Raw genomic sequence first — 144,179 nt, 5'->3', positions numbered from 1 at the left:
GGACACAAAATTAATATTCAGAAATCAGTTGCATTTTTATACGTCAGTAATGAAGTAACAGAAAGGGAAATTAAGAACACAATCCCATTCTCAAGTCCTTCAAATAGAATAAAATACGAAGGAATAAACCTAACCAAAGAAGTAAAAGACCTGAAGAAACTGAAGAAGATACAAATGAGTGGAAGCACATACCATGTTAATAGATAGGAAGAATTAGCATCATTAAAATGTCTATGCTACCCAAAGCAATTTATAGATTCAACTCAATTCTTATCAAGGTTCCAATGACATATTTCCTAGAACTAGAACAAATATTTCAGAAATTTATATGGAACCACAAAAGGCTCCACAAAGCAACAGCAATCCTGAGAAAGAAGGATCAAGTTGGAGGAATCATGCTGCCTAATATCAAACTATACTACAAGGCCACAGTAATCAAAACAGCCTGGTAGTGGCTTAAAAACAGACACATAGATCAATGGAACAGACTAGATAGCCCAGAAGTAAACACACAACTTTGTAGTCGATTAATATTCAAGAGAGGAAGCAAGCACATAAAATGAGCTAAGGATAATTTATTCAATAAATGGTGTTGAGAAAACTGAACATGCTGAAAAATGAAACTTGACTACCTTCTTATACCAAACACAAGAATAATTCAAAATGAATCAAAGACTTAAATGTCAGGCCGAGAACCATAAAAATCCTTGAAGAAAACATAGGCTGCAAAACCTTGGAGCAATGTTTTACACAACAATCAGAGGTAGCACCTGGTGTCCAGGCAAGATTTTTTCCCTCCAGAAATCCAGAGATGTGGGAGAGAGTAGTCACTCCAAACCTGGGATCAACCAGACAGAAGAACGTGGAGACCTTACTTTTTTCTCAGCTATAAGGAATTCTGTCTGTCTTGCGGCTTCTCTAAAAGATGAGTCATGAGTCTGGGCATCAGCTCCCCCTTAGTAGTCCCAACATTCTAGATCCGCTGTTTCGTAAGAAGCAACAATAAAGGAATATATGATGTTTTAAAATGATGACAGCCTGCTTGAGAAATGAGTCAGTGAGCCTTTCTTTCTACCCCAGAGTGGGCCTTCTGAACATGCTCCTTCAGTTTCCTTCCCACTGACACACAGATGAGCTCTGGGCTTGGCTACATCAGGAGAATTCCTACATGTTTACCAAGTATCTGTTAAGACCCACTTTGCATAATGAAGGGCAGCAAACGGATAGGAAAGGAAGCCATGGTCTTCAAGAAACTTTCAGCCTAAAAGGAACTTGGCATATTCTCTGCAACACAGCTCAGTATGCATTAGGCTTGTGGTGTATTCATTCACTCAGGAATTCTTGATTAAACACCTTCCGTGAGCTTTGACTAGTTCTCGGTCTTGGAATCACATAATGAGCGACGCACACTTGTGCGACCGTGGAACCTGGGAGTGAAGTGCAACCAGAGAAGAGAAAGTGAGCAAGATCTGGGATAACGTTCAGCATTATTGAGCCCTTTCCATATTTCAGTCTCTCTGCCAAGCACTTTGCTTTTCTTAAATCAATAATCGTCAACACACTTCTTCGAAATAAGAATTAACATCTCCATTTTAAAGTTGAGGCTGCTAAGGCTTATAGAGGTTAAGTAATCTACCCACATAATTATATAACTTTCAATAAAAATATTTCTTTCCAATAAATGAAATTCTTTTTTTGTTAAAAAAAATAGAAACAACATGACAGAAAAAAGGATGTACAGAAAAATGTCCCTATTGACCTACTGTAAATATGGTTCCCTCTGGGCAGTAAGACTGAAAGAGAAAAAGAAATGATAAATTTTTACTCTATGTTTGTTAGATGTGGCTTGTGGTTTGCATATTTTCATTACAATGGCCAGGCATTATTCTGCAGCAAAAATGTTTTGCTTTAAAAAAAAAGTTCTCTAAGGTCAGAAGAGTAGTGCAAACCTTCAGTTCTTACTACAAATATTATACCCTCGGGCATTGTATTATTGTGGATCCCAGCTTTAGTATAAAATATGTAGAAGTCTTTACCCCTAATCTCCTTTTGACTAATTCATCAGAAAAAGTCCTTGAGCCACTCTTGGACCATAATAAAACACTGTTTATTGAAAGAAAAGTACATTTCCTTGCTGCATTTAATCACGTCAAATGCTCCTACTGAGCCTTCCAAGAAGGGTGCCCTCACAGTCCCTGGAGCCCCGGGTAGCATGGGAAGATCTTGCCTCGAGGCCGACGTGGTGGGAAATTATGCTCTGAGAGTGCACGAGCAGAAGGCCAGCATCATCCTTTTGCTGTTTGTTTGGTTTGGTTTTATTTTCTTGACAATTGGAAGCAGTGTATCGCTACAGTTCTCTGGGAATTATTCATTACTACTCCAGTAATAAAAAAGACCTAGAAGTGTAAAAGCGAATATGGCAAGACTTTACATTTGTAAAATTATGTTTTCTGTACAAAATCAGAAGATTATTTCTATTGTCTCCTCCAGCTAAGCTAGGTAAGAATTATCTTCCCTCATAGATAGAAATATTAGGTGAAATAGAAAACAGTCGGCATGTAATTAAAGAGAAAAGGAAATGCGTGAATAGTAAATTTGGGAAGCCCATTCACTAATTTCAACCATAACATCATTCTCTTTCTATATTTAGTTGTCAGAAGTGGGATTTTTATTGGATACACCTAAAAAGAGGGCTTTTTAACAGAAAAAGCTAAACTAGAGGTTTCAAACAATTGGGAGGTGAGTCCAAAATAACAGAAACTGTAGTTCTTAAATGTTAAACGCTTCAGTGAGTCAGAATAGTGAGGTCAAGCCTCCCCAGAGCGTCTTTGCTCTGTTTCAGTGAAGGCCAGCATCCCGGGATCCATTTCCCCTTCCCTGGAGCTTACCTTCCCTAATTAAAGGAGATAGTAATGGCCCTTAGATTTCATCTAATCTGGCTTTAGGTAATTATGGCTCATCGTAGCAATTACAGGTTACATTTATAATGAACAATAAAGGGGAAAAGCTTTCAAATTCAGTTTATTAGGCTTTGAAAACCTGCTTCAGAATGGGCAGTCAAGTTATATTTACTGGGAAATCAAATATTTTAGTGAGAATGTCAAATTAAGTCTAAGAAATCCATACCAAAGACTCTCTTTAAACCATAACCCTAAACCCATTTCCTCCACAATTCTCTTCTAATTCACCCGAGACTAGCACTGCTATTCTAATGCTTTCTCAGCATTCTATGGACAGCCCGTTATACTAATCTGCATGATCCATAAAACATGGCTTTTAAAAATATTTCATGAGTCTTTCATTTATACATATTCATATATTCCGGGAGAGCAGAAAGCACCATCTCTGTGTCTTTTGTTTCTTTCTGCAGCTTCTATGCAAAGTCCTCTCTTGTCCGTGTTTTTCACTTAAATTCTTTCATGGTGAGGGCTCCTCAGCCTTCTCAAGACCCAACTGGAGCCACATTCCTTTTCAGAAGGTTTTTTTTTTGATCATCTGAAAACTAGGTCCCCCCTCTGCTGGTCCTCTGCAATATTTCTCACACCTGCCATTTACTTGACCCCTGTAGTATATATATGTATGTGTGTGTGTGTGTGTGTGTGTATATATATATATATATATATATATATATATATATTGCATATTATTAAGGATTGTTAGTTCCTTAAAAATAAAAAATTGAATTATTGCTCTTGCAGGTATTATCAAGCCTTGCCCATGCATTCAAACAGTAATTACTAATTTTCTTTTTTTTTTTTTAAATATGGAACGCTTCACGGATTTGCCTGTCATCCTTGCTCTGGGGCCGTGCTAATCTTCTCTGTATCGTTTCAACTTTAGTATATGTGCTGCCGAAGCGAGCACTAACTTTGATTTTTTAATTACCCTACAGAACGATAGCTGTCGTAAGTCTATTTGTCAAAATATTGCCATTTTTAAGACAACTTATGCACATCTTCAAATTTTCTCTCTGTAGATGGAAGATTGATTGTTATCTGAATAATTTTTACCAAGATGTCTGTAAGTCCTGATGTTTTAAATAAATGTTTGAGTTTTGATTGCAAACTCTAAATGAAGCGTTTGTTTCACTATTTTCTGGATGTCCCTTGTAATGTATGTGGTACTTTTAAATTTGTTCTACTAAGTCTATTCTTCAGTATATTTAAGTCATCGTCGTCCTATCATAAGAAAGCATAATTTAGTAAATACTGCCTCTGCTATGTGTTCTCATGCCAAGATAGTCTTTGTCTGTATTAGGTCCCCTCTGTTTGGAGAAAAAATAATCTGGCTAGCATCTTGGAATTTGAAAATAAGATAATTATTATCTTTTTCTGCCCTCACAAGCCAAAACATACCAAAAGCTTCTCTTGCTATAAAGGCTCTTACCTTCTCAAATATGTTAAATAAATTGTGTTATGGCAGCTGGTGATAGAGCTAAATTGTGCATTCTCAAATAATAAAATAAAACAATAGGCTCATAATTATGCTAAGTTTTCGATCCTTGTAATGTATCTCTGCCTTTTGGGAGAAATCACTTAATAAGCCAAATTAATCTTTTTGATACATCTACATAGTACTTTCTTGGATAAGGGCCAATATGGATCAGAGAAAAACCACAGTCTATTCTGTAGAAATAAATGTTATCACAAGGTCCTAACATTTCCTAGAAACACAGTGCTGAGTGCAGGACAGTCTCTCTATTGGCCATGCTCATGGCCTTGCTAAGGGAATCTGCCTGGCTGGCAGCCCCTGGTGTTCCTGGCCAACTCCTGGCCAGCCATGTGTTTGCCACTCAGCCACCCTCCACACACATATTCAATGTACTATGTCCACTCTCTCCTACATATATTCTTTTACATATTTAGGGTACTACAAACATAGTCCCAGAAACTTGACAAATGAAATGTACCTTTATAAATATTTGATGCCCAACTTATCTGAGCTCTAAAGCAAGTTAATAATGTGAAGAATTTGTGCACGGATCAGGGAGAACATTTTCCTTTTTAGTTCTACAGTCTCCCATTTCCTGTATGAGAGGAAAAATTTGTAGCAATAAACAATCTTCACTTGTTCTTTTTATTTAGGTCTTTTTTATTGCATGAAATCAGTGCCTTGGACATTAATAATTTAGGTTTGAAAATAATTTGATGATTCTGGATGAGGGTGGCAACAAAGGAAAATCCCCAATTCACCTCCTCCCATGGACACGGTGAATCTCCAGCTGTATACGGAACAATTTTCTCCTGGGGAAAAAAAATAGTCAGAGTCACCTCATTCCATTTGGTAAATGAGAGGGAAGCTACATTGGTGCATCTGCTGCCAAAGAACATGTTGGCACTGCCTAGCTCTGGTGGCCCACCAGAGCTCACATGCATGGGTCCTGAAGGACTACAACCAACCAACAGAGAAAGAATTCTTCAGCGGCTACCACCTCCTAGTCAACAGACTCTGGGTTTAATCTTTCTGTAAAAGAGGCCTCTTAGCTTATCATTAGAGAGGCAGCCCGAGGGACAGGCTTCTGAGGAAGCCCACCTCTAACAGTGAACCTCTGCCGGGACCTTGGAAGGTGGGGCCTGCCATGGAGCTCTTTTTCTGCTGCTCTCCAGAGCAGCATCATTTCTCAGACAGGGACTCTCACACGCGTCTGGTGCCCCAGTTCTTATGCATGGTGCCTGTTTATGGCATCTGCTTTCCAGGGAATACCCCTTGATCACCCAGCTCTGGTAACCCAGGGCTCTTGCCTTCCTAGGTCCCATGAGACTGTAAACAATCACAGAGATAGTTCTTGACCGACCACCATCCCCAGGGCACTGCGCAGGCAGCAGACTGAAACATGCTCCAGCTTGTCTGTGAAAGAGACCTACCTACTTGTCCCACAGCTTTGGCCTTTGGGGAAGGCTTGAGGTTTGGCCCACTTGTGCTTATAGAACTGGTCTCAGGGAACATGGACTGGGAGATGCTATATTTGTACTCTTTCTCTCCCTTACTACAGCTCACCAGAATCTCCCAGAAAGGAACTAATATCCTTGTCTGGAGCCCCAACTTTTGCAACTGCTACCCAGAAGACACCTCCAGACTGCATGGCTCTGGTGGCAAGTGAGCCTTAGGCTCATGCTCCCACAGGGCTATATATATATATATATGCAGATTTTACATTCTTTAAAAGCTGTTGCCTGAGGATCTAGCTTCCAATTAGTCTAAATCTTTGTTACACTGACTGGCCTTGGCACACCCTCAACTATTGGAAGCTACTAAAAATAAAATAAATTGTTTGGACAATCACAAAAGTTTGAGAGAAACCCAAGAGCTAGGCCAGGATTGAATGATAAGTTTCACCTCTTACACAAGGCCAACTCCTCAAGGCCAGAAAAGGTGACTGTTTCATTGCATACACAGAAACCAACACAGAGAGTCAAGCAATACGAAGAAACAAAGGAATGTGTTCCAAACAAAAGAACAAGATAAAACCTCGAGAAAAAAACCTTAGTGAAATAGAGGTATGTAATTTACCTGATAAGCAGTTTAAATTCATGGTCATAAAAGCATTCCCCAAACTCAGGAGAAGAACAAATAAACAAAGTAAGAACTTCGACAGAGAGAAAGAAAATATAAAAAAGTACCAAACAAAACTTACAGAGCTGAAGAATACAATAAGTGAACTGAAAATTACCTAGGTAAATTCCTTAACAAACTAGATGAAGAAGAGATGACCAGTAAATTCATGGATGGGGCACAAGAACTAATCCATATAAAACAACAAAGAGAAAAAAATGAAAACAAGTAAAAATAGCTTAAAGGACTTATAAGACAACAACAAGCAGATTAACATTAGCAATACAAGAGTTCTAGAAGGATAAGAAACAGGAGAAAGGAAAAAAATTTTATTTGAAAAAATAGGAACTGAAAACTGCCCTAACTTGGGGAGCAAATCAGACATATGGATCCTTGAAGCCCAGAGAATTCTGAATAAAATGAACTCAAAGAGACCCACACCAAAACACATTATAATTAAAATGTCAAAAGTTAAAGACAGGTTAAGAATTTCAAAAGCAGTAAGAGAAAAACAAGGTGTCATACAAGGGAACCTCCATAAGACTGTCAACAGATTTATCAGCAAAAACGTTGCAGGCCAGAGGGGTATATGCATTCAAAGTACTGAAAGAAAAAAAAATCCAACCAGGAATATTCAGCAGGGAAAAATTATTTCGAAATAGAGAGAGGAAACTTTTCCAGACAAGCAAAAATTAAAGGAGTTAATCAACACTAGACCAGAGTTACAAGAAGTATTAAAGGGATTTATTTAAACAGAAAAGAAAAGGTTCTAATTAGTAATAAGAAAACATATGAAGGTCTAAATCTCACTATTAAAAGTCAATGTAAAGAATAATCACTTACAAAGCTGGCAGAAAAGTTAAAAGACAAAAGCAGTAAAAACAACTGTAACTGTAATAATTAGCTAAAGGATACAGAAGAGAAAAGTTGTAAAATGTGGCATCAAAAACATAAAACATGGAGGGGAGAGTAAAAATGCAGAGCTTTAGAATGTGTTCAAATATAAGTTTTTACAACTTAAAAAACTGTTATAAATGTAAATTGTTATGTGTAATCACAAAGCAAAACCTATAGTATATACACAAAAGATAATGAGAAAGTTAGTCCAAGTATACCACTAAAGAAAATCATCAAACCACAAAAGGAAGAGGCAAGAGGAGAAGAAAGGAACAGAGGAAGTACAAAACAGCCAGAAAATGATTAACAAAATGACAATAAGTATATACCTATCAACAATTATGTCAAATGTAAATGGAGTCAATTCTCCCATCAAAAGACAGAGCTGCTGCATGTATGAAAAACACAAAACCCATCTATGTGCTGCCCACGAGAGACTCACCTCAGCTAGGACACACACAGCTGAAAGTGAGGGGATGGAAAAGGGTATTCCATGCAAGTGGAAACCAAAGATAAAAAAGTATGATTAGCTATATTCATATAAGAGAAGATAGACTGTAAAACAAAAGCTATAATAGGAGACAAGGAAGGACATTACATAATGATAAAGACATCAATCCAACAAGAAGATGTAACCCTTTTAAACATTTATACATCCAACATAGGACCATCTAAATCCAAGGTGGGGCAAAAGTAGGTTTATGGTTGTGAATACATGAAGCACAGAGCTTATCCTTGTATTATTATTTATTAATTATTATATTACTTCACATATGAACAACTGTAAAACTATTTGTCCCCCAATTTCTGTATAAAGCAAATATTAACAGACCAAGAGGGAGAAATACATAGCATTACAATGATAGTACGGGACTCTAACACCCACTTACATCAATGGCTAGATCACCCAGACAGAAAATCAATGAGGAAAGCTTGACCTTAAAGGACACATTAGACCAGATCGAAAGGAACTTGATTTTCTCGTATTAAAGGCATAGAAGCAAAATTAAGAGCTTCTAAAGAGTAACACAAACATGTCTTATCCCACTGATCTCCAATAATGCAGTTAATTATGGTAATTGTTTGGAACTGCAGTTGAGATATAACTCCAATAAGACCCACTTGATAAGCAAATTATATTAAAGGGCACAAATCAGTGACTTTAATAAATGGCACATCCTTTGCAGGGGTGTCCAAACTTTTGGTGTCTCTGGGCCACACTGGAAGAAGAAGAGTTGTCTTGGGCTACACATTAAATACACAAACACTAACGAAAAAAGGTTTTAGGTAAATACAATTTTGTGTTGGGCCACATTCATAGCTATGCTGGGCCACCTGCATCCCATGGGCCACGGGTTGGACACCTCTGAAAGCTTTTAATTGTTTGTAACGAAAACACATTGCAATTTTGAGAATTATAACCAAAACACATTTGGTAAAATTATAACCAAAACACATTGCAATTTTGCTCACCCTTCTGCTTTCAAAGAAATAAAACAGTTAAATCACACCTACTTCAAAAAGCAATGCTTTCTGTTTGTTCCTTTTCTACACAAAATTCCTCGGTTTTAGGGTTACAAGCAATTATTCCAAGGGACCTAAACATATTTCCCCAATAACTATCATTTCATTTTGCAACAGTGTTAATAGTGTTGAGAATCATTCCTTACAGGCCTCGTTCTGGTCCTACATGAAGGGTCACTAAATCAGAGGGCATGGCTCAATCTTGGCGATCCCATCCCTTTCTGTATCCCCGGGAATAGGCGTCAGTCATGTTACACTCTCACACTAGCGCACCTTGCTAGATGTGGTCACACACTCCACTCCAGAAGACACTCCCGGTTCCATAAGACTCCATCTTATCTAACTTGGGACACACTGTATGGTATACCTCAATATGCATTTAAATCCACTAGTTTATCATTTCACTTAAAAGCAATTGATCTGAGACCTTTAAAACAAAGTGTGCCCATAGTAAATGCTGTAGAAATAAAAGAAATGAGTGACACACTTAACTGACTGCATGCTACAAAGTGGAACAATGAAGGAGAGCATTTCTGGCAATGCTGAGGTCCAGTGAAGCTCACAATAGGGTTCCTCTTAAAAACGTGTGGGCTGCTTGGAGCTCTGCTATCTAAAATCCCTGCAGAAGGTCAGGACTGAATTTGCCAGCCTTCCATTTCAGGGTAATTTGAAGTATGCTTCTTACAGCCCTCCCCACCCTGATGGACAAAACGTAGCCCATGAAGCATAGCCCATGAACCATGAGAAAGAGACATCTGTAGCTCTACCATTTCACAGGCGTCACCTCAGCATTCCTTTCCACCAACCAAAAACTTTTTGAAAAAGGGGTTCATTTAATCTCCCTTTTGGTGTGACCTCGTATGTGTTCACAAACGGGAGATTTTCTCAAATGCGGCATTCATAACAGTCTGCGTGGGTTTGTGTGGCATGAGTAAATCAAACAAGGAACCTCGCCCCTTTGAGGTTCCGACTCCACTGGGCCGTTTCAGATCGCCGTGGACAGCGAGGGCAAACACAGACAAGCCACCCAGGGAATCTGTAAGCTGGTCCAATTGACCGCATGTTTATACACACAGACAGCCTCAATCACCTGAAAACCTCCGAATTTAATTACACTCCATGCTTTTAGGGATTTCATTAGAGATCTGTAAAGACAAGAATTACTCTATGCCTTACAAAAAGAAGTATCTGTGGTTAGCAGAAGTACGCCTGAACGAACTGGCTCCGCGTTCCCACTCTTAATCACGACGTCATCTATCCCAAAACCCCTGCAAGCGAGTATGGGCCAGTTCGAGATAGAATTGTTTGATTAATTCCATAGGAAGCCTAATTCACCGAACTTCATTTGAGCCGATCTACACTTGGTTTTCTATTTAAGTACCAAAAGGCAAGTAAACCAGTTGTGCTTCATGTAGAAAAATTAACTTGTAATCTGTGCATTTAAACAGAAGTCTTAAATCGGCTTTGCCCAGACTTATTTAAGCAAAATGGATTCAACTTCTATCCCAGTTCTGTAATTTGGTGACTTCGGTACTTGGTATGGCAGTCTTTGTATTTCCAGGACTTAGTCTTCTGCAGGTGAACATGTGAGGTGGACACGTGAGAGTCTCAAAGGGGTAGCCAAGACAACACGCTAGCTCCGGAAAAGAGGAATTTCCCAGCGGCTTCGGAGAGAAGAGAAATTCTTTAACACCTTCAGCCAGCTAAAAAGCTTCATGGTTCACGTGAAGGGAGGAACGGATTACTGACCAAGTGGAGGGTCTCTTTACTTGCAGCAGAACAGGGTAGGTGCTATACTGGGTAGAAGGACATCTATAACCAAGATGAGTTGTGAGAAGAAACAGATCTGCTGTTTTCTCAACTCCACAAAAACACTCACCAAAGAAAGAAACTTTATTCAGAAAAATGAAACACAGGTTAAAAGGGGAAATCATCTGTTTTATGAAAAGGAGGAAAAGAAAAATCTACCCCAGGAATATCTGATATATCAAGAGAGTCCCCATCTGATATTTCAGATATTAGACTCAGTGAAACAGAAAGCCAGGGCATGAGGTCTTAAAACACTGTCCACTTCTAACAATCCATAATTCTATATTCAAACAGGATGCTATAATCCACTTGGAAGTAGCATGAACTTTCTTTTGCATTACGTAAGCAAATATTTCTGAGAGCTTACTAAATCTTCGGTTCTTCTCATCTTAGTCAACATAATACATTTTTAGTGGCCTGTGTAAAAATTCTCCTTATGATTTTATTGTCTGAGAGTCACTATACCTACATTCACCTTTTGTGATATCAATTTGCATGTGAGTGACTATGTCACCTACCTTCCTTGAACCCTGTTTCTCCTAATGTTTTTATCTCAGGGTTTAAAGCCGAAAAGATCTAAATTTGAACCCTGTTTCAAATATTTACTATCTATGTGACTTAAGGCAAAATTTTAACTTCCCTCCCTATAAATGATGATAATAATAATATTTTTGTAATAAGGTTATTATGAAAAGAAAATGAGAAAATGAATGTAAAACCCTTACAGTGCAGGGATTGAAGTAAATGCAAAAGAAATCTTACTATTCTTATATAAGCAAAAGTGTATATGTTGATAGTAAAGTATAAGTTTCTGCCCTTATGGAGGTTATAGTCTCAAGGGAAAGACAGGTAATAGATAACTGAATTTCAGGTAGTGATAAGTGCTAGGTAGTAAAATAAAACAGGATAAAGACGTCAGAGTGACAGAGTTATGTAAGAAGGATGTTCTCAATACAGAATTTGGCTTAGCACGGGCAACATCTGTGGAGAGATCAGACAGGCGTGCAGGCACCGGTCACACTGATATGTGGGGCCAACTCGCAAAAGGCCACAGGAAGAGAAGCACATAGGTCCCGGGGAGGAAATGGCTTCGGGTGAAAGAGCCAAGGTGTCCACAGCAGGGTAGGAGGAGAGAAAAGTCACCTCAGAGGAAACAGACTGACCGGACAGGCCCCGATAAGGATGTTTTGTTTTACTTGGCTTCATAAGCCAATGACCAATTTTGAGCGCAAGCAAGATTTGATCTAATTTGTTTTTTAAAAATCACTCCAGTGGCTTCCTTGAACTACTCTGTCACCGAAAATAACTGTGTGTGTTTTTGTTTTCTTTCTTTCTAACTTCCTTTATGCCCCTTTTCCTAAGCACCCACTTTCTTCCCAGAAAGATACCTGTTTCTATCTTAGAACACTCAACAGAATTTAAATCCATGTTTCTGAGGAGAAAATAGTCTGAGCTTTATCTGGGGGTGAAATGGCAGGTTGCAATTGAATATACAACATTAACATTTTAAAATAAAAGTGATTATTTTAGTTATGCCAATAAAGTTTTCATGTGTTTTCTTCATATTATTATCAAATTGTACAAGTTTGCTCAAATTGTCATATGAACATATTGATTAGAATGTTATTGGGAACTAATTACTATAATCATACAGGTAAACTATGTTCTCTAATAAAAATACTGCAAACTTATTACTACTTATTAATGTTATTGGTTAAAGAACTTGTTTTTAATCTATAAATATTTTATTATCTGGTTTACTTAGTATGAGATCAGGAGTCAGGGAGCCATTTCCATAATGTCAGCTATGTGATGGCAAGTAAACCTCTGACCAATTTCATTTAAATTCTCAACAGACAAGTACACCTTAAACAATCTCTGGGAAATGATATAATGGCATTATACCAGCATTAAAAAAACAATTTTTCCTAAACTTAAAAATGTATTTGTATGCTGTATTATATACCCTAACCAAGTGTTCTTCATTTCAAATTGCAAAAGGACTTGAATTTTAAACAGTTAAACCTTATTTTATATACTTGTATTATAAGCACATACTAAACATCTAAATAACATGTCTTGAAGTCTTTCGCCTGGAAAATTCTAATTGATGATTTTTTTTTTCTCCTGGAAATCTGGCCTCGATTTGCACTGAATTTCAATGACTTCCTTAAGCAAACACCTGGAGGTCCTCCAGCCTAATGGAAATGTGGGTCCACAGACACAATTCTGTTACAACAGTGAGCTCTTCGGCAGTTCTCGAAAGGTTGAAGATTGGCCACTGTCCAGACCTCAAGCTGTTCACTCTGTGATCCCAGACAGGCCACGCAGGCAAGGTACAGTATTACCCTTGCGTGAGTGAACCGATTCAAGCTCAGATATTGCTGAAAACTGATATTTGTACAGGAGAACAGTTGCATTGTCACGATGAGTCATGCGCATGACTCGCGAGGCCCTAACACTGTGGTTTTGGACTTCTGCCAAGTCTCCCAGCCCCAAAATGGCACTCCGTCCAGGGCCATGTGGATGGTCTAGATTCCAGACCATGTCAAGAAAGCATACCCCCAAACACCGAGTGTTTCTCTGTCCCTAGCCTAGGAGCACAGATTCAGGGACTTCTTAATTTCCTTTTACCTTTATTATAAACCAACTATAAAAGTTGGAGTGAGTCCAAAGAAAAGCAATCATTGGTAGTGGATTTAGAAAAAATGAATTAAAAAGGCTGATGGCTGAACAGCAACAAAAGAGAGGAAATGAAGCAAAAGTCACTATGTGTCTGGAAAATATTAAATGATGTAGAGTAATAGGAAATTTAGGTAGATTATAAAAGCATGAATCAGGAGAAAAGGAAATGGACATATAAGCAGATTAGATTTAAGAGAATGTTTCTCAACAGTGACACACTGTTTCACGGTGTTACTGAGAAATTCAAAGTGTTTGTGAGCATTTTTAAGTGTGGAAAAATTATGTCTGTTGGAAATAAAGAGCATAATATTACAAGGTGACCATTTACATGAGTAGGTTTGCCAAGAGACAGACAGAGAGAGAGAGAGAGAGAAAGCTGGCTCTAAAGAAAAGGTAAGAGAGTATGTTGCAAGGTTGAACTGGCGTTAAAAATAATCTGTTTACAAGGATAGCCAAGACATTCACTTTGTCAGTATATGATGGAGCTGGAGCAGTAAGGAGTTTTTCTCAAAGGCATAATTCAGAAAGCCATCAGGTAGATAATGTTGTTTCTATACAGATGCTTTTCTAAAATCTGTGTGATCTTATTATGTGCAGAGTGTGTTTACTATAAGTTTTGCTGATTTGTTTCGAGCCCTTTAAACTTTTCAATTTTCATCAACATTTTTGTATGCAAAAGTTATCTCAGTAAAAAAGGTCTGTGAAGCAATGACTCAAAAAAGTGATTTAATTTGGGGTGGGAGAGATAAGCCTCACTGAACCCCAGTTTCTGAAAGCTTACTCAGTGACTAGGTCACCAAGGCCTTCACCAGAATTTTTTACACCTACTAGAGCAAGAAAGACAAAAAGTTTGAAAAAAAATCTAAGCTGAAAACTACTTCTAACATTGTGATTAACCTATGAATACCTGGCTAATTTTTTAAGACATCATTGAATTATTTAAAATGAGACATAAAAAAACTACAGACTATATGGCCTGGGCATTAAGCTAGTCATAAGAAATAGGAGTGAGTTCATCACCTATATATTTTCCTTATTATTCAAAGATAATTTAATTTTTGAATTTAGTTTTATCATATGAGGCATTAACTTTAAATTTATTAAAATTTTGTTGCATCATTTAAGGATTCATGCTATGATTAACAGAGAAGCTTTGCATAACAGAGTAAATGTCTTTAGGAAATAGATTATATAAAGTCAGATATGATAAGGTAAGTTTTATGTCATCTACTCATATATGTATAAGTTTTTTTTTAAATCTAATTGTGAAATTTTATCCTGAAGGAGAAGAGAAATGTAATTAAGTGGCAAATTTTATCCATCCCACATAGAGATCAATCATAGTTAATTACTTAATTAGACTATTGTCTAGAATACTTTTAAATTATTAATATTGTAAAACTCATACTATGAATGATGGAATGGGGTTTTGTAATATTACTACTCCAAATTAAATTTTTACAAATGTTTAATGCTTAATAACTCTTCAAGTAAGAAAAAGAAGAAATAGAGAAAAATGATGAACCATTATTCTGCTGTGAATTATACGTGATCTAATTCAGATAATACAGTGACTTAGTCTTAATTTATTTCAATATTCATTTATAAATTAGAATAAGCAGCTGATTAATTCAATAACTTCTAGTATAATTCACTTGCTTCTTGGTTATAGTTTTTGTCTGCATCATGTAAAACTATGGAAATATTTAATTCTTAACTTTAATATAACATAAAAACTATTGTCCAGTATCTCCTTCTCTACAAAACAAAACAATTGTTCTTAATATGTGGATAGTTCTCATATGATTGCAACTCTTAGTAAATTAGATGATCATTGTAGACTTCTCCAAGTGATTTTGCCAAGAACATAAAATTAGGCAAAGTATTAATTCTGATTCCATAATTCTACTTCTAACACTATGCTTTCATTTTATTGAACTATTTTACTTATGAAATAAATTCAAGACAAGCAATTTTTTTGCCTTTATTGCCATAAAAAATGGTTCTTTGCTTTTTTCAGGTCTCTGTTGAAATACTGGCACTTTTAATACTTCGAAATTCTTGAAAGATAATGCCTTGCATGCTGGAAACCATATGCAGAGTAAGTATAACACATCAAAAATTATGATTTGGGAAGAGGGAAGGAGGCAGGCGTACAGAGGAAGCAGAGGCCGGTTCACTGGATTAGCAATGAAGCACTCTACTGTAATCCTACTGACCCAAGTTAGTAATGGGATACTTTGAAAACTCTAGCTGATTGGAAGGTGCATGTGAGACCTTCAGAGATATTTCCTGTGACTACTGACCTATGAGCTGATGTCTGATTTGTTGCACCAATAAAAGCATAAGTGTCAATAAGAAACAATTGATGAATAAACTAAAATGTTATTAGCTGTTATTACATTGCCTATCCATAAAGCAAGCTAATATATCTATAAGAGAAAACAGGTTAATAAATTTAGTATATAAATCAATTAATAGAAAAATAGTCAAACACTATGATAGGAGAACTACAAATAATGAATAAACATACGTTAAAATACTCAATGTTACTAATAATCAAAGAATTGCAAGCTAGTTGGGAGGGAGAGGAGAAGTTTAATAAATTTAAAAAGCAGAACTTTCTCTCATGGTTTGTAGGCCTAAACAGAAGGAACCTGTGTCTTTCTATACTGTGCTGCATTATTCGTGGAAGTCTTTTTTCCTCCTATCCTTACAGGAATCAAAATTATTGCATTGATTCTTCTTTTTGTTTTGACTATGAAGATTTGCCCTTTAACAATAAATATAACTTAAAAATAAAATGAACTGGGAACTTTTAATTTGACATTTATGTTCTCATTTAGTGTATAAGGATTCTTCTCAATATGTTTTATAACATAACATATATGTGTTATATGTTTTATTTCTCTGGCAGTAAAGAGAAGAAATACAAAATTTCTCGATGAAAATAACTGAGAAATTTCAAAAAATAATTAAAAGATCTAAAATATAAAAACTGAAAAAGAAAGAAAATTCAGTGGACTCCATACCTGCACAAGAAGGCTAACACACTAATATTTCCTTTTATTTATTTTTACTTATTTTACCATATTCAAACTTTCTTCTCTAAGAAACAATAAAATGATAGATCTCAACAAGACCTTAGAAATCACCTGGTCCAACCCAGGTGGTTGTGTCCCATTTTCACACAAATGTGAGAACTGAAGACATGAAACCTAAACAGCTTGTGTAAATCATGTAACCAGTTCATGGCAAGATATGGCACTAGAACAGCTTGGTTTTCCCACTAACTTGATTGGTCTTTCCAAACCAACTTCATTGGATTGACAAATCAGTTGCTTTGACAAGAGGTACAATTCTATGTGTTTTTCCACAATTCTTCCAAAGGTACAATGTTTATGGAATGCTTTGCTCGCCTTCCAACCGCTTTCTCAAGGGCATCTCAGTGACACATCTTTCTTCCTTTCTGAAGGTGAGAATGGATCCGTGTTATTTACTATATCTTCAATATTACCCAAAGGACTATCACCCCCATGGGGCATTTTTAAATGACTTTGGAAATGGCATAGAGGCAGGACTATAGCAAAAGGGAAGGCAATAAAAAGTACGAGTTTATCTAGAAAGGAAATGAATAAAGCTCAGATAAATGGAGAAAATCCAGATGCAATTACATTTGGAGTCAATAAATCTAAAGCAAAAGAAACACATTTGTATGGATGTTCCTTTTACAAAATCAGGCCAGACAATTTAGTCCATTAAATCACAATAATGCATTCAATATTTTGCTTACTAAGGAAGTAAAGATGGAATTCTAATGCCAACTATAGGTTGATTATGGCTCACAACCATCTTCTGCCAGAACACTTTGTAATCATGTTTTGATCCCACAGCTTTAGGAAACTATTTCATCTAGACGATCCTTCACTGCTGTTAATTACTCGTTTATACCCTCCTTCCCCATCACCATGTTCTCTGCTTCTGTTTTTCCTCCAGTTTTTACAGTTACTACCTAGGATTCTCTGCTTTTTACCCTCCAAGTTCAGCTGTCCACACGTCTTTGCCCCATAGCTCATCACTGCAATGATGAATCCCAATCTCAAAGCTGTTTCTTCCTTCAGAGTGAATTCATATTTCCACCTGTGCTGAGGGCATCTCCCCTTCCACGGACAACCATCACATAATCAACGGCCATTTACTCCTGAGGAGACAAAAGTGCAGAATTACAAAGAAGAAGAAGAAGAGCCCTGTCTTCAAAGTAATTATAATTAGCCAGAGATCACAATGAATAGACTGGCAGAGAAACAGAATTGAAGAAGTTAGTAGATACTAAAACTCCTGCTCCCTAGCGCTCCAGAAATCAGAGAGCTACCAACGACTGATGGGGGAGACCAGGCTGTCTTTTGTCTTCAGTCACTAAAACATTTGTCCAAGGCCTACTTTTTTCAGGTACCCTTCTAAACACCAGGGCTGGTTTTATAGCAATGAAAAAATTATACAGGTCTTAGCTTTTATGAAACTTACATTCAAATGGAAAATCAATGAATAAATAAAAGAGACAATTTGTTTGGTAATAAGTACTACGAAGAAAATTACTCTGGGTGATGTAATAAGAGAATAACTGAGGAGGTTACATTTGAGCTGAGACTTGAATATGGATAAGGAATAGCCATGCACAGGTGGGTGTCGAGAGGGGAATATATACTAAGCAAAAAAATAGCAAGTGCAAAAGCCCTGAGGTAGAAATAAGCTTGGAATATTGAAAGAATATAAGACCCATATGGGTGGAGCATGGTGTGGAAAAAAGAGAATGTTATGAGATGAAGTTAAAAAGTGGACAAGAGCCAGATTGCATGGGTCTTTGTAATGCCAAAATAAGAAATTTGAATATTTATTCTAATTTTTCATGACAACAAGATATTAATGGCACTTCATTCCACACTATGAACACATTTACCAAATATGCCATTCAAAAGGAAGTTATTAGCAGAAACCACACAATCAGAAGCTCACGTCTGTCAGTATTTAACCAGTACTGTTTAAGGCTCAGGGACAATAAATTTAAGGGGCATGAAGACAGTCACTAGGAAAATGTATTCTTTGCAGATTAGGGATGCTTCCGTGGAGGCTGGATTAAATACATATCTAAGCCACCATTTGACTGAAGCTTCAACTTTCCAGGTACCATGATACCAGGGAGGGAGGTGACCGAGAGAGGGGGACTTCGGCAAACTGATGCATGAAGTAGGGTCTCCTGGAATTTTATCTTTGGGTCAGTTTCTTTGTTTTCCTTTTTTGAAGTTCTGCTCTGAATTTCTTAGCTTTATGTAATCATGTAGAACCTAGTTAAATCTGAGTGAATCTTCAAACTGTATTCATTTATTGATCAACAGGTATTTCTGAGTTTCTGACTATCCATCTGATATATAAGTGATGAGAGTACATACATAAGTGATAGCCTTACCTTCAAGGAGTTTGTGGTCTGATGGCAAAGAAAGGTGAGCAAACAATAATTAAAAGATTGTGAAATAGCTTCCGTGTTAGAGGGAAGCAGGGGATGGTGAATGGGAGCTTAGGTACAATAGAAGAAGAACTCCAAACAAGACAGAGGACAGAAAAATGAGGGGACCTTGCATAGTTAAAGACACAGGGTTCTGTCAATAAATAATAAAGTGTAATATAGCGCGATTAAAATGTTTATTGAAACTATATGTCTGGAGAAAAAATATCTAAAATCAGCAGCATCGTGGCAAAAGTTTGAGTTACCTGAAATATTTCACTGAAAATGTCCCATAAGAGAGGCCATATATCCTGTGATTGTTCAGGCAAAGGACAAATGTTATAGGTTGACAGCATCTGTTTAGTAGGTCATTTATTGTCTTCGAGTTTGAGGTGAATCATAAGATGGTTTAGTGACAGCTGAAAAATTCCTTTTCAAAATGGTCAAAGGAGCCACAGAGATGCAATCATTAGAGCATTAATATCTTTTAAAAACACTGAATAGATTTCATGCTTTTGTGCCCTAAGTCCTGTAGACAGCCAAATAGAGCAAGAAGGCATTTGTTACTGGACAGTGCCTTCCAGGGCCTCCCACTTTTCTCTTCACACAAGCATCTGGCCACATTTCTGCAGGGCCCATCTCCTCAAGTTTTCACTCCAGATTAAATCTGAATTTTTATGTAAAACAATTAGACAGAGTGTCTCAGTTTATTCAGGCTACAGAACAGAATACCACAGATGGTGTGGCTTACAGACAATAGAAATTTCACACATTTCAGGAGGCTGAGAAGTCCAAGATTATGTGCCAGCAGCTCCCATGTCTGATGAGGGCCGCTTTCCAGTTCATAGACCGCTTGCTGTAACCCGACACGTTGGAAGGGGCAAGGCAGCTCTCTGGGGCCTCCTTTCTAACTGTACTACCCCCATTCATAAGGACTCCCCCAGGCCTCACTTCCAAAGGCCATCACATTAGGGGAGTAGGTTTCAATATATGTATGGACTTTGAGAAAACAAAAATATTCAGTCGGCATCACCTTGTTAGTACTTTCTTCTTCTTTGCATAAAGGAACATTTATGAGTTTAATTCCAATCAATCATGCAGAATTAGTGGGTTATAGGGTAGGTATATGTTTACTTTTATAGCAGTGTAGAACTCTTTTCATGCGGTAGTTATATACTTTTACATTACCAAGAAGTATGTATGAGAATTTAACTTGCTCAGCTTCCTCACCAGCATTTGCTATTATGAGTCTTTTTTAAGTCTAGCCATCTTGATGGTTGTGTAGCAGCATCCCCTTGAGATTTTAATCTGTATTTTCCTGACAATGAATGATGTATACACATTTTCTCCTGCTTATTTGTCATTTGTATATCTTCTTTTTGAAATTTTGCTCTTCAAATTCTTTGCCCATTTTGGGGGTTATTTGACCTTCTTGCTATCAACTTATATAGGTATTAATACAAGTTAAATGCCAGTGTTTGTTATCAGATATACATTTAAAAAAATTTTGCTCCCAGACTTCAATTTGATGGTTTTGCATTTCTTTTGAGGAGAAGTTTTAAAGTTTGATAGATTGATAATTTACGATTTGTTTTTCAGAGTTAATTTTTTTCCTCATCTGTCAAAGAAAACTTTGCCTGTTCTCAAGTCACAAAAATATTCTCCCATTATTTCCTTCAAAGCCCGGTGACTAAGGCTTTTATAGGTAGGCCTAGCACCCTTCCCCAGTGGACTCTTCTGTACAGTGTGAGACCAGGGATATCAGAGGTATCACATAAGGGAGGGTTGGTTCAATAGAAACTTACATGGCCACTGAATCAGGACTTGATTGTCAGTTTTTAAAGTTTGAAAAACACATCTCTAGGAGATGTGTTTTTAAATCTCTAGGAGAATATGTTCTATTACAGTATCTAGCATACTATAATAGATGCGTATTTTGAAAAGTTGTATTTTTTATTTTTTATGAAGTGATCCTAGCTCACTTTCATAGCCTTCAGGACAAAGTCATGACGTAATTTTATTGTGTTAACTGTTCATATGCTTTGGACCTGGAAGAATGTGATTACTCACAGTTTAACTAATGATGGCATTTTAGACCAATAGCCCTTAGAGATGGAATACATTCAAGTGATCTATGTAATCCCTCTAATTTTGCAGATGAAAAACTTGAAGACTAAATAATTATGTGATTTATAACTTAACATAGATGGGAGTTAGCCAAAGCTTTCCGGTGTTGCATATCTAGTAGCAGCTATTTGGACCATGTCCTACGGATTTTACTCCTATAGTTTAATACATATCGCTAACCTCTATCTATTCTATCTTTTTGCTAGACATCTTTGGGGCCACATTATATTATGAGCTGCTAATAATCACAGATCATTCTTGAGTAATTGATTTATATAGGACACTATTTGTATATACTGGGAACTAAGTAAGATAATGTATGTGGAAGCATATCCTAGAGTTCTTGGTACAAAGTGTCCAAAAGTACTCAGTGTTCATCTTCTCCCTACTTCTCATCCTTCTTATTATTGATTGTTGATACTTTGAGTATACACTTGAGTTTAAGAAGAACAAGGGAAAGTAGATCCTATTTTGGAATCTTTTATTCACGTTCTTCTAACATAATGTAACTCTCTATAACCCCATCCTTTCTTCTCCCTTTGTCTTATTTATTCCCACCATTCCATTGCTTCCTCCCGACTGCATCTTCAAAGAGACAGATGAGTAAGGACGGTAAGGTCAGCAGGGTCTCAAGTTATGGTTAGTGAGAAGGAAGTAATTATTCTCATTCCGTTCTATGGGAAAGAAATTGAGAGCAAGAGAAGAGAATTCAGTAATGGAAACTTCACCTCTAAAGAGGCATATGGTAAACACTTTCTGTTTTTTAGCAGGTGTTCTGTTTCATATTCTTTTCCTTTATTTTTATTAATTGTTCCTTAAAAACATAAAAACTGTTCCTACTTTGAGGGCTATACAAAAGGAGGTGGTGAGCTATAGTTTGCCGACTTCTGTATAGTGAACATTCCTGGGGCATAATGTTGAATAATGGCACGAGATAATGCATGTGAAAACACATTTTGAATCATGCTACAGATATGTGTGATAGTATTAAGGATAATACTTACCCCTGGTCATTAGGAGGGCAGCGCACAGGCCTGAAGGAACTGGACATGGGGAAAGTAGGTTTTGATGGAGGGAATGCTTAAAGGAAATTCTGGGTCTCGACAGATTAATAGGATGGGCAACACTATTTTCCAAGTAGCAACACAAGATTCTAGCACTTATACCATGAGCAAAATAAGGTAGAGGAAACACCACCACCCACATTGCTTATTTCACAATATTTTTGCAGTGTTAGCCTCAGCAGAAATAATCTGGCTGCTTTGAATTTAGAAGGAAAATGGCATAAAACCAACAATCATAGTTCTCCCTAGCCAGGAAGGTGTCATAATTTGACTTTTTAAAATAATTTGGTTATACATTTTCATAAACAACTGAATTTTCCTCTAAGTTCCTTTTTAACTTTCACTTAATAGTATTTCAAATGAATATTGTAAATTAAAAAAAGTCTCTGCATGGCTAAAGGAACCATCATCAAAATGAAAAGGGAACTGACTATAAGGGAGAACATATTTGCCAATGATACATCAGATAAGGGTTTAAATATAAACCCCTATAATATAAACCCTCTCCAAAATACATAAAGAACTCATGTGACTCAACACGAGGTAGACAAGTGACCCAAAGGATCTGAATAGACACTTCTGCAAGAACATAGAGATAGCCCATAGACATATGAAAAAATGCGCAACATCACTAGCCATCGGTGAGATGCAAATTAAAAGCATAATGGAATATCACCTTACACCTGTCAGAATGGCTTTCACCAATACATCAACAAACAACAAGCGCTGGTGAAGATGTGGAGAAAAGGAACCCTAGTGCACTGTTGTTGAAAATGCAGACTGGTGCAGCCACTGCAGAAAACAGTATGAAATTTCTTTTTTAAAAATTTTTATTTAATTATTTTTCAAGTACAGTTTTCTGTCTATTACCCCCATCCCATTCCACCTCCCCATGTTCCCCCCTTCCTCCCATTTCCACCCTTCTCAGTTGTTGTCCATGTATCCTTTATATATGTTCCTCTAAATCCCTCCCCTAGTTCCCCTGAAATTCCCTCCCCTCTCCCCTCTGGTCACTGTCAGCCTGTTCTCTATTTCAGTGTCTTTGGTTATGAGTGATTAAAAAATGGTGGTACATTTACACAATGGAATAATACGAAGCAGAAAGATAAAAGGAAGGCTTACCTCTCTCTACAACATAGATGGAACCAGAGACTATTATGCTAAGTGAAATAAGCCAGTCAGCAAAAAGACAAACACCATATGATTTCACTTATAAGAAGAATCTAACAAACAGAATAAATTAATGAGAAAAATAGAACCAGAATAAAGGAAACATGGAAGAGGCTGACAGCAGTCAGAGAGGAGGTGTGAGGGGATAATGGTGGAAAGAAGAGGAAGGGATTAGTCAAAGAACATGTGTGAATGACTCAGGGACCTGGACAATGGAGAGGAGATTGATTGTGTGTGAGTGGGGTGGTCTGGGTGGAGGGCAGCACAAGAGGAAAAAAGAAATTGGGACAACTGTAATAGAATAAACAATAAGAAATGTATTTGTATAACAGGAAAAATGTGATTGTACACTCTGAGCTCTCACTGCTGCACTTTAATGAACATAAAAAATAAGCATTCTATCTAGATTTTAAAATACTTTTTTAAAAAGATTTTTATTCATTTATTTATTTTCGAGAGATGGGGCAGGGAGAGAGAAAGAGAGGGAGTGAGACATCAACATGTGGTTGCCTCTAGCACACCCCATACTGGGGACCTGGCCTACAACTCAGGTATGTGCTCTGACTGGGAGCCAAGCCGGCAACGCTTTGGTTCTCAGGCCTGCACTCAATCCCCTGAGCTACACCAGCCAGGGTCTAAAATACTTTATTAATCGTATGAACTGAGGGAAACAAAGAAGATAGTTTTCCCAAAAGTCATCACGTTTGATTCAGGTTCATTGATGGTTATTTATTACTGGTGACATTAAAAATTATCCTAATTTTCTCACTTCATTTTTCCTATGAATTTAAAAAGACTGTCCTTTTTCATTAAAGAATTGGGCATGTTTTAAAAATATTTATTTATTTTTAGAGGTAGAGGAAGAGACGGAGAAAGAAAGGGAAAGAAATATTGATGTGTGAGAGAAACATTGATGGGCTGCCTCTCAAAGGCCCCCACTGGGGACCTGGTTCTGGACCGGGCCACAACCCAGGCACGTGCCCTGACTGGTAATCAAACCTGCAACCTTTAGGTTTGCCTCCAGTGCTCTATCCACTGAGCCCCATCAACCAGGGTGAAAAGGACTATTCTTAATAACATAAGTACTCTCCAGAGCATAGGGTCTGAGAGGTTTTGCAGACCCATGTATGAGTCACCGTAACAGTTAGAAGGCAGCAGACTGTGTCCCCATATGCCTGCAGAATTTCATGCCCAGATGCCATTTTGAGAAATGTTGGCACCATGCTGGACAGTTTCTTAGGTGAGGGAAAGCCTGTCCAATATGGCCTTGCTGACTTATAATTTCGCAATAGCTCTTAGTCATCCATAAAATTGTAAGCAAACAATTAAATAACAAATATCATGCATCACCGAGTAAGATGAATAATCACGTTAAATACTTCACTAATTCTCTAAGTGAACTATTTCATATAAAGAAGGAAGCATTGCACCAACTAATGAGGCACAGGCAAACAAGACTGTTACAGGAAGTTAAGGGAAAGGGGAATAAAGCTATAGAACTCCCAGCCACAACCCCTACAAGAGAACAGCATCAGTAGCTAATATACCCTAGTAACAGAATATAAACCTTAGTAAAAGGTTTAAAACTGTATTTGAGTTACAACCTGCTTACATATCTCGTAAAAATTACTGATTTCTATCACAAACATTGGGATTTTTGAAAAGACATTTGAGCCCTGGCTGGTGTGACGCAGTGGATTGAGCAATGGCCTGAGAACCAAAAGGTTGCTGGTTTGATTCTCATTCAGGGCTCGTGCCTGGGTTGCAGGTCCCCAGTAGGGGGTGCACGAGAGGCAAATTCACACTGATGTTTTTGTCTCTCTCTTTCTCCCTTCCCCTCTGTCTAAAAATGAAAAATAAATAAGTAAATGATAAATGAAAGACATTTGAAATTTTTAAAAATCGTTGAAATGTAAATGCAAAAGATCACTAAACAGGGTTAGAAAGTCTTGTTTTACAAAGGCATAAAAAATAACCTGTGTGAAATCAGGTTTACCTAAGTGGCAGGGAACCATTGGAGCTATATTTAATTCCTTGTATGTCATCCTTTTCACTACATTACATCTATTACCATATCCCGTAGATTGTCTCTCTAAAGGTGACTACTATTGAATACGTGTTTATTGAGCACCTACTATTGCCAGGCACATTTCTATCCACTGTGGACAAAAATAACAAACAGAAAAATACCCTTGAACTCATGGAGCCCAAAATCTAATGGGGGAGGAGCACAATGAACAAATAAAAAGTCAATAAAAATTTACTATATCCCTTGGTATATATTTTGGGGGAAAGAAACTAAAGGGCTAGAGATGACCGGGAATAAGATACATGAGGGTGGTGATATTTTACTGAGATTGGTAAAAAAAGGTCTCTAAGACCCAGGGACATACTGAGCAGAGCCCAGGAGCGAGAGAACTCACCAGGCAGAGAGAACAGGCATCCAGGCACTGGAGTAGGAGTGCCATAGGGACGTTCGTGGGACGGTGAAGGGCCAGCGAGAGTCCGTGTAGTGCGTGAGGCGGGAGTGGGGGCAGGGGTCTGAGGAAGGGAAGACCTAATGAAAGACCTTAAAGAAGACATTGGATTTTACTCTGGGATACAGGAAGTCATGGGTACTCCTTCCCACTTGAGACCCTGTCGTAGCTCAACATGAGAACATAACATAACAATAGGCTACTATCTCATATCTTGCCTCCTGTGTCTTATTTTTCTAATGTATGTCTTCATTTTCCACAATATCTGTTGTTTTTACACCCAGAACTGATTATTACTCTCCTGCTAAATATATCCCACCGTCTAAAACAAAACAAAATAAATCAAAACACCTGGTCAAATCACTGTCAAGGCAATCATTCTATGTAATCGGAATCTCTGAAGAAAAAAAAGGTGGTAGAAACAAGTTGGGTAGCTGAACAAAGCTGAGTAAGGGGCTGATCGCAAGGATGTGGACAGGGTTTAGGATTGTGTAAGGCCTAGTGCGGTACCCTGGGATTAGCAACTCTGGGGAACCTTACCTCCTGCTATAAGTTGAAATGTGTCCCCTCCAAAAATACGTGAAGTCCTAACCCCCCAGTAGTTCAGAATGTTATCTCGTCTGGAAGTGCGATTATTGCAGATGTAATTAGCTAAAATAAGGCCATACTGGAGCACCGTGGGCCCTTCGTCCATTATGACCAGTGCCCATATAAGAAGAGACATGGAAACAGACACATAGTGAGAAGGTGGCCCCGTGATGACAGTGGCAAGTGTTGGACTGGTGTTTCTGCAAGCCCGGAAGTGCCCAGGATCGCCAGCAAACCCAGAAACCCAGAAGAGATGGGGAAGAGTTTCCCCTGCAGATTTCAGAGGGAGCATGGCCCTGCTGAAACTTTGGTTTCATGCTTCTAGCCTCTAGAAACATAAGACAATGCATTTTTGTTTTCTTAGACAATCCAGTTTGTCACAGCAGCCCTAGGAAAATAATACACCTGCCTTTGGCCAGGAGAACCCATCTCAGAACCCAGAGATGACAGCACCCACGGTCTTTGATAATAGGGCGCAGGTGACTAACGGGGACCGGCCAACCGAGAGCCAGAAAAATAAAGACCAAAACTCTGGTTGCCTGCCAGTGCCTTCCCTGGGTTGCACTGCTTTGGAAAGCAGAGAGCAATTGAAGCTACTGACATGGGTCCCTGTGGGTCAGCCTTCGGGGACACAGAGGACTGATAAAAGCAGAAAGGGGACTCAGAAGGGAAAACGAAGCTATTCACCAAAAAGTCCCTGAACAATTTTGGATCAGTTTATCTCTCCTGCCTCATCTGTCCTTTCTCTACTCGTTGCATCTGGTCAGACACCCAGGACCACCAGCTCCATTCAAGGCACCACACAGGTTCTGCCATCATGCATTTGCTCATATAATTCCCCTACTGAAATGGTTATTATCCTTACCTCCTTCTCCACCTGTAGAAAGCTAATTCATCTTCAGGTCCTGCATTAAACTTTCTATGATCCCCTTAGGCAGAAATCTTCCCTGCATTGTGACTTCCAAAGTCCCGAGTTTATAGTTCTATGATAGCATCCATCAAAACTCTGATATTATAGTTTGACATCTCTCTTCTCTGTTTAATTACAAGATTCCCCAATGCATGGACTGAGGTATATTCACTATTTATAAGCCCTGTGCTTTTCACAAAATGTGCACAAAGTTTAGATTAATACTTGTTGGCTAAGCGGAATATGATTTTAGTATTGAGATGGACAAGAGTCATCTAGTCCAGCCTTCTCAGTTTTCAGAAGTAAAATCTGAGGTCCAGAAAAGTTCAGGCAAATATACAATCAATGACAAAATATGACTAAAATACAGGTATTGATTTGCCCAGTCTTGTCCTTTTTCCTTTTTACAATTATGAAATACAGTATCATTCCCATAAATTTTATAACAGCTCCAAAGTCTTCTACAGATAACAAAAGTAACATTTAAATGAGTTAATAATGTTTGTTTTTTTGAGTATATTTTATTGATTATGTTACCACAGCTGCCCCATTTTTCCTCTCCCTCCTCCCTGCACCTCCCTCCCTTCAGCATTCTGTCCCCTCCTTAGTTCGTGTCCATAGTGTGTACATTTAAACTCTTTGACCTCTCTATTCCCTTTGCTATTCTTAACCTCCCCTGTCTATTTTGTGCCTAGTATTTATGCTTCATGTTCACTGTACCTTTTCAGCCCATTCTCCCACTCTCCATCCCCACTGATAACCCTCCATATGATCTCCATTTCTGGGATTGTGTCCCTATTCTAGTTGTTTGCTTAGTTTTTGTTTTTGCTTTTTTAGGTTCAGTTATTGATAGTTGTGAGTTTCTTGTTGTTTTACTGTTCATAGTTTTTGATCTTCTTTTTCTTAGATAAGTCCCTTTTTACATTTCATAGAACAAGGGTGTGATGATGTTGAACTCCTTCAATTTGACCTTATCTAGGAAGCACATTATCTGCCTTTCCACCCTAAATGATAGCTTTGCTGGATAGAGCAATCTTGGATATAGGTCCTTGCCTTTCATGACTTGGAATACTTCTTTCTAGCCCCTTCTTGCCTGCAAGGTTTCTTTTGAGAAATCAGCTGACAGTCTGATGGGAACTCCTTTGTAGGTAACTGTCTCCCGATCTCTTGCTGCTTCTAGGATTCTCTCCTTCATTTTAATCTTGGCTAATGTAATTATGTTGTGCATTGGTGTGTTCCTCCTTGGGTCCAACTTCTTTGGGACTCTCTGAGCATCCCGGACTTGCATGTCTATTTCCTTCACCAGACTGGAGAAGTTTTCCTTCATTATTTGTTCAACTAAGTTTTCAATTTCTTGTTCTTCCTCTCCTCCTTCTGGCACTCCTGTAATTTGGATGTTGGAATATTTAAAGTTGTCCCAGAGGTTCCTTAACCTCTCCTAACTTTTTTTCAAATTCTTGTTTCTTCATTCTATTGTGGTTAGATGTTTATTTCTTCCTTTTGTTTCAAATCATTGATTCGAGTCCTAGTTTCCTTCCCTTCACTGTTGGTCCCCTGTGTATTTTCCTTTATTTAACTTTGTATAGCCTTCATTTCTCCCTCTATGTTGTGACCATACTCAATCATTTCTGTGAATATCCTGATTACCAGTGTTTTGAACTCTGCATCTCATAGGGTGACTATCTTCTTGTTGCTTAGTTGTTTTTCTAGAGTTTTGATCAGTTCTTTCATTTAGGTCATATTTCTTTGTCTGGGTGTACCTGTCTGGATGAATGCTTCTTCTTTAACTCCTTGGTTGCTGGGCTTCCATACAGTTTGATTTTCTGGCAGTTCTGGTTGTTTTTGTTTTTAAATTGGTTGTTGTTCTTATAATTGTGGGAAGAAGCAAGACATATGTATATCTGCCTACCCCTCATCTTTGCAGGAGCTCTGAGTTAGGAATATCTATGTAAAAAGCCTTTTAAGATACGTACATGCTGAGAAATTTTTTTACAGTATTTGAGAAAATATTTTCAGCTTTATTGATCCCACAATGTTTGAGAAGCAGCTTGTGATATTTAACAGCCCCCAAAGGCAGCTGGGTTTTCCCATTCCAAGTTAGTAACAGTGTGTTAAGAGATAAATAGATAATGTTGTTTCTATAATTGTAAAATAAATACAACTGAATGGCTTAAGCTGTCAGTCTAGAAAATTTCAGAATCATTCAATACTTTTGCTGGATTTTGTCAAGCAAAATGTTAAAGCCAATCTCAAGCAAACTGTATATTTAAAAAGATCAGTTACTTATCACTATTATCAAAGGAAATCAACTTTCTTGTGACCAGAACAAGGTAATACATTTTCACTTATTTTTATTTTATATTAAACTAAGCTTATCTTGCATTAGTGAATATCACACCTTCTCAATGAGACCTTTTTCCTAGGAAAAACAAGAAAAATGGGAACCTAAAAATGTTCATGAACTTCTGTTTTTGAATTGTTGTTGTTTAAGAAGATGCCAAGAATACACTCAGGTTCGATACTTCTCCAGAAAGACTTTCAGAACTCAGCCAAACTGTTAACTTACAGTTCTGGTTTATTGCAGTGAGAGAAGGCAGATGAAAATTCACAACAGGCAAAGATACGCAGTGCAAGGTCCGGGAGAGATCAGGCATGAAGCTGCCAGCTGTCTTCTCCCAGTGCATTGCACGGCCAGCATTTATTTCTCCCAGTAATGATGTGTGACAACATGCGTGGGAAATCGCCAGCCATGGATGATCCCCAGGCATTGGTGTCCGGGGTTTGCATTAGAAGTCAGTGAAACAGACATGGCTGATCTTTGTTCCAGCCCCTCCATAGGACAAGCCAATAGCATGTGACCCAAGACCCCGACATAAATCACACTGTTAGCACAGACTAAGTGTGTGGGCTAAGGATCCCAGGTAAGCAATGACACTCACTGGTTAGGCTATTCCTTCCTTCAGAGCCTAGAGGTTACCTCCCAGGGGCTGAGGGCAAGCACCAAACCTTTCTTTAGCCAAGATTAATCCTTTAACACACAAATGACGTTTGTAAGTTTTAAATATGAATTTCTAAGAGTCTAGGGACTCTATCCTGTGGGTTCTGCCCCACACACTTCGTTTCCAACCCAGAGTTCCAAATTTTCTTGATTTATGGAACACTGTGTCCCAGTAATTTTTCATGGAGTCCTTTAGGCCAAAAGAAATTCCTAATAACTTAACAGTAGCAGTTTGCCTTGTGCCCAACAGGTGATGCTGTGATTTCCTGAAGAATTTTATTGGGTTGGCCAAAAAGCCCATTTAGTTTTTTTTCTGTAAAAGACACATTTTTCATTTTCAGCCATTACTTCAGTGATTTGGGTATTTTGAGTATGTTGGCTATTTCCCATGTGATGTAACATTGATTGTTCTCTGCTCTAGCTGGTGTGGCTCAGTGGATTGAGTGCCGGCCTACAAATCAAAAGGTTGTTGGTTCGATTACCAGGCAGGCACATGCCTGGGTTGTAGGTCAGGTCCCCAGATGGGGCCATGTGTTTCCTCACACACTGGTGTTTCTGTCCCTCTCTTTCTCCCTTTCTTCCCCTCTCTCTAAAAGTAAATAGATAAAATCTTTTTATAGCATTGATTGATGTCAATTAATGTCTCAATTTGATGGCTATCAACTTCAATTGGTCCACCTTACTGTGGAACATAGTCCAGAGAAATCTCCAGCACAAAACTTAGCAAACCAATTTTGACACAGTCAATCAATCACAGCACTTTCTCCATGCACCGCACATGTCTTTTTAGCATTTTAGTTACATCTGTACCTTTCTCTAAGTAATAAAGCATAATATGCCAAAATGTGGCTTATTTTCTTAATTATTAAAATAACTACACAAAGATTCACCTGTTTTGATAATTTTTTTGTAGATGCATGCTGATATGACCGCTCTCACAGTACAATCTAACAAAAACGGTTTCCTATTTACAAAAAAGAAACAAATGAACTTCTTGGCCAACCCAATAAATATCCCAAGATGACCCTAGAGTTTGCTGCTGGGCCTCAGAGTATCCTGGCACACAATTTGAGAACCATAGCTCTACATAAAGATTAAGTAACCACAGAAGATCATTTTTTCCATTTTTCCTTTAAAAATATTTTGTTGCAAATTAGATGTGTGTAGAAGGCTAGGAACTGGGAGTTCACTTACAAGAAAGATACACTACGGACAGTTTAAAGTGTTTTGTAGATGTTATAAAGTTAATGTTAAACAAACAAAATTTGGGGAAAAGAGCATTTTCTCCATTGAACAAATAAGTAAACTGAATCTTCCAGAGTTGACACAGGATCTAAAGGACCATCGAGACATGTCTGTTGAGTTGAACTGTAACACCAGCAAAGGACCTGCTCACCTTAACTGCCACAACTGTGCACACACATGACGTCTGTGCTCACCAAGCCTGTATTCCTGTGCATTAGACTGGAACTGTTTCACTCTTAGGGGAAATCTTCTTTTTCTGTTTTTTATATGTTTTTATAAGAGCAACATAATAGCTTAGAAATTTTAGGAAGTGAGAAGAAATTCATCACCACATCACCACCCTTACACAAAAATCACTATTAACTTTTTTTCCTCAGAAAGAAGGGACTTCATTAGGGATTGGGGGCAGGGGAGTCGGTCAGCCTGGCCCCCTCACAGGCAAGGCCAGAGGACAGGATAGCTCAGTTCACAACTTGGTACAGAAGGGCTATACAAGTTCCCTGCCTAGGTTGTTGTGGAGGTGTTTTCCAATGAGGAACAACAGTGTTAGAGCAGAAAGTGTATTTCACAAAGTAACGTTCAAGAATGGGCTGGTCCTTTTCATTTCCTGGGTGCAGATGGCTGGCCCCTGTCCAAAGCTTCTGATCCAAATGGCACCCCTGGGAGCCTCTGCAGGGTCCTTTGGGGTGTTAGTTCCCCGAGGGTCCCTGATGGCTCCTTCTCCAAGGCTCTGCTGCACACTGGTCTCTTAGGCCATTCTGTGGGGAGGTCTATCACAGCCAGGTTTCCATCCGCTGCCAGGGAGAGGGGCACCGAGAGGGCTAACCACCATCGCTTCTGTCTTTATTGTATCATATACATGCTACACTGTTGTAGCCATGTTACACATTACATTTTCTTGCCTTCTTCACTTAACACAGTTGTATAAACACTTCTCCTTTGTTTTACCACATTTTCTTTGAATTACGTTTTCCTTCTTCCCTAATTTGGAAGAGATTTACTTTCCCTTTTGCTAAGCAAATCCTAAAGAATTGTCGTGTACAAGTGCACCTTCATCCCTGTTGCTTCGATGCTGGATTAATCTTTAGTTTGAACAGAATGATATCCATCACTGTGAAAGAGGCAGCAAGGATGGTACGGGGGCTGTGCAAGAAGAGATTTATCTGGCACTTGTTTACCCAACAAAGAAAGCATTCCAGTCTCAGGGTCTCCAAGGAGCCAGGCTGTAAATTTTTCTGACTCCTGCGGTAAACAAAGCCTGTCAGGGGGCAGCTGTGACCTGACACCCCTTTCAGAAAGGGAAGCTGAGGAACAGAGAGAACTTGCTTCTCTCATGTGACCATGTGCCTTGGGAGGAAGAGACTGGGGATTTCTAGATGCAGAGCTAGGGCTGACAGTTTCTAGTAAACAAGAACCACAGGAGTGGAAACTTGGAGTTGCCTTGAAACCGAAAGGTCTTGGGCACGCCTTCAAGGAAGAGGTGACTGGTCCTCTCAGGGGAGGAAGGGTTGATGTTGCTCTGTTAGTGAAGCTCTTCTTGTCTGAATCCAACCAGCTTCCAAGGTGTGGGCTGAGATGGGATTTCCTCCGCACAATATTCATTAGGGAGTGAGTTTGGGGGAATCAAATAAATATACCGTATTTTATAAATAAGGGATTGCCATCCCGGATTTAGAATTATTAACTATGATGGAGTTGAGGTCTGAACATTTTTGGAGCCCTATTGTCAACAGAAGAGGTAAAGAGGAAATTAAAAAAGATAAGGATGGGGAAGCTGTCGCAACCTTGACCTCAGGAATAAAGGGCTGTAACATACAGTGCTGAGTTACACATATCCCAAGAGTCACTGACAGCTAACACGCACTTTTTCCCGAAAAGAATGTGCTCATTAATTAAAAAGTGAGATATAAGTTACACCATTTTTAATTTTCAAAAATCTTATAAAGATTAAAGAAGCCGTGTCTCTCATACTCTCACTAGTGACAGGACTATGAATCTGTGCTAAGTTCCTGTGATAAAGCCTCAATATTATATCTACACTTCTCTGCAGCAACTTAATTTTTAGGACTTTATGCTGTGGCATGTTAGGAATGTATACAAAGTTTATTTTCTCTGTTAATATAATACACATTAACACATTAGGTGTTATATATATTTAAAATCATAAATAATCAATTTTTAAAAATGAAATTGGTGAAGTAAATGATACATCTATATAGTAAAATTTTTTATGGTCACAAATCCTGAGGTACAGATGTTTTAATAATATGAAAAATGTTCCGAGTATATCACTAAAGAAAAACCAAAAAGAGCATATATCATTCAATATATATTTAATGCACACAGATGCAAACACTAGAATAAAATACACCAACATGTTAAAGTAGTTTCAGTGGTTATATTGAGCAGTAAATCCTTCCACCCTTCCTTCCTCTTCCTTTCTTTTTTACACTCCTCCTTATTCTTAGTTTTCTCTGTTTTCCAAGCTTTGGGGCTTTCCTTTTACAATTTGAAGAAATGTAGTTTTGTTTTATTTTTTAACATGATCTTATAAAAGTCTGCTATTTGCATTTTCCTTGTGGAATTTTCGTGCAAAAAGAAAGTGAAAGAATGACATTCCTCTCCGTTGTATTTGATGCCCTTTCCCTTAATAATTTGGTCTCTTCCTCCATGGCCAAAGAGGGTAGAAAAATAGGAAGCCTTCCTTTGTGCCTGTCAGAAGACCTAGAAAGCCATTCCACCCTGTTCATTCCTCTTCAGAAAATGGTTTTTAAAAAGAAATGATTTTTACTTCTTTTTACCTGATTTGATCATTGAAGGACTGGTAGAAAAACAAGTCATGTATTTGCTGTATAATTATTTCATGGTATTTAAACATTATGCATTTCTTCTCCACAACAGTTAAAAGGCTAGTTTTACCTTTAATATGTAAAGTTTAATAATTTACAGCTTTTTTGACACCTCACGACATTTTTCTAGTAAGTTAACAAATCTCGGCTTTTTAATTTTCTAATTAGTATATGAATAAAAATTGGCAAGGAAACCAAAACAAGTCACATTTAAAGGCTCAGATAAGAAAAGTGGAAATAGCAAAAATAATGTTCAATACTGACTAAAAGCAGTTGACCATGTCACTTCTCCAACTCAAAGTCTCAGGCTTAGGGAAGGTGCAGAGCTCCTTGCAGGCGAAGACTATTGGGAGCCGAAACTGGTGGTGGTAGGTCGTGCCTATTTTATAGCGACACCCGGATACGGTCTGGCATGAGCAGATGGGGTAAGTTTCAAGAATGTTGAGCTTGCAGTGGATAAGTGAAATGTACGCTAGAGTATATTTTCAGACAATCCTTTTAAAAAAGTGAACCCTATCAGTACGATCTTCATAGGCACTTCACGCATTTCTTTTCAGGGAAATCAGCGGTAGAACCAGTGTTGTGACTTTGCCTTCTAACTTATTTCCACGCTGCCGGCGTTCCATGGACCCCAGATTGAACACCAGGGTATGCTGGGCCAGGGACTCAGACAAGTGCGAGGCTGTCTGGGGCAGGGGAAGGTTGAAGACATGGTATGCATGCTTCTCTTTTCCCAGAGGCCAGATGAATTCTGCAGGGAGGAAGGAAGTCATGGCAGTAAGTAGGGCTGAGAGCCATGGGCAGTGCTCAGGAATCCCAGCAGGAACTTCGAGTTGCTTCCGTGTCTAGGAAAGTCCTGCCAATGAACTGGAACATGAGGTATGAAGGGGGAAAATGGTGGGCTTTGCAAGAACAAATTCTTGGAATACCTATGACAAATGTGTGCAGGAGTAGGGAGACTTAAACTATGGGAGGAGCTTGAGGGGTTTAATTCCTACAGATTCTAGAGATATACTTTAAAAAAAATTGTATCCATTATGGTTACTCTGGTCTTACTATCAGCCTGTGGTCACATGGAAAACAATATTTTTGTAACCCTTTTGAAAGAATAGTTTTGAGGGGGCACGCACAAAAGGCACGCCTGTGGGCCTCTTGTTCCTGCCTTTAAAGCAATAAGCACTAGAGGTATCCTTTGGTGAAAACATCAGTTACCAGGAAATTAATTAGCCAACATGAAAAAAATCTCTGCATAGTATTTAATCTTCCAAATAAGAAGTCTTGGTTCTTGGGTCAGACTGATAAATGAGATGGCATTTAGACTGACAGCTTGGATCCATTTCTTTCGGGTGCAACTGAGTGTCAGACACACTGAGAGACACCCGTCTGCAGTGTTAGGCTGTCCTTTTTGGTGTTGCATAGGTAATTACCTTTCTAGCATTTGTATCTGATTTGGAAAACATTTTAGAACAACTCAGTAACAAGTTCAAGATTTTAAAAACATTGCACTCCCTTCGCAGCTCCCTCCTATGACATGAATGTGTAAATTGAATTCTCTGTCAAGATGGAAAACACAAGGGCTGGCTTCCCCAAACTGTTTTCATTGGCTTTACGGAACTCAAACACACTAGTCTGGGTGACTAATACTTCCTGTAAAATAAAGATAGATCAACACATAATTAAGTTCTGGCTCAAATATAATTGTCGTCTTGGAAACAGTTTTGAAGATAAATATGGTTATGCTAATGAAACTCCTCATGATTCCCACCAATGATTCAGTTTCATAACGAGGCCAGGCCATTTTACGATCTTGTGCCACTCATTTCGTAATATATAAAGGGTTAAAATCGTTCATAAAAAACACTGAAGAGGAGGAAAAAGTGATAAATCTTAAATTCATTAGTTATCAGTGCTCATCAGGATTCCATTTGGTCCTCTGGTCCAGCTTAAAGGTGCTTTTTCGCTTGTGTGTGGATTTCAAATCCTTCTTACCCCATTAGGCAGAAAACAGCTTTCAGAAAACATTTTGAATGAATAATTCCTAGAGTATTTCTCTGAACGCTCTCTTTGGGGGACTTAAAATTGGATGGATCCAAGAGAAACAAGAGAAACCAAATTCTCTGTAGCCAGTGTTCTCTCCTTCCAGCCTTGAAAATTGAGTAGTTTTGTAGGAAGTTCTACTCGATGCCTCACCCGAAGGGCAGTCTGCCTGCTCGGAAGGGTTTTGTTGAGGCCGAGTGTGAATTCCGGGCGCGACAGCGCTTCGCGGCTCGTAAGATCACACCCACTCGGGGGGTGCGTGTGGGTGAGCGCGCGTGTGCCAGCGGGCGTGTGTACGTGTGGGGAGGTGTGCGCCGGAGGGGTGGGGTCAGGGGCAGCGAGCAGGGCGCTAGGTGAAGCCGGAGGAAAGGGAGAAAAGGGAGGTCGCCCGCTCCGGCCTCTGCCCGGGGTCCCGGCCGCTGGCTGGCGTTCCGGCTGCACCTCGCGGGGCGCGCCGCGGCGGCGCCACAGGCCCCTCGACCCGAGGACCGTCGCCCTCCGGCCGCCCGTCCCGCGCGGCCCGCAGCTGGGACGCGCGATGGCGCGGGACTGACGCCGCCTCCCTCCGGACCCCCCTGCCCCGCCGGGGGCTCTCGGGGCCCCGGCACCGCCCCGATCTGCATGTGGGACGGGCGCGCTCGCGCCCGGAGAGAGCGGCCCGCGGCGCCCCCGAGGCTGTGCCCGGCCGCGCGGGAGGACGAGGCGGAGGCGGAGCGGCGGGCCGGGCCCGGCTCCCGGCGCTCCGCGGCCCGGGCGCGAGGGCTCCCCGGAGGGAGCTCGAGGCGTCCCGGACTCGGAGGAGGGACCCGGAAGCAGAAGCGCAGCCGCCAGGCGAGCCGAGCCGCTGCCCCCGCTGCCCGCCGGCGCCGGGTGGGGGTCCCGGCGGCTGGATGGGCAGCGGCGGCGCGGGCCGCGGGCGGCGATGGGCGAGGAGCAGAGCACGGTGAGCGGCGGAGGGGCCCAGGAGGCGGGAGACCCCACGGGGGCCGCCGCGGGCCACCCCGCGTCCCCGAGGCCGCGGGGGGACAGCGGCGGGGCGCCCGGGCAGTGCACCGCCCCCGCGGACCCGAGCGGCGGTGGCTGCGGAAGCGACTCGGACTGCGCCGACTCGAGCGCCCCCGAGCCCGCACGGAGCCGGGGGGCCGCAGGCTGGACGGAGAGCCGAGCGCGCAGGCAGCCCGCGGGACTGGCACTCACCGTGCCCCTCAACCCTCAGACTCTGCAACAACAGCTGCGAGAGGAGGAGGAAGAAGCTGGGCGCCGAAAAGAGGGAGGGGATGAACAGCAGGAGGTGCCCCCCGCAGAGGAGCCGAAGCTCAGGACCCGCGTTGGGTCCCCGGACGCGCTGGTCCTGGACGTGCTCGGTCAACGGCGCCCGCCCCCCGCCAAGAGGCAAGTCTTTTGCTCGGTGTTCTGCGTGGAGAACGACCTGCCCCAGGACCCCACCGCGGAGCAGCTTTCGCCGCCAGCCTCGCCACCTCGGGCTCCGCCGGTGATGGACCCTCCCAGCGCCCCCGCCTCCTTTCTGAGCCCCCGGCTGTCCCTCCCAACGGACCCCGTGTCCCCCGATGGCGGCAGCATCGAGCTGGAGTTCTACCTGGCGCCCGAGCCGTTCTCAGTGCCCAGCCTGTTGGGAGCTCCACCCTACTCTGGCCTGGGTGGGGTGGGGGATCCCTATGCGCCCCTCATGGTGCTGATGTGCCGGGTGTGCCTGGAAGACAAGCCTATCAAGCCCTTGCCCTGCTGCAAGAAGGCCGTGTGCGAGGAGTGCCTCAAAGTCTACCTGAGCTCCCAGGTAACTTCACCCCCCCCCCCCACCCCGTGTCCCCTCCTCTGCGCCCCATTCAGCATTCCAAATCACTGGCCAGGAAGTCCAGCTCGCCAGCTCCCTGCTCACAGGAAGAGGTGCTTAGATATCCTTATGAGGACCTCTATCAGTTTCTTACTTCTCAGTTGCTGTAATTATTTAAGTATGTTTTGCCCTCACTGGTTAACTTGACTGGAATTTAACTCTGCTCTGAGCAAGCGCGGAAAAAAAAAAAAACAAGGCACCGTGAATTGCCTTCTGCTTATTTCTTTTACAAGATTGCAAGCCAGAGCTTGCTCAGAAAGAAGGGCAGTGAGAGTGCCTCATAGGCCTGGTATCCCAGAAACTAACAAATTGTGGGCAGGTATTTATTTGTTAGTTTTGGTATCCCAAAACTAACAAATAAAATAAATATGTTTTCACTTAGTGAACGGAAAGGTTGGAATTAATGTTTCTGGTCCGTGATACCTGGTTGTTTAAAAAAGAATTTGCTCCATTTATATATTACAGAAGTGTAATTTATTTATTCCTTGGCTCTTGCCCACTTTTCAGTTTTTTTTCCCCCGAAGTAAAGTTAAAGTACTTTTCCTCACGAAACATTTATGCCAGCACAGCACTTAATTTCTTTAAGAGGTAACAAAACAGAGAGAGCAAAGCAAAGCTAAGAGGTTTAGCGAAACAAGTGGGGGTGAAACTTTCTTCCTCTGCTCCTTATTTGAAAGCTTTTTTTTTTTTTCTTGGAAAGATTAAAAGTGCAACAGACCTGCTTTCCTTCACTGATGGTGAATGTGTTCTTCCAGCCGTGCTCAATGTGTTATGTTTCTGCCAGGGTTTTGCAGAATCCCGAATACCCTTTGATCCTGTGTCTGATTGTCCTAGGCCTATTCATCTTTCACCCTGGCTGTGTAGGTGCCAACTTTTCTGTGAAGCCTTCCCTCACCCTCCAGGCCACTGTTTATATACTTTCAAGATACTTCTGTGTGATTCACATGCACTGAAGTTGTTCCTTTTGTTTCTGTCTGTCTTTGTAGACTGTATGGACAGTGTCTTACAGTCTCTGTATCTGGTAGTTTCATGTCAAGCCCCTTTCCTTTAATAACATGGACTGCAGTGAAGTACACAGGACCCTGCACAGCACAGTGTGGTTCCTTTGTGCTTGGGGCTAATCTATGCTTGTGTCTAGACGGAAAGTGTGCAGTGTACCCAACTGAGAATGCAAAGGGAAATATAGACAGAATGGAATGTTACACAAACAGTAACTTGCCGAAGACAGTTGAAATTGTCCACATGCCTGTAAGACATGATAATGTTTCTTTCAGGATTTATTCACAAACAGATACTTACAACAGGAGGATGTTGGCTGCTCATTGTGGTTGCTTCTCTGACATCATCATCAAACAGATATTAGTACCATCCACGTGTAAAGACGTGGTGGCCTTCAGACATTTCCAGTGTATGATCCCTGCTCCAGTGAAGTCATGTGAGAGCAGATGTATACACAACAATACAAAGTAGCACGTAATGAGATGTAAACAGAGTAACAATACCAGGTGGTACTTAATGTTAAACACAAGATACAAATACATTGGGTTACAAGTTCAAGAGAGGTAATCACTGTGGGTTGGATACTCAGCCTTGCAGTTTGATTTCCTAAAGGTCGTCCTTTCCCCAAAGCAGGTTTTGTTTTTGCTTTTGTTTTACTTCCGTGAGTTACTTTTATGAAGTCAGTGTTTTGATCTGTTAGGGAAGAAGAAATGGGAGTGGGGGGGTGGCAAGGCGATGTATCATCGCAAGACACAGTCTCTAAAAACTCCTCTGCAGTGTCATAGAATCTAAAGGTTGTCTGCAGCGTTTATGATCATGTGTAGGTTCCTGATCTTCCTCCCAAGCGTGTGACAGAATTTTCAATAACAAAAATATGTTTTCCTTAAAATAATACACAACAGAAAGATGAGTCATGCAGGCCAAGCTCTGCCACTTCAGGGTTTTTGCACTTGCTGCTTGTGCCTGGAATATCCCTGAGGCCTTCTGTTTTCTGGCTTCCTCCTCCCCCTTCCCCCTTCCAGGTCTGTGTGCACATGTCGCCCTTGTAGCCTTCACTAGTCACTCTTTTTAAAGATGAGCCTGACCCCACATTCCTCGTCTCCTTTCCTGCTTTTTATCTTCCCCAGAATGCTCACATACTCTCTCTTCTACTTCTATAATTAATTCCCATGAAGACAGGAGCTTCCACATAATTTATTCACTACTGTATGTTTAGCGCCTAGAACACTGTCTGACATATACACAGATGCCAAACTAATAGTTATTGAATTTATGAAGAGGTGAGTGGCACAGAAAGGATGAGGCAACCACAGAAACCACGGCTGGGAAGGGGTGTTCTGTGTGAGCCCTGAATTCTCCTTGAGCTTCTTGGTGTTTAAGACAAAACACGAGACTCGATGGTTCTGATAAGAAGACAACGGCAGAACTGATGGGTGTGTACTTGGAACTAAAAAGTTTTTTCACAGAATTTTAGCTTATACAAAAAATGGCATGTTTTTTTTTCAGTTGGATAAAAATATGGGCTTGTGATTGTAATATTTCGGACTGGGGTTAATTCTCAGGTCCCTTGTATTCGAAGGATCTGTGTTTCCGTGTCACTGAACCTGTTTGTGTGTTAATTTCCTCATCTGTGTAGTGGGATTGCGGACCATGGTCTGTAATGACACACCAGTTCTAGTGAAAACAAAATTGAACTGCAGAGCCCCTCTGTCTCCCTGCTGAACAAGATCAAAAGGGCAGAGGGAGCACTTTCTTCCGTTTAGGAGGCTTCTTGGGTGTGACAGAAGCAAATCTGTCGAGCCTGAACTTGGCAGGGTACTTAAGACCTTTTGAAATAAAATGATGTATTTCAAATAAAAAGTTTTTAGTGACTTTTCACCATTTTTTGAGTCTGTGCCAAATAATGTGTTATGTAACATAATTTGAGAGTCCCTATTAGATGCTGTATACAAGCATAAAAACAGTGCATCCTAAATGTGAGTTGGCCTATTGCCTGTTTAACGTTCTCCTGAAAGGAGATGCTGCGCACTTTGAAAGAAGGTACTGAGGTGGGTGTGGAGGACAGGAATGCAGATTCGAGGCTGCGTCTCACTTCCACGGGAGGCTTGGACTGAGTGTGTGGTAAAGGTCACTGGAGAGCTGTCGTCATTGTGTCCGCACACACACAGCAAATTAGTCAATGACATAAATACCTCCACACTGTGGTTTAAATATCGTGGCTTTATTTTTCAAAACACGATCCTCCCTTTGTTGCTGTTACTGTGGGCGGCGGGGTGGCCCTCCCGAGTGGATGGCTCTACAGTCCAGTAGGTACCATCTAGTTTCCTGTTGCCATGGTGAGGGGTTGAGCTGATAAGTTACAGTCTTTGACTCTGCATAGGTGTTGGCTTAGAGCCTCTAAAGCACCATGACAGAGGTGGCGGGTTATGTTGGTTCGTATCGCCTGGGTGCATTATGTCTTGGTGCACCACACTTAGAAGTGCATTCCCCAGTGGCCTATGTCTGCATGCATGACTGGCTCAAGGGCACAGTCCCTGGGACGTCCGCAGTCTCCTACAGGCCACGGGGCCTTCGGCACTGTTGCCCTTCTCAGCTGGCTTTGCCACATTTTCCTAGGAGGAATGGTTGTTGCTTTCTTTGTTTCATGAAATGAAATGAAGTAATGAAACAATATGATTTCGTTTCAGAAGTCCTCCACAGATCTCTTTCTGATTTTGGTTTTCAACAGTAAAATCTGTTATAGAATGAAGTAGTAATACTTAATACTTTAGAGAAAGGCAGAGAACTGGGCATGCCTTCTAAAGGTAACAGCTGTTGTGGCTTTCATCACTCTGCATCCAAGTGTCGCGCTTGGCAGATGCACAGGAGGTGGAATGCACACACCTGTCCGATGAGTATTAATAGAGACATGCAGCACATTTCTCCTACAGATTCTGAACAAAACAGCTGCTGATGGTAATGGCCTAAAATGAGAGTCTACTGTAGTCGTGCTGAATCAGTGACCCAGGGGCGAGGCTGTGTATCCTATTATTAAACTCCTAGTCATCCAGACATTTTATGGGTAAAAGTGGAACCTACATTTTTTCCCTTAAACGTTAAAGCAACCTGTATATTTTTGGAAACTGTCACCTTGGTTATGGAGTTTGAATGCAAACGTCTTCTCACAGGTGAATTTAGAGATGCTGTCATGTCAGGTGTGATTCCGGTAATCCTGAAAATGTGAAGAAGAATATGAGACTGAAATCTGTTAAGTCACTCCACAGATTTGAAAAGTGAAAATTGAGGCATGTGTAAGCTTATTCTTTTGTGTCTCAACTTTGTGTGTTTGTGTGTTTGTGTGTGTTTATCTGGAGGGCGAGGTAACACCTGCTTTCCTACCTTACTGATGCATGCCCTTATTTTCCTTTTTTGTCTCTTTAATAATATCTGTTTAACAGTGTCCTTATTTGTCTTTAACATGTTCTTTTCTTTCTGCTATTGTTCAAGTCCGATTGTAACTGGCATTTGATTTCTGTGGAGGAGACCCCCCCAGTGAGGTTGAGCTCTGAGCCAGCAAGACCTGGTCTGGGGCTGCCTGGGTATCACTGGTCTCTCCCAGCTGTCTGGAGATGAGGTAAGGCAGAGGAAGCCTGCCTTGCACTCTGCTGCCTTAGAGATCTCAAATAACGAAACCAGTACCACTTCCCTAAAGTGGCAACCCAGGTGGTGATTTTGTTTCTTCTAGAGTAGAGCTCAGATTTTATACTTAAAGGCTCTTTCTTCCTTCTTAGGTGAGAGACAGAAAGAGGAGAGTCTTAGAACTTGAGCTCCTGGCTTTTTATTAAGAGTTTTCTATGGGCAACGTGGACACACCTGAGTGGTGATTTCTTATAATTAACTTTGTCGTGTTAGTGTACCGTGTATGCATTTAACAAATATGTCTTGGGTGCCTGCCAAGCACCATGCGATACTTGAAAAATGTACTTAATGCCTTCAGGCAGCCGTCTCATGACCCTGTTAGTACCATTCCTTCTCAGCTTTATCTGGGGGCACAAGTAAGTTTCCTTTAAGTTCCCAGACATCTGTAGGTCTCTCTTTCTTTTCTGCTTCCTTTCTAGGAAGATTTTATCAAAGCAATTCTGGACTACCAGCTAACCTCTTAGTAAGCACAGTACAATGCCTCTTCTTATGTTTAATCTAAAGTAATAAAGTCATACATTACTTAATTCTCTATACACCTATGTCTTACAGCTCTTTCTAGTTTTTGGAAATGAATATTAGTAAACATCTTGCTCCTTTAAAAATATTTATTACCTTCACTTAAAAGAAGATGTCATTTTGCCCTGATCATTGTGGCTCAGTTGGTTAGGCATCAGTCTGCAAAGCAAAAGGTCACCAGTTTGATTTCTGGGGAGAACACATGCCTGGATTGGGGGAACGAGAAGCAACTGACTGATGTTTCTCTCTCACACTACTGTTTGTTTCTCTCCTCCTCTTTCTCCCTCCTTTCCCCTCTCTCTAAGAATAAACAAACAAAATCTTTAAAAAAACATAACTTTGCTAAGTTTATTTTGAACTCCTCATGACAATATGACATATCTTTATAAGTTATAGTATGTTTTTAAAAATTGTTTATTTTGTTCAGAATTACTTTGTCAGAAGAGTTTCTTGTCATAAACTAAATGAACTTTTCAAATCAAGTTCTGTCTTAAAGTAAGAATCCAGTGTTTACAGCAACATAATTCCTAGAATAAAGCATTCTTTTTCAACTTTACCAGTACTGTTTGCCCCATCAATTTTGAGATAATTAATACTTGAGTTTTGAAGTTGCCACAAATAATAGAACAAGCCTTTGATAAATGTCTGTTATCTAAACATTTTAACACATTTTATTATTTAATTTTAATTAACTTACATACTAAATATGTGTTACATACAGGCACTGTTGTAGGTATTACAGATACAGAGAACAGAAACAGATAAAGCCCCTGCCTTCACAGAGTTTATATACTAGGTTGGGCAAGGGAAAGGTAGTAAGAAATTTGGGGGAATTCTTTATAGATTTAATATTTTGAGGGCAGTTGTCCGGGAGGGTTTGTTTTACAAGGTGACATTTGAACGCAGGTCTTCCTGATTCTAGCGAGGGAGCGCACCATGGGGACTTCCAAGGGGAAAGCAAGTGTAAAGTGCCAGAGAGAGGAGCGTGCCTGGGCTGTTCCAGGGATGGCAGAGCTCCGCCGGGCCGAGGCACAGGGGAGGAGATGAGGAGCAACATGAGGAGAACAGCAGAGGAGGGATTGGCAAAGCTGGCCAGGTAGGGTTTTTAAGAGGCCATAGAGAATTTGCATTTTCTCTGAGATGGGAAGCTAAACTATGAGGAAGTTTTGAGCTGTTGCCCTTTAATGAGGTGAGGAATACTGTATGTAAGAGAACTAAGTTTAGGAAGAATTGTACCAAGTTTGAATAGCTGTTCAGACATTTATGAAGGGATGTTGGATAGGCATTTGGTGTCTGGCGTTCAGAAGACAGAGCTGAAGAGAAGATATGAATTTGAACTTTTTGGACCTGTAGAGGATATGTATTTAAAGCTATGAGACTAGATGAGGTCATATGGGGATTGATAATAGATAGAGGGGGATGAGAATTGAGTTGGAGCATACCAGTGTTTACACATATGGAGCTGGGGATGCACAAAAAAAGGAGCAAGAAGTCTGAGAGGGAGTGGGCCAGGTAGGCATGATGAGAGTCATGGTATGGTGGTTACCCAGAAGTCAAACAAAGAGAATGTTTCAAAAAGGCAGACATGGCCCTGGCCGGTCTGGCTCAGTAGCTTGAGCGCTGGCCTGCAAACCAAAAAGCCACTGGTTCAATTCCCAGTCATGGCACATGCCTGGGTTGTTGGCCAGGTCCCTGGTTGGGGGCATGGAAAAAGCAACCAGTCGATGTTTCTCTCACACACTGATGTTTCTCTCCCTTTCTTTCTCCCTCCCTTCCCCTCTCTCTCAAACTAAATAAATAAAATCTTAAAAGAAATTAAAAAAAATAAAAAGGAAGACAGTCATTTTTGTCTAATGCTTCTGAAAGTTTCAACAGGATAAGGATTGAAATTTACCACTGGATTTCCCAACAAGGGGATTGTTTGTAGCTGCGATCAATGCTGTTTTCATTGGCAGTGACGGGGTTGGCTTTCTGATAAGAGTGGGTTCGAGAAAACAAGAACAGCTTCATTTATGGACTGTCGTAGTCAGTAGAAATGTTATATAAGGAAACTCACAGTTCTAGAGAACAAATAACTGGCCTTACACCACCTAGGTAGAAAATGGCAAAGGTAGGATTTCAGTTCAGGCCAGCTTGACACTAAACCCCATGACCTTCTTATAGACTTTCAATTTGTTATTATACAAAAGTAGGTTTACATTTGTCCACATGGAAAATAATACAATAATTAATAATAATATAAGAATAAACTGTATTTTGCATGTTCACAACTATAAACCTAGTTCTACCATATCCTGTATTTATAAGTTAAATATATTTTATTTTTTCCTTTACATTTATATGTGTTGTACAAAATAAGAAGTCTTCCAGTTGAAGAAGAGGAAGAAGCTAAATTACATGTTTTGAAGAAGTGGAAGGCTCTTGCCCAAATTTAGAACCAGAGAAAGATTTCTACCAAACTCTGCCTCATCTTCATGTAAGGAAATCAAGAGGAGTTGAGTTTAGAAATGCTACGATTTGACTTTTGCTAAGTTTTAATCACAGTGTACGATCCTGTGTCCTTAACTCTCTGGCCATTCCTTTTGCTTCCATGGGAGGTTTCTTATTTTACCATCTGTTAATGTTGGCATCTGCATGGTCCGAAATCCTCTCCTCTCAGATCGCATCCACTCCCACGGTCTCCAGTAACACCTAGGTGCTCGTGACTTCCACACCTTCCTCTCCATCCCCGGTCATGCCTCGCTTTTAGTGCCGTACAGCCAGCTCTGTAACCCACCCCAAACACCTGTAACTTCTGAGAACAAAACCCCCTTTCCTCTTCCTCCCTCCCATACCCCGAATGCCTTGCTCTTCCTGTGCTGGTCCCTGTTTCCCTCAGTTGTACCTAGGTCAGAAACTTGGCAGTCGTCACTGAGTTCTTCCTCTTTCTCACCCCCCCTTCCCATCAGCCACCAAAGTCTTTCCATTAGAAACATATTTCTATCTTCTCTACTTTCCTCCATCTCTACTGGCACTGCCCTTGCCCAGGCCACCACCGTTTCTCTTCTGGATTTCAACCACAGCTTCCTACATGGTCCCACTGCTTTCGTTTTGACCATTTCTAGTATATTCTCCACACTCCAGCCAGAGGGTTCTTCTTGGGATGCAATCTTGGCATTCCCCTTCTTAAGCTTTTGATGTGTGCCTCTTGCTTTCAGAATAGAATCTAAACCTGGTTTACATGTGTCTGAGCAGCCTGACTCCCCTTTACCACTCCTACCTTTGTTTCTCAGCAAGTGCCCCCCTACACCTTTAGCCATATTCAACTTCTCTTTGTTCCTTGAGCTCTCTATGACTCTCAATTATGAGCTTTCAATATAGTGAATGACAGGAGGTTTCGTCACAGGGGGTCCACTTTTTTCTCTTAACGCTTTAATTCTCATTTGCCTCTTTCACACTTTCACACTCTTCCAGTCTCAGCTTCAACATTTCTTCCTTTGAGAATGCTTGACCCCCCACACCTGCATTAAGCATCCTTCCTATATCCGTTGACAACTCTTTGTACTCACTAAAAGATTCTTTTTATTTCACTGTATTTAAATTGCCTGTTTTTTGCTCTGTGCTCCTTTTTTTTTTGCTGACCAATTTCTTAGCTCTTGGTGTATTGAAAGCATAAAATGAGTATTTGTATACCAAACTTATTTATTTAGACCATAAGCCAGAGGCTGGTGTTGTCAATGTATAAATTATTAACACAGCCAAAATCATATTTAAAATAAAATTCCCTTATCCCCACAACCTCTCCAACACTTGTTATTGCTTGTCTTGTTAATTATAGCCCTTCTAACAAGTGTGAGGTGGTATCTCAGTGTAGTTTTGGTTTGCAGTTCCCTGGTAGCTAGTAAAGCTGAACGTCTTCTCATACATCCACTGAGCCTCACTCAGTGCTGGTGGGAATGTAGACTGCTACAGCTACTGGAACACAATCTGGCAGTTCCTCAGAAAATTAAGAATGCAGTTACTGTATGGCCCAGCAGTCTCTCTCCTGGATATTTGCCTGAGAAACTCAAAAAACATTTATTTGCAAAGATATAGGCACCCTTGTGTTCACTGCAGCATTATTCATGGTAGCCGAGACATGGAAGTACCTGAAGTGTCCTTCCGTTATTGGAATTGGGACTGGATAAAGAAGATATGGTGCATATGTACAGTGGAATCCTCCTGAGCCATAAGGAAAGAGGGAATACTGCCATTGGTGACTACATGGGTGGAGCTTGAGAATATTATGCTAAGGGAAGTAAGTTAGAAATACCAAAGGACCATATGATTTCACTTATGTGGGATATAAAACTGAAACTCATAGACATAGGCAACAGTGTGGTGGTTACCAGAGGGAAAGGGGTGGGAGTTAGGGGAGTGAAGGGAACCAAATGTATGGTGACAGAAGAGGATTTAACTTTGGGTGGTGGACACACAATGCAGTGTACAGGTCGTGTGTCATAGAAATGTACACTTGAAACCTATATGATTCTCTTAATTAATGTCACCCAATAAATTTAATAAAAATAAAATAAAATAAAGTCTCAATATTTCATTGTCTTGCTTAAAAATTTGTAAGACCTCCCCATTGCTCTCCATAAAGATTCTCATGCATAACGCTGCTGATGAGATTGACCTTGGCCTCCCCTGCTGTTTAGGCTTTTAGAGTCTTTTTTACTCTGCTGACATTGTATGTTATCCCCTTTTGTCATTATATGTCTGTGTGATGATTTTATGTTTGATTAATTATCTCCTCCCCAGCCCCCACCCCCAACTGTTCTTTGAGCATCTTTCCAACCAGCCCTTGGCACAGAGGCCCGGGAGAGAGTAGGTTGCTCAATAGATATTTCCGAAGAGACTGAGTGAATGATTGAAAGTACATTATAATATGTTTGGTAAAAAAAGTTGGTTGGTAAAAATAAGGTTCGTAAAAAAAAGTAAGGTAGATATCTGAACCTAAATTTTTGATGTTTTATTTCACCGTGTATTTAAAACTTTAATCCCATGGGATGCTAGGGCCTGAACGTGCCCTGGCGCCCCATCTGTACCCGAGGCACTTCTTTAGTTATAAAACCTATTCTGGTTCCTGTGTCTCCTGCTTACCAAATTCCTCCAGAACCTAGGGGCATCCGACAACCATTTTATTTTGAACATGACATGGGAGTCAGGAATTTGGGAAGGGCTCAGCTGGCCAGTTCACACTGGGCCTTTCTCATGGGGTTGTGGTCAGATGTCAGTTCACTCACTTGGCTGTTTGTCGTGAGGGTGTTCAGCTGCCACCGTCTCAGAAGTGCCTGCATGTGGCATTGCCAGCGTGGTATTCTCAGGGCAGGGGACTTCTTCCATGAGGGCTGGGTACCTCCAGGGCCAGCGTCTCAAGGGACCCAAGTGGGAGCTGCGTGATCTTTTCTATGCTAACTTTGGGAGTTACTCAGCGTCACTTGAGCAGAGCAGTCACAAGGCTGCCTGAACTCAAGGGGAAAGGACTTAGACCCCGACATTTTATGTGAAGGTGTCAAAGAACCAGGAGCCATATTTTTAAACTGACATGCTATTTCCGGCAAAAATCAGGAAGGGTGTGAATTGAGGCAGTAAACGCTTTTGAGCCTCAATTCTAATGTGTTTTTTAAAGTAATATTTCATGTCTTGTGAGTCATTTAATTAAATATTTTAACTCATTTCATAATTTGGATTAATATATGTTGATGTTTTTGTGCTTTATTCTTGAAGAATTTAATAATAAAGCTTCACTTAATTTTAAGCAAAACTTACACAAAATTCTCTTTTAAAATAAACTATTTAGATAATTTTCTTGCAACTGGAATATCTGAAGATGAATTTCAGCACCACTTAATTTTCTTCCTGTTATCAAAATTTTAGCTTTGACAGTGATAAAAGCATTATTTGAAAAAGTTGAGTATCTTTCTTAATTAAAAGAGTTGACATAACATTTTTTGTAGTCCAGTCCTATTCTATACAGAAATAATTTACCATAAAATTTTACCATAAATACCATAAATAGTCTTATATTTACTAATACTTTAGAATTACCTACCCTAGTTCATCTCTGTTGACTGTCTCACCATTGTATTTTTATTGTTTATGCTTTTCTCGTTTGACTGGCTGATGTCATCATTTGTTTAGTGTCCTCTCACATAGATAACCGTTTAAATATCTAGAGGCATAACCACCAAAATTTCTCGGTTGAAGTCAGTGCACCCGCAACAGAGGAGCATGTATCGCGTTTATGGTGTGTTCCCCTCCTTCCTCAGCTCAGGTAACTCAGTTCTGGGCTTGTTCATTCATGTGAATGACTAATCCCTTTTTAAAGCTTCTTAAGCTGTTTGCCTCAATAATATTCTCTACTGTAAATTCAGAGGCTAATTACAGGCTACCTAGCAAATTACTTCCTTTTTTGTGGTGTCGACTCCTGCCTTGTTTCCTCGCATGCTCACTGGGCCCGCTCAGTGTTCCTAAAGCTCGTTTGCCCTGAGGTGTATAGTGCAGGTAGAATCACTACAGCCTTCTCCTCTGGTTGCTTGACGATTTCAAACAGCGGGTAAAATAAAAGTCGTTCATTATATTTCACCAGCGTTTTGTTTCCTTTGGTAATGCTATTTTTCCAGAGTTTACAGTTGAGTTTACTATTAGTTTACATCTAAGTAGAACGGTGGGGTAAATCAGAATTGACTTTGGATATATGGCTTGGTCTCAGTGCACCCTTTTTATATAGGACCTTGTAGGACCTTGGTGGGGAGAATGAATTTTTTAAAAGAAGTCTATACTGAGTAGGGGATTTTTTGTCCTCCTACAAGAGGTTTTTTTTTTTTATGTTACCCTTTTTTCTTCAAGATTGTTTATGAAAGAAACATTTTGAAAATAATAAGCTCCTAAAAATAAATGGATTTTTGTATGCCCAATATGTCGATACTTTATATCAAAATTGTGTGTGTGCTTGTGTGTATCAAGGTCTCAAGATTATTTGTTTGATTATCACAAGAGAATTATTTGCTTGTCTCAATTTGTAAAAATCTAAGTATAGTCATTTCTAGGTAAACTTATGGATTTCAGATATGGTTTGAATCAACCAAAAACTGGTATTTCTTGGGTATACCTTTTTTGTTGTTAATTTTTAATATGTCAGTTTGTGAACGAACCACTGAGGCTTCAGCCTTAAGATAAAGGAAGAGCTTAGAAGGCATGCTTGGAAAGAAAATATTTGAAATGATGGTAATTTCCCCCTCTGGGGAAATACTTGGCTTCTCTGTTAGTTTTAAAGTTTTCTGAAAAACAGTTTGTTCAGATTGGCTTTTCTCTTTAAAAACCACTACAAATTTAAAAAACTTGGAAACAGTTTTTTTTTGTTCGTGCTTAAAAGTCACCCAAATGAATTGCTTCAGTTTTTAACCCATTTGTTTAAAAATTTAGCACTTTCTGATTAGCTGCAAGAACAGTTGATTGACATTTGGGAAAATGTAAATTTACTAGCTGAATTTCATTAACAATATTTAAATCATCAGTAGAGGAAATACAAAAGTAAGCATAATGATTTAGTAAGCACAGGCAACAATGTCCCTTTTTGCAGCTGGTCTGTGTGAGTTGTTTTTTATTTAAACAATGTATCAAAATAAATTGAACATAAACCTTAGATGACCAGTGTCACTAAATGCTGAAAGAAGATTTTTTAAAATAAGGAAGCCAGCGATAACACATTGCTTTCACAATTATTAATTACTGATGAGATGTTTTATATTATTAATAAAATTTAAATGAAGATGCTAAAAATCTATTGGAACTGTTGGGTTATTCTGGATTTTGCGGGGGGAGGGGGGGTTTGGTTTGTTGTAGTTTAGATGGAGAAAACCCTGTCGCTTTGTTGCTAGTGAGTTCAAGGTCTTGTGATCAGCAGTCTTCCTACAGACAGGTTAGTGACAATCTGATGTGTGATTGTAGACGACCCTTAACACTACACAGTCGTATGCTCAAGTGTTTGCTTCTGATCATAAGACTGTAGCTAAGACAAGATGGAAGAATTATTATTAATCTAATCAACATTTAGGGAAAGACAAAATACACAGTACAATGTATAATTAGTTGAGTTGCAGAGATTTCTGTATAGAGAAATCTTTTCCACTGGCCAAGACTTTCTTTTCTTTCACTTTGGTCAAGCCATAGAATATCTGTCCCTAGTACAGTAGTAAGTCTTCACTTAACGTCATTAATAGGTTCTAAAACTTTAAGAGAATCAACTCACAATGCATCCAATTTTGATATAGGCTAATTGAGACAAACAAAAGTTAAGTTATAGCATCTCACCAAGGTTGTAACAAAACGATATTATTCAAGGACCTGCTCTATTCAGTTGCTTTCAGAGAAAGGAGTGAGGAGCTAAAATGTTCTGATTCTACTATAAACATTTACAGAGCACAGAGCTCTTGCTTAGCACTATGCTAATCACTGTGAGAAGAGAATTTCTAAACTCTTAGCAAGTTTAGAAATTTAGTAGGTGAAAAGTAAGCTCTCTAGGCAAAGATTAGGAAGTGTTTATGACTGAATTATGTGATGTTGATTGTTGATTTAAGTGGTTGTAAAAAGAAAAAGCTGTATTTATGGGAACAGAAAAATTTGGAACTAGTTATTGTCTAAAAATCGTTGATGCAAAGGCAAAAGAAGGGAGCTGGGGTGGTCGGGTGTCTCCAAGTGAGGTGGAGTGAGCAAGTTCATATACACACTCAAAAACACACTTGTAGAAAGAAGTACACAGGTGACCCTGAATAGAGACGAGCTCAGGTGGACTATATGGCAAACGCAGGTGGAGAGGTGACAGCTAAACAGTAGTGGAATGAAGACGTTGACACAGAGCAGAGCACTATGGGCAGAGGGGCAGAGCCCTTCTGCAAAGCTGGGGCCGTAGGTATGGTGTGTTCCAAGAACAGGGGATAAAAGGTGCCCCTGGTCGGAGGGGCTCGCAGAGGTACATTTTGGTCAGATTGTCTAGAACTGTGCTGCCCCTCTAGAGAATTAATACTTTATTCCAACTGTGATGAGAAGTCATTGGCAAATTGAGTAGAGTTGTGAAATGATAATGGATGCTTTGAAAAGATTCTGGCTTTGGTGTGGAGAATAAGCTGCTGTCTGAGGGGTGGATGGCAAGAATAGAAGCGAGAAAATGGGTTAGGCTGCAATCACAGTACAGGTGTCCCTCCGTATTTGAAAGTTTGCTTTATGCCACTTTCTTTTTTTACGTAAGACCTACATTAGTACTGTTTTTGCTAATGGAAGGAAATCAAAGAGGATTTTCACTTTTAAGAAAAGAAGAGGCTAAAAGTGAAAATGGAATTTAGCGTTTCTTTGGTGGTGAGCTGTTACAAAGGCAGAGTACACCAGGATGCAGTGAGAGTGGCCCACTGAGCTCCTTCCTGGGAGCCTGCACTCAGCATCTCAGCATCTCAGCATCTCAGCATCTCAGCATCAGGCTGCTGTAGCTTTGAATTGTGTCTGTGAGCATCTTTGCTTTATCTTGATTTATTTTTTGCATTCGTTAGTTAGCAAGATGTGTCCTAAGCTGAGTGCATCTCGCTTTACACCATTTCAACTTCTGAAAATTTTCACGGGAACTTTTTCCTTTTGAATAGCGGGGTAGAGATGCAGACCTGGCCGAGATGACAGTGGTTTGCACTAGTCGGCAAACAGTGGGGATGGTTATGTCTCCCATTCTACCATTTACTGGGATTTGGGTTTTTAAAATGTCTTGGGACCGCATTGCCTGTGGTACAGCAGGGTATCATGCCAGTTCTCGCAGCCTTTCTGTTCAAAGGCCCCAAAGTTATAAAACCTCAAGTGCAGTCTTATATTTCAAGCAGCATGAGGTTAATTTTTATTCAGCTTGATCCTGGCTCATCTTTTACCTGTCTGCGATGATTTTGTTTGGTTTTGATTGTTTGGTTCCAGAGACATCGTGTAACAAGTCACTGCCCAAAAAATACGAAAACTACTTTTGAGTAGGTATCCATAGTTGTTATTTTCCTCATTGTCAGAATTAATTTATTCAAGAAGTCGAACAATTCTCTGCTACCTGCTTTTTTTTGCAATTTGCTTTTTAATTTTCCAATTTCTACTCAATAGTTTTACTTTCATCATTATTTAAAACAAATAAGATCTCCCACCCTTCCATTTGTGCAGATAACAAGGTCTTACTGGCCAACCTTCCCTTCAGAGAGGAAGTTCCTAGAAATTTTTGGTAACTCTACTTAGTTTTTGTCCTTACTTTCTAAAACTGTTTTTGATAACTGTCATTTGTTTCCTAGGTGAATTCCTATGTATTTACACATATTTATCTCCTACTTCTAATTCCTGTTTTTGTCCCAGTGTTCTCTTTGGTGTCCGTGCCACGGCCTCTGCCTTTAATGGGAAGGGCCCCGGGTCACGGCTTCACCACACAATAGCTGTTTCGTGCCCACTGTGGTTGTCCTTCTCTTTGTTTTGAGTAAGAGTACACTGATAAGTAACTCCATCAACAGAGATTCACTTTGTGGATTTTTACTCCGAGTGGCTGAGTTCCCTGGCCTGCATACTTTCGTTTGTTTATTTCGGAGACCTGAAGTGTTTCCCCCAGTTACATTCTACTATTGATCATAAAACCCTTAATATTTGTGTTGGAGGTAATAAAATGTTATTTTTTTAAAAAATGATGAGAAAACCTCAAGTATTTATCTTTAAAACAGTTTTGTTCCGTGTGTGAGTTGTCTCACCATAAAACACCACTGGGTATAAATAAGTAATTTGAAGAACAGTAGTGTTTACTAAATTTAAAGTATTTTAAAATTGGAAAATGTGAGCAATCACAGGGACTGGGTAATATCTAGGAGTACTTTCATATGTATAAAACAATTTGAGAAACAGTAAAGTCATTTAAAATGATGATTTATGTGTATATTTAAAGATTTTTTTTATTTTTAAAGATTTTATTTATTTATCTTTAGAGGGGAAGGGAAGGAGAGAGGGAGAGAAACATCAATGTATGGTTGCCTTTCGTGTGTCCCCTGCTGGGAGTTGGCCTGCAGGGAACTGGCCTGCAACCCAGGCATGTGGCCTGACTGAGAATCGAACCCACGATCGTCTGAGTCGCAGGCCCGCGCTCAATCCACTGAGCTACACCAGCCAGGGCTATTTAAAGATTTTATTCATTTATCTTTGGAGGGGAAGGGAAGGAGAGAGGGAGAGAAATATCAATGTATGGTTGCCTGTCATGTGTCCCCTGCTGGGAGCTGGCCTGCAACCCAGGCAGGTGCCCTGTCTGGGAATCGAACCGCGATCCCTTAGCTCTCAGACCCATGCTCAATCCACTGAGCTACACCAGCCAGAGTGATGCTTTATATTTTATGTTTAGAACATTCATTGAGTTTCTAATAGTCTGTTTCAATTTGTAAGGAATCTAACTTTCCCCCCTTATTTTAATCGTTCTGTCAAAACATCTCTTTTCAAAGTGAATTCATTGTTTTTTCTCTACAAGCATGGATGGACTTAAGTTTTGGATCTCAACACTAACATTTTTACTCAGAAGAACACATTTTATTGAAAAATAAAAGCTACTTCATAAGGTAATACAAGATTTTTTTTCAATGTTTCTTACTTTATAGATAATATGACATTTTCTATAGCAAAAATGTGGTTGATGTCTCATAAAGATTCCATACTCTAAACTCCATCCTCATCTACCAAAAAAGTATTTGTGCATTGCATTATGTATAAATAACATATTTTATGTAATAATTTATAACCATTGCCATCTAGTATCATTAATAATATACTTATGATGTTATGGTAGATTTTACCTGAAAAGAAGTTAAACAATTATTCTACCTACATACCTATCCTCTAAAGACTTAAAAAAGTCTTTTATGTGACATGCAAACACTTGCTTCCCAAGTCACCTTGGGGACATTGTTGATACATTTATAAAGAAAAATATGTCAGAAGTAGATGACTTTATGGTATGTGAAAGCAATATTCTCAGTTTATGGTGAAAAGAGTGGAAATGGGTTTGCCTTACTCAGATGTTTTCTCTGAGTGAGACTGAAGAATTGTGAAGGAGAGTCATCTTTCCTTAGTTTGCTGTCAGGCAAGAACAGGAGAGAAACAGATGGGATTGTCCTAGGAAAAGGGCCACTTTGCAGAGCACCCTGTTTTAAAGGAAAAGTTTTCTATGTATTTCTTGTTTACTACTTCAGCCCCCATCCCCCACCCCCAGCAATTCTTACTTCATAGTCTTAGCAATTCATGGATTGTTTTAAGAAGGGTTATAAGTGTCCCGATATCTTAGAAAAGTGTTTTTTCGTTGTGAGTCAGTCTGTAACAATTATTGAGCTCTCAGACCATTACCCATAAAAAGTTTAGAGCCACTAATTTGAAAAGATTTCCATGTCTTGGGAGCTAAGGACAATCCAGTTCCAGTGATAAGCAAGGTGTGGGCTACAGCTCTAAATATTCATTCTAATCACTGCTGAGAGGAAGGAAAAAAGTTAGGGGATTGAGGTAATGAATGAAATATGGCCAAGACGAGTGTAATTTTAGAGCCCGAGTGGGGGTCTAGTGGGTTTACGTCCTAACCTTTAACTGCTGCAGCGGACCCGAGAGACCATCTCTTTCAAGGTGGATGTCTCTGTATTGAAGCTGCCTTGTTTGCGTGCATACACTTATGTGAACAGAGATGGCCAGTAAAAAATATGGGTCATTATGTTTTATTGTCTGTGGTTACCCTCACTTTTGTAAGGGGGGTGATGCATAATAGTGACCTTTAACACCTACTAAAATTAATCAGTTTCCTAGAGTGCTTTGTGGACCAGTAAATGTGGTGCTTCCTTATTGGACCAGTAAAAGTAGTCTTGGAGTTAGAACATTTGCATTTCACTCTTTCCTGTCTAAAAATCATGTGACTCTAGGAAAAGTCATTTAATGGGTTGGTGTACACAGAACCTTTACACATTGTAAAGTGTTTATATTATGAAGCTAGTAAGTAAAGGCAGACTTGAAAAGAATACAAAAATAACAATAAAAACTATATTGTAGAAATCATTAATATTAATTTTATAAAATCTAAATAAAATGCTAGATAATAAAATTTGGTAAATGCAGTTTTTAAAAGGACACTATTACAGCACAGTCAAGGAGAATTTATCTCCAGGGTGCAAAATGCTTTGTCTAACATTGACAAATCTATATTATTTATTACATTAATAGATTGAAGGAGAAACATCATATAATAATTTCCATAGATGAAGAAGCAACATTCAATAAGTCAAAATGAGAAGTTCTTTAGACTTTTAAGGATGTATCAAAAACTTATAGTAGATGTCAAACTTCAATGTGATGAAATCTTAGAGGTAGTGGCACTAAGTTTGATAAAGACAGTGATTCTTGCTGTAGCTGTTACTGTTTAGCTTTACTGTAAAGGTCCAAGCCAATGCAGTATGAGAAAGAGAGACAGACATATAGTTTGGAAGGAAGGAGGACAAGTGCTCCTTGTTTTTGGAGGACAGTATTACCTCCATAGAATATGAGAATCCAGAGATAAACTGTGAGAACCAACAGGAGAGTTAGGCTTCCTTGGTACAGGAGCAGTCCAGTACTGTTTACCAGCAAGAACCAATGAGAAAAAGAAATTAGATTCTTATGAGTAAATCTAAAGACAAACATAATCTTTACAGGAAAAAAAAAGATCATTGAGGAACAAAAAAGAATGCCGGAATTAATGTAGATATCCCCCATTGAATACGAACTTGCAATGCCATAAAGATAGCAGTTTTCCTGAATTAATGTACAAATTTAATGTATATCAGCAGATTTATGTTTTGTGCTGAAGAATAAAGGTGCAAGGTTAGCAAAAAATTTTAAATAAGTAGGGAGAGAAAATTTTCCTTACTATCACCATAAGTTTCAAAGATAAGTTCATTAAAGTGGTACAGAACTTTTACAGATATAGACAAATATGTCAAGGGAACAGAGAAGAAAGCTAAGAAGGAGACCCAGCTATATATGAAGACGGGTTGTAATGAAGATTGCCCCATAAAACAATGAGGATAGAGTGAACATTTCAGTAAATAAATGTGAAGGATGGTTGGCCTTTCATATAAAAATTAAATAAGATTCTGTATGGAGAAATGAGGTCCAGATATAGTAAAGGCCTGTATGTATAAATCAAATCTGAAACCCATTAGAACTGTTTAAGCTTGGTATAGGAGAAGATTTCTCAGGTACCACCTGAGAAACAAAACCCTAAAAGAAAATGACTTTGATTCCACTTAAGTCAAAAATCTCTGAGGAAGGAAAATGAAACTGTCGATGAGGGTAGAGGACAAGTCACACCCTGGGAAAGTGGTTTTATAAAATATACAAGTCATAAAGGATTACTATCCATAGTATATATATACTCGTAAAAATCAGTTAGAAAAAAATACTTATTAGGAAAATGCAGTTTAGTGAAATAATGGCAAAAAAGATACACAAAAAAGTTAAATTCATTATTAGGGTACATTATGATTTATACTAATGAAGAAAACACAAGTTGACAACAAAATGCAGTAGTATTTTACACTTACAAGTGGCAAGTTCAAGAAGTGTGATGGCAACAAGTGCTGGTCAGGCCATGGAAACAGAGGTGTGTTCCTAGGAAAACTGCACATCTGTGAGGCGTACGGACAAAACTGTGTATCGCCACATTAGTTACAATAGTTGAAAAACTGTAAACAAATTTCCGTCATCAGAAAATGGATGAGTGAGTTCTAATATATTCATAAAGTCTAGTAGTCAAATATACTTACACCTAAACAAATATATAGATATTAACATATGTACACTGAAAATACAATAGGAAGTAAAATAACCCGTTTTAAAATTTAAGCAGGTTCAAAGCAATGCAATTTTAAAGGACAAGTAAAGTCACAATGTATTTTTCAGATATGTTTTTGGTGTACTGTAAAAAAACGAACAAGTATAAACCAGACTTGTAAGAGTGTCTATTTAACTTTAGAAAGATGGTAAGGAATTGATTTATCTGTAATATTCTACTTCTTAAAGAAAATAGAAACCTATTCCACAAAGCACATGCTAGTGCACCACAGTCGAGGTGACTGAACTGAGACTCACGCTCTTGGGTCTGTTGTCCTGCCTGTGCAACCCTGCATGCTCGCCCGAGCTTTCTGAGAGAAATTATATATGAAAGTCCATAATTATTCTTCAGGATATGAAATGAAGGTTGTACCTATCATTTCTCTCCATCTTCAGTTCTTACATTGACTTTTGAAAATAGAAATCTGGACAGGTTACAAAGGTAGAAATGATCATTCCCATGAAATGAGAGTAATTCTCAGTCTCCCTTCCAGGTGCAAGCAAGCATCTGTCTTCACTGCTAACACATTTTTATTCTCGATCGTAAACTGCTATTTCTATTTACAGAGCTATAAAGCTCACTGTTTCTGTAAATGCCTTACCCTCTTTCATGACCTTGTTTTTGGTTGTTGTCATGTTAGTTTTTTCCCCCCCTCACATTGTTAAAGATGCAGTTTTGTGGTTGGAGGAAGGAGAGGATAACTATCAGCCAGCAGACTTCGTTTATGATTATTTTCATCTACTGATCTCCAGTACTCTGGGTTTTCACAAAAATACTGTATTCATGGCTCCCATCATTGATCTCTTCCCCCGGTTGTCTTGAGCACTGGCTGTAATGTTTCGATTATTATATGTCTTATTTCCATGTTAGTCATTGTGCCTAATCATTTCACATGGATTTTTTTCAAAGTTTGAATTAAACCAGTCTCCTCATTGGTAGTAGCTTCTTTTTCTTGCTTACTCAATTTTCAACAGTTGTATCTTCTTTTTCCTCTATCATGGTTGGCAAACATTTTCAGTAAAGGAATAGATAACAAATATTTGGGTTTTTTCAGGACAAGAGGAAAAACTAGAAGTATTATATAGGGACTTATAAGAGAAAAAACAAATTTCCTCATATTTATTGACAAACTTGAAAGTAAGATAACAATAGGGTATATATTTTTTCTAGTATAGCTCTACTAATAAACTAGAATTATTTATTTTGTGACAACATTTTCCTTAACCTTTAGTGTTTGCTACTATCATGTTTTCCATTATTCATTTTGTGATAACATTTTACTTAACTGTTAAGTGTTTTGTATTATCAATATTAATTGAAAATATTCATCAGTCAATACTGATCTGTTTTGCAATTTTATATACTTCCTCTTTAAAATGTCTTTTCACACAAATACATATTGCCAGATACTGATAAAAACTCACTAGCATAAACTTATATTTATCTTTTGGAATTCCTTTGTAGTATTTATTAGATTTTTCTCTTGGTATTTACCTTTTAGAATGTTATTACACTGCAAATTAATTACTGACAATTGAAGGTTAGGTGGAAGTTCCTCAAGTGCACAATTAAGTGTATTTTCAAAAGCATTTTTATGAAATGTATTTTACATATACACTCCACCTATTTAAACTGTATAATTAAGTATTATTAACTATACTCACAGGGTTGTGAAATAATTGTCGTTATCTCACTTGAGAATATCTTAGTTCCCTTTTAGAGAATCCCCATAGCCATTAGCAATCACTCCCTGCCTCCTCCTGTTCACCCCACCCTCTAGCCCTAAGAAACCACTAACCTACTTTTTCTTGTTTGTCCAGATTTGCTTTTTCTGGACATTTCACATAATAGAATCATATAATACATGGTCTTTGTGACTCTTAAATGGATTTTGAAGTGTGAAATTTCCATTGAAACTGCGTCAGGGCCTACAAAATGCCGTTGGAGTTGTAAAATGTGTCTGCTGCAGACTTTCATGGGAACGGAGATCTTGCTTCTCATTTTAACTGAACTTTTCACAGTGTGGGAAGTTTATAAACCAGCTTGACGTTACTTGTGATTCCAATGTTAGTTGTCAGAATGATTTTATTACTGTATAACTTTTGGATATGAGTCCTGTAGTTCCTGGAATTTTAGGTTAATTCATTAATAAACAGGGCAAATCAGAATATTCAGCTTTTATTCCTAATAAAATCCACAGTGATAATTACAGTTAAGTCCATGAAAGCAAGTCAATTTCACCATTGATACTACTGGTTCAATAACATGGTAGATTTCACTATTTTTTACAAAGTACCTGCTGATGAATAATTCGGTGAATAATCATAGCCTTTAAATACCTTAAAATTTTGCTAGCTCTGACAAAATTGTCAAACTAAGCTTTTTTCTATTCTGTAGATATTTTTACCACAATCTCTTAAAACACATCTTAACGGATTCCACTTCAGGTTGTACTGAATTTGTTTTCTCAACTTCTTAAAACATAACCTTTGCCTATACTTATTCCACATAGACTGTTTATAAAGGCTAATTTTTCTGTCATTTTACCCTCAGCACTGACTCCTCAAAAAAAAAAAACCCAACAATTAAGCAGTATCTGTACATCAGTTAAGACATAATAAAGCTAAGGAAAATGATTTGAAATCATCTGCCTCATTTTTAAATTGACTACAGATACTGCTTCCAATTTCCTCAAGTTTTCATGAGTAGTGTTCTCACCAAAAGGCTAATCCTCTTACCAAGTTTATTGTCTTAGAAACATGTCTTTGACGGATGCAATATAAAATGATTTAATTAGCTTAGACTTGGTAAACAGCTTTTTTGTGCTTGTCTAAAAACTATGACATTTAAAAACTGAACTTTGGTTGCAGCCTCATTCTAGTTTTTGCATTTTTGTGAAGAAATTCTGCGGTAATAGTCATTCTATTCTAAATTTTCAAATTTTTCTGACCATTGCTTTTCTGTGAATTGGGAATATTTTGATGAGTGCTTAGGCTGGTGATGCTGACATGTATTATATTCTTGTAGTGTAGCTTTGATGTTACTACATCACAAACAAAATGCTGCGCCATCTAATTCAATAATAAAATAATCTACACACCCCTGGGCCTTTGAAGCATGGCATTTGGAGTCTATTTCATCTCCTTCTGACATACGCACGGGTGATGAAAAAGTGAAGTGTCACTGCACAACAGTGTGCGTAGCACTGAAAGGCTGTCGGGTGATAACCTGATCATTGTGATTCACAGCGCACTGTGCAGCAGTGGGGATTAATCCAGTGTCGCCTGCGATCGCTTATCGTGGAAACTCATCTCGGCTGTTGTTGAGCAAGAGCAGCCACAGACAGCGCACCAGCATCCAGCCTGGCTCTGCTCCAATAAAGCTTTATTTGTGGACACTGAAATTTGAATTTGATATCATTTTCATATGCCGTGAAATTTGATTCTTCTTTTGATTATTCTTTCTAACCATTTCAAATAGTAGAAGTGATTCTTCGCTTAGGAGCTGCACAAGACAGTTAACGGGCCAAGTAGTTTGCTGAACTCTGTCCTGTATTAATTGATTTTTCCTTTCATTGGGTCATTTTCATCAGCACATGAATTGGCTACTATTGCTCTTTTCTTTAAAAAAAAAATAGCTACAAAATTAAGACAAATAAAATCCCTGCGGGGCCCTATTTTCCCTTGCAGCTAGTATTACTTTTCTCTGCTCACTTTACAATCCATTTTTTTGGCCAAAGTTGTCTGTACTCCCTGTTGCATTTTTCTTCTTTTCATTGTTGTTTGAGCACACTTCAAGCTTTGCCTCTACTTCTCCTCTGTAACTGCTCTTGTCAGGGTCACCTTCACATCATTTAATCATGGTCATGTTTTTTCCTATTACATGGACTTGATTTCTCAACAGTATTTGACGCTCCTTCTACTTTGAAACCTTTTCTTCACTTTGCTTAAAAACACCATAGACTCCTGATTTCCTTCCTTCCATACTGCATATTTCTTTATGATTCCTTGTTAATTTCTCCCCTTATGAATTACTTCTTAACTCTTGCTCCAACTTCCAACAGTCTTGCTCCTCTTTTCTTCTTTGTATATTATGCTCACTGGTCTTGTCATCTTAGATAATTTCTGCAAATATTCTCTATATGCCGTTGTTTCTCTAATTTGTATCTCCAGCTTACACCGTTCCTTCCGTGTGTGGAAACTCCACTTGGTTGTGTAATAGACATCTCAAAGGTGGCAAAAAATTCAGCGCTTTGCAGTCCCCTCTCCACCTGCTCTCCCCGCCATCTCGGTTGATGGTCATTCTATTTTTCCAGATACTTAGATGAAAACCTTGGCATCAGCTTTGACTCTTCTCTTTCTTCACGCTACCTTCTTATATTTCATGCACTATATTACTGTTTGCTCTACCTTTACAGTATCTCTAGAATCCAGCTACTTCTTGCCATTTCCTTTGCTACTGCTGTGAACCAAGCTACTGTCATTTCCAACCAGGGATCCAGTAATAAGGTCCTAACCATCCTTCCTACTTCTGTCCTGGTGCTTTTGTGGAATTATCTCAAGTGAAGGCAGAGGAACCATTTAAACATATAAGATCTGACGTGTGTCTCCTTTACAATGGATACCCAGAATAAAGGACAAAGATTCACAGTGGCCAGAAAGCCCTACATGAGCCATAAACCTCTGCCCTTTTTTGATCTCAGTGACTCTATCTCGCATTTCTCCTGCCATGCTCACAGCTCACTCACATTCAGCTTCCCAGGACTCTTTGCTGTTCTTCATTCACATTAGGTCCTTACTCACATTATGACGTTAGGAAAAACTATTTATTTTCTGTGGGTGCACTCTTCCTCCTAACGTTTACGTGGCTAACTCCTGTCGGCTTCCAGTTCTTGCTCAAGTGTCGTGTTTTCCTTCCGGCCTCCTCTGAACACCCCATGTATAAATGCTACTAACCCTAACCCCACACCAGCATTCTTCACCCTTAATCTGCTCTGTTTTTTTTTTGTGGCCTGTTATCTCCCGATGATGTTACTGTTTTGTTTCTTTGCAGTATTTACTTTTATTGTCTTTCTCTCCCTGTGATACTGTAAGCCATGAGAACAAGAATTTTGGTCTGTTTTTTTCATTGACGAAGAAGCCTCAGTATTTGAACCCATAGTAGGCCTTCCATCAGATTGTTGTTTTAAATACAGTCCTGAGTGTTATTTTGTAAATCAGTTTTCTGTATCTAGAATTATAAGATTTTTAAGCAGACAGGGATTTTATATCATCAGTAGTCTCTAGATTTGTCAGGGAGTCACATGGTGCTATTTAAATATAAATCAAATTAGGCCTGGCTGGTGTAGCTCGGTGGATTGAGCACGGGCCTGCGAACCACACGATCGTGGTTCGATTCCCAGTCAGGCCGCATGCCTGGGTTGCAGGCCAGTTCCAGCAGGGGACCCAGAGAAGCAACCATACATTGATATTTCTCTCCTTCTCTCCTTCCCTTTCTTTCTAAAGACAAATAAATAAAATCTTTTAAAAATAAATAAATATAAATCAAATTAATTAAAATTAAAATTAAAAATTCCGCTTCCCAGTCTCAGTCTCAGTAGCAACACTTCAAGCACTCGTGTGACCAGTGGCTACTGTGCTGGACAGCCCAGGTACAGAACTTCCCCATCGTCGCAGGGGGCTCATTAGACTGGGCTGCTCTGAGCTCCTGCTCATACAGGTGGATTCCTGCAGGTCATGCAGGCCATTAGTCCAGAACTGGGATTGAACCCAGAGGCCCCACGTGTTGATGAAAAGTGTAAAGCAGTGCTTCTTCTAAGAAGGCCCAATGGGATCTTACCGATGTTGCGGATTCTTTTTCAGTAGGTCTGGGAGGGGCCCAAGTTCGGTGTTTCTGTGAAGCCCCAAGGCAGTGCCAGCGCTGCTGGTGTGGGCATCCCGCTTGGAACAGTAAAGCTGCAGAGCCTTCCACCAATGCCAGGGAGCCCTCACTCATTGTTTGAGTAGGGTGTTCCTTCGCTGTTATTACAGAAGTGTGCTTTTGTGATTAGGGTGATATTTTCTAAATAAAACTAGCTGGTGTGTTTAATACTGGTCTCACATTCAGCTACATAGATTGAAACATGTTCCCCATACTCAGATAAAAGCTTCATAAATAATACAGTCCAGCAGGAGACAGCAAGAAGCTGAGAGGCTGCAGAACATTCATTTTAAGACTGTATGTCACATAGGATGCTTTGTGATGCTTTGCATTTCCAATGGTGTGTAGAAGTAAAGTAATGTAATGACTGCTTGGCTAGAGTGACATCGTGGATGATGTTCGTTCAGTCTGGTTTATGTCAGTGAAGTTTAGAACAGTGGGAAGAGAGAAGGCTTTTCCTGTTGAAATTGGCTTTGTTGTGCAAAATTTGGATTTGGCTTTGAGAAGTATAAGATTAACTTTTGAATTGTAAAATTATGTTGGTGGTTTCCATTTCACATTTTTGTAGAGAATAATTATTCAGCAGGACATTTTTCTTTGTTATAATACACTTTGTTGTTGAACTCTAACTTCAAAGTAATTGAAAGTTTAATGAACCTATTCTGATTTGTTAACAAAGCTAAGTAGCCTCTGTTACCTGAAACAGTTTCCTTGATGTTGTCATACTTAGATATCAGAAAAAGAAATTGCTGTGAAACCTTCTGAATTCTGCAGTTTAACAGAATGTCCATTTTACATGCTGAGAAACCAATATCATGCCTTGCCTACATTAGGATAGTCAAATGTATATATCATGGAATAATAAATAGTAGGAAAGAATGAACTGCAAAATGAAAACTGTGCATGATATCGTAGGAACTTTCTTTTTCTCTGTACTGCTAGGCCAGTGATTCCTAAAGGTGACTTAACATCAGAATGCATTTCTGGGCCCTGCCCCAAGACATGGTGATTTACTAGTTCTGGGATGGGGCCCAGACATGAATTAATATAGAGTATTTTGAATAATAACTGGCAGGTGGTAAGCACTTACAATATTGGCTTTCTCTCCTCTCCCTCCATACTATTATCATTAACATTATTGTCATTAGCCCGTCTATTCACCAGTATGTGGTTAGTTCTTCCTTAATTTGATGAAAAGGCTGAGGAAACATGAGAGACTAAGATTATTCTCTAGTTGAACAGATATTCACTGAGTACTTTCCAGATGCCCTGTTCCAGGCCCTGGTGAATGGTGAATGCTGAATGGAAAGGTGAATGAACATGCCATGTTTTTAAGTCAGGGAATTGCAAGCCAGACAGGTAGGCGTGTAAGTAAAAGTACTCGTCCTACAGTGGAGCAGTGCCACATTAGGAGTAGGTGAAGGTTGGGGCGCGAAGAGTAGGTAGGTGTTTGTCAGGGAGGATTTTGTAAAGAACGGGGCTGGGGCGGCTCCATGAGACTGGGGACTGAGTAGAAGTTAGCTGGGTGTAACAGGGACTGAATAAAAAGAGCATTCAGGCCCGAGAGCCACAGTGGAAAGGGCACAGCTCTTCCATTGAATTGAACCGGCTCAGGAAAAGCAGGGGCCACTCGGGAGAGGTGAGGAGGAATCAGTCACCAAGAGCCCTGTGATCCAGGGCAAGGAACTTGGAGCTCTATCCTGCAGACAGTGAGACACCACTGAAAGTCACCGAAGCAATACTGTTTTGTATTTCAGAACACAAATCATTTTCCTGGAGTTTGGAAAAGGGTTTGGGAAAAGGGAAGAGTTCCTGATGGGAAGTGAAGGAAATGGCTAGCCTGAAAGAAATGGTAAATTTAAAATGTCAGCCTAGAGCCCAGGCTGGTGTAGCTCAGTGCATTGAGCGTGGGCCTGCAAATCAGAGGATTGCAGTTCAATTGCCATTCAGGGCGCATGCCTGGATTGCAGGCCAATTCCCAGAAGGGAACTGGACACACGAGAAGCAACCATACATTGATGTTTCTCTTCCTCTCTCCTTTCCTTCCATTATAAAGATAAATAAATAAAATCTTTAAAAAAAGTCAGCCTAGAGAAAAAAAACAATGTGTGTATACATCTTTTTTATTATGTAAAACTTGGAACATATAAAGAATGGACAGATTAGTCTATCTGCATGTGCCCATCATGCAAATACAGAAGTGACTCATAACCAATTTTGTACTTTCCCTTCATTTATTATTTTGCAATAAATTCCTGACATTATTTCATCTGCATATATTTCAGTAAGTATCTGTAGAGTAAGGGCTCTTTCTTTTTAACATAACCATAACATGTTATTACATCAAAACAATTAACAGTAATTTCTTAATATCATGTATATCTAGTCAGTGGTGTTCAAATTTCCAGGTGCCTCCTGCGTGCCATTGCTCACAAACCTATAAATGAAATGACCGACACTGCCCTCCCTTCTGACTCCAGATCTTTAGTGCTCACTCAGTTGCATTTGCTGCTCGCAGTGTTGAGAAGAAAGTTACTTGCATGACTTCGGGTAGGTAACAAAAATTTCTACAACCTACTTTTAAATGTATCCTGAGACAAATTACTCATTGTTTTCTTCAGTGCTAATAGTGCTACAGTAGGCAGTTATATGGCATTATGTTTCAAATTATGCTTTTATCTTTTTAGGGGTAAGAGTTACACTTGAAACTTTGCACCTGTTACTTGACTTTGACATCCAAAGCTCTGTGGCTAACCATTGGCAGCATGAGGAATTTGGAGCTCGCTTCCCGAAAGAGCTAGCTTTGAGGCAGTCAAGGGTATAGTACGAGAATTTTTGATGATCTAGGAATATATAATATCATCTGTAAGTTCATGCTGCTAGTATTATGCAAAAGAAGGATGTTAAGTACTCAGATGTTACCTGAGGAAAACTTGTATTTCCATAAAGAAAGAATGAAACAAGATTACTGCTAGTTCTTAATTGTATTTATATCCTCGAATATGGCGATAATTGTAGCTTGTTATTTGTACCTTCACCTCCTTGACTCATAATTTTTCCAGTTTATTTTTATTGCCTTTCTCTAATCTCTTTACAAACTTTATTTTGTGAAGTGCTCTAGATGCAAAAGAATGTATATAAGATATGATTAGACTTTAAAAAACAATAATAACACAAATGTTTATCTACTCACTGCCGTGCATGAGAACTAGAACCACGAAAGCACCGCGTTCTTCTGCTCATTTCCTATGGTGCCCGTCCAAACGCATCCTGGGCTCCTCGCTCGGGAGATCATTGACATCCCAGAGTTTATTGAATCATGAATAATACGGCTTCACCACAGATATATGTATCCCAGAACAGTATTGTTTATTTTTACCTCACTTCACCTTTCTATAAATGAAAACATATATGGTATATTCTTTTACGCCATGTTGTTATTTATTTTTTTATTATTCTTATTTATTCTATTACAGTCAGCTTGATTTTCCCCCTTTGCCCTCCTCCACCCAGCCCATCCCCCACTTCCACAGTCAGCCCACACCATTGTCCATGTCCATGGGTCATTCGTAAATGTTCTTTGACTGGTCCCTTCTCCTTCTTTCTTCCGTTTCCCTTCCTCTTCCCTCCACTCCCCCTTCTGGCAGCTGTCAGTCTGTTCTCTGTTTCCATGTCTCTGGTTCTGTTTTGCTCATTAGTTAATTTGGCTCATTAAATTCCTCTCATAACTGAGATTATATGGTATTTAGATCAGTTTCTGAGGTTCATCCATATGGAAGTGTGTGACAGCATTTTGCTCATTCTTACTGCTATTTTGTAGTTCACTGTATGAATACACCCCAGTTTACTTAGACATTATACTGTTGATAAACATTTACATTGCTCCGTTGTTGCTGTTTCCTATTTCTGTTACAGATAGGGCACATGTACAGGAATTCATCCATGGTTTATACCTGGGAGAGGTGAACTGACGCATCTTTAGCATGACTTGGTATTGCCAGATTGTTTTCCAGAGTAGTTGTGCCAAATTCTACTTGCTCTCACCGCTGATGAAAGCTCCTCCATAGTAGTCTGTAGTGTCAAACTTTGTCTTTTGCCAAACTGGTGGGCATGTAAAAACATCTCATGATTCAATGCATACATTTACCTCATTTTACAATAAGGTTTCACATTTGTTGTTGGAGGGATTGTTTTTTGGGTGATTATGCTTCCTTCATGTTTCTTTAAAGGGGTTTTTCACGCCTTTAGCACACTTTTCATTTGTCTCCTGAGTTATTTGTATCTAACTCACAAGTTCATAGGAGTTCTGTTTTTATACTCAGAATACTATTCCTTTGTTTGATGTGTGTGCTGTAAATATCTTTTCCCAGTTTGTAGTTTTTTCCTGGTACTTTTTAATGATCTTTTTACAAAGAGTTTTAATTCTCTTGAATTCATCGCAATCTAAGTTCTGCCCCCCCAGTGTTCCACTGATATTTTCTTTCAAAGTTAAAAATCTATAACCAGAGATAGGTTCAGTTTTTTGGCATTTGAAGCTTATACAAGGTGGCTGTACTTTTATAAGGCAGGGAAGACTAAGTTGCAAATATAAAATTAGGCACAAAAAACAGAATAGAATAGAAATAAAAACAAATTAGAATTTTAAAAAGCTCACAGATAGTATAATGTCATATAATTTTAAAATACATTTGTATTAGCTAACTTATACATGTTCATATAAGTCTTTATCTACTTTTTACTGCATACCCTTTGATTACCTTTGTTTGCGTGACCAAAAATTGTAATATAATTTTGAAAAGTAGAATATAAAGATGATGCATATCTGCCTCAAGTAGTTAATTGTAATATAATTTTAGTATTGCTGGTTGGGATGTATAAAACACATACCACCTCCTGTGGACTTGCCTTGTGTCCTGTAAACACAGACATGCTGACAAATCCTATTCTATGTCATTTCTATCAAAACAGAAGAAAAATTGTGGTATGTTTCTGTTAAACTGATTGAAGAGAACTTCTGTTTGAATTAAGCATGGAGAACAAAATCTATTTAAAATGTGTTTGATAATTAGGAGGACTTTCCTGCAGATGAATTTATGTCTCACATTTCAAGCCTTGGTTTTCCTCTACTCCACAAGCTTTCCCGCCCTGTGCTTTGCAGGACACGGCCATGTCGGGCTGCAGTCCTGTTACCATGACGCCAGGTGAGTCTGTAGAGAAGGAAGTGAGGTATTTCAGGAAGTCATTTCTACCCTGCGGCTTTACCAGTTAGTTAACTGTTTTCAAAAGTGACTGAAAATCATGTGGCATATCCCCAAAATTCAGACTTATTATATCCCTAACTCAAATTCTCCGTAGGCAAATCTGAAAAATGCTCCTTTATAATTATAACAGCAGACACAATGATGGAGGGAAGTCAGAGCACAAGGTAACAGGGATGTCAATCAATTGCAGGTGAAATACCTTATTGCTGCAAAAGCATATAACCAGGCGAATACTTCCTTAGATCTTTGAAGGGGGCCTGTGCAAGGAGAGGCCCTGACATTAGTTCCAAAGGGTTGCTCCTCTCCTCTCTGCCCGCCCTCTCCGCAGCTGGGCTTACTTGATCACCTTAGATTCTCCTCACCTTTCCCTTCCTTGCTGTCTCCCTTTCTTGACACCAACTTCTCATTTCTGTGTTTCTCTGTGATCTCCTTTCATCTTTTCTTCCCACCCTGGATGACTCCAGAATTTCCAGGTTTACCCTAATCTATCTTGCAAGCTCCAGAGTCCCTTTTCTGATTGTAAGATGAGAGCATCTCCTCAAATTAAATTTGCCCAGAAGGGAAGTTTGTATATTTCCTCCAACTGTAGACCACCTCGTTTTCTGTGTCCCTTTCTCAGTTACTGTCTCTCCGTTCCCCAGGGAGCGTAGCCTCCAGTCTTGGCTCTCTCTGACAACACCTCATTTTTCTACAGTTCCCTTCCCCCACTTTGCTCCTCCACAAATGACAGCCTTTTTTCTCTGCTCCTTCCCCCCTGTGTCAGACTCTCTAACAGACAGAAACTGCCAATGGCTATGGACAAGAGGGAGTGAAGAGTAATTCAACTGAAGTTTTTTTAAAGGTTCATGTAAATTCATAAGCTTTCCTAGATCTTTGCCTAACACCTCAAAATTCAGAATTCTCTAAATGCCACTTTCTCGTATGCATTACATTTGCATTAGTCATAGCCCTTAGCAAATTATAATAATTATTTGTCAACATAAGATTATAAGCAACTATATTAGAAACTTGTAGTTGGCAAGCTGTCTGCCTATACACCTGTTTAGGTTGAGAACAATGCTGTGCGTATAATAAACACTGAATAAATACTTGTTGAGTCCTTCAGAAGTACTTTTTCTTGCCACTTTTTGTTTTCAAGAATAAACATATCTGTTTATACCTTTATATATAGTCTAGGACTTACAGTTGACTTATGGCAACATTTATTATTAAACACACAACTTCACGTCTCAAGGTGACTTAGATCCTCTGAAGCACCTGCGAGGAAAAACATACTGTGCACTGTGGCGAGGCCCAGCAGGGCCTGCTGGCTCTTGTTAGCTCTGGTTCGCAGTCTCCTAGTCAAGGCCTGAGTGTGGTTGGCTGTGGGATAGTTCAGTTTCAGTTTCCTCTTGTAGGAACACCATTCCATTTTTAGCCTGCCTGTGACATCAGTGGCTCACCGCAGGTGCGTGGGGCAGCTGCAGCTGGAGGGGGCAGGGGTCACTGCTTCCCCCGTGGACGCGCCCCGCCGCTCTCTTCTCCAGTTTCCCTGGATGCTTTCTGCTCTGTGAACACCTAGCAGTGGGTTTCTTCTCTCATCTCTCCTACTTCTCTTAGAAAAATGGTAAATGCAAATGGCCTTTTTTTTTCTCTCAGGGTTTAAAATTGTAGTTCCAGCTCACAAGCATGGTTAGTGTGGTGTGACAGACGAAAGCACTGTAGCTGGTCAGAGCCTACAGTGCAGCTGTGAGCAGGTAACTGCCCCACGTGGGCCTTATCTTCAGAGGGAGGTGAGCCCTGAAGGGCTGCCATGCAGGTCAGATGAAGTGATAAGGACTGCTTTGGAAAGTATGGAGCAGGATTTCTTAAAATTTGAGAAATACTCAGATCACCTTTAAAGGAACAATCAATTCTCATGGACTCCCGGCTGCACAGTTAACTTTATCATATACGCAGGCACCCAGTCGTACTTCTCACATACTTTGTACTTGTTCCTCTCACACAGGTCTGCAGTTGCGATACAGGTCCCAACACAAGTTCCACAGCCAATAACTCAACTACAAACTAACAGGAACACTTTAGAGTGCGGAGCTTTTCTTCCTCTGAAACTAAATCAGCGCAGAGGAGTACTGTCCTGATTACCCCGCCATCCGTCTGTAATGACTCAGTCCTCCCCAGCCCGTCTCCATTTAGACATCTGATCGACCCTGGTTTATGTCACAGCACCTCATCATTTAGCATTTGCTTTCTGCATTTACATGTCTGTTCTTTTCTTTTAGCCCTTGGCAATTAGTAGTACAAAATTTGCCATGTTGTGACATTATCTTGGTCTTAAATCAGTGTTTTAATTTATTTGAGAATTTAAAGACATATCCTATTTAAGTGGCATAAGACACAGTCCCTTGAAGGGGAGTTTGGTGGAGGGGGGCAAAGAGGGAAAAACCGGGACAACTGTAACAGATAACAATAACAAAAAAACTTTAAATGGGAAAAATAAAACTGGCTTTAAAGAAGTCTGTGAGTACAGTGGTGGTCACTGTCTACTGGATTCCAGTGGAAGAAACACTGTAATGTTATAACATATGCTGTGTTAAGGATAGCACATAATATGTAATGAAAGAGGAGGTATTGGAGATGTCAGGCAAGAGTTAGAATTGGACTACTGTCATTTTAATGTGAATATACATGCTGCAAAGGAAACTTTAATTATTTCTTGAAAACACAGCTGTTGACTTGTTCACCTTTAAATATTAATCTTTCATGGTTTCCTAAGGAAATGTTGGTCCTTACATTAATCAAGTATTCTAGGAAAGCACGGCACATTTCTGATTTGTGTGCAGTTAGAGAAATAGACACATTAGAATATATTTTATCTAAATATATTGACTGAAATGTGGAGTATCTGCATGTTTACAAAGGAGTGGAGATAATCTCATGACCCAATACATTTTGAGGAAGTTTTCCATGTTTTAATTTAAATCATGCTTTGTGGTCCAGCAGCATACTTCAGTAATGGGAAGAGATGGTCCTGAGTGGATTATTCTAATAAAAAGATTTTTAAAAAATAGAGTCAGCTTAAATCTTAGGTTTGAAGAATATATTAGACATTCTTCTTCTCCCTTTTCTTTTCAATGCTGTAAGGTGTTTCAAAGGTATAGAAATATAATGTATGAGATGTTTCTATCACACATAATCTAAAAATCCCAAAACAGCCTTGGAATATACAGTCAGAAATTTTCCATCTAACTCAGAGATTACCTGTTATTTATTGATCTAGCATTTTGAAGAATGTTAATTTTTAAATTGTCCTTTGATTTCTTCAGTGATTAACATTCACCTACCTCTGATTTTTGAGTTTTTTTGCATCAGGGAAATAGAAGAAGGGAGAAGTATTCTGAGGATTGCAGTTCTGTTAGGGAGTGCTGAATTTGATATTTATGTGAAGTTCTTTATAAATTATCTTGTATCCTTACTATGTTTTTTCTTGTTATAGGTCTTTCTCCCCCCATGCTCCACCTATATGTGTTATTCTCTCCCCCCATGCTCCACCCATGCTACCATTTAGTTTTAGAGGCTATCTATGCCTTTGAGGTCAGTGGTAAATAGAATTGTGCTTTTCATTTGAGAACTGTAGAATGAAGGGTCTAGTGAAGACGGCACCTAGAATCCCGTAGTAATTGCGCCATCTATGAGTGTCTTATAACATGACAGGTGAAGATGTAATGATACATTTTCATTAACTAGTAATTCAAATGGGACAGAAATCAATTGGAATAATTTAGTTAACCCTTGATAATTCTCATAAATATGCTCTCACTTTAAAGTATTAAAATATAAAGTTAAAATTTGAATCACCGGTGTTAAAATTCGAGACGATTGCTTACTGGTCTAGAATTCAGAAACTTGTTTGTTTTTCCCTTTTAAGTTTACAATTATGAGCAAGGTATAGGATTTCCCCCTGTGTGATAGGACTACAGTGTAATAGAATCCTCCATGCATCACTGCATGGATTTTGTGTTATTTGTGCTGAGAGAGGAAAACAAAATGATCATCTTTTAATGCTGAATAGTGTGATTCAAAGCAACGATAAGTCAGAAAGTGCACAGCCGCTGGAGAGGAAATGTTGCCCCATCGGTGATCCCTGACAGATGAGGGGGTATCCTGAGGCCAACCTGCAGAATGACTGTGTTTCCATGGAGGTGGAGTGTATGCAGTAAAATAATTTCTGCAGTTACATCTTCAGTGCTATTGTATTCTGAATATGAAGTAGGGTCTTCGTTTACAGAAATTTTTATAAGTTTCAAACACCTAGTAGACAGTGTGCATTAAAATTACTTTGGTATTGCTAGAATGTAAAATAATGGAAGGAATAATTGCCCCAAAGTGGCCTACTTTGTTTATCCTGGTCTTTGCCTTGTTAGCTTTCAAAGGAAGTATCTCTCTGGTGTGTGGTCTCCTGTTTGGCTGCTGAGGAATGTAACCGTCATTTTCCAGGCAGTAGAACCATGTGCAAGTCTTCTGCTACTGCTCATCACAAGCTTTGTGGTCTCTAAGCGGCTCAAGTCGCTTTGAATTCCTGTCCTGCTTTTGCTTCCATCAGGTATCTCCACGCTCTGTGTTTTGCTTTGGCTTCATTTCCTCATACTTCCAACCTGCATCCCACCCCTGACTTTCACCCCCAAAGTTATTGTTTCTTTTGGCCCTATTATTTACTCCTCCTGCTGCCGCCCTATTTTCCTTTGTTGCTTTCCATTGTCAGCTGAACTCTGGCCCTGGGCTGTCCCATCGTGGTAGGAAGTGTCTCTGATCCCTTGTTCCTCCTCTCTCTTCTCTACTTTCTGCCAGTGCCCACAGGACTTGTGTGCTGGCTTGTAACACTGCATATCCCTCATTCGAGTGGAATCTTCCCCATGATGTTATTTTTGTAACTAAGTACCTAAAGTATATTGTGGAATCTCTTTGATTATGTTATATGAGATGGGGACCCCCCAAAACCTGGAATTACCTTCTGGAGGGCAGGTCCATTGTAGCACAGGCTTCCCCTGTTAGGTGAGTGAGTGTTCTAGGAATCCATCTGTATCAGTGCACCAACTGGCATTGTTGTGAGAGGCTGCATTTGGCTTCAGTGAAAATTTTTTTGAAGACTCTTTCAATGCAATTTCCCATTTCATGATGAGTGATTTACGAGCACACCTCCCCACCACAGCTCTGAGTGTTCAGCAATATTTAACCAAAAACCGCATGGTCCCTGTGCCCCACCCTTTCTATACACCTGATCTCTCCCTGAGCAACTTTTTTTATCTCCCAGGATGAAAAAAGTCCTCAAAGAGAACTGCTTTGCCAATATGGAAGAAATGAAACAGAAAATGGCGGAAGCACTAAAAGGCATCAAAATAGACAAGTTCAAAAACTGTCTTGAGCCAGGGGTAAAAACATCTCAATAGCTGTATTGCATCAAATGGAGAGTACTTTGAAAATTAAATATGTAAGAATATATACACAATTTTTAATAAAGAAATTCCCTTTTGGGGTTCCCCTCATTTTTCGATGAAGGAGAGAGTTTGCCAACTTTGTTAGTCAGAGGAGGCTGCCTATTGCGTAGTGATAATTCTGGATCCACACCGTGAAACAGGCATATCAGGTAGGTAAGAGCTTCCAAGACGCTATGGAGTCTGGAAACCTCATCATAGAATAAGGATGAAGCCAAGAAGATTTGGTCGTATATTGGAAAGGTTAATTTAGTAATGGTGGTGGCCAAAGACTGTGTGGCCTATGTTAGTAAGTGGTGAGCTTGCTATCATTCATACATATATATGAGTATAAACTGACTTTGCCACACAAATAATAATAATTTCGCGTAATTCCTAATTGTGCTAGAATGCCTTATGTTCTATAAAATCGTATTTACCTAGTTAGCAGTCTGTACTTGAAAGTTTTAAGTTTTTGCACATACAAATACACAAATATATATACATAAATACATACATAAATATGCACACTCATGCCCAGCCATGTAAAGGTGGCCAAGAATCAGATATATGGGTATAGTAGATGAGATTTAAAGTCTTGATTTCCCCCACTAGGATTTAGTGATTTACAATAGCGTTTAGTCTATAATACATTGATTAAAATAAAACAGAATTCTTGTTTTTCATCTTTTCCTCTAATTTGAATACTTTTCTGTATTTGTTACCATAGTGTGACAGACATAGCTGTGATTATCAACCTGGAGTTTATACTTTTTAAATCAGTCTAAAAGTACATTGTTACACGTGATAGGCTTATTCAAGTTCAGGTCAGTAAGAAACAGAATGGAGTGTCTGCATGTTTCCATAATAACTGATTAGAGAAGGGAATAAGCATTTCTTTGTGGAAAACAGAACTGGTTCTGAAGTCAGATGGATATTCTTGTTGGCTTGTGACCTTGGAAAAGTTATTAACATCCTGAAGTCTCACGGTCCTCGTGTTGTAATGACGACAGAGCGACTGGTACATAATAAACACTCAGCAGTGGTAGACAACAGCATCCTTATCAAAAGGTGATTGTGTAAAAGGAAAAGCCAAATATTTGAGTGTCTGTGAGTAGCTATTGTTAGATCTCATACTGTGCCCTTTTGTCTTTAACTTAGGGCCCTTATCCGATTGTCACTCTGTTACTAAGGTAGAGTCCAGCAGGGGAGCTGTGCAGGGAGGGCTGACATTACAGGGGGTCCCTCTCTCTCTTGCACCTTCCAACTCGAAGTGCCTCTTCCTCTGCTCTCACCTTCAAACCACACCACCGGGGTAGTTTTCCTGGTAAGTCACACAGTGAGCGGGATGGGTTGGGGGTGGAGGGGAAATCAGCAGTGCAGTGAAGGCCGTAGCCAGAAGGAGAATAAACGTCAGGTAAATTCAAGATGAGAACCATGTCCTTGGCTGGCTAAGAAACTGCACCCAAAGGCAGGTACAGAAGTGTTCGGAGCCATGATGACATTGTTGGAAGGAGAACAAGGCTATTAATTAGGTTCTGTGAGCATCTGAAGCTTTTAATGATCTTCCTTTATGGTCATTACAAGCTTCCTGTGCAAAGGGAGAGGTAGCATTGTAAATGCAAAAATATATACAGGAAGGACAAGGGCCACAGCTCAGGTTGAAGTATTAATACTGATTTGTTTCTTAGAAAGTTCGTCCCACTACTTTATAGTCACGCAAATACAGAGTATGGCAAAAGTAAATACACAGTTACAAGCCTGGGAAACAGGGTTTAATCTAGTAATATTATTTATTAATCATTGTATTACCTTCCATACGAGCAGCTGTATGCAGGGTTTTCCCCCACCCTGTATGCAGGGGTTTTTTTAATAGTTAACAAAAGGGGAAAAATGAATTTTCTAAAGGCCTATATGTAGGATTTGTAGTTGCATTGGAAAACACTGATTTTGTAAATGGAACCTCAAACAAGGTGCCTCGGGTCACTCTGGGAAGTGCCTAAAGCTTCCTGACATTGAACTATCAGCACATTGAGACATCAAAGGATAAGAAACTTCCATGGAAATATGTTGACTATGCAATTTAAAGACAGATATATCTTAACCTAACATAAGGGTACATGGCAAAACTCCTTAATGGTGATGAGAAAGCAGAAAGAGTTTCTGTTTTGCAGGCAGCAGAATGAGAAACTTAGTTTCTGCAGGAGAAAACAATTTGTGATAAGAGCAAATCTCTGAACTGGGTTTTTAGTCATCAAGTGGTCATGCTTTCAGCTTTCTCTAAAAGGTCTGCAAAGCTTCCTTTGCAAATCTTTTGAAAGAATGTCTTTCTTAAATCTAAACCTCTGAAACCTTGAAGAAACACTTAATCTTGAATTTTTAAGATATAATGCTAGAAATTCATATACCATGAATTCTAAATACGAGTTTATGTTGTTTTCTTTGATTGAATTGTATGCACTACAAAGCTTTCAAGTATTGATTGCTAATTAATTAAATATGATTTTCTATAGAACATAAGCTATTCAAGCATAATTAGGAATTATGGGAATTATTATTTATGGGGCAAATTTAGGCTTGATTTATTATTGCGCTTTCTAGGAATAGTATTTCAAATGCAGGTAAAGATGATTCATACTGTGTCTCTCCTACAAATTTGAGAAGTAGGAAGAAAGGGCGTTCATTTATAAGAACCCAGAAATGGGCTATTGATTCAGTGCGTATTTTTTGAGGCGTTCTGTCGGACCCAGTTAAGTGCTGCCCAAGTCTGGACCATGTTCAGCGGTTTCTGCAAATCACCGGAGGCCCGGGAGCCTCTCCCATGGAACTGCTGCCTCAGACAGGGCTCCTGCCCATCATGTGGGAGTCAAAGTGGGAGTAAAGAGGGGAACATAGATGTACAGCATCCCTTGGTGTTGGACATGTTTCAGTTGTGCTTAACACAGAGAAAAATTACCTGAATCACCTTCTCGAGATTCCAAAATCTGCATTATAACTGTGAGAAATTTCAGTGACAGGCAGTATCTAATGTAGGTGATCAGTAATACTCATTCCCTAACTACAGGGCTAAGAAAATACAAAAGTATGTAAGCTCACTTCCCTAGCACAGTCACTAGTATGATGTTAGCTGAATTATTTCAAAGGCCCTGCTTTCCAAGAGTTTCTGTTTCTTTTTCGCCTCTTTATTTTTTCATGCAGCACTCTTATTCTTGCCTAATAGTTTTGTACTCTTCCTTTTATCAGTTTGAACATTTGAAACCCGCTTAAAGTCTTTTCCATGTGTTCTGCTGTCTCCAGTGCTTGGGGTGCAGAAATCTCTAGTGTGCAATGACTAATGATTCTCGCATATGTGCTTCTGTGTTCTTAACCTTACACTGTCTTGTGGTTACAGGCATTTTACTGGGTTGTTTTCCAAAGACATCCCTTGTGCCCCAGTTTAGAGCACCATACTTACAAAGAAGTTAAGCATTACAGTAACTACTCTCAGATCAGTCATATATCCAGTTTTCTTTTGGGGGTCCGTGAGTCACAGGGGTACTGCAGGTCTGGACACTCAGCCCTAAGCACCACCCAGGCCTCAGTTTCCTGCTTCTTGGAATGTCTCTTTCTACAGCCAGCAAAGGCTGACCGGAAGGTTCTTGCCCCTGCTGAGGCATTGGCTAGTCCTGCAAATGGAGCAGGCCTCCCGTGACTCTGCATTCAGCCCGGGGCGTGACTTCCTGGGGCGGGATCCTTCCCCTTCCTTGGATTGCCCTCAGTGGTTGCTTTGGTCTGGCCTCTGCTTCTAGATCCCTTTTTCTTGTGGATCCTGGAGATTTCATTCTCTTGGTTTCCAGCTTAATTAGGTAGTGAAAACGTTTTATTTTGTTCAGTAATTTTATGTGTTTGTGCCACATACATTTGTGACGTCACGAAATTACTTTCTAAAAAAGCTTCATAACTCACTCACTGTGCCACCAGAAGTACATGAGAGTATTAGTTCCTTCTTACTCACATCAGCAGTGTTATTATTTAAAATGATTTTTCCTCATTCAGTGCTTGAAAACAATACTTTACTGCATGTATCTTTACACCACATGTAATTCCATATAACTAGTTCACCAAGAACAAGGAAGTAGCTAGAGTGGGCGTCTCTGAGCAGAGGTGTCAGAAATGTACGCGTGTTTGTTCTTTGGCCTTGCACCATTTTTCCCTCGTTTGTGGATCTGTTGCTGGAACTTGGGTCAAGGCACAGGATAGGAAAATCAAGACTGATGTTTAACTAGTTTTCTTTTTTCATCCACACTTACAAGCCAGCTCACAAAAAGGATGAAAGTGAGTTATGACGACAAAGAGGGCAGATCCACTTGTGTTGCGGGAGCCCCTGCAATTTCTTCAGAGCATCTCCTGTGGAGTCCTCTGAGGGACGCGACCTGTAGGTGGTTTTCACTTGCTTAGAAGCAGAAGTGATTCTTTCTCAGATGATGCCATCCCTTCCTAAGAAGAAGAAGAAGGAAGCAAGAGGGGGAGGGAGGAATGAGTATATGCCATGGGGAGCTATATTCATGCAATGAGGCATCAAGATGCCACAAGACTTCAGTTCATAGCAGCTGACTATTATTGGCATTATAATTAAATGCAAGTTGTCTTTCTCGTCTCTTTCTTCTTTCTCTCTCCTCTTCCTTCCTTCCTTGCTTCCTATCTACCACCCTCCCTCCCTCCTTCCCTCCCTCCTGTCTATCCCTCCTTCTGTTGTTATGCCTCTGAAACATAGAGACATGTCTAAACCACCAAAGCCTTTGCCTTCCCAACTAGTGTCAGAGATAAACAGCTGACAAGCCACATTCCCTCTCCATGCACTTTCATTGGCAAAAATTTCTGCAAACACTGTTTTATATCCCTGACATTTTATTTCCAATTGATCTTACCCATGGTATATTATAAAATCTTTTAAAATGTTTGTATTCTCATATCACTCCAGTTATGTAAGCCTGGTTTCAGTAAATAGATTTGTTTTGGGTTTTGTTTGGGTTTTTTTGTTGTTGTTGTTGTTCGTGCTTGTCTTTCTTCCACCTTTTGCTGATACAAAGACAGCTCAGCATTCTTTTTCACGAAATCTAATGGTCAAGCAGGTTTTCTGGGTGGCAGGTTTGGTTTTGATAAAGAAAAAAAGTGGACAGTAAAAAAAAGAGTAGGCCGATCACTCTCGGGGCTTATTGAATGTTTTCTCTGCATCTCATCCATTTCTCCTAATCGAAGTGAGCAACATCTTGAATTAGTGTCCCTGATATTTGCTGTAAACGAGTGAGGGCAGTGTTATTTAGTAGCAGGCACAAAGCTCTTAGTATAGCTGTAAATGATTTCTTCTTAAAATAGGAACTTCTAGAATATAATGAGTGATACTCTATGTCTTTATTCATTTTTGGTTTATTATTGATAAAATAAGTTCAATTTTATTTTCAACCAAGCTTTCTTGTTGTAATATGCTAAGTTTAATGTCTGAAGTGACTTGATGTAAAAAGTTATCATACAATATTAAATATCTGCATTACTATAATTATCTTCTAAATAAGCAGTTCATGAAGTACCTCAATCTCAAGGAGAAATGCTCAATCTAAGGAGCATTGCGTTTTGCAGATTTGAATGCCTATATGAACTTCTGTTCTTCTGGTACAAACTATTTCACATTTAATTGATAAGAAATTTTGTCAAAAATGCTTCAATCGAAGTTTTAACACTTCAGGACAAAGTTTGCCATATAAAAAAGGGGACTTTTTAGAGTTTAAGAAAGAAAGCAATCACTTTCACTTAAATATATAGTTACTCTTAGACCCAGCTATTTAACAGCATAAGCAACATCAATGGAAAAGTGCTTTCTGCCCCTTTGTTCCTCACCAACCCGTTCATTACAGCTTAAACCGGGGGCTGGGGTTTAAGTGTGTCTGGTAGTCAGTCTCCCCAGTGCCGCCACGCTTGGGTGCAGCAAGCTAGAGATCTCAGACATGATCTAAGATCTGCAAGTCCCAAAGTCCCACCCTCCCTGGTCTGCACATTGGTACCTAAAATTCTGCTCTTACACTCATGACTTCAGTTAAGATGTGTCTCAAAAAAGACAGGGGTAAAATTCAATTGTAACTTGGAAAGGTTAATGCATTAAGCTACTGGCATGCCAGGCACATTAGCACAGATTATTTAGAATTAAGTCACTTAGGAAAACAATACCATGTGTTGCTATGTATAATGTGCACCCACGTTTTTGGCCCATACTTTCAGGAAAAAAATTGTTTTGATTTTTCATTTGATTTTTAAATTTATATTTAGATACTTGGTTTTTTTGGATTATAAAGTCATTTTAACATTATTTTTGAACATATGGTACAAGATATTTTATGTAACAAATAATTACAAAACACAAGAACAGATACAAGGTATAAGACATTTTATGTACCGGTACCAAATTTGCTATATTTACGCATCCTAGAAGGCCAAGAACTCTTTATCACTGTCAATATCAGAAGTATCGTCTTCTTCAATTTCTACATTACCAGCGTCTTCTGAAGAATCACATTCCTCATCCCGGTAAATTTCATCATCCTCAGATCCATCCATAGCATTGCTGGTGCCACATTTTTAAAACCTCCTGCTCCACCTCTGCACCTCCTGCTCTACCTCTGGCCGCTTTGGAGTTTTTCCTCCCATTGCCTTCTTCTGTCTTCACATCTGAAGAAACATTTCCTGTTGCCCCACAATCTGGTGGCACTCTCCGTGGGAGGAGGCCCAGAGTGTCTCTCAGCAGCTCTGCAGCCATGCTTTTTAGCATATTTAATAACTTTTAGCTTAAATTTGCAGTGTATGATAACTGTTTTTACATTTTCCAAGAGATTTTCCAAAAATTTGTCCCACATAAAGAGTGTGAAATGTCGTGCTTTTCACCAAATGGAAATAAAGTCAGCATCATGTGTCTTATCAAGTGGAAACAATTGTCATCATCTCTCTTATTCTGTGGATAACAATACATCACTCTTCATTTCCTTTCTATGAACTGTTGGCTGAAACTGCTTTCTTTGCAGGTTCCTACTAAGTTCAACAAAACCGATTATCATATTCCTCAGTATTGTTTTACATAGGGATATTGTTATTTTCTAGAGTTACACTTTTAAAGCATAAGCATAAAGGAATTAAAATATTTATTTAGAAATGGAATTAGTAGTACCATTCATGTATAATGCACATCCTTATTTTACCCTCAAAAATTTGGGCAAAAAATGTGCATTATGCATGATGAAATATGTTAATTTTGAATGTAGTATGGCCATGATAAAGTAACCAAGAATTCAAGAAATGAGATAGAGACATCAAAAGAGAAGGAAGCAACACTCTAAAGACATTTTTATTTTATTTTAAAGTTTTGTCTAGGGTTTACTCCATAAAATTGTTAATCTTTAGGATCAGTGGAAAGACTAAACACAGATAGTGGGTTCTGGGCTCTCAGCATCGATGATGCAGGTGAGAATCATAGCCACTGTCTGCTGAGGAACTGCTGTGCATCCGTCAGGGGCCAGGTCTGTGACTTTCAGTTTCTTGATCTGATTATTTTAGCCTTGGTAACAATTGTATGTAATTACTCATAAATTACTTGGTTAGGGAATGCCGTAAAGCATTTGTAAGCAATCATGAGTGTGGATGCATCTTCCGTTGAGTTAGATACAGAAGTTCTACATGAAAGAACAAGGGAATTAGGTTCTGAAAAAAGACCCTTTTAATTTTAAAATGATTGTTTCATAGGAACCAAGTCATATTTCCTTCATGGTATTTTTCCATACAGTGCTCTGCTTGCCTTTGCATTTTCTTTTTTCTTTTCTGTACTCTTTCTTCCTCCTCTGTATCTCCTCCCAGTAGCTGTGGTATTGAAAGAAATTCCTCCCGATGAGATATTACCTGCCAGCCCTGCTTTTTGGTGTGGATTTCTTGTCTTTTCCTCCCATCGGCATGTGTATGTTAGTGGGAGCCGAAGGGGTCACATCAGGAGGTGCTGGCCAAAAGTTATTTTTAAATCAAAAACCTTCTTTTCCTTTTGAAAGGACACTCATGGAACAAATACATACTCATGGAATAAATATATATTGAGTTTTATTAAAGGCTCAGATTAAATAAAAGAGAAAATCAGAGATGGTTTGACATCTAGTCCTTTGAAAGAGAAGACATTCTTGGGGGGAAATTGGGACAACTATAGTAGCATAATCAATAAAATTTAATGTAAAAAATTAAAAATATTCCTAAAAAACTAAGGCACATTTAAGGAATAAAAAGCAAGTGAGGTATTCAAGATAGTTCCAAATATTTTAAATGTATTTAAATATATATAATGCTAAAATAGAAAACATTATAATGACCTACCTTGGGAGCATAACAGAGTGAAGATTTTCTACCTTACCTAACAGAATTTGGGAAGTTTTTGCAAATTGACACTTGAAAATCTTAAGCAGACAAATATAGGATAATTGCAATGAATACGACATTTTCAATGCGCTCCATCATATTTACATCGTGTTTTTATACACTGGTTGTATCAACACTGCATATACTCACTCATTGTGGATGGTGGTCCACAACTGTATATGCCGCTTTTAGGCTTCCATTTAAGTTAGTTTGATAGTGACTATAGTTTAATATGTGCTTCATTAATAAGGGTGGGTTTATAAGTAGTGTATTTTACATATGCTTAGAAAACTTTAGTCTTGTGTTTTGTAGAGATTTATGTGATTCCAAATTTCCCAAGAATTTGTTCCCGTGTTTTCCCTGAGTGCACCTTAGCATAATCCGGCAGCAGACAGCCTGTGGGAATTGAAGTTATGTCTTACTTTTATAATGTGCTCGTATCATTAATATTTTAATAAGTTAGAATTAAATGATTTGACTTAATTTAATTTGGGCTTTATTGGCAAACCTATAATCAGATTGGAATTTCTTACTCATGCGCCTTTATTTCGATGACTAAGTTCCACTTTCTTTCAAAGCCTATTTCATACCTCCTGAAATTGAAGGTATCCTTTCAGAGCCCGGAGTAAATTACCTTTGAACAACACATTTGTCATAGGTGCTTTTCAGATGTAGACTATTAGGTGTTCGTTTCCTGAAAGTTAGCATTTCTAATGATTTCTGAAAGATTTATTCAAGCCCCATATATTTTAAATACTTGATATTTAATTTTGATATTTATTGTATCAGCATATATTTACTGGGCAGCTACTGTATAATAACATAAACTGTTCGTCATACTGGGGACATAGCAGTTCACCAAACTGAGCCCCTGTTCAATATTTAGAGCTTGGATTCTAGTGGGAAAAATTCGGTCATAAACAAATATGCGTAACAGTACAATGGTGATAATAGTTTTTGCCAGAAGAACGAAACCAAGGTAAGAGGAAGGGTAGGGGTAGGGAAGGTAGGTGCATGTGTGTGTGTGTCCATGTGGCATTTTTGAGTGTGTGGTCGTGGAAAGATTCATGGTAGATGAGATGGTTCAGAGGAGTCCTGAATGAAGCAAGAGAATGAGGCCTGTGAACTCCTCTGTTCCTCCCAGAGGAGGAACCTCTAGATGGAAGGACCAGCCGGCATGAAAGTGGGAAAGCCACAGAGTGATTGGGCTAACAAAAGTCTGAGAGCTTTTGCTGTTTCTTAATGCAGATCTATTCATTGTACAGTTCTCACTCATCTGCAATATCTAGTTCATGATACGAATAAAAAGAAACATTCTGAGTCCTGAGACAAGGGACATAACTGGAATACTTCATGTACAACCCTTATGTCTTAATCATTCAGTGAGCGGCAACTGAAAAGCACACCAGATTTTTTTTATCTTGGCCCGAATCTCTGCTTAGGATTTACTTATTGGATAATGTTTATAAGTTAAATGACATATAATAGGGGCAATAAATAAAAGCAGTTTATTTATTGCTGTGATACAGACTTTATTTGTGAAATTGGTATAAATCCTACAAATGTAATGCCATCCAGACTACGTATGTAAGTTATACTAAGTCAACTAGTCTCAGTTTACAAAAAGAATGTAAGGTTTTTTCTTATCAGCTTGTTTTTATCTCTAAATGGGAACTGTCTCTAGACAAAATTCATGGCTAGTATGTTACAAACTACAGGGGGCGCCATTCATATAGACAGCTCCAGGTAGTATCATTAATATGTATTCCCTGGATTTGGGCAGAAGGGATGGCCCAGGGTAAACTTAGTGTTCCAGAATAGATGCCAAGCTCTTCTCTGCTTTGATCAAAATAACCGCAGTAGAGGCGACAGGAGGAGATTTTGAATAGTAATGATAGTAGTAACTAATACTTACTAAGTTGGTGATGCATTCCCGGCTTTACTTTAAATGCCATGTATGCATTACTTCACTAAATCCTTGGGAGAACTCTAGGAGCTCCATATTGATGATGAAACCAAGGCATATATAATAAATAATTAAAATTATATTTGGTATACAACTCTGCTTTCCCCTATTTAATATTATGATTAAATTATTTGATACAGCTACTAATTGAATGGTATCTTTTTTGATGATGGAAATAAGATATGAATTCTTCTGTATGCTGATTATATCACCCAACTCTAGATAGAATAATTAGCCTCAAGAGAGAGCTAAAGCTTTCAACTAATTATTGTTAGAAACAGTTGAAAAATCAAACACACCAAAACCAAACTCTTCATATTGCCTTAGATGCTTGGCATATTAATGGACAGTAATAAAGTCTTCCATTCTCTAGAGACTCTTTCATTTACCTGGGGTACAATCTTCTGAAAAACCCGTTTTTTTGTGATAGAGAGAAATTACTTTTTAAATTAAAAATTAATATTTTAGGTCAAGGTCATCCATCTCTTACATAATTTATAGTATAGTATTGATGAGGGCCTAAGTCATTTGCTTGATTGAATTTTTGAGCAAATGCAAAGCTGCTTCCTGGTGAACCACGTTTGCCTTGCTCATGCTACTGTTCAGACCACCTGAGTCCCGAGGCCAACTAGTCCCACGACTATGTACAGGTATTAGGTGTTTTTATTTTCAGGGAAAGCCGTCAACATTGACCATTAAACACCTGGTGACTTTCACCTCACACTTAGCAGCCACTTAGCAGTTTTCTTGATATCAATGTATATACTCTCTAGTGTTTATTAAGAGGTCCACAAAAATTGTTGATAGTCCAGAAGAGGAAGCAAAGGGACACATGGAGCGTCCTGTCTCAAGTTACATCTTCACAAAGCTACCAACCTGGACTGCTTTACTTTACATTCTTTGTAAAATCTCTCTTTGTATAAATAGTGATTTTAAAAATAGCCACGTATTAGATGTACCAGACATCTAAAGTTCATACTTTAAAAGTTAATACTTTATAAAGTTCATACTTTTAAAGTCAGCAATTTTATGAGTGTCCCTAAGAAAATAATAAAAAATATACACAGACACACACATACAAATATTCATCTCTACAATATTCACCACTATATTATATAATAGAGAAAATGTGGAAAACTCTAAAAATACTGAATGGTACATTTTTTTAAATAATGGGACACCCAGATATGCAGACACTTTAAAACAGTTCAGAAAGAAAATATGGTTATGATATAATCACTAGTGCAAATTACAATAGTGTATGCAGTATGATCCCATTTTATTTTATTATATTTTATTTAAATTATATATACATAGGTAATCATACAGCTGATAAATATGAGTACTACTACGTAGTTATATTGTCTGTATTTTTTATATTTTCACATTATCTTAAAGAAAACAATAATATAAAAATAGGGACATAGTTCCCCCAAGATTCAACAGTTTTGCTTCTGGAGATCCTCATTCACACATAACTGTAACATTACCGGGGTATTCATGGCTGAACTATTTCTAAGCACTAACATTTGGAAACAACCTCAAAGTCTACCAAAAACAGATTGGATTAGTGAAATATGACCTATTCGTGTGCTCGTATATTATATAGCATTTCAATTGGAAAAATTAAATCTTTATCTGCTAACATAAAAGTAGGTCTAAAAAGATGGTGAGTGAAACAAGGCACAACACAGAACAACGTGTTGTGCCTTGACTATGTGTTGACTATTCAAATGGTTACCCCGCACATGAAAGTTTAAGGGGACTGGAAGGCCTGCCAGTCTTACAACAGCGGGTGCCTTTGGGAGAAGAAATAAGAAAATGGGAGTAATGGGGTGGATTAGAGGAGACTTCAGTATTTGTACAATTTTATATTTTAAAATACGTACAAACCTACATGTATACATACATAAATAAAAGTCTAAACAAGTGTAACAAGTTAATAGTTATTATGAGTAGATGGCAGGAGTATGATTTTTATTGTTCTTTGTACTTTTCTAGATTTTAAAAAGTTTCTCAAAAAATTAAACATGGAGTTCGAAGTTAGAAAGTAAGAATACACAGAGCACTCTGACAAATTTTACAGTGAAAGAGAGCAGAGAAAAATTAAGACCCTTTAGGGGAATATGGTGTCAGTAGAGGGATTCTTTTTTTTCTGTCCAAGATGGGGTACTTGAAGGCTGTGTTTTCAGACTGAGTCATGACTCACGAATGAGTTGTGTAGTCAGTTCTGTGGGTCATTAGTGCATTAGTTGAACGAAATTTGTTCAGAAAAGAGTTCAGCATACCAGGCTTGACCCTGCCCTTGTTAATAAGTCGTGCTTGCAAGTTGGCCACTTACCCTGATATGTGGGAACTCGAGTGGTAGTCATTTTCATACATTGGTGTGAAACTTTTCCTAAAAGTGGGTCACTGCCCCTAAATTGTCGGTGAACACAATATTGTTCATCCTGAAAACCTTCTTTTCTTCTGGAGTCTGGAATTTTGGTGCATGCCAGGTAGCGGAGGCTTACACAAGCAGTCCCCAGTCAAATCCATGGACAATGAGGTCTGTAGTGAATCAGGATATTCACACACCTTGTCTGCATGTCGCTGTATGACTTATGTGTGCTCTGCATGACTCTGTGGGTAGGCATTGCTGGAAACTGGCACCTGGTTTCCTCTGGACTTGTTCCGTGTGCTTTTTTCTCTTTGCTTGTTTTCCCTTTTGCTTTCATAAATCTTAGCTATAAGCACAACTTAAAAGAAAAAAAACATGTGACCGTGTGAAAACATCTTTTGAAAACACCTTTTTGATGGTACTGCCTTTCATGATATTCAATGTATTTTATATGAAGTGTCATACAAATTTTTATAGAATTTCGTGGAGGGAATATATTTCTCCCAGTGAGTTAGAATGCTTTTTAATGCATTGGACAATAATAGCGATTCACAAATGAGTTTTTTCAATTTGTCTTTGCCCTGAAAAGCACGGAATTAAATTTGGGGATTAATTAATCAACTTTAGCTCTTTGATCAACTGACAGGTAGGTGTTTTGTGGACCCTGTTTTTCAGCTTTATTGTACTTGTATTATCATAAGGTTCTTTAGGTTCTATGGAAGTATAAATTAGGCACATGAATGTGTACACTAAGGAAAATGACCTATCATGGAGTGAAAAGATTTCTGGAAAGGTAATGTTATGTTGGGAAGTGTACACATTTCTCTCTACTTGGCCCTAGAATCATGTATTTTATAGGCCTTTAAAAGTATATTTAATCCTATGATTAAAATAGTGATTAAATTACTTCCTTAATTATGTGTATTTAAATGCCACTGATATTTTGGGAAGTTATTAAGTTTTACCTGAGTGTATATTTTTTATAGTGTGGGCACCAATCACTTTACTCTTCCTATTCGAATTGTGTTCAGTAGTTACATCGGCACAAGCGTAGCATTATAAGTGGATTAACATATTCAGTGGTAAAAGGTTGAAATAAAACATGTAAAATTACAAAGCCAGTGATATAGAGAAGCACTTACTCAACAAAAATTACCACATTATTTACCTGAATCAGATTTTTCTGATGTGTTTAAACTATTTTTGGTTACACCTATCCTTCTAATAGTACACAATTAATAGAATTAAAGTTTTTGTAAATTTAATCACTAGCCATTTTTAATGCTGGTTATTCAAGAGTTTGTGATAGAGAGACATGTAAGTATTGAGAAAAGCTTTATATTATTTACAAAGGCATGGTAAAAGAGCCCCTTTCTTTGGCAATAGTGTCAATTAGTGAAGTGCAGAACCAAGAAGTATTACTACTTCATGTCTGTATTTTGTATTTTTAATAATTTCTTAGTCTAGTCTCCAACCTTGTATTTGAGGAAAGTTACAGTTTGTTTGTTTTCATAAGATTAAGTGACTTACTGGAAATCCACAGGGCACCGGTATTGAGTTTTAAAAATGAGAATTATCTACAATTGTTTTAAAACTCAGCTTAGTTCTGACCTCATTTTGATATGACAGAATGCACTCATTATTACTTCAAGGATGAATCTTCTCGAGTACAAGAATTTTCATTGAAAACATAACATCTTGTTTGTTTTAGATGAAGGCTTTCCAAACACATTGGCTTTCACAAAACTTGAATTGCAACCCACAAGGACAGTGAGAACAAGAGAAAGGACAACAGTGGACCAGACATCCAGACCTCTTTTTAAAGGGGAAAAAAGGATGGAGTGATAACTGACTTACCTGAGCTATTTGAAATGTGGTGGATTAAAAAAAGGTGGGGTACCAGCAAGAAAGTTTAGTCTGCACCAATGAATCTCAGAGAGACTTTGAAATAGGAGACACCAGAATATTTAGAAGATGGTGATGCCTTGTGAAGCTGAAAGTAGTAGAATTAAAAATCCTACTCTCTGTAGTAGTAGGATTGAAAATCTGAATAAGGAAGAGGAACCCGACCCACTCCTCACTTTTCAGGGCCCTGCACAGTTAGGTGATTCCCTATGCCCCAAGTAATTTGAGGCTTCGGAGGGGTGCTGCATCCCCGGGGTGATGAGGTAGGGGCACTGCCCTGAGAATAGGGGTCTGTGGGCAAATCTACATAAAGGGCAATGAATCTTCCAGATCTTCTTCGGCCACATGCCACAGCACTTCCAGGTATAAAACTGGAGGCTTCTCCTTTGGAGAGTGTGTAGCCCCAGGAGAAAGATCTAACACTGGCTGGTTGCTGACACTGGCTGGTTTCCCAGCAAAATGGCCAGCTAACCACATGATTGCAACAATGCAATCAGCCAGTGAGGCCGGCTCACAGATCTTCCAGTCAGCTTCTTACCACCTTCCTCTGAAATATGGATTGCATGATACCACCATAAGGCTGTTCTCCACCAACACAGGGGAGATGAGGCTGAGCGTGCCATCCAGGAAGCTGTGGGCTCCAACAGTGGAGAGAAGCAGCAGGCTCAGGACCAGTCCGTGTTGGGGCAGAGCAGGACAGAGGGCTCCAGAAAGCATGCTCTAAGAAAGAAGACCTGGAACTTGGTGAACTTGTTCTGATTGTGTGGAACATTTTCAGGGAAAGTTTATAATTCAGTTGGAGAATTTTAAGAAATGTTAGTAATGGTACAGTAAGCTAGAATATAGAAAAACAAGGGAAATGTTAAGTCCTAGGAATGCAATAGCTCTGTAAAAAATAAAATGTCACTATAATATACTATTAGGGTCAGCAGTAAATAGTATGTATTGCTTCTGTATTCACAATAATCTACATGTGGGTGATTAACAAAAATTTGTGCTGCAGGTATATTGGGTGCATGGAAATAAGTAACATGGTTAGAAAGGTATGAGTGTTCTAAAATTTAATCTTCTAGTAAAAGAACATAAGAATATTCTCTAGAAACATAAAGGTAGTAAAAATAGATATGAGCTGAAAAGTCATTTTCTCTCAGAATAAGGGTTCTCTGTTTTTATTCTATTTCCTTAATAGAATCATTTGACTTTTAAAAGTAATGCTCATGTATAATATTGATAAAAATAGCATAAACAGTCACATATAGGACACTTACCTAACTCTGATTTTTAAGCTGCTTGGGCAATATTTTACAGTTCTGTGACTCTAAGAAAGTTACTTAACTTTTGAACACCCTTAGCTTCATCACTTGCAAAATGAGGATAATAATGGTAATTATAATAATAAAAATAACTTCGCATGAATGTTATGAAGAGACAATACACAACACACTTGCTATAGTTATATGTTATAAATATTCAATAGTATTCAAATAATAATAATACTATTTTAATATTTTACTACAAATGTTTGGCTCTTTAATCCATTACATTTTTGATAGGCTTAGGGGAAATAAGATTGTGTCTGATTTGACTTTACTTAATTACTTTTAAATCCAGAAATGATCAGGTCTGAATATTTAATCAATTTCCAGCAAAACATCATATCACTAATAAAGATTTTATTTCTGAGATCAGTTAAAGTTATTTATTAGAACTTTTTGCTTTAAATCTTCCATTTTAAAGTATTAGCCTTAAAAAGTATACTCTGCTTTAAAATGAGCTTTTACCTCATATCTACTTCTACTGATGATTTTTTTTTAATTCCAAGGTGGATTTTTATGATTTTCAGTGTTTTGTATAATATAGTGTGATAACTTCCTTCTTGTCGATGCATAGCGCACTGGTGGTGCTCATTTGATGGTCACGAATATGAGCGAATAATGACTACAGCTTGCTTTAGGTAATTTTGAAAATTCTACTTTGTAGCATATATTTGGTAATGCACATTTTTGGATTTTATGGCCTTTTGGATTGTTCACATGTTTAAACTGATTGTTAAACTCTGTCTTTGAATGATTCTGGCAAATTTACTGAAGAAGACCAGCTTCACATTTCGTATTTGGCACAGGTATTTTCTGTAGTATTTTTGTCACTGATACTCTGCCTTGCATTCCTGAGTTCTCCCTTTATGTGGTGATGCTTTGTCTCTTCAACTAGATTAAAAATACTTTGGGGCAAAATATGATATATGTGCTTATTTTTGTGAAAAGAAACATGAGAAAGGTAACATTGGAAACAGTGGAATGGTGGCTGTAAAGATGGGTGGGAATGGGGGAAAAGTAGAGAAGAAATAAAAATACTGACTATAAACAATACTTTTCTATGTAGTCTTGACTCTTGAACTATGTTAATATGCCACTTATCAAAAATAAAATTAAATCAAAAAGATTAAAAGGAAAGCAAGTCTGAATATAGAACATGAGCAAAAATAAAGGAATTAAGTTGTCAAATTGACTGCATAAAGACAAAGGAAAATTAATTCAGGCTACTTTAAACACATGCTTTGGCCATCTTCGCAAGATATGGTTAGAGTACGAAGAGAACTTCGGATGTACCTTGATCTTCACATAGTGGTTTGTTGTCACTGGTTTGTTGGTATAGCAATTAGGAAACTTTTACATATATATTGAAAAATAAGACAAATAAATAAATATGTCTATATCAGTTTTCTCACCCTGGGAAAAAAAGAGACATTAATATGGAGTGATGGAATGTGAGAAAGAACCCTTGAATTAGCATTGGGTTAGCACTGGAAGCATCAGTTTGAAATGATCAGATTTAAAACAAAGGGAAAATATTTTAATATTTAAAAATACATTTAATATGCATTAAATTTATATAACATACAAATATAAAATTATATGTGTGTGTATTTAATAACTGTGATGACTGAAAGGCCTGGAGGCAGTGAATACCCCTATAGAAATAAGAGCATCTGAAGCATGGATTTTGGTTTCAATGCATCATTCTCCATGGGTTCTTTGGAGAGTCAGCTGATTCCAGCTCTAGGAGAGAGAGAGACAGAGGCAGAGAGGGAGAGAAATTGTTTCAAAATTCAAAGCTGGAAAGAAATAAGGGATACAGATTATGCCATGCTTTCTTTTATTTTAAAAATGGACTTTAGCAAATTCTTTGCCAGTACAGAGACTTACTAAAGACTTCGATTTTGCCACAGAAATGGTGCAGAATTGAAGGTAATCAGCATGTTTCCATAAATGTGGGGTAGATCTTATTTAAATGTTTTGAAAATGTGCAGTCAGATAATACTGAGACATTAAAATGAACATCTCTAGATTGCTAATTCAGGTAGACACCCCTTTCTTCCCCTTTGAGAATTGCCTGTTGCTGTCTGTTTAGTGGGGAAATGAATAGTCCTCGGCTAAAATAATATACATTAAAATGATCATACATTGCCAATATTGCATATCAAATTGAAGTCACAGTTTGCCTCAGACCTCTCAACGTTATGAACCTCACAGTAAACCCTGGCGAGACCACACGTGCTGTGCAGGCCCTCCACCTGCCTCGAAGTCCAGTACTGCTCCCTGTCTTTTGCTCTCCACATGGAGCATGACCAGGGGGCTTCCTCTGCCAGACTTCCCACCATCAGCAGGACTTGACAGAGCTGTTTATCGTGATGATAAACAACTACCAGGGTAATTAAAAGGCACCCTCTGGCTTGAGGTCAGACATCTGCCAAGGCTTTGATTATTCTATTTCAACAAACAAATACCAAGTGCTTACTGTATGCAAGGCAGGGTCCTGGTGATTTCCTAGGATACCACGGTAAATAAAGTATGGCATGTACCTGTGAGAAGTGTATAACCCAGGGAACCCGAGGACTTGAGGCAGTTGCATCAATATCAATTATTAAAAGGTAGAGAAGGAGAAGTGATTGAAGAGTCAGACAGAGTACCCGATGAGCGTCTGGTATTCAGAGGTCCCAGTCTTTCATACTGTCATGCAGGTCTTTGTCAGAATGGAGGGTTGGAGCCCAGTTATCCAGATGGTTTGGAACGTTTACAGGACCATGATTCATAGATGTGAAATCTGCTTGTATTTTTTTAATTGCCTTGCTTTCTGATGTTAATTATCGCAACTAGGCTGCCAAGCAAACATCTGTTCGTCATTGGATTCTGGATACAGGCTTGGTGCTTTGGCTCATTTTGCTGGAAGCTATTTTGACTTCACATGGAATATTATATAATCTCCATGAATACTGCATAGTATACAGAGAGCATCAAGCTATTACAGGTCAGCCATGGCTGGAAGATTCACAGAAAAAAGAAAACATCAAATAAATATGCTGATATATATTAAAGCTTACAATTAGTAAAAAAAGTACAGCCATACTTTAAATTAATATTGCCATTTTGCTTATCATATCAAAGACAAGAGGGTTTTGTAGCTTTTTGTATTGTTTTAGTTTGCATGTTTTTTTTAATGATGGCACTCAAATAGAGCAAGGTACGGTAAAGGGTTACTGTCATGGACTGTGAGTAAATATGGCATTTGGAAAGCAGTGTGGCAAGATGTGTCAAGAGTTCAATAATAATTACGTACTTTGACCCAATAATTCCAACTCTGGGAATCTATCCTAAGGAAATAATCTGAAATACAGAAAAAGCCTTATGCATGAAGTTATGCATAACCACATAATTTAATAGCATGAAATTGGAAACAGCCTCCACAGGTTAACTGTGGCTCATCTACTTTCTGAAACATTATACAATATTCAGAAATGATGATACAGATGGTAACATGAAAAATGCTCACGTTAGACTATAGAAAAGCAAGATACCAAATTAAATTTGGAAAGCACATAGAATAAATATAGTATATCCCTGGCTGGTGTGACTTAATGGATTGAGCACCAGCCTGTGAATCCAAAGGTCACTGGCTAAGTTCCCAGTCAGGGCACATGCCTGGGTTGCAGGCCAGGTTTCCAGCTAAGGGCATTTGAGAGGCAACCAATACATATACCTCTCACACATCAATGTTTCCTCCCTCTCTTTCTTCTTCCTTTCCCCGTTCTCTAAAAATAAATAAATAAAATCTGGAAAATAAATAAATATAGTCTATTCTACAAAGAAATATATGAAAATGTTAATATTGGTTATATTTGGATAATAAGACAAAGCCCAATTTTTCTTCTTAGTTGTCCAAATTGCCTTCAAAAACTCACTTACCAGCTGACCTGACACAAGAGACCCCCAGGACTGCCATCAAAGAAAGTTGCTTAACTTTTGAATACCCTGGAGTGAACGGTTCCCTACACTCCAGGCCCCAGTATGCCTCGTACCTGTTCTCCTACTAATTCTAGAAGATGAGGCCCAAACCAAATCTTTTTGATTTAGGGAAGAAAAATGTGTTTCTGTTCTCCCTCAAAAATTACAAAATTATTGAAAAGTTAGATAAAGTTTATATAGTTCCATTACGTACAATAGGGATCCAGTAGAATTTTGGTTAGCCCACACAACAGTTTTGGCAACTGATGCGTTAAAACAAAAGCCAAAATAAAAAGAAAGAAAGGGAAAAGAAGGAATGTCCTTTCATCGGAACAACGTAGGAACACTTTGAAGGGGTGGGGCTGCAAGAGCTGGCTGACCAACAGAGGCCAGAAGTGTTTCTTCCCCTATGTCCCAGCCTTTGTCTTTCACTCTGCAGTTTGGGTGCAACAACTGAGTCTGTGGCCAGCCAGGGGTGTGCCTTGCCCTGAAGAGAGGCTGGGCTTCCGGCCAGTGTGAAGTGTCTGCACTGGTGGTTATGACCGATCGTTTTTATCTTCTTCGAATTACTCATCAAATCCGCTTTGACTCTCACCCCCTTCCCCACGACTAGCACCCCTTAAAATAGTCCACAATAGAACATTAATGATTCTCCCTACAAGATGATATTATATGCTAAGCAAAACAAACAAATAAAATCACCTTTCCCTCCCCTACTACTGATGCTGCACTAGGACTCGTGGCCCATGCTCCCCTTGGTTGCCTGTGTCTCTGCTGCCTGACCCTTGGTTCTCTGTGGCTGGAGACCCATTACCTAATCATTACCAAGAAACCAGCACTAGCTATCTTAACCTCTTTTGGAATTTTAACCAATATTTATAGGAACCTGCTCTGTGCCAGGTGGTGAGGGAGGTATTTGAGCTGCAAGAATAAACAAGGCACAGTTTCTGTGCTCAAAGAGTTTTGGAGATAATAGGAAAAGCAAGCAATCTCTGCTGTGATAGATAAAATGATAGGCAGAAGCAGAGGATGCTGCAGATGATTTCAGATTACCTAATGCAGTTTTGAGGGGTTTAGAAAGTCTTTCAAAAGAATGTGCCAACTAAGCTAAGACCTGCAGAACTTACGAAAACAAATGAGCAAATGAAACAGGTTTGAAGAATGTCCCAGGTAGAAGGAACAGCATATTCCAGCAGCGCGTCTGTAAATGACCCAGGGCATAGCCTGTGATGAAGGGAGTGGCCATAGGGAATCCGGGAAAGTAGTGAAATCATGATTTGGGCCTTTAATTCACATACTGGGGAGTTTTCACTTAATCCTGAGCACAAGGGTATTATTGAGGTATTTTAATTATTGCAGTATCACGATCAGTTTTGTGTTGTGGCAGTGGAGATCAAAAGACATAAATTGTTCTTTGAAGCATGAATAAAGTAGAATTTTATTGATTGACTAGTTGAAAGAGAAATGAGGCAGAATAAAAGTTAGGAGAAACTAGTATTTTGTTCTGTTAATTTCTGTGCCACTCCCTGTGGAAGGGAACATGAATGAGAGTGGGCTCTCAGGGAGAGATGGGGAGGCAGTGAGTTGTGTTTTAGTCTGGGTTTGAAGTGTCTGACTGGAGACGTGGTCTAGGGAATTGCTTTTAATTTTCAGAAGCTCAGTAGAAAGATGTGGGCTGGAGGTCGACTCGGGGAAGCCCTCGGCATGTGTGTGGAGTTGAAACCCTGGAAGTGGAGGGATAACACTCAGAAAGATTACTCAATGAGAGCAATTTGTTGTATTGATAGCTGGAACCTTGGGAACTTGGGAAGCGCTAAGGGATAGACATTAAAAGAATCCACAAATGGGACAGAAGGAAGTTTCAAAAACCAAGAGAATGTGATGTCTTATGGGCCAGGAAAGAAGCAGAGGTCTATGGTGTCAGAGCTGCCGAGGAGGCGTTTAGTAATGAGAATGTCAGTCCTGATTTTGTAAGCAAGTGACCGAAAGTACAGGGGTGACACAGACAGTAGTGGGTTTTTAAAAGTGAACATAGAGAAAAGAACAGTAAATAATATTTCAGTTAGCTTGGCTGAAAATGGAAGGAGAATAAGACATAAGAGGCTAAGGCACAGAGGGTCCTAATGAGTTATTTTGTTTGGTTTTTATGATGGGAGAAACTTGAGCATGTTTATATGCTGAATTATTCAAAGTTCCCAGAGAGATTTGAAAATTCCTGATGAGGCAGGTAGAAAGAAGTAGTCATCTTGGGAAGCCCTGCTTTCTGCTGAGAGGAAGAAAATGCACCCCTATGTGTGTGGGGAACAGAAAGTTGAAGGGGTCCTCATTTGACCACCTTAGATTTTATCTTGACAAATGGAAGGCAAGGGTGTTGGTTGCCTGTGTATCAGTCAGCTGAAAAGGAAGGTTGGAGGTGAGGCGTGGAGGAAGGAGGTGAAAATTAGGAGTGGTTCACGGGTTAAGAAGTGGTGACTCAGACCCAGGGAAGAGCTGCCGCTACATGATGACATCCAGATGGGCACGGAGAACATCTGCTTGTCTGCAGACGGTGCCCGCAGGAAACAGATGAAGGTCAGACTGCTTGTGGTTATCCAAGTGTCATGTTTAGAAGTGCATTTACTGCATTTGACGAAGCATTTAAGAACTCACAGTGGCCAGTAGCCACACAGCCTTATTATTCCAAGCGGGTAGTTTTGCCGAGCGTAGGTCAGCATCTGCAGGAGCACAGTGACGTGTTCCAGCTCTGGCGGTAACTAGGTTCGCATTAAAGCGTCAGCACTTCCTTTCTGTGTGACCTGGGGCAAATTCCTCACTGTCCCGAGTTCGGGATCCTGGTAGGACCTTTATGGTAAAATAAAGGTAAAGGTATATTTTACCTTTATTTTTACCTTAATAAAGGTAAAAATGAAGTGACTGACAGAAAGTGCTTAGAACAGTACCGGATATTAAACATTCAATAATATCAGTGGTTGCTATTCTCATTATTATTCATTTCATCTGACAATACCAGAAGTGTCTGTGAGGGTTACAATTTAAGCCTTTCTGTGCTTTCTGTGGTAGAAAGAATGCCAAGGGCACTGTGCGTTCCAATTTTGAGAGGTTAAAAATTAAAACAAATACTAAAAACCTTTCTCTAAAAAAGACTAGGGAATCAAAGTTAGATGTTTATCAAGTCAGTCTTTTTAGTAGGCAAGTTTTTATATTCAGTCCCTAAACTCTTCGGAAATTGTAGTGGTTCCCTGGTTGATGCTCGATTCCATGGAAACCAAGAGGGTGTGTGATCGACTAACTGCCCAAATCCATCTCCCAGACTGGATAAAAAAAAAATCAAAGCAATTACAAAAGAACAGTGATATACTAATAGTAAAGTTAGCATTATTTTCACATGCAAAGAGTAATAGTGCCTGGGACATGTATCTACTAAATGAATTATTGAGTGACCATGATATCATTTGTACTATTGTTAAGACAATGTGTCCTTTCCTTGTCTATCTTAATCCCCCTTTTTTGGTCTGGCACCCACAGAGGTATTTGATGAAATCTAGGGGTATGTGCCCCCAGCAATACACAGGTAAACAGAACACAGAAAAAGAATTTTAGGACCCCAGGTTATGATTTTCTGATATATAAATACTCTGAGTAGTTCCAAAGGGATTTAATTTATAGAATGCACATTATGGCAAAATTCATTAAAATTCAATATAAAAAAGAGGCAAGAAATAGTCAAAGTCATGAAAGGCAAAGACCTGCATCCAACATTGCTCTATCCAGCAAAGCTTTCATTTAGAATGGAAGGGCAGATAAAGTGCTTCCCAGATAAGGTAAAGTTAAAGGAGTTCATCATCACCAAGCCCTTATTATATGAAATGTTAAAGGGACTTATCTAAGAAAAAGAATATAAAAATATGAACTGTAAAATGACAACAAGCATGTAACTATCAACCACTCAACCTAAAAACAAAAACAAACTAAGCAAACGAGTAGAACAGGAACAGAATCACAGAAATGGAGATTACATGGAGGATTATCAGTGGGGAAGGGAAGGGAGGAGAGTGGGGGGAAAGGTACAGGGAATAAGAAGCATAAATGGTAGGCAGAAAATAGACAGAAGGGTAGTTAAGAATAGTATGAGAAATGGAGAAGCCAAAGAACTTATATGTATGAACCATGAACTTGAACTAAGGTGGAGAAATTCTGGTGGGAGGCTGGTGCAGGGCAGAAGAGAATAAAGGAGAGAAAAATGGGACAACTGTAATAACATAATCAATAAAGTATATTAAAGAGATAAGAGCATATAATAAAACAAAAAATTAATGCAAAATAGTGTTCATAAATACGCAGTATTTAGTACATAGTATGTGAAGTATATATAGTATTTATATATAGTACTTACATATGGTGTATATATAAATACTATATAAAACATTTATATTGTTATTATTCTCCCTTTGCATGTATACCTATATCTGGCATATGAGTTTTTTTAAAAACAACTTGACTTTTAGTTTTACTTAATGAATATTTGTTCTGTTAAAATATTGTGATGTGTTCTATTTCTTTATAGTTCCCAATCCTCTTGTGTGGTCTCTTTCTTACTTTCTTCCTATATACTTTATCTTAACTAGTTTTCTTAAGTGAATATTTCAACTAAAAACTGTACATTTGAACTATTTCAATGTTAACACATGAGCAATATGTACCTTGTTGGCCAGTAGAAAAGTCTAGAAATTTTTTTCATCATTGTTTTAGTATCACTTTAAAAACCTCAGTTGAGGCAGAGTAGGATTGTTTTAAATGTAGTTGTAGTAAATCAAGACATTTAACACTGAGTGTTCCAATCCTTTTTCAGTCCAGTCACAGAACTTCTCAGTAAAAGTGTATCGTATATTCCTTGACCACCCAAGCCTTTTTTGGACACTACTCTATCCAATTCATATTTTTAAAACACATTGCTGTATTCCCAGAATAAGATTTCTCTCTACTTTGGAAATATAAAATTCAAATGTCAAAAGAGAAGACAATTTGAAGAATATGTTTTTCTCTTTTTATAATCAAGTGTACTTGAACTTTGTTCCTGCGAGATAGATATAAGGGAAAATTTGGTCACTCTGCACTAAACAGTATTTTATATCAATAAATACTGAATAAAAGCCAGGAAGGAGGGAATTATATTTTTCTTTATTGAATCTACAAACTCCAGGTAATGAACAAACTGTTCCTAGAACTGGGTAGATGGTACACAAAGATACTTTGTTTTGGCATGAAAGACTCTGTTGAAATTGCTCTTTTTACGTTAAAGAACTGTTGTTAACTTGGTTGACGTTTGGGAAAGCTTTGAAGCTTGCCAATCCTGAAAGACCAAAACCTGTAGGGGAAGAAAAAAAACAATTTAAATGGCTGTAAGTGAAAATACAGAACATGTGTTTTTTAAAAGTGTCAAACTTGGATTACCTTCAAGTTGACAAGTAGTATTGTAAGGAGTGATATTTTTTTGTTCCATTTGTTAAACAATTTTCCAGAACAAAGGTTTGGGATTTAAAAAAGCGCTGTTGGACGTCAGCTCCCCGAAGGGGACCCTGCTGTTCTGACGGCAGCAGCGTGTGGGATGGGATCCCCCACAGCGCTGAGTTCCCTCGGGAAGTGACCGCCTCCTCCACCGAACACTGCAGTGTTAGGGCAAAGCCCAGAATTCATTAGGGCGATGATATACAGGATAGACAGAGATTACCAAGTGTATTCAGAACCTTTGTGTTCGTGTTTCAGCTTTGATACGTACAAACCTATGCTGGAGTTCTCAAGTATCCTGTCTTACTTTCAAGACCAAGCCTAAGTCTTAGTCATAGGTTTTGCTAATAGTTCTGTATCTGTCATCTACTGCAGTACAGAAAACACTTAGGCAAAATTTTAAAAATTACTGAATGATCAAAATTTTAATACAAATATTAGAACTTTAAATAGAAAAAAATTATTTTACAACCTGAAAAATTATTTTTAGTAATTTCTTCAAACCTCTCAAGTCATGTTTTTTCATATATGTGTAATACTTGTACAGACTTATATAAATACAATGATTATTATGTTTTCTTATCTAACATTATCAGATGTGTCTTTTATATGGTTTTTTTATATTAAGAAATAACACATGGCCAAATTAATTCATTATGATTCTTTTCATCCTTTGCTGTTTAACTAAAATACCTCCTTTTCCAGCCTACATCAGTTCTTCGTGCTTCTCTGCTGGAACTGTAGTTGTTTATGCTCGTGTCTGTCTCCACTGATAAACTGAAAATTACTTGTGGGTAGCAATTCGTTCATCTCTAAATTGCCCCCAGTAGCTAGCCGAGGGACTTGCCCAGAATAAATACTTGGGTACTGAATTGAAGGTATTCTATAGAATCATTCACAGCAAAGTGATTTAAAAAGAAGCTGAGAAGAAAAGAGCAGAGTTGAAGGAAGGAAATTCCAATGAAAAGAAGGGAGAAGTGAAAGTATTAATTTCTGATGAAGTAGAGAGAGGATTTAAGTGTAAAAACACCAAATCGCGTGAAGACTATTTATGAAGCTATGTCATAAGCCTGTTTGTACCAGTAACATGGCACTTAAATGTATAAACCAAGAATACATAAAGTAGAAGCACGAAGATACTTTGAAAAAATATCAGTAAGCAATTTCAATACTCCTGTTTTAGGAGCAGTTAAATAATTAATGAGCTCATAGAAAAATTGACTTAAAGCATCAAAGCTGTGATTTCATAGACATTTATATGGATGTTTACATTCCATATAAATGTTTATGAAATGTTTATGAAATGTTTCTTGATCAGAGTAGAAAATTTTAACATACATGAGGCATTTTTAAAATATTATTTAACGGGCTGGAAATAAAACCTTCATATTTTTAAAGTTAAGATTTTACTCTCTAGTTTATTCAGAATCAAGTAAAATTGAATATAAATGTTTTAAAAAGTCATCAAGAAATTTTAACTGCAGAGAAATTAAGAAACACTAAAAGAAGAAGTGAATCCCTGGCTTGTGTGGCTCAGTGGACTGAGTACCAGCCTGCAAACCAAAGCGTTGTTGGTTTGATTCCCAGTCTAGGGTACATGCCTGGATTGCAGGCATGTAACGCAGTGGGGGCATGTGAGAGGCAACCACACATCAATGTTTCTCTCCCTCTCTTTCTCCCTTCATTTCTATCTGTAAATAAATAGAATATTTATTATTTAATATTTAATATTTTTAAAATATTTTTAAAAATAGAAGTGGAAAAAACATTTTATGCCAGAATTATACAACACAAGAAAAATGTATTCATAAAAAGTAAAAGCAGAAAAAAAGGAACTAAGGAGTCATCTTAATAAACTACAGACAGAATAACAATATGAAACAAAAGCAAGAAAAGAAAAATATTGAACATAAAAAAATTTAAAGGAAAACAAACATATAGACAAGGCCTGAAACTAGTTTTTTAAAGAAATAAAATAAAGATTAATTCTTTTAGGGTCCTTGAGTTGAGGATCAGAGAAAGTACAAGCAGACAAGATGAGGAAAAGGATAAAACTGCAGAGGAAAAGAGGGCGAACATAAGAGAATATTTCATCGCAAGAGGTGAAAACCCAGAGAATAGATGCTTTCCTAGAAGAAGGCATACCTTAATGTCCTCTGTTGTCATTGGCGCATTCAAGTTTTCCACTTCTTGAATTAATTGAGTAACTTATAAGAATTTCCCTTTCTTTCAGTTTTTAGTGTGGTCGAGGATAACCCTGTTTTTCCCAGTGGCCACATCATACCTTCGTGATGGCCTTGGTTTGGGTGTCGCACTTCGTTACAAATCAACAACGCCAGGAAGAAGGAAAGACTTCCATGATGTGAGGAATAACTTAAAATGTAGGGATGCTTTCCTGGGAGAAAAAGCTGGAGGGACATGGTAGCTGTCACTGTATTTTAAGACCCTGTACCAGGAAGAGTAGGTAAACACATATTCTGTGAGACCCGAGAGAGGAGGGGGGGTACGAGAAGGTTAAATGGTAATGGAAAAAATGCAATAAAAATTTATACAATATTTTGTCTACTAGGAATAAATTTTGGGAACTAACTATATGACTCTTCTTGGCCAACATGTCTACTTTGCAATAATTTTTCATGAATCTGTTACCTTAAATGTGCCTACCCTTGAGTCAAAGGCACTAACTAGTCTGCCTACTCAAAAATCTCAAAATCACCAGAATTTGTAAAATTTTTGCTTTCTTATCTCACTTTTCACAGTTGTTTAGAAAATCTATTACAATCTGTGGACGGGCACAATGGTTTTCATAGTGATGCCAGCAATGGTTTTTGCTTTTCTTTGCTTTTGGCACTTTTTAGGATATTGAAGCATATTTTGGAGGTCAAGGGAAAGTGACTCAGTATAACTTATTGGAAAAAACATCCTCTCCACTGCTCTGCTGTGTAAATTGCTCTAGTTCCCATATGTAAGTGGTTCTGTTCTGTGCTCCTTTCTGCTCTGTGGTCTTGTCGTGTGACCTTATCTGTCCTTGGATCACTGTCACACTGTTGTAGCTACTATAGCTTGATGCTTCATCTTCTATCTGGTAGAACGAGTCTGAGTACTTCCTTTTTCTAGATCAAGAGCATCTTGACTGTCCATATGTGTTTTAGAATCAGCTTCTAATTTTGAGCCCACCATCCCCTCAAAAAAATGAAAAAGAAGGAGGAGGAGGGGAAGATGGAGGGGGAGAAGTAGGAGAAGAAAAAGAAGAAAAAAAAGCCAGGACAGATTTTATTGAAATGGCCTTGAATCTGTAGATCAGTAAGGATTGAATTTACATTTTTACTATATTGAATCTTTCAATTCAAGAATCTGATATATCCCTTCATTTATTTGCTTCATTTTCTGAAAAATATTTAGAGTATTTCCCTGTAGAGGTATTATACAACTATTGTTAGATTTATTCATACCTGATGTTGTTAGTATTGGTACAATGATATTATTTCTTTTATCAATATTCATGTATTTATTTCAATTATTCCATATTTTAAATTATACTTATTGAGGTGGCATTGCTTAATAAGATTATATAGCTTTCAAGTGTACATTTTTATATCATTTTCAAATTGCTTGTTACTAGCATATAGAAACATATTTGATTTTTGTGTACTAACCTGTTCAGCAAATTCGCTAAGTTCACTTATTAATTCTGATAGTGTATCTATAGATTATTTTGGATTTTCTGTATATACTATTATGCAATCTGCAAGAAATGGGGGTTTTATATCTTCATTTCCAGTTGTTTCATTTTGCTTCTTTTCTTGCATTGACTATGAGCTCTAGTCAATGTTAAATAATGAAAGCAGTGCCTGTTTGCCCCATTTCTAATCTCAAGAAGAAAATTCTCACTATTTTCATCAATGAATGTGATGTTTACTGTAGGTTGTCTTGTAGATATCTATCAGATTAAAGAAGTTTATATTTCTTCCTACTTGCATAGATTTTAGCATGAATGAATGTCAAATTTATTAAATACTTTTTCTGTTGAGATAACCTGTAATTTTTACCTGTATTTTATTATTGTGTGAGTTATATCAATATATTGTTTAATGTTAAACCAACTTCATATTTTCGGAATAAACCTTTTATTGTGATGTGTTATCTTTTGCATGTAATGTTCAATTTGGTTTGCTAATATTTTGTGCAGAATTTTTGCATCTGTGTTTATGAGGAGATAGGTCAGTACTTTTCCTTTCTGACAATATCCTTATCAGGTCGTGGCATCACAATTATGCTGGCCTCAGAAAACAATCTGAGCAGTGATTTCCCCCTTTGCCCTATCGTCTAAGAGAGTAGTTATGTATTATTGGTGTTCATCCTTAAATTCTCGGTAGAATTTATCCACAGTGTACCTGGGGCCAAGGTTTTCTATGTGGGGATGACTTTTTCCTCGGCTGCTTTTAAGATACTTTCTTTTCATTTGGTACTTAACACTTTAACCTTGTTTACCTATGTGTCATTTTCTTTATATTTATCTTGTCTAGAATTGAGAGAACTTCTGGGATATTTGGTTTGATGTTTTCATTAGTATTTTCAATAATTAAAGGCATCTAGCACAGTGTTGTGTAATAGCTGTTGAGTAAACAAAAAATCATATTTATCAATAAAGCAACCACCTCCTGTACTCACAGATGATAAATTTATGGGAAAATCCATGATCCTGAAAATGAATCTGTCTCTATCGTGTTCTACAAAGTCATCCATGCACAGAAAGTGCTTAGAACAGTGCTTGCCATGTAGGGGTACCTTATACATCTTATTATTACTGTTCCTGATTTCATTGTGGTGTGCTCTTCTCTACCACCACATTAACACATTCCATTTTAAAGGAAGTCTGAAATCCCCTGGTATTAAGTGAACAAAAGGCCAAGGCACCTTGTAAACTATCATGACCAACATCTAAAACCAAGACAAAAATCATAAACAACACATTCGATACATTGAGCTTCAAAGTTCAAGGTTTATACTTCCTCTGTTCTTTTATCTGGATGATTTAATTAATTGACCTGGAGCTTTCTTTCACCTGTGTCACTAAATTAATTTGAGTTATCCCAGGGGGCGAATTAGCCATCCAGTTTGAACATTAAGTGGAGAAGAGTGTCTCTTACTAACACCCTTGGAGATTGTTTTAGATTTAAATAATTTTAACAATTTTATCTTACAAGAATGGCATATTTTTTGTTCAGAACCATCAGAGAGTGTATTTTCCAGTGGCATCAATGGTAGTGTTAGCATTGAACACAACAGAAATTTAAAATACCTTGGTTTTAAATATATTAAGTACATAAGATCCTACAAATGGAATAGAGATGACACATTATTTAAACTGTTAAGTTGATATTGAAGAATTTTGGTCTTTTGGGGAGATATTTGATATCATGTTATTGATATCATGGTTTTTATAGACCCATACTGCAATATTTATGAATGAAATTATATGACTTCTGGTCTTTGCTTCAAAGTAATATGGGAAGGGCCATATGGGTCAGGGTGCGGGTAAAAACAGGATTGGCCAGAAGCTGATTGTTGTTGAAGCTGGAGAATGAATACTTAAGGCTTTATAATACCAATCCGCCAACTTTTACATATGTTTATGATTATGCCTAATAAAAATTCAAAACATTGGGTAAACTATTAAATGAATTAGTACCATCAAATTCCAAGTTGCCAGAAGAGACTGTCAACACAAATTTAATTGCTATATCCTCAGATTCTATGAAAGCAAGGTCTATGACTTCAACTACTTTACATCATTTAAGTATAATATTGTAGGAGCTCAAATGTTTTTTGAATGAATTACTGATCTTTATTCTTGTTACTATAATACGTTGCAGTGAATCATTTCCAGCAAATATCACATACCCACATAAAGTATATTTTATTAAAAACTTCTCAGGAAGTAGCGCTCTCCAGTCATCAGGATATTTCAAGCAAAAACCTGGAATCGTCCTTGATTTCTTCCTCTCCTTCATCCGCCATATCTGATCCATCACCAAAACCCATTGGGTTTTACCCCCATGATGAACCTCATCTGCTACCTCTGGCTCCCTACTTCAGGCTCTGTCATCCATTGCCTGGACATCTACTGCCACGGCCCGATGCCATTGCTGGGAAGTACACATGCAGTCCTCCTCTTCTCCCAATTTTCACTTTTGTTCTTCTACAGTCCATTCTCCAGGAAGAGTCAGAATGAGGCTTTTAATATAAATCAAAGTATGTCATTCATCATAAAATCACTCAATGAATCACATTGAACTTAGAACACCACCAAGGCCTGTGTCTCCTGGGTCAGGTAGAATGTGTTTCAGTAACTCAGTTCTGTTCTCTGAACAGAGGCGCATCGGGCACACTGGGCACATTCTGCCCTGAGGCCCTTGTCCTTGTTTCCTTTGACTACAGTCTCTCTCCACACTTTTCAGCATTTCAGGCCTTTTGGTTCTCAGTTCAAGTTGTTACCCCTCAAAGATACCTTCCTTCACAACAGCTAATTACAATCTGCTTGGTTTATTCACTTGTTTATTATGCATTTCCTCCAATAGGAGCTCTGTCTGTTTCCTCATCTGTCCATAGTCCATTACTCTGCCTCGTCCATAAAAAACACATTTTATTGAAATCTAAGACATGATCAATTGTAGTTTGCAGTATTGTATTATGAGGCACCAAGAAAATTAAAACACTGCAGCAAATTAAACTATGGCACAATGCTAGAGATTATTTATTATAAGATAATCTTGACTTTTGAGATATTAAAATGTTGGAAAAGGCATGCTTGAACTGATGAAGTATGTATCTTTTTAATAAATAAATGAATGTACTTTGCTTAATCATGATGACTCTTTGCCAGTGATCTTTTCGGGAAATTATTCTGAAAAAGATAGACGTGTAGAGGCCAAGAGATGTAGACCACAGGTGGCATTTTATTGTGAAAAGGGAGTATTGCTAGTATGGAGAAGTGTGAGTAATTCAAAGGATTGTATGAGTAATTGTCTCAAACTGCCAGTGACAGCTTATCAGCAGTGATTAAAATTTCATACTTGCCCTGTGGGCCAGGAAACTTGAATTCTCAACAGACATGTCAAAAGACTCACAAACTTGTCCTGGAAGCAATGCTGACCCTGTGCAATAAAAATAAGGAAGACAAAACAGATGGAGACAAACACGGATTGGGACAGTGAGCAGTGGGAAAATGAGGGAATATGATCACGGTGCTTCTGTTTAATAAAATATGAGATCCTTTGGCTCAGTGTAGTGGGGGAGGGATTTTGGAGCTTTCAGAAAGAAGGAACGGAACAAAATGCAGGCAAAATGCAGAAAATGTGAAGGCATAAGGAAATGGTGTGTTGTGTGGAAAAGGAGTAGATTTGCAGCAGGTTTGAGAAATACGGAAGGAGAAGACGAGGTACTTGGTTGGGTGTTGGATGGTAGGCACCCTAAGGAAGTGTAGTAATGAACACCCCTGCTGGAGGGGTGACAAGGGGACCCCTGCCTTTAAGCTGCCTTGCATTGTTCTGGTCCCTAAAGGATGTTCCATTTCTATAAGACCTGACCGCTCCTGGGTGGCTGTGAAATGACTGCTTCTGTTGTTCTCATTGACACAGTTAGAATAAACAAATTTACAGGTGAGGGAGGCCAGCTTAGAACATTGGACTGGGACTAAAAAATTCCAGCTGTTACCCCCTATAGTATTGCTTCTCAGTAAATAAGGGTCACTTGAGATGACCCAAGTGAGCCCATTCTGTGTGGAATGGGATCATCTTTCCTACGATAAAACTGAAGTTTTCTATTTTTACAGGAAAAGCATCCAGACCAGTAAGGTGGCTTCATGCTCTGCCTTTGTGCTCTGAGACCAGTTCATATGTACAGTCTTGTCTTGCTAAATTCTTACTTTGTACTTCACTCTTTGCTGCTTATGATTCAGTCCCTCCAAGGCTGCCATCTTTAAGTTGTTTGCCTATTCCGGAGGACAGTATGTGTTTGACCCAATGAGCATGTGGGAAAGATGTGGTTATCGCTGCTGTGTTGTACGGTGTTCCCTTTCCTTCCAGGCCTTTACCCAAGTGGTTATCTTCTGTCTGTTTAAAACACCTTTAATCTTATTTGACTAAGTCCTACTAATCTTAAGATCTCTCTTGAAACCTCACTTCTTCCAAGAAGCCTCTTCTGAACTTCTCAAGTGTGAGTTACCAAGCCTCCCCCATATCCTGTCAGGCACACTCACCACTTTGTATCACAGTTGCCTCTTTACCAAATAGACACTTGCAATGCTCAGTCCGTGACGCAGTACCTGGCTCAGAAATGGGCTTGATAAGTGTCAATGGAATGTTAAAAGAGGAAACATTTTGTTAATCTTAACATGTCTTGTACATCTCATTAAGCCAGTTTCTTACAATACCACATATAGTTTCTGTCCATTTAAAAATTTTTGGAGGACCTCTATTTTGAGCTACAAATGAACACAACTTACAGGAAACTTAATAACATTGTTATAACTCTGTAATAAGTTTAATAAAATCTGATTGTAATAACTATAGGCAGACTCATCCAAAAAAGTAGAAAAAAATCATTTGGGGCAAATACTTGAAAAACCTCTCTGGACCAGGTTTTGTACAATAGTAGCATAAAATTGTGCAGTAATTTACACTTTCAACAGATAGGTATTATTCAGATTTACCAAAAGACAGTTTCATTTTATTTTCAGTCCGACTTGTGTCCTTTACTGCTATTAAATATATTGTTCCCATGCATCCTGCAGCCTATAGCTTCTTAACCTCCTTTCCTCGTGTCTCTGCCAGATAAACAGCGAAGTTAAAGGACAAATTACAGTGAGTTTAGAGTTGCTCTTGTTTTTGGTGGTGATGTTTTTCTTTCCCCTGACCATGTACTTTTCCCCAGCCCTCCCCCAGTCTTCACAGCAGGCATTGTTCATCAAGGTCAATGTTGTTTCCCCTCTCACAATGTCAGGGTCACCTAGCTGAGAAAGAAATGGTTTAGCACTGTTTGACATTTGGCCTGTCACTGACCAAATGGCCTGTCTCTTTTGCTCGTCACAATGAGCAAAAGAGATTATGATGTCATGAATAGAAAGAGCTCTTGTTCACCACTTACACAGAACATTCTAGGTACTCCTTATTTCAAACTAGTCTATTTTCTTTGTTGTTTAAATGTTAGTTGTGTCCACCCTGTGTGGTTTGATCTTATATTGTAATCTTGAATGGTAGTCATATCTGAATCCCACATGCAATTCGCATGTAGTGCCCCAGCATATCTTCCTCCTCTCCTGATCAAACTCTGTTGTCATTTGAAGAAATTCATTGTGTAAATTACTGAAGTAGTAGCCAGATCTCATTAGGATTATTTTTTGCACGGTTGTGATTGGTTTAGTTTTCTTACTTGTTCCTGTGATTCTGATAGAAACTGTTATTTTATGTTCTTTACATGGAAGTGTCATGGAAAATAAAGTTATTTTGGCAATAATTTTTAAATTATTAAATATATATNTCTCCTGATCAAACTCTGTTGTCATTTGAAGAAATTCATTGTGTAAATTACTGAAGTAGTAGCCAGATCTCATTAGGATTATTTTTTGCACGGTTGTGATTGGTTTAGTTTTCTTACTTGTTCCTGTGATTCTGATAGAAACTGTTATTTTATGTTCTTTACATGGAAGTGTCATGGAAAATAAAGTTATTTTGGCAATAATTTTTAATATATATATATATATATATATATATATATATATATATATATATATATTTCCCTCTTGATTTTGTCCTTTTAAAATAGTTAAATGTGCCTGTGGTTCAGTGTGAGGTATTCTGTAGTAAAGTTGAAAAATCTGAAACACCTTGTCATCCCAGCTGTTCATTTAATGGCGCATCGGCCCAATGCTGTCTCGCCGTGGGGTTTCCAGAGAATGGGATGACAATTTGCTTCTTTGGTGAGCCTGTGGTTTGGGTCATTGAAGTTCACAAATACTGTAATGATATGGAATTGGTACTGTTCAACCTCTGTACCAAAGTGATTACCATTTACTAGGTTAGGAATCATACAAAATAACAGGGAATTCTTTACTGCAATGATTACATTAAAAATACTCTAGGAACAAAAAGAAGAGAGACATAATAACCAGTGTCTTTCACTTTCTCTCCCATCTGCTCTTTCACTCAGGTCCAACTTGGCCAAGTAGAAATCAAATGCCCTATCACAGAATGCTTTGAATTCCTGGAGGAAGCAACGGTTGTCTATAACCTAACACACGAAGACTCCATCAAATACAAATACTTCTTGGAACTTGGCCGTATTGATTCCAGCACCAAGCCATGTCCTCAATGCAAGCACTTTACAACCTTCAAGAAAAAAGGACATATCCCCACCCCTTCCAGATCAGAAAGCAAATACAAAGTAAGCATGTTCGCCAGAATTGTGGGTTAGATGTCACATGATGGGAGCAGCCAAATTAGGCCAACTTGTGGTGGGCATTAACTGGGCTTCCTTCCTTTACCGGAGTCTAAGGTGAGTATATATTGGCTCTGATTCTGAAAACATATGTTGTGGGGAGGCTGATGATAAGAGAGAACTCTGTAGGATTTCATTAAGGTTTTTCTTTGACTTTAACCATGCCTCACATTCATCTAGGCTAATTAAAAGGCTAATCTTTAAAGTAATTGCCCTTACTATTACTAAATGTTAAATAAAGATTGAGATTCTTTTTAAATTTAGTATAAGTTTTACTTGTTCAGTAGTAGACCCAATGTGAATCCCCTTTGGTTCTGTCTGTATGTAATAAGTGAACACTTATTACACTTATAACACTTATAAACTGCTATTTATTCATTTATTCAGCAAATACAAAACATCAGCATATGTTAGGTATTGTACTAGGTTAGATGGGGTTACAGAGGCAAATGTGACATGGTTCTTGCTCCAAAAAGTGTCTAATCATCATGATAGACACAGGCTCTAAAATGACAGTTCATTATGATTAGTCAAAAAAGCAAAATCAGACAAACCAAACATGAAACTCATTATACTTGTGCTTTGAAAACACTGATAGAGAAGTGGGGTTAGGACGTCAGGAGAAGCTTCAGAGAGAAGATGCATTCCCCAGGCAGGTAAACAGGTAAGGAGTGGAGAGCATTTCCAAGCAAGAGATGAGTCCTTGCTGAGGCCTGGAGACTGAGGCAGGCATGTGGGAAAGAAACGCTTGGTGGAACTTGCTGATAGAAAGTAGGGGACAGGCAGCCAGTCGGGTATTTAAGAGCAGATCCTGCAGTCTTTTACGCTGTGTTTAGAAGTAAGTTTGAATGGAATTCTGGAGGCAATTCAGAAAGATCCTGGCAGCAGTCATAGAGGCTGTCACCGGAGGGCACACTGAAGGCAGGCAAACCTAGCCACTGTGGGAGCATGTCAGCAGTTCACAGCCTTGACTGCACGTTGGAATCACCTGGAGAGCCTTTAGACACACTAGGGCCCCAGGCCCACCCCAGAATAATTGTCTAGCACATTTTCGAGCCTCACTAGGTGACTGTAACATGCAGCACAATTGGGAACGTTTGCAGTAAGTGCAGTGGAAAAATGATGAGGCCCGTGGCAGTTCTCATCGTTGTCTTTGCAGCAGAATGGCAGGATGAAGTGGTTTCAAAGGCGGTTTGAAGTCATCTCCTTTGAAGGGAAGTTCTCAGCAATGTTCCGCGGCTTGGAAGCAGCGGCTGCTACATTATTCGTTCTGTAGCTTTGAGGGGATTAAGGTTTAGCAAGTCATTTCCTCTACCATCTATCATTTGGGTTGTAGGTAAGAAGAGAAGCAGGGAGCAGCTGCATCAAGATCTGAAATCTGATAAACTCTGTGTTTTGTTTTGTTTTGTTTTGTTTTGTTTACTGTTGATGAGCAGAGGAGAGAAGTTGCTTTGGGGAGGGAAGAATTCAGTACAAAATTTATTGATTATGAAGCAGTTAAAATCCAGAGGAATGAGTGAGGAGTGGAAATCTCAATATGAAGTTTAAACATGAAGCAATTTTCAAGGAAAATAAAGCTGCCACAGAATTGGAGGATGATTGTGGTTGTGAATCTTCTTTTATAGAAGATATATAACAGAATAGGTAAATAATCCCTGTGTTGTATATCATACAGAATTTCTGGGGCTAATTCAAACAATTTCTGAAGCAGTGAGTTGACTATTTAGTGTAACATTCACATAACATTTTTCATCATTAAACTCCAAGTGCTCATGTGAACGTGACCTACCTGATTTACATGTCTGTGCTGGTCTAGATGTTACGAGAAGGGACACGGCTACTCCAAAAAAGGACTGCAACATTCATGATTACAGCAGCGCCCTAAGCTAGGAGTAAGAGCTTTGTTCTTTGTGGTGAACCAATGACTGTTTTTTAGACTTTCTGTATTTTTAATCCCATTTCCCCCAAACAGAGCCCACTTCCAAATTGATATAGTTTATCCAACTTTAAGAGAAATGAATTCAAGTACTCGAATGCACAATTGGGAAAAAAATAAGGTTGCACTAATGTGTAATATGTCTGAGCAATTTAAAATCTCTTTATAATGTTGTTTACAGCCTAAAGAAGGTTTTGTATTCATTGATAAAGCCTTTGTAATGTATATTTTGATATTGTGCTTTTGACTTATTTAATTATCTTGATCCAAAATATGCGTTGGGCATTCATTTTGGCTTCTGCCATGAATTCAGATGCATTTAGCATAGAAGACTAAAGTTGCTTGGCTCTGGATAGTGTGGTTTAGTGGATTGAGTGCCAGCCTGAGAACCAAAAGGTGGCTGTTTCGATTCCCAGTCAGGGCACATGCCTGGCTTGTGAGCCAGGTCCCTAGNTCATTGATAAAGCCTTTGTAATGTATATTTTGATATTGTGCTTTTGACTTATTTAATTATCTTGATCCAAAATATGCGTTGGGCATTCATTTTGGCTTCTGCCATGAATTCAGATGCATTTAGCATAGAAGACTAAAGTTGCTTGGCTCTGGATAGTGTGGTTTAGTGGATTGAGTGCCGGCCTGAGAACCAAAGGGTGGCTGGTTCGATTCCCAGTCAGGGCACATGCCTGGCTTGTGAGCCAAGTCCCTAGTCTGGGGCACGCAAGAGGCAACCACATACTGATGTTTCCTCCCCCCCCCCTCCCCCCTCCCCTTTCTTTAAAGCTAAATAAATAAAATCTAAAAAAATAAAATTGCTTGAAAATATCACAACTATTTTAGAGCAAGAAACACCTTTGATTGTATCTCACATGAAATTTGTGACCTAAAATACCATATTTGGGGTTTCATTTGAACAGTTTTTTTTAAATACCACTTGTTAAATTTTTTGTGCTGAGCAGATAGAAAAGGTGTAAACTGACTATATTAACAAACAATAACAAGAACTCTCGGGTGCCAGTTCATGCTGTGAGGCTTTTAGTCAACATCTCTCTTCTGGCAAAAGTTTGAATAAGTGGAGCTTTTCATTATGTTCTGAACTCTGTCAAACTCATACTGTATCACATATAACAAGTACATTCCTGAACTGAGAGATTTCCATTGAGACAACCTTGGCTTTGATCAAATCCAGTTGTTTTCATTCATAATATTTTTCTGCTTGTCCTGTCAATTCTTATCATGAGACCAAAAAGGTTTACCATTCCATTTCTGCAAGGTTAATTTCATTTCCCAATTAGAAATCTAATTTCTAACCTAAACAGTTCCTATAATTTATTAACTCCAACTCCAACTGCATATCAGTAGAGGGAAGAAGTTAGTGGTAGGGAAATAAAAAAGTTGGGGTTGCAGCTTTAATGACACTCAGGTGATTCCATGGGGATGGACACATCAGCAGCACCTGCAGTTTTTCTTCATAGCAGTTATCAGGATTTTGTGGTGTATTCATATGGTTATTTGCTTAAAGTCTCTCTTCCCCACTGGTCTCTAGAGGCCAGATCCAAGCTTGCTTACTACTGATAACCTGCATCACACACTCTATCAGGTAGCCTGTGCTCTCAAAATACGTTTGTTGAAGGAACTATTAAATGAGCAGATGCATAAATAACAATGTGTATTGTAATAAATGTGGATGGAAAATACTGAGAGCATAGAAACACTAAAGATAGGAGAGATTGGGAAGGCTTCATTAAAAAATAAACATGTAAAATCAAACCTTGAACATTTGAATTTGTCAAGCCGGAAAAGGTAGGCAGACCACTAGTTTTGAACAAGATTGAAACTCAGCCTGCCACATATTAGCTCTGTAACCTTTAGTACAGTTTCTACCTCATTTAGTGGTACATGCCAGGAGTGTGTAATAAGGATCAAATGAGGTCACACTTATAAAGTTCTTAGCACCATCTCTGACACATCCTAAGTGCTCTTGACACATGCTAGAAGTTATTGTGCTTGTCCTCATTTTTGGCAATGGCAAAAGAATGAGCAACCCTAAGTTATCGGGAAGGGGATAGAGGAATTAAAAAGAATAGAGGTGGAATAAAAGATTGGGTGGCTGGGGGTAAAGAAAAGATGAAATTGTGTCTTGGGGAAGAAGAGTGGGTTTGAGAGGTGGAAACTAATTCAGTTTAAAATGTGTTAATAATTTTAAGTTTGAAGACCCTTTGGGGCACCAAAGAGATTTCCAGGAAAGCAGTAATATTTGGGGGAGGGAGGGGAGGGAGAATGATGATCATTGAATTTCCAGAAATGAAGAGAGTATCTTTGGGGAAATAGGGAATATTATAGTTTTTCAAGGGAGAGAGAAGAGGATTAAAAATGATTAAATAGAATTATTTTACTGAAGTATGGACAGTTCTAGGTTTCCTTCTTATTGGCAGGTTTAAACCGAGAAATGATCCCCCTCTTCGTGTGGATTTGAAGTGTGTTGAAGGGCATACATGAGTCAACATAGGAAACACATTAGCAGTGATTCTCTTTATGGTTTCCTCAAGGCAAAACAAATAATAATCCCCACTATTCTTCCCACAGACATTAAGCAAAACCTCGGTAACTCACAAAATGTTGTCTCAACTCATTGTAACGTACAAGAAAAAAGCCAATGTCCTGGGAAATTTGCTGTGTTCTTACTTTATATGTTTAGCACTCTTGTCTCTCTCTTCTAAGTATAAACCTTCTGACTTGCAATTACATTTTACAAAACTGCACAAATACATTCCTTCCTCAAGTGGTAAAAATAACTTTTCTAAGGTCTGTAAGAATATAATCAAATCAATGGGTTTGCTATTCTTAATTGATATACTTTAAATAATGCTGAAGTGAAAGGCTGGAATTCAGGTAATAACTGATTTGACCCTCTTCCTGTGTCTGTTACTGACCCTTTGCTGACTTCTCCTCCTGTAGTCTAGAAAGTGCCTCTTTGGAGTGGGTCTCCAGACTCCTTACCATCTCGATCTCTGTTTACATTCGGCCGAAGGTTGGCATTGGCAGAAGCTAGAAGGATAAGGAAAGAACAGTAGAGGCACTACGTCCTCACTCTCTTCCTGGGTCAGTGTGAAGCACTGGCAGTATCTCCACATGACCCTAGCTGTATCCTCCCCCGTGCTTCTTATTCCCAAGGGGCTCTAGAAACTTCTTTACTCCCTTTGCTTTTTGGGAGTAACGGCAATGGCTGCCCACTTTTTCTGCTTCTGGGGGCCTATCAATTTTTTGTTTGTTCAAATCCCAGTTGTACCTCTTCAGTTGTACTTCTGATAAATAATTTGCATGCATGCATAAATTAAATAGATGAATGGATGAATGAATGAACAGGACTTAAGCTTCCTTCTCACGAAGGTGTTTGAGATTTTTTCAGTATATAAAAATGTTTGAAGCTTTCCCATGTAAGTATAGGCAGTGTGCCACTCTGCTCTTCATTTTTTCCGATACCATCACTTGTAGTTGATAGTGTTTGCAAATTGAGAATTAGAATATGCATCAGTCTTGTGAGATCAGTTTAGTTTATGATCCACACTGTTTTCTTGGCATTAGTGCATCATGGAGGTCAGGAGCTGATAGAAAAATAAATGTTTCTTAAATGTTGCTAGCATAAATTTGTGAGGGAGTGAAAGGTAAAGTCATCTAGCCCAGTTTAAAGAAGCCAAGTTAAACAAATGAAGTGTTATTTATGTTACCTTTGAAAAATATATATTACACAGCTATGAGGCAGTGCTACCAAACTTTATCAGGATGCATTTCTTTCTGTAGTTGCTAATGACATGCTTTGTTAAAGTTGTTCTTTGTTGCTTTCTTGATATACAAATTAGCCAGAATATTTTATAAAGTCTTTACTTGTGCTTGAATTTCTAATAGCAAAAGCCAAATATTGGGATTCATTTGCTATTTTAGCCTACCTCTAACAAGAAACAACTACAGTAATTGTAATAATCACGACTCACAACTACCCTAAATTGACCTGTAGTGGGCCTGGAAACTGTTTGGGTGTTTTTTCTTCACCGTATCACATCATTCCCTTGGATCTTCAGCACAAGAGACAAGTGAAGAAACATCTCTCTCTGATGGCCTGCTCAGTAGGAGGTAGAAAATTAAGCCAGGTCTGGGGCTCACTATAAAGTAGCCTAGAAGAGGTTAGGTCTGTGCACTTTCTACCAGCTACACTTCGTATTCTTACTCAGCCACATTTACCCTCTTAGGTCTGTGAGGGAACCTAACACTGCAGTCGTTGCTGTGTTCATGAACCCTCTCTACCAAATGCCTCCTGGGTAGCCCAGGCACAATTGAACACTTTTGTCCCTGTTCGGTCTCCAACCCTTGAAAGTTTCAGTTTCATTTTCTAGCTTAGTTTCACAGTGATGCTGTGAAAAATCAAGGGAAGGGTCATTTGGCCAAATTTGGATGGTGATCGGGGAGCGGTTCTTAATGAAGGCCATGTGCTACTGGCATTGCCGTCAGGGAGAAATCCCCAAGTGGGAGGTAAAGCCTTAGGGGATAAGAATCACGGCCAAAAAAAAAAAATTGCCAGTGAGACAAAAACAAACTCATAGATACAGAGAACACATTGGTGGTTACCCAAGGGGAAGTGGATTGGGGGATGATAGGGAGTTCAAAATGTTGAGGGGTGTCAGTTGTATGGTAAAGGATGGTGAGCAGATTTTGGTGGTGATCGCTTTGTACTGTATGTCACACTACGGTGGTGTACATCTGAAACATACCAGTAATCAGCAAGCAGTCAAACCCTGCTTTCCCATGGGGAGAACCTCCCTCCTCTGCCATTTTGCTTTAGGATTTGACCTCTTAGGGAAGGAGACAGTGCTTGCTTGATCATCAAAGACTTCTTTTCTCATCTTTCTAATACGGTACATTTCTTCAGATTCTTCTCCTCTTCAAGAAAACCATCTTACATTGTTAAAAACTTTTTATAACTACGAGACCTGCCTATTTACATACTGGTCGGTCTCTTTAGGCAAACCCTCATCTGACAGCCATAAGTTTTCCATGTTGCGTATGAGGAGTTTTGGGGACCACGGTGTGTTTTGAGAGGAACAGCTAGAGTGTAGGTGCATTAATGTAAGACTAATCGGACCCAGTTTGGGGACACTTTGGCAATTCCCGGAGTCAATCCAGCTGAAGTGACATCTCTGTCTGAGCTACGCTAGAACTCTTGTTATTCTCCACTGTACCTTGTGCTCTCAGGCCTCTGTGGTGGGTCCTGAAGTGTGACCCCATCACTCTTCCCAGGGACATTGCAGTCATATTTCGAGGTCATATTCTCTCTGAACGCTACCCTCTAGCCTTTCCTGAAGCATCTTTCCCACAGCACCCACTTGCTGGCGGTTAGTACATGGTTAGTTACCTCTTGAGCTTATGTCTATCTCCCTTCAGTAAATTCCTTGAGGAAAAGTATTTACATTCTTTTTTTATGGGTCTAAAACCAGGATACTTAGTACCTGTTGCTTGAAGGTGCTCAATAAATATTTGTCTTATAAGCAAGAGAATAGATGAATATGCCTTATTATTGAGTATTTGTCTTAGCCTGAAGTTCTAAAAAAAGCAAATTATTCTTAAAAACTGGGTTAGCTTATGTTTGAAATGCTAAATTCTCATGTGGATGTTGTCTAATATTTTGAGTTTGATAGGCAGTGATTTTGTGATTTATTTAAAATAATGCTTGGGTTGGCCAAAACATTTATTTTTTCCCATAAGTTGTCTCTAGTAGTGCTTAGATATCTTTAACTTCACTTGAAACAATGTTTTTAGATTGTTATTGTGATAGCTGTCATATCAGTGTGCATTAAAAAAACTTATCAAAATTGGTGCATTTTTGTGTAGGTATTTTAATATTGAAGATAGAAGAAAATACAGAACATTTTCAGCATATTATGTTTCATTATTTCAAGAAGGTAAAAATGCAACTGAAATGCGAAAAGATGTGTCAGTGTGTGGAGAAGGTGCTCTGACTGATCAAATGCGTCAAAAGTGATGCTCAAAGCTTTATTCTCGGTGGACAGTGCTTCACTGTCTGGTAGACCACTTGAAACTGGTAGTGGTCAAATCAAGACATTAATTGAGAATAATCAGTGCTATAGCACATCGGGGATAGCCAACATACTCAAAATATCCAATAAAATTATTGATGAAAATGAAACGTGTTTTTTATTTTACAGAAAAAAAAAACACACAGACTTTTTGGCCAACCCAATGTGTCCATTAAGAGTGTATAGAATTTAGACACAGAAAGATTTAGTTGGAGTGCTCTTTGGCTTTGAATTTTTTTTTATTTTGTGGGTAATTTTTTTATTTGGCATGATGAACTGTCAAGAGAAAATACCATTTGCTTAGGGTAAAGTGAGTTGGTTTAACCCATCACCTGAGTGTTATTATAACCCAGGTTTCTGGTAGAACTAAAGGAATTCAAAAGGTAAAAATACAATATAAAGCTATTTTACATTTCATGGCTTCTGGGACAAGTTAAGATTCCTAACTCAGATAACTTTATTCTTGAAACATTTTCATCCCTGCCTCTTGTAGAAGACTTTGCACATTAATCATGATACTCAGTAAAATGTCATGTGGGTAAAATATTTGGTAAACATCATCTGCTAACTTAAGAAGTAATATCATCTCAGTCGTTGCTTATAAATTAGATGTGTTGGCTTTTCTTTGAATTCATGTAATGTTAGCCAGTATAATTTACTGAGTACCTTCCATGTGCCAGAAACTCTGTGCTGCTTAACTCAGGAAATACAGGATGAATGAGGCGCAGCCTTCGCCCTCAGTGAACTTGCAGGCCGTTAGGGAGATTGGACATCTACACGTTCTGTAAGACAGATACCGAATCTGGTTGGTACGAGCAGGGAAGACATCGTAAAGCAAGCAGCATTTGATTTGGGTAAGATTTCAGTAGACAGATTGTGTTCGTTGGACTTTCTCCAATTACAAGAAGCAGAGATGTCCTCTCTCAAGCTACGTCAGTTAAGGAGGTTTATCATAAGGCTCCACAGGAAACCAAGGGCAGGAAGGCTATCTCAGCAACCGCCCCGGCAGGCCTCGTGGAGAATTGGACACTAGCAGTGGTAGCGTGAGGACCCCTTGATTGCCTCACTAGCTATGACTGCTGTTCCCCTTTCTCCTGTGATCTCCACTGTGGTCACTAAGCTGTGTCCTCTGTCTTTGCCTTCACAGCGAAGGTAGAGTGTGTGTGTATCACCATTTTACTCCTCAAGAAAAAATGTCTAACTTGGTTACTATCTCTTCAACAGTAGGCACCCAACTACACAAAGCATATGCCAGGAGCTCACTCCTGGTGTAGATTAGCTGTGGCCAGAAAGATGGGGTCACAGGGTACAGAGCAGTGCTTTGTGCTTCTCAAAATTCAGCGTGTCTATCTGGGGACCTTGCTGAATGCAGCTCTGAGTCAGGAGGTCTGGGTGTCGTGCGACTCTTTGCTTCATAACCAGCAAGCTCCCAGGTGATGCTGGTGCTGCTGCTCCTCGGACCACACCTTCATGGCAAAGATGGCCAGTGGTGACCTCTGTGTGCATAGAAGTACTCAGAGGGCAGGCACTCTGTGGAGGGATTTGTAGTGGTAAGATGGCATTTCACGTGGAGGAGTAAGTGTAAAGCAAGTGTTGGAGGCAGATGCAGTGGTGATGTCTCCATGGGGGTTATGTAAGGCCGGTTTTGAACATGGCTAAGGTCAGAATGCATAAGACATCTTCATACCAAAAGGTCGGTATTTAGACCATTCAAGTGCAGTCTCTGAATAACAGGGTGGTTGAAGTTGGCTATTAGCCCCTTCATTTCTTAGCCCAAAACAAAGAAATAGTTAGTTTACTATTTGCAGTGAGAGACAGTAAGCAGTAGGGCCTGAATTTGACTTACTCGTCCTTCCTTGAGAAATGAATGCAGATCCTTTCACAGGTTTGTCGCCAGGTCTGTGTCGATGGCGAGGACTGGCAGTGGGATCTGCAGTAGCGTTTCACAGCCGGCATCCTAGGTATTGGCACCAGGTGTCTGGTTCCTTATCATTCTGGGGCCTTAGGAGAATCAGGCATTTCTAATTGTCTTCATTAGAGATTTGTGGATGTGATAGTTCAGCCCTCCGTCCCAAATATCCTCGGACCATTATAATGCCTAACTACCATGCAGTTAAATCCCGGTTTCAAAGTATCATTACATTCATTCTTCTATTCATTTCATAAATGTAATCTAAGACTGACATTTAAAACCATCGAGTTATATTTGTATTTGGTGATGTTAGAGTCCAGTATGAGTAATGTCTAGTGTAACAGAACTGAATTAAGTATTTAGACCCATCTGACATAATGGCAGATACTTGAGGAAAAGCAAAATCTTTCTGTATCTTCCTCATTTCATTCATTGCATTTGAAAATTACATTCATTTAGGCCCCTTGTAGTATTTAGATCTTTTCTTCGTGGTTCAGTGACAGGGGAATAATCATGCTATATTCTTTTATCATCTGGAGCTCACACATTTTAACTCAGTGTCTTACTTTAAATATGACTTATTTACACTCTAATGATCAGAAAAGTCAAAGGTGGTTAAGTGACTAACTAGTAACATCTCTTTTTCTAAAAATTCCAAGGGTTATCTTAATTTATGTGAGAAAAATCTTTAAAAGATTTTCAAATTTCCCCTTATGTTGGTAATCCTGGTAAATTCTTACATACCGGATACTTTAATCACATGACCTTTGACTTCTACAGTTTGGTTTTCAGTCATCAAAGAAAGAATGCTGTTTAGTGCAAGAAAGAGTTTTGGCACAGTGAAAAAAATTCTGGCCTTGGAGCCAGGCATTTTGTTGACATTTCTTTTTAACACATACTTGCTCTATTAATTGGGGTGAGTTATTTAATGTCTGAGCCTTGTGTTCCCCCCTCTGTAAACTTGTGGTGTTCTTACCTACTTTGCAGCGTTATTTTGTGATAAAATTAAGTAATGTGTGTATTGCAGCAGTATAAACATTACCGTATGACTTTTGTTACTATAATGGCAAAAAAATTAATAAAACATGAAGAGTTTTAACTTTTCTGACAAAAATTATTTTGCTTTGATATACATTAAAAAGATAAGTACTCTTGTTACTTCATATTTGCATGGGAAGAACATTATTCATGACGTAGTGGCAACTGCAGTGCTTTGAGCTATGAAAGGAAGAGTTGTGGTTATAATTGCCCCTCGATTAACATGTATATGGGAACCACCATTGTCAAGGGTAGTTTTCCAAAAAAAGTAAGTAACAATTTTGTATAGCTCACTAAGAGAAATTCTAACTGGTTTGCAAAATGTAGCCAGTAAATGCACGTGTGTTAGAGTGAAGTAGTTCATATGCAGGAGCTCAGAGAAAGCTAGTCAGTTATCAGTATTGTTCATGATTAGACATTTCCTTAAGTCCCTTTAATCAAACAGGTCTAGGAAACTCAAGTTATGTTCATATGTCTTCAGAGGGTGAGGACCAGAAACACTGTGTAAGAAGGAGATACCCACTGTCATTCAAAGTAAAGGAAGTCAGATAAAGTCTTCCATGTCACGTGGAAAACAAATATTTTCAATGAATGGACACACACTCTCACATGTACTGCCACACAATGAAAATACAAAGACATCTTTCTGATGGTTTCCTAGCTAACGGGCCACAGAACCCTCAAGACTGATATATTTATAATAAGATCCTTTGTATTATTTGTTATAATTAAAAAAGGATTGTCCATTATTTTAGGCAGAGCTTCATGGCAGATGGTGGTATAGCAGTTTACTTGCCAGTGTTTTTTTCTTTGTTGAAGCATCTGTGAGGTTTTGATTTTTATAAAAGTGAATGAAGCCATTCATAAGAAAAGCAATGGAAGTGCCTGGGAAATTGGGTCAAGAGAAAGGCAAATTTAAGGGCAGCCTGAGTATGTGGAGTTGGGGCATCGTGAGCCTTCAGGTTTTATTCTGTGTTTCAGTCTAGGGGAAAACCTTAAGACCAAATTGATTCCCAGGATGTCCCAAGTGTTTAATTTTAGCATAGCATACAAAGTATAGCATAATTTATAGCTAAGTATAGCAAAGTATAGCATAGTATAGTGTACTTTACTATAGCATAATTTATGTATCTCATGCAGTCAAGTCATCTATGCCAAAGCACTTCTTTCCTCTTTCAGTAATAAAATAGTCATATTTTACTCTCATTTTACATCTTGTAGAGGGAAGATATTTTAAATCTGAACAAATGGTAACCTTTTAGCTACCATTTGCATCACCATTTTTATCCTCTAGACACTTTTAGTGTTTCTACTGGTACTTAATCCTACTTTTCCTTACACAGATCCAGTGCCCCACTTGCCAATTCGTCTGGTGTTTTAAGTGCCACTCTCCTTGGCATGAAGGTGTTAACTGCAAGGAGTACAAAAAGGGAGACAAACTGTTGCGTCACTGGGCCAGCGAAATTGAGCATGGGCAGAGGAATGCCCAGAAGTGTCCAAAGTGCAAGGTGAGGTGACCTCTTGGAGGAAAGGAGAGAAATATGTACATCTGAATATCACTGGATACTGTCATTACAATATTGAGGTGAATTGTATGTATAACTTTATTACTGCATGTACGGAGAAAAAAGAATATTTGCTGTTTTTCATTTTAGAAGAACAATTATGTTACATAACTAAACTGACATTTTTAATATATGAACAATATATATTCTTATTTGCATTGCATTTCAAAATTGAGGAAGGCTGCATACAAATACTGATTTTAAACTTCCAAATTTGCATTGAGAAATGGAGATGTGTGCACTGGGTAAAGCTATTATGAAAATAATATGAAAATTTTATTTCCAGTTTGCCTCGTGTATTATAATCACTCCATTAGGCAGGCTCTGAACCCGTGTAAGCCTTTGCTCATCTATCACTTCAGGATTACAGTGAACTGATTATTTGCTTTTTGTAAATTTGGTGAGTTCGAAGCTAAGAGTTAAAATCAGTACTTAGGAATTTTACAAATCCCAGTTTTAGGATGCTAAGTTCCAACGTGCTTTCCAGATTTTAATTATTCAATTCCTTTTGGTAAAACATAGTAATGCAGTATGTAAGTTACATTTGTTATCATTTAATTTTCAAAGGAATGTTGTGGGGAAAGGGGAGTGGCTGCCATTTCAAGATGTAGAGACGGTTTCAGAAAAGTTAAGTAATAGGGGAAAGTGAACTATGTTCATCAATAATTTATTGTGATACTGGAATTAAGGAGATTTACTTGTTATATTTCCCTTTAGATAGTTTATTACCTTAAGTCCTGTAATAGGATGCTGTGGACAAGAATGTATTTCCAGAGAATGCTTAATTTGCTGCTTTTCACATAAAATTAGCACAAAAGCCACGTCTGTGGGCTTTTATAGCCGAGCTGCAGCTGTGTCATGTGTGGTTGCTGAAGAACTTGGAGGGTGCTTGTTCGACCTCAGAGATACTCCCGCAGAGATACTCCCGCAGTTCCCCGGCACCATACACACCACTGCCAAAGCAGAGGAAGAGGGTGGGGCCCATGACTGCTTCCAAACAGTGCGCGTTGGAAAATAAAATAACTTCTCCCTTACCGCTGATTATCCATTTTCACTCTCCACACTGCTTGAAGTCACTGCTTTTGAAATGGTGGTTATCACGCCTGCCGTTTTCTTAGTGTGCCAGAGTCTAGGCCCTAGTTGTGAGGGAGAGCCTGATTACTTAATGGCCGATGCTTTCTAAGATATAAACTGTGTTGCATCCAATGTCCTATTTGTATGAAAAATAACTATAAAATTTGTTAACTATTCCCAGATTAAATTAAAACGTGACTACATATATCATTTTATTTAAAAATTAATATATTGTCCTAAATAGAATGTAAAATAGAAATAAGTGAAACTATGATAATGAAATTACATGTATTTCAACATATAAATGCTCAGGTACCAAGACATTAAAAGATAAAAAGAAGTCAATTTTTTGCAGCTATTTGTAATGCATAACTTTGGATTTAAGAAAACCTTGGGTTTAAGGAACTTTAAATGAAGTTGAAATGTTATTAATACCTACCCTATACAATTGCCATTTTTAAATGAGTACAAAATAAGTATATCTGTACATATGCTTATGCATTTATGTATAATCCTAGAAAACTCAATATATATTAAAACCATGAAACTTATTTTGGGCTGATACACAAAATAAAATTAAATTCTAAAATGACCTATTCTCATTTTACTCAGTAATTATATAACTAAAAAATAATCCATTATCTTTTAAAACCATGCAAACATTATTTTGCACTTATATGTAAAATGAAGTTGAGTTCTATGACCAGGTATTTATAAACAGGTTTTCACCTTCATGAATGTCTAATGCATTAGAAAAATACATGCAAGATGGCCCCAGCATTGCAGGACAGCCATAAATGCCAGCATCAGCCACCTTTGTGACAACAAAACATCCCCCTACCAAAATAAAATTCTGAGGCGTTTCCATGGGCTGAGGGCCTCAGTTACAGATTTCAGCTCCGAGAGGGCTAAAGTCTAAGTGAGCAGTGTGGACAGGGGAATGTTTGCATATGAATACAAGTGGGGCCAGTTTTGCTAAAGGATCTAAAGCTCTCATAGATCTATTTATTTTTATTTTCATTTCAGTTTTTAAGAGTTGCTTTTGTTTCTGTAGCAAACTCAACTTAGAACTCAAAACAGGGTGCACGTTTTACTGGTGGCAGCAGTCAATAACAAAACAAAGGTTTGGGGCCCGTGAGGAAAGGTGCATTCCTGAATACCTGCTCAGTGTTTTCATTTGCCTTAATAGACTTCTCCAACACTGTATGCTCCTCTCCCCAAGAGGTTCTTCTCTTCATTTCCCCATCTCAGTAAATGGCAACTCCAACGCTCTAGCTTTACAGATTGTTTTTTTACAGAAATTTTACAGATTGTACCTTGAGATGTCTTCAGGGTCGACCACATCTCAGCACCCCCTGTCATTAATCTGCTCACAGGTCATCGTCATCTTTCTCTCTCTAAGATTTTTGCAATGCTGTCCTGACTGTTTTCTTACTCTTCACAGTGTTCTTAATGCAGAAGTGAGGCTATTAAACATAAGGCAGATTACATCACCCTCTCTCAAAACCTTCCATGGCTCCCACCTCACACAAAGCTAAAGTTATTTCTTATAATGACCCTTTAAGGCAGGGATGTCCAACATAAGGCCCTCAGGCCGCATGCAGCTCAACACAAAAGTGTAAATTCACTTAAAACATTATGACATTTTTTTGTGATTATGTGTCACAACATATTTAATGTGTGGCCCAAGATAACTCTTCTTCCAGTGTGGCCAGAGGTGCCAGAAGCTTAGACAGCCCTTCAAGGTCACACCGTGGACACGCCTCAACACCATTATTTCCCTGAAATCACCTTCTACTTCCTTCATCCTCCTCCAGCGACGCTGCCCTCCTTGCTGCCCTTCAGAAACATCAGGCGTGTTCTCTTCTCAGGGTCTGTATACTTGCTCTTCCCTTTGCCTGGAATCAGATGTCTCGATGGCCAGACCACACTTTCATGTGTTTGAACAAAATTCAGCCTCTCAGTAATCATCTTCCCCTACCTTAATTGATAATATGCCCCTTACATGCTTTATTGCTTCTCCAATATTACATTACATATCACTGTTTAAAGTAGTGGATATATTTTACAGCCTGAAAGCAAGGATTTTGGTCCTTAAAGTAGCTTCAGTATCTAGAGCAGTCCTGAGTCCTGTGTAGCACTAAACGGAAAATTCTTGAATGAACGAATGTCATTTTTCTTTCCTCCTTACGTGGACTTTCAGTGAGACTCCATTATGTGCTCTGTAAACACGGTCCTTTTTTCTCATGAATCTCACAGAAGGGGAGACACAGAAGTCACACTCACAATGACAAAACACTGTTGTACTTCAGTGGGGCTTTGCATAAAGCAAGGCAGTTCATGATGAAAGGGACATCTCATTCATTTGGGGGAATCCAGAAAGAGCTAGGTTGTGAAGGATCATTGTACAGATTTTGGCATGATCCATGGTGACGGTATCCAGAAACGGGAGTATTACAATGAAAAGTGCAAGGGCACAGAGCCAGGAAGTGTGTGCTGCAGAAAATAGCCACGAGTACTTTGTGGTTCCCTTAGAGCAAGGTTGACAGAGGGAAGTGGTGAAAGGTGGAGCTACACAAGGAAACAAGTCTGAGCTTTGCATGCAACATCAAGAAACCAGGATTTTATCTTCCAGACCGAAGAGCTGTAAACAGGGGAATGGTGGTATAGATTTATATTTCAGGCTGGTTGTTGTTGATCATGTGAAGATAGTTGTAGACATCTAGAAGGAAATGATGACAGTATGAGCTAAGGTACTCGTCAAACAGCTGGAGAGGAGAAGGATTAGATAAATATCTTGGGCCTAACACTGTCTGACCTTGGACATGGGAAATAAAAGGAGTATATCCACCAGATACCTAGCTTGGGTGTCCAAATGGTTGGAGATGAGATGAAATATGGAGATGGACCTAGTTTTATTTTGTTGTTGTTGGGTCAGGAGGACATGGAATAATGATGGATTTGGTTTTTCTTATTTGAGTTTGAAATGGCTTTAAGGCCTATGGGTATGGATGGCCAGCAAACCGTCTGCAGCTCAGGAGCCAGGTCCACAGTGGCAAGTACAGAGAGAGATCTTACTGATGAAAGTTGAAACCACTTGGGTATGGAAGAGATGACCTAAAGAGTATATTCAAAGTGGTGAGCCGTGAGTGGAATTAGGGATGGATGGCGACATTGGGACCTAAGGGAGGTAAGAGGCGTACCTAGAAAGGAGTGCTCTTAAAACCAAAGTATATGAAAGGTCAGAAGGAAGTAGGGGTCAACTGATTTAATGACACTGATAGATACAGTTAGATAAGGATTTAAGAATTGGGTTTGATAATTAGAAGGTCATGGATAACTCTCATTTGGTTATTTTAGATAAATATTTATGAGATGCTTTGTGACAGGACCTTTGCAAGTCTCCTTAGTATTAAAAACAATAAGCAAGATGAACATGATCTGGACCTTTTAGCTCTTACAGACTGGGAGAGTAGAGGGTTTGAGTGGAGAGATATACCTAATTGAAGAGTTTTTAAATGTTAAAGGAAGAAATGCTGAGGCAGCGCGTACAGTACCGGCGGCTTCTCAGTTCACGGACGCAGTGGCGTGGATGTGCTGTGCTGGGCATGCTCTCCCTACCTCTGAGTCCTCGTCACCAGTGAACCGCTACTTGTCCTTCATTTTTCAGATCAAATGTCACTTGCTTAGAGAAGCCTCTTCTGACCCTTCCACCAAATCTAGCTCCTATTAAGTACTCCCTTCACAACTTGTTCTTTTACTCCACAGCATTTGTTCTAGCTTAAGAGTGCATGTTTATTTGCACAATTGATTAATCTATGTCTACACCTTAAACTGTAAGCTCCTTAAGGGCAGGTCCTTAATCAGACTTTATCAATAGACAAATAAACATTCATTCAATGCATGCGTGAATGAATGTTTCTTGGAGAAAGATAGACGATCTCAATGTTCCAATAACGGGGTTGCAGCATTCTGAGAAGGTAAGTAAGAAAAGCAGTGAGTACAGAGTGTTCCTTTAAGAAGTTTGGTAAAAATGGAAGGGTGAGGGTAATTATTGACTAGAAGGTCATGTGGAATTAAAGGAAGGATTTACTAGGATGTGGTGGTATCCAAACCATTGGCAGGCTAAGGAATGTACAGTCACAGAGGGAAAAGGTGAAAATGAATGTGAAGGAGGGGAAACTGGCCTCTGAATATTTCTGAGAACACGACGAAGCATGGGCTCAAGGGAAGTGTGATAAAGAGGAAAAGTAAAATCAGGGGCTAATTTTTAGTGCAACTCTACCCTGGAGAATAAGAATAGGACAGTACTCTACATTCTCCTTGAAAGAATTTATGTCACCAATCGACCATAAGACTTTACTTGAAATATATACAAAATTCCCTGTGACAGAGAAAACCAGTACATTGATGGGTAATTAAAGTTATCAGAGTATTGGCTTTAAAAAGCTAACATGGCAGGATGCACCAACAAATTTTGAAATCAACATTTTATCCCTGTGGTACAGTCTACTATGAATAGAGGCAACCACTTCTAGTGTGACCTGATAGGTGAGAATTCCTATCTACCCAGTCCCTTTCTTCTTCCAGTTCGTATTGTTATTTTGATGCTTCTTTGGATGGTCTTTTACTTTTAAATAATGTACTAGTTTTTCTGTTCAACAATCTCAACACTTTTAGATGGTAATGAGGATCTAGCGTTCCTACAATTCTGTTTGCTTCCTCCCATTTCTGTCTTCAAGCTGTAACTTTGTTTTTATGTTGTCAGATTTAATGACACTCACATTCTGTTTGAATATAATATTTAATACTAGTGTTTTTTTCTAAAGGATGATTCTGACCTTTAAAAACACACTGCGTGTTCACATAATCAAGCACATATACTCGTGGAACTCGGATTACGTTTCCTTTTCTATGAGATCACAACTCTAGGAAACATGTCCCCAGCATCCTTGTTCAGTGTCAATTCATTTACACCATATTTTGTTAGGCCTCATATTTGGAACTTACATGCCTTTTGTGGTGTTTTGTTTTTCCTGAAAGTTCTCATGGCTGTTCTTTTTGCCTTATTGAGAGTAGAAATACCCACATTATTTATCATGTTATTTTATATTTAGTTGCTGAAGAATTTGATTGCTTAATGTATATTCCGTTGTTATTTTTTGAAGATGTTCTTGAAACCAACAGACATCCTATACCTAATTGGGCTGATTGCTTTCCAGTGTTTTCTCTCAGATTTCTTAGCATCATTTTTGTTATGTGCTAATGCTCTCTTTTCTTGAACTTTACGTTCATCTGTGAAGTACTTCCGTGGGTCATGGCCCCAGATTAAACTCACAGGAGCCTTAGCATGTCTGGAAATGTTATAGTAATTTTATAGTTGGACAAGAATTTTAGGTTCAAAATATCTTTATTGTATCTTTGAAGGCTTTGTTTATATGTTTTCATTTTTAAAATATCTATGTTATAAAGAATTGGTATAGTGAGCTAAGTGAAGAACTAAGCATTACTCATAGGATATTTTTTAGCTTTTCTCATACTTGTTTTCTGATCAGTCCTTCCAGATGTCAAAAGCCACTAATGCAAACACATATATAAAAGTACAGAGTACATTTTTTTGGTTTCAGCAATATATAACAGTTAACTTATTTATTATTCCCTGCAAAAAGAATGAAATAAGCTCTCATTTCTTGGTGAAGGAGATAAATCCTTGCAGGCAAATATATACTGATTTAATTCTGAAATGGGTTGCATATTTAGCAGTTCATTTATTCTTAACTCTTTTGCCTTATGATCAAGAAGAATCTGTATGAAAATAGAAGGCTTAATTCTAGTTCTATTTTTAGAAATCTGTGGACATTTTATTAAATGTAACAATATAAAAAGGATAGTTACTAAAATATATATAGTTTTATGAATAATCTCTTATTACAGGTGTTGGTATGCCCTATGAAGAATAGCATAGGCTCAGAAACAGTCCATATTGTTATTTCTCTCTACTACAGTGTAGACTTAGAAAAACTCTTATCAAATAAACGTCTAGCACATTCTGAACATTCACCTCATGAGTCATAGTGTAAAGAGGTGTAAACCACATTTAGTGATTAAATACTGAACTTGAGTATCAGCCATCCTTATTTGTTACAGATGGAAAAAGAAACTCTGTGAGTAATAGCAAAGCAAGTGGCATTTGTGGCTTATGAGTAGTCAGTTTAAACTAATGAATTAGGAATATCTCGTCTACCCTACTGTCTCCATCTCTTAGGTAGAAAGAAAATGTTGATTCTAAATGATAGCCACTTGGATGGTTCATTTTTTGTTTTAGCAGACTTAACTCACTGAATGTTTTGAAGCTATAATAAGAAATAAAATGAAATTTATGTAAACATAATTTAGGCCTACATTTTTAAGGCTCTATATTTTAAAAATAAAGATGGCACTGTCAAAGTGTGGTCTTTAACAAAATATACAGGGAACTCATTTAGCATATGAAATTTACTATCCCTCGACTATCAGGAGTCCAAAATTGTAACTTGCTTAGCAGATGTGAAAAATAATGTCTCCTGTTGCACATTAACTTGTATCAATTAGTTTCTCTGTATCATTATACTATATTCATATATAATGAAGGTATATTCACAATAATATTAAAGAAAGTGCTGTATATTTAGCAGTTGGTAAATTATGGAATCATTTTTCATGATTAAATTATTGCCTTTTGTGTGTATAGAGTATTCAAATTAATCTATAAAACCACACTACTGACTTTGACCGTCTCGCAAAGTACAAGGTCAGTAGTATTGTAAGAGCTTGGAATTTTATCATCTCCTGTGCAGAAATATTATCAAACCAACAATATTTTAGTTGCCTGCCATTTTCAGAATATAATTTTAGAAATAAAGCTGTTCAGAGAGAGTATAAACTGTCAACTTTGTGGTTTAAATGAAAAAGTCAATTTATCTCAAAAAATTTTAGAACCCAATGAAACACTATGACACACAGATAGAAAATGACAGTGAAAATTGTAGGTGAAATTGAGGCAAATGCACTGTCAGTGACAAGTTTAACTTATTAGAACAAACTTCCTGTTAGGAAAAAGTTTTGATACTGTTTTAAAGAAACAAAAAAGTTGCTCCCCCCTCTCCCCCCCAAAAAAAGTTGAAATGAGGAAAGGCTCAGATTTGCCTCGAGCAGGAGAACAAACATGTTTGTCTAGCTAATGCAAAGATTATGCTGTCATTTAACAAAGAACATAATTGACCTCTGGTTTTATAATAAACAGACATGAATCAAAATTCTTTCTCCATTCACTCTAGCAGATTACTTTTCTAAGCTCTGTTTATGAGTAAGAATGCCAATCTTGTGGTGCAGTTATGAGGCTTAAAGGCACTAATCTATTTACAATGCTTGGCACATAATGGGCTCCGAACAAATATTAGTCTTTTTCTCTTTGTAAGTCAAATACTATGCAATGTGACCAGGAAATGGTAAGCTTCATTGTCTCCATTTTAAGATCAAATACAATATACAATTAAAACATTGAGTATGTGACGAAGTAACCTTTATTTTGGCTGCTCAGCAGTTCTCTTTGGACATGTTCTCACCTAGTGCTCAGGTGGTTTAGAGAAGGATCAGAAATGGTGCCAGGGTCCGGCAGGACCTGTGGCCCACGTGACTCCTGAATGCCTTCCCCCGTGCCCAGTGGGTGTGGGCACCGTGACTGTTCTTCAGAATCGCTCCCAGCAATGGGTACGACAGAGAGGAATTGCTGAGCTCAGAGTGGATTTGTCAGGAAGCTAAAAAGCTTAAGTTTCATAGACCCTCACCTGAATAAGCTCCTTTTGAGGCTGTGTATCTAGTTTGTGTTTGTAATTTACATTCTTCTCCTTGGAGAGGGCCCCTCGGATTAGATAATTTTAGGCCCCATGAAACCTGGATCAACTCTGACTGCACTGTTAGGTAAAAGAAAAAAATTTCAATGCTGTATTAAATGGATGGGTTGGCCAATAGCATAAAAAAGTAAGTTCTGCCTATATTGACCAAATAATGACTTGTTAGTAACCCTTAGGTGCTCATATGCCTTTACCTACCTAAGAAGGTGTTCTCTAGTTCAGCATTCGCCTAACAGTTACCCATGTGAAGAAGTGAGAAAGGGGGCCAGGTGTGCACTTACATTGCCCAGGTATTCGGTTTCCCATGTTTTTAGGTGGGTAAAGGGAAAGGGATAGATAGAAACCAGTGTCATATTGATCTGACCCAGTATGTACCGAACAATGGGTTCAGCACTGTCCATGTATTATCACATTTTTAGTCTCCTGTAAGTAGTTTCATTGAAAGTGAGGCTTAGGAGACATCAAGTAAAGCTTTCTTTGTTTTTACACAGAAAATGGAACCAAAATTTAGACAGAGGGCTTCTTAAATGAAAACTTCAGTTCTTTCAACCGCCCCATATAGGTGAGGCTCACCTGCCAAGAACTAAGCAGCCACTGAGAGGAAATGGACATTTGACTTGTAATCAGACTAATGATTTTGAATATGTAACATCCTGCTAGAAACTTAGTACACTTTCTTTCTTGGTCACTTACCATGTCCTGAGTGCCTGCTGTGTGCTGCCTGTACCGTGCCACCCTCTGCTTGGTGATTATTTCCCCAATTTCCTCACCATTACCTAGAAGCTCTCCAGATAGGGAGGCAGGCAGGTAGGTAGATAAATAGGTACACAGGTTGGTATATAGGTAGGTAGGTAGGTAGGTAGGTACACAGATACAAAAGTACATATACTGCTCAAATGAAACTTTCACCATTACTATGATTACTATCTTTTATTATTTTAAAAGTAGCCTCAGAAGCCCTTTTAAAAGTTGTATTGGTTCTTTACATCGGAGTTCAAATTTCTCATTATTTAATCACAAAGACGGAAATACTGCATGTGATTTGGAATTAACAACTTTAAAATTTTTATTTGTAAAACCTATAAAATGGTTATATTTTGAAATAAATTATTTTCTTTATCTCTCGACCTTTTAATTTCTCTTTTTACATTAAAGATTTTTTTCCTGGATGATTTTATCTCATCTCCACAATCGTTGTCCAGTTGAAAAGTGTACTTGTAACTGCACTGCTGTAGAAGCTTAGGGGGCTGCACTGTGCATCCAGGGTAGAAGGGCATTATTTCACAGGAAATATGTGGGGTCGTGGGCTGTGGCCAAGGCTTAGCTGCAGAGTCACTCACCCACAGGAGAGTTTAACTCACGTTAAACTCTAATTGTGAAGTTCTCTGCATGAAAATATTCACTGAACACTAGTCCCAAAGTAAGTCATGGGTGGAAAGTTTCAGAAGTCAAAATGGTATAGGGAACATTTTAAATATATTTTCTAAACAAAGGTTGATGGGTAGGCAGGTAGATAGATAGATAGAGGCCCTGGCAGGATGGCTCAGTTTGTCAGAACTTTGTCCTGATACGCCAGGGTTGTGGGTTCAGTCCCCAGTCAGGGCACGTACAAGAAGTGATCAATGAATGCATAAAACAAGTGGAACAACAATTCAAGGTATCTCTCTCTTTCTCTTCTTTTCTCTAAAGTCAATTTAAATAGTTTTTTTAAAATACATATGTGGTAAGAGTAAGTGAGATGTGACTTGAATGCAAATTCCTACTCTGCAGTGAAATGGGAAGACTTTATCATTGTTTCTGTTTCAATCACATGATTGTTGGACAATGTTATCAAACCTTCTTTAATAAAATGCTTATTAGTTCTTTTTTATGAACGCTCACCTAAGAAACTAAGTGTGCTTTTACTGGCATGAAAGATGGCTCACTTTATGAGTGTCCATGAGGATTCTGTGTCAAGGACCCAATTATATCTCCGAGTAAAATCTCGATTATAACATGGCCTCAGTGCTTGACACGGTGACTCCCACATTGGGTATATGGTGAACTGCTCAAGAATAAAACCCTTGTTACATTAAGGATGGAACTGCATTTATACAATTGTGTAAGTTGTATACATATTACAATTGTATAATTGTAATACAACTGTATTACAATAGCTGTAATACAATTACATAATACAGTTGTATAAGTTGTATACAACTGTATTATGTAAATTGATGGCAACAATTGAGGAAGGTACTTAGTTGCACAGATAGAATTATGCGCAGTTCTATAAACATAATTGCAAATGATAAAGTGGGAAACTAAAATGGTATTGTGAGTAAATGATCATTTCCTTCCACAAAGGAGCCTTCTCATTATTGATGTTTATTCACAAAAAGTTTTACATAATCCTTGCTTTTGAGGCAAGCTCTTTATCTCCTCTTATTCCCTAAGTCACCTTGTTCTTGCTGATCATAGCATAAGCAAAATCCACTTTCTCAGCATTTTAAAATGCCTCGGTCTGGTGCTCACTTCGGCAGCACGTATACTAAAGTGCCTTGGTCTAGAAAGATATGTGAGTTGTCTTTGGAATGTGTTACTATATGCATTAGTCATAATCAGCCAACAGGATGAGTACCTGAAATGTTATTGAGCTTGGTGAACGTGATTGATTACAAGCAAATTGACAGTCTCGGGAATGCAATGTATGACTTATATATTGGAGAAATTTGTTCTTTTGTAACATTTGCCAGATTTAGTTGTTAAAAATTTTAATAGCCTTTCCTTCCGTTTCCCTGTTTTGCTGATACAGATCCACATCCAGAGAACTGAAGGGTGTGATCATATGACCTGTTCACAATGTAACACTAATTTTTGTTATCGATGTGGGGAGAGATACCGCCAGCTCCGTTTCTTTGGAGACCACACATCAAACCTCAGTATATTTGGATGCAAATATCGCTACCTCCCAGAGAGACCTCATCTAAGGAGATTAGTGAGAGGGTCTGTCTGTGGTGAGTATCCAACATGACTTGGAGGAATCTTCCCTCGGGCGTACTCAGGGATGCTAGCGCTTAGAAATGCAATAGCCATGATAATGTTGGCCATCTGCCAGGTGGTCTAGTGGGGCCTTTACCCCAGAATAGGAGGAAAATGTTCTCTCTCCCTTTGTGTTTAAAATTAAAAACTTATGTTTGTTAGCAGGACCTTACTTACATGAGCAAGCAGATTTTGTTCAAAAATCAAATTATTTAATTACACTGCAGAAATATGAAGTCATTAGTCTTTTAAATTTCTGAAACTCTATTGTAAGGCACTTGTTCAGAGAAACAATATCACATTTATTTTTGTATTAACAATACCTAACAGAAAATCTTACACATGCCCTCTGTTCATTCTCAGAGGATGTACAATACAATTTTTAAAAAAACTACATGTTTTAGAGGACCATTGTATCTAAATAGTTGATAAGTCATTGTATATATTTTCTATTCTGTAAATAGTTAATATTCATAGCTAACAGTAATGTAATGAGTATTAAATGCCCTCATTGCATACAAACCCAAGTTTAGATATCCAAGTGCAGATTTTTCGGAATTGACCCTTTTCCTCCCCCTTCAGCCTCAGCACACAGTGTCATACACACATACGCAAACGTAAACACAGATCCTCGCTCTGGCCTAAGGCCACCAGCTTTGCGTGAGGCAGCGTTCTTCAGACCCAGCAGCTGTTTCTTCCCACAGCACCGTACTCCTCTGGAATGTACCCGCACCCGCACCCGCTTCTTTCCCACTTCAGTGCCATTTTGTGGCCCAGTGGTTTCTTCCATTCACTAGAATCTTCTTCTCAGATCATACAAGAGTCAAGTTATTTAATAGCCTGTAGAATGGACAGCTTGTGAACGCTGTCAGCAGGGAACTATTTTCTCTGCACTGTTTTCTTTTCTGTTTTATTTAAAAGCTTTATGGTTGACTTTCTGGAAATGGTTTTCTGTGGGCCTGTTTCCATGTGTGCACACATGTGTCAGAACAAACCTGACAACCTAGGGCGCAGCCGGCGTTAAGATAAGCTCTCCCTCCCACACATGTTTTCCCACCTCCAGCACAGCTGCCTCTAACTCCTGTTGGGCGGAAACTTCCAGTGCTGCCCACCTCTCCCATCTGCGCAAAAGGCAGGGAAAGGGGTTACTCAGTAAGTCACAAACCTACTGTTTTCCTCCCGTATAAGAAGGAGGATGGATTGATCGTAGCAAAGCCTTCTCCCCCTGTCTGCTCGTGTGATGCAACCCAGTTTGCTCCCTGGGTGTGGGACCACTGCCCCCGGGTGTTCTTGGACAGACACAGAGAAGGGGCCTGCTCTTCTCTCACAGCTGGGGGGTGGGAACCATGGTCCGCGTTGCATGGGGCCTCGGGCCAGCTGCAGGTCAGAGGTTCTGCTCCTAGAGAGCCAGGGAGACCACAAACTGGAGGATGCTTGGCAGCCTCTGACATGGGAGTGGCTCCCTGGTAAAAAGTAGGCAGATTATTCAGGGAATGGTTTGGGGAATAAAAGTGACTGAGGGAAAAGGCTTCATTCTCATATAATTCATGCAAATATTCAAAGCATTAAATTACAGCACATAAGGGCAAAGAAAATATAAATCTTTAATTGATTTCTAGATTGCAAATAATTTATATAAACAAAAACAATAGAGCCCTCCCAATCATATATATATCTATATATCTATATCTATATCTATATATATATATATATATATTTTTTTTTTTTTTAAAGGACAAAGAAGTCTGGAACTAAAATTGAAGAAATAGAAATAGCCAATAAACATGTTTAAGAATATTCAGTGTTAGTAGTAGAGACATGTAATTTAAAATAAAATGAATTTGTAGACTATTGATTACCAAATATTTTGTCAAGTTAATACTCAGTGCTATACTTTCATACTTACTGAATGAATTGAAAATTTTGTGCATTTTTTGCAAATAAAAATGATAGTAATGTGAAGAATATTTCAAATGTTTTTTTTAGATAGGCCAACAATGGTTTATTTGCAAGTATAATTTAAAATAGCAAGAAAAGGAGAAAATAAGTATAAGAATAAATTAGATATGATAAGTGGATATGATGTGGTATTATTTTAAATATTGAGAGTGGTATTTTAAAAGAATTGTTAATGATCTAAGAATAAAAGACTGTGTGCTTAATCACTCAAGACAGTTTCAAAAGTAGAGTTAAACACATATTAAGCATTGATTGCATGATTGGAATAAGTTTATTACTTTCCAGAGAAAGAAAGCAGGTAGCTGGGTCTTAGAGTTTTGTAATATTTGAAAAAAATCACTGCTATTACTTTGTAGTCAAATTTCATAGCTATTGTGAAAATATACTAATAATTACTTTAAAAGGAAATACGAATGAACTTACTGAGCTACATGTGCAGGAAAAAAACAGACTTTTAAAAGTACAATATATTCTTATTCTAAAGTTCAATATATTGTACTTTTTAAAGTACAATATATTCAAAGTGCAAGCCAATATATTCTAAACAGTTCAGCATAGCTTTTAGAATGTACAAAGTATAATTGTTCCATGAGATTTAGTATTGCTTAATTGGATTCTGTCACAGTGAAAAATATAAGTAAAACCCAGGGTTAAACATTGTGTCAGTTGAATGGCAATCTTTTTAAATCAGATGTTAAAAACTGTATTTTCTCTCAGCCTGATTATGGTTCCAACGGGTTCCAAAGACCATTTCTCAATAAAAATATGGACATTTTTATTATGACTCCATTATGATTCTATTTTTTACATATAATTGGTTATTCTAAATTACTGTCTTTCACTTGTAGAATGGATTGCTGGTTTCGTCTTAAATGGCCATGCAATTCTACTGCAAAGCCCCTCCATTCCTCCCTCCTCTGTTCTTGCACTAGGGCTCTGCACCTCCACTGCAGGCTCGCATGTCTCAAGATCAAGGTTACTACACAATGACAAGATATTACATATTAATAGGTTTTTGTGTGCATGTGTGCCAGTGTCTTTCAAAATTAGTGGGGTTCCAGTTGTAAACTCTGCTGTGTTTGCATGTAAGTAGAGTTCATTATAATCAGTGCTCAGTTATTAATTTAGGGAGAACAAAGGCTGGTCAATGCCATGTGGCCTGCTTGTCTGCAGTTAGCCTTGGCACTTACTATAGAGCGCTTCCTTTTTAAATTTGTTAAAATGAGTCACTTCGATAACTTTCAATGTACTATATGTTAATTAATAGCTTTCTCTAACAATAGCACCGAAACATTTCACCTGTAGTTGTTTATTCGGTGTTCATATCATTAGTTTTATTTGTACTCACATAATAAGTCACTTTTTCAGATGTGGGCTTCAGCAGAAGCCCTCCACGGTGCCTGCTAGCTTTCCATTTTGTGAGTCAATTTGATTTTCGAGACATAGCTCAGAATGTGCTGCTCCTTTCTTAATCTTCCAGAACCTTGAAAGTTGAAAATGGAAGAGATCTAAAGGAAAAGCACACGTGTTCCTGGCAGAGTAAAGTGAGCTGGTAGCTTTGGATTTTTTTTTTTTTTTGCCTATAAAGGATAAGTGATTTATGAAATGTGTGACTAACGTGCCCAGGACTTCAGTGAACTTACTAAACCTACGTATGTATGTTTGTTCTACACCTGATGTATTTCCTTGGAAAAATATTGCCCTAATTATAACCAGACTTCTTTAAAAGAAAATAACATATACTCTCTGATATTAAAAAAACAATGCTGATTTTGCTTTTTGTTTTCCAGCTGGAAAATTATTTGTTGCACCTCTAATCCTGGTCCTGGGATTAGCACTGGGGGCCATAGCAGTTGTGATCGGTAAGAAACACTTAACGTACCTGAGATGAGAGTTGTCTGAGTGCCATGGAATATGAGTATAAATGTTGTACTGCGAGTCTGTTGTTAAGTGCACAGGATGTCTGTTCAATGCTTGCATTAGATAAGCAACTACTGAGTGATTTACAGATTCAGAGGCTCGTGTTCCATGCAGGATGCACTCGTGTGACACTTGCTCAGTCTCTAGACACTTTGAACCATGTGTATTACGAAGCATTATTAACCCCCTTTTAACACCAGTGTGAATACAACTAATATTTTAGTGAAAGAATCCAGTGGACTAGAACCCAGATTTTCCAATTCTGAGTTCAGGTTGGAGCATCAAAGAAAGGAGCCTCTGGTACACCCTTGGGTGTTTGGTTTGTTCTGGTGAAAGAGTGCCCTGGATGGAAAAAGATACCTTTGATGTAGAACGTATATGAGAACGTATACCCAACATATACCGAGCACTGACAAATGGAAAGTGTATCATTGACTCATATAATTTATTCATACAAATGTATTAAAATACACGTTTTAAAGCAGTGGTTTCTCAGACTCTAGCATGCTTACAATAACCTGGAGGGCTGTTTAAAGCACAGGTTGCTGGTTCCTCCAGCAAAGCACAGTTTTTGGCTCAGTGTCCAGGGGCAGGGCCCATGGTTTCCCAATTCTAAAAATTTCTCAGGTGGTGCTGATGTTGCTGGTCCAGAGACCACACGTGGAGAACCATTCCTTTCCAGGATGCTCGGTTAAATGCTATAGATGAAGGTGCCTCTGATGACTGTTTCAATTAGTGGATGGCATTGTCTTCTAAAAAAGTAACTTTCATATGTAAAGTTTTATTTAGCGAGTAATTTGTGTGTATAAGAGCATTATAAAGTAACTAACATTTCAATTATTGCAATGAGTGGGACTTTATATAGTAGATGCTATTATTATCTACATTTTACACCTGAGGAAATTAAGGCTTCCCAGGCCAATCGTAAGTGGTGGAGCTGTGAATGAAACCTGACATTGGGTTCCACAGCCTGTATTGTTTGTTAATTTTAGTGTGCCTGAAAGTGAAGTGCGAATATCATAGTATGCGACTGGTGTAACCAGAGTTCATGAAGAAGACTTAAACCTCACGTTTGAGGGGAAAATATTCCGTCTTCAAACTGGTGTCACTGAGGTGACTGAAGCAGGGAGAGAGCTAAAGAAAAATAATAAACAGTGAAATCTTGTAGAAGTAAACACATGTAGCATAGGTCCCTTCCCTCTTTTCATCTCCACGTATTGCTAAATAGTGATTATTTGTAAATCATTTGCAAAATAGAAAATTTTCAGTTCTATAAGCCTTAATGCCTCTCCTCCTAATGAGCTTAATGTTTTTTAACCCCTAGGTTTGTTTGTATTTCCTATCTATTGCCTTTGTAAAAAACAGAGAAAACGATCACGGACAGGTATGCACTGGTGAAATGCAGGTGAGTTCATCTCACTAAGCCGGTCCGAGTAGGAGCTATACAGAAGGGCACGCCCAGCTGAGAGTCGCGTCCTGAAACATACCAAGAGGAACCTTCCGCCATCTGGAGTCCCCGTGGTTCTCCACAGTCCACAATGCCTCTAGCTCCAGTGGGCTCCCAGCATGGTATCCTGTCCTTCCCTTCTACTGATTGCTGCTTTTAAACAATGGTCACTTCCTTACACTATAAACATCTATACCATAATTCTGACCTTCTTAATGGGTCTTGGAAGAAATTATTTTAGATAAGAACCAGTTACCCTCAGAATTGTCTGAGAGTGCCTCGCCTAAGAATTGCTTGGACTGTCTTAGCGCCTGAACCCTCCTCCGGGCCATCCTGTTAGACTTGGTGTGAACAGCTGAAGTGTCAGCTGTATCAACAAACAAAGCCACTTCGCAGAAGATAAAGGCTCACCACATACCCTTGTTTTCATCTGTGGCCCGCGCAGTGCAATCCCTCCATCCTTTGGATGATATTCTTATCAAAAAGCTCAGTGTCCAAAAGGGAACTAAAGAAACTAAATGAATAAAAAGAGTCATGAGTTACTGAACTGTATATGTGTAGGGATATGAATGTGTGTGTATAAATATCTGTGTTAAAACGAGGCCCAAGAACCTTGTACTTATCAAGTTCCGTGCCTCCATACTATTTTTCCACATTTTCATAGACATATTTAAAGGTGATGGTTCCTTTGTGGGCATAATTTGGGAGTGTGCTGAATTAAAGTCGATATAGACAACAGGTGTTTCAATGTTGACCCTTTCTATTTCTTGCTCCCTCTTCCTCACGAACACACAGAAATGTATGCCTATTGGCACACATCACCCCAAGGATTATCCAACTTCATAAACTGACAAAACTCACTGACTGATTTTTAGCAAACTTTCAAGACCTGAACATTCAGTCTTTTCTAACTTTATCTATTTTGGCATACACGCTTCACCATAGGAATAAATCCTTTAGGCAAAATTGGTTAATTTCAGTAGCAAGTTTGCTGTAGAAAGAACTGCTGAAGCCTTTAAATAATCTTTATTCTACTAAATTTTTAAACAACTTATAATTACTGATAATTTTGCTTTAGGTAAAGGTGTAGTATTATTAACTACCCTACCCTCTTTCTTACCTCTTTATTTCTCTTTTTCATTTGTCCCCAAGTTTTTCATGAAAACAAATACCAGTTTTGAAGGAGTCTCCTTATGTTTACTGCTCACGTGCATAATAATGTGTTAGTATCTTCTTACAGAGGGATAATCTGAAAACAAAACTTTTGTGGTTATAGGTCTATTTAAAATATAAACTACTTTTGGAGAAGGAAACCAAAAAAATGAAGGAAATATTTTTCAGGAAGTTTTACCAAGCTGAGATGTCTTTAAATATAAGAAAAGGACCAGCAACTAAATGATGTTATTCCTTTGTTCTCATCACAAAAGTTCATGATTAGAAAGGAAGTAAAGACCCCTAAGAAGCCTAGTTTTTGTTTGTTTTCAATCCTTAAAATTAAATCCCTATCTGCATAGACATAGCGCTAATTTAACAGCAACCTTGTATGAATTGAAATAGATTATGTGAGAAAACATGCATGAACATGGATAGGTTGTCTCGTTGGTCTCCAAGGTTTAAGAACATTTATGACTTATTTGACCTAAGAAGTTTGTGACAATGAAGTTTACTCGCATGGAGTACTTGCTCGTTAGCCAGCACATTTCCATCTTTCTAAAACACTCAGAATAGCTACACTATAGCTTCGGGACTAGACAGTTTCCAGTTAGGAGGATGTCCCATTTATGGTTCTGTAATGACATATTACTGAAGCATAACATGTTACAAGAAGAAGCGGTGTGTAGCTAGTCTTAGTCTTTAGTCTTAGAAAACATATTTCCTTTCAGTCATCTGTCCATCCATTCATTTGACAAGTGTTCATTGAGCCTGTACTACATACTCTAGTGTCAAACTGAGAGAAGGAGAATTTCCATCCTGAATCCGTGTAATTGTGTCATAAAGTGCTAATGTTTGTGAACTTGCCTTTCCCAGACTTAGGTGTTAGTCAGACAATATGTGAGTATGATCATTCTAATTCTAGTGGCTATGTTTGCGTATGACATATATGTATGTATATAAAATATTTTCACAGGAATATATGGGTATATGTATATTGCCCATATATTTATGTATGTATACATATATAATATTTCCATAGATGCATATAAATACAGATACCACATACATATATACCAACTGGCTAAATAATGTGTCCTCTGGTCTTCGATAATCTATCTTCTTAGGTCATTGTATCTGTCGTCTTTGGCCTACTCAGGGATTTTTATTTCTTCCTTTGAATAACTTATCTTCGGGAAATATTTTTATATTATTTGGAAACACCCCAGTTTTCCAGTTACCGAGGGGGGTCTGTCCAGTGCGGGCTGACTCATCACCGCCGAGCAGGCACACACCATGTCCTAGAGCACAGACTTTTTAAAACTCACGTAAGCGTAACTTCGAGATGCATTCTAAACTACTTTAGAAAAAGAAACATACACACAAAAGAAAGATCTTTCTATCCAAGGCTTGTCTTTTTATGTTTTTATTGTAAACTTAATATACAAAGGTGGGCAAAAGGAAGTCTGCAGTTTTTCATATGCAAAACAGTACCATAATTAATAAATAATAATACACGAATAAACTTTTGCATACTTGTAACTGTAAACCTACTTTTTCCCTCCCCTGTATACCTTTTGTAAAAAATGAAAACCCTATAGAATTACAAAACACAAATTTCTCTGTTTAACTGACCCCTTATTTTCTAGGGGTAGCCACTGTTAGTAATTTGGTGTGTGTCCTTCTGGACACTTTCCACAACAAGTAAATGTCTGTGTGTGTTGTGTGCATATCTGTGTGTATATTGGTTTTGTACAAATGGAATAATAACATTCTTACTGTCCTGTGACTATTTTTCATTTTAATATGTATTAGTAGACACTTTTCCATAAGAGTTTAAACAGATTTGCCTCATTCTTTTGTAAATTACTACATATCCCACTGTGAGGCTATGCTTTAATTTATTTAATCAGTCTCCTATTGAATGGACAAGATTGTTTTACTTCTCTAATACAGAGCGTCACTGAAGATCCTTTACATAGATTGTTGTCACTTCGTGTTGCCATTCCCATAATTTTTAAATTTGGTTTTTATAAGACATTTGTAATAAAATTTCGATAGGTTTGCAGTGAATGAGGTCATAGACATCATTAGTATATTTGATATATTTTTCTTAGATGAAAAAAGATTACATAGAAGTACATAATTTTTAAAGAAAAAGCATCTTTTGCAGAATAATTTTACTCCTGCTTAATAGCCAAATAAAAAT

The 144,179-nt window shown here is 38.4% G+C and overlaps 1 protein-coding gene and 1 non-coding gene across 2 annotated transcripts; one reads left to right on the top strand and one right to left on the bottom strand.

The window, feature by feature from the left end:
* Positions 1–3,757: 3,757 nt before the first annotated feature.
* Positions 3,758–3,864, bottom strand: LOC118986823 (U6 spliceosomal RNA). The gene has a single exon (XR_005066454.1). It is a non-coding gene; the product is annotated as a U6 spliceosomal RNA (small nuclear RNA).
* Positions 3,865–37,259: 33,395 nt separating this feature from the next.
* Positions 37,260–141,556, top strand: RNF217 (ring finger protein 217). Its single transcript, XM_037045831.1, has 6 exons — positions 37,260–38,227; positions 110,681–110,914; positions 123,284–123,448; positions 135,266–135,467; positions 139,242–139,313; positions 140,696–141,556. The coding sequence occupies exons 1-6, from the start codon at positions 37,355–37,357 to the stop codon at positions 140,767–140,769; spliced, it is 1,620 nt and encodes a 539-aa protein (XP_036901726.1). The 5' UTR covers positions 37,260–37,354; the 3' UTR covers positions 140,770–141,556.
* Positions 141,557–144,179: the final 2,623 nt, after the last annotated feature.

The sequence above is a fragment of the Sturnira hondurensis genome, unplaced genomic scaffold (genome assembly GCF_014824575.4).
Source record: "Sturnira hondurensis isolate 20B ecotype Veracruz unplaced genomic scaffold, ASM1482457v3 Scaffold0004474, whole genome shotgun sequence".
Taxonomy (NCBI): domain Eukaryota; kingdom Metazoa; phylum Chordata; class Mammalia; order Chiroptera; family Phyllostomidae; genus Sturnira; species Sturnira hondurensis.
Note: the sequence above shows the minus strand (reverse complement) of the source record. Positions and strands in the feature narration are given on the sequence as shown.

Bases quoted from the DNA above. Each gene is read 5' to 3' on its own strand.
- RNF217 (XM_037045831.1), top strand. From the start codon at position 37,355: ATGGGCGAGGAGCAGAGCACGGTGAGCGGCGGAGGGGCCCAGGAGGCG. The intron at 123,449-135,265 runs GTGAGGTGACCT...TTGCTGATACAG, and splicing joins AGAAGTGTCCAAAGTGCAAG to ATCCACATCCAGAGAACTGA. The intron at 135,468-139,241 runs GTGAGTATCCAA...TTTGTTTTCCAG, and splicing joins AGTGAGAGGGTCTGTCTGTG to CTGGAAAATTATTTGTTGCA.